The sequence below is a fragment of the Ylistrum balloti genome, unplaced genomic scaffold (genome assembly GCF_031769215.1).
Source record: "Ylistrum balloti isolate Yb309-2 unplaced genomic scaffold, AGI_CSIRO_Ybal_v1 Utg370274, whole genome shotgun sequence".
Taxonomy (NCBI): Eukaryota; Metazoa; Mollusca; class Bivalvia; order Pectinida; family Pectinidae; genus Ylistrum; species Ylistrum balloti.
This window is the reverse complement of record NW_026782212.1, coordinates 1038336-1182514: the sequence shown is the minus strand read 5'-3', so window position 1 is coordinate 1182514 and position 144179 is coordinate 1038336. Positions and strand designations below refer to the sequence as shown.

At 35.1% G+C, this 144179-nt stretch overlaps 3 protein-coding genes across 3 annotated transcripts in view; 2 read left to right on the top strand and 1 right to left on the bottom strand.

Annotated features, from left to right (window-relative positions):
* LOC132552739 (para-nitrobenzyl esterase-like) overlaps nt 1–2332 on the top strand; it is a 3681-nt gene extending 1349 nt beyond the window's left edge. The window contains exons 3-4 of the mRNA XM_060216933.1: nt 742–813; nt 1737–2332. Of these exons, the coding sequence (XP_060072916.1) occupies nt 742–813; nt 1737–2332 (668 nt within the window). The remainder of the gene's footprint in view (nt 1–741; nt 814–1736) is intronic.
* A 21597-nt stretch (nt 2333–23929) lies between these two features.
* On the bottom strand, nt 23930–99766 carry LOC132552738 (dynein axonemal heavy chain 8-like). Its single transcript, XM_060216932.1, is given in 93 exon segments — nt 23930–24928; nt 25237–25401; nt 25654–25863; nt 26001–26138; nt 26420–26583; nt 27021–27138; nt 29680–29813; nt 30079–30190; nt 31036–31152; nt 31533–31730; nt 32729–32917; nt 33171–33393; nt 35239–35648; nt 35926–36032; nt 36187–36380; nt 36708–36853; nt 37080–37289; nt 37509–37664; nt 37877–38062; nt 38269–38377; nt 38572–38700; nt 38887–39080; nt 41588–41820; nt 42041–42121; nt 42235–42369; nt 44526–44751; nt 44917–45062; nt 45651–45901; nt 46210–46350; nt 49117–49320; nt 50975–51103; nt 51325–51464; nt 52222–52329; nt 52527–52713; nt 52947–53113; nt 53404–53670; nt 54125–54370; nt 54483–54632; nt 54897–54997; nt 55144–55242; nt 55691–55805; nt 56224–56293; nt 56640–56720; nt 56913–57116; nt 57344–57408; nt 58568–58654; nt 62372–62458; nt 62873–62980; nt 63370–63456; nt 63758–64017; nt 64413–64623; nt 64923–65062; nt 65256–65446; nt 65704–65924; nt 66456–66593; nt 66864–66962; nt 67276–67472; nt 68599–68667; nt 69061–69169; nt 69332–69556; nt 70285–70419; nt 70716–70847; nt 71834–71862; nt 73785–73984; nt 74422–74621; nt 74952–75044; nt 75303–75663; nt 75933–76042; nt 79490–79621; nt 80114–80440; nt 80709–80865; nt 81779–81954; nt 82197–82489; nt 82971–83075; nt 83576–83688; nt 84514–84808; nt 85100–85211; nt 88377–88502; nt 88974–89099; nt 89317–89471; nt 89837–90096; nt 90335–90639; nt 91004–91124; nt 92612–92751; nt 92973–93106; nt 93344–93574; nt 93938–94065; nt 94270–94460; nt 94682–94888; nt 95243–95624; nt 95942–96115; nt 98464–98615; nt 99242–99766. Coding segments are annotated over 93 exon segments (16038 nt in total). The 3' UTR covers nt 23930–24601.
* Nucleotides 99767–105894: 6128 nt separating this feature from the next.
* LOC132552717 (acetyl-CoA carboxylase-like) overlaps nt 105895–144179 on the top strand; it is a 50935-nt gene continuing 12650 nt past the window's right edge. Inside the window, exons 1-37 of the mRNA XM_060216910.1 lie at nt 105895–106094; nt 115797–115850; nt 119278–119407; nt 119685–119823; nt 120163–120272; nt 120737–120818; nt 121307–121405; nt 121740–121960; nt 122224–122433; nt 122742–122915; nt 123152–123313; nt 123711–123874; nt 124155–124409; nt 124741–124822; nt 125327–125397; nt 126111–126380; nt 126578–126887; nt 127062–127181; nt 129039–129139; nt 129855–129943; nt 130516–130640; nt 130943–131056; nt 132458–132571; nt 132824–132913; nt 133101–133219; nt 135879–135947; nt 137907–138168; nt 138507–138623; nt 139071–139127; nt 140082–140123; nt 140494–140631; nt 141205–141282; nt 141552–141641; nt 142047–142118; nt 142736–142827; nt 143144–143255; nt 143427–143582. Of these exons, the coding sequence (XP_060072893.1) occupies nt 105895–106094; nt 115797–115850; nt 119278–119407; nt 119685–119823; nt 120163–120272; nt 120737–120818; nt 121307–121405; nt 121740–121960; nt 122224–122433; nt 122742–122915; nt 123152–123313; nt 123711–123874; nt 124155–124409; nt 124741–124822; nt 125327–125397; nt 126111–126380; nt 126578–126887; nt 127062–127181; nt 129039–129139; nt 129855–129943; nt 130516–130640; nt 130943–131056; nt 132458–132571; nt 132824–132913; nt 133101–133219; nt 135879–135947; nt 137907–138168; nt 138507–138623; nt 139071–139127; nt 140082–140123; nt 140494–140631; nt 141205–141282; nt 141552–141641; nt 142047–142118; nt 142736–142827; nt 143144–143255; nt 143427–143582 (4890 nt within the window). The remainder of the gene's footprint in view (nt 106095–115796; nt 115851–119277; nt 119408–119684; nt 119824–120162; nt 120273–120736; nt 120819–121306; nt 121406–121739; nt 121961–122223; nt 122434–122741; nt 122916–123151; nt 123314–123710; nt 123875–124154; nt 124410–124740; nt 124823–125326; nt 125398–126110; nt 126381–126577; nt 126888–127061; nt 127182–129038; nt 129140–129854; nt 129944–130515; nt 130641–130942; nt 131057–132457; nt 132572–132823; nt 132914–133100; nt 133220–135878; nt 135948–137906; nt 138169–138506; nt 138624–139070; nt 139128–140081; nt 140124–140493; nt 140632–141204; nt 141283–141551; nt 141642–142046; nt 142119–142735; nt 142828–143143; nt 143256–143426; nt 143583–144179) is intronic.

The window sequence follows — 144179 nt, the reverse complement described above, 5'->3', positions numbered from 1 at the left end:
CTCTTCAGTCGAGGTTGCAGTGAGCGCTATTTACTGAGTAACGCATGCTCCTTTAGTTATACAAGCTTTGGCTAATATTAGGTCACAGATACAGGTCACATACCTGCATACTTAAATAATTGCACAACACGAATGTGAGGAAAAGAAACTTGATCTGGGCAGGAAATAGTTGGGGAAAACTATGCATAGTCAACGAATACTCCTAGAACAATGATTATACCGCCGAATCCTGCTTGTTGGTCTTACTGAATAACACGCTCCCGACAAACCAACCACCCTTAGTAACGATCAGACCAAACACCTCAGATCATCATCCGGGACTGCAAGTCCGATAATCTTCTAACTGTACTATCGCGCTATGACGACAGGGATACTTATCGATCATTATGATGATGTTGGTGGTAGAACAGCCAACTATTCGAATTTTTAATCTGTCATTCTCTAAATGTCCCAGTCAATGATAATTTTACGCATCTGCCAAAATATCATTGCACATTTAATTTCGGGTTTCTCCGTAAGTGGAATAAATGTTATGTAAATAAATCAATCTTGAAATGTTTTACGACCTCCTTTCAGTTGTTTTCACGTCGTAAATTAAGAAACATACAGTTAGGTGTTTTCTAATGTCAAAGTTGCTCAAACGTTACTGTAGATATGAACCTGTGTAAGTATACTGTTAACGTGTTTTTATTTCAATGTCACATGTTACTGTACACGTGGTCGTATACTTCCCTGTCACAGATTACGTCCTCACGGAGACTCCGTTCGACGCGTGGATTAATGGACGTGCTCATGACGTGCCACTGATAATAGGTATGTACATGTATCTGTTTGGGTTTGAAAGATACACGTTGTAGCAAGCTTTTAGGTTCCCCAGACATTATATTTTTCCCGCGCGAATTCAAGTAGGAAAAGGAGAACCAGAAACTGGCTTTATTTATACCTCCACTCTTACACTTTAACTATCACATGATGACAGGAGGTAAGTTAATAACTGGCTTTATACCTCCACTCTTACACTTTAACTGTCACATGATGACAGGAGGTAAGTTAATAAGATATTTCCCATGTTTTACGGTGTGGTATAGAGTCGATATTTTGCACATGTGTTTCTTAGGAATCCAACTGCCGATCGGTAGCCCAAACCAACACAAAAATTCATTTCTCCAATTTACTTCACATACAAATCGCGTGTACAATTTTTGTAAATAAACATTTTCAATACATCATAATTGAAAAGTCAGACATGTTTTTTGTTGTGATTTATAAACCAGGGGAAAATTGCGTTTCGATGTTTCAAACTTAGCAATTTTCAGGTACCAGCTAACACGTTTACATATACCGTTAACTAAACAACAATACATTTTTATTTATCAGCGATTTGATCCCTCAGAAACACATGTGCAAATACCTCTTGTCATCATGTGTACTCCAGGTCTCCACTTTATCTAGTGAATGTAGGCGTGTTCAGGAATGTGCTCCATCTGTCTTTCGAGTCAGCAGCACCTCGTTAATGTGTTTGGATAAAGACTCCGCACACCTGTGGTTATTGTGATCTAATATTTTGAATACACGTACTAAAATTTTGTATACTTTCGCCAATGTTTTAAAGCGCACATAAACCTTTGGCCTTCAACTGCAAAATGAAAAAAAAAAAAAAAGATTTTGCCATGAACTTAGCTAAAGACTGGTGGTCTACACATACATTCACATGTTTTTGTCTTACTTTGATATAGGTACTACAGCACAAGAAATTGACTTCGTAGGTATTCCAGGTATATTGGTAAATAAATCTACATACGAAGAACACGTCATGCGTAACCTTGGTACATTTGGGACAGACATTGCTAAGATGGCGTTAAGACTGTATCCGGTAGATAAGAAATCGATAAGGTATCAGTACACGTCCATGGTGACTGATGTACGTGTAGGATGTGGTAACGACATCATGGCACTGTACGCTGCTGCCAACACTAATTCTTCTGTGTACCGATATGTCATTACTGCAGTACCTTCTGCGCCAGTCAGTTTATTCGGAGCGCCATTGGATACCCTCTTGTCTTTTCATGCTTGGGACACGTTTGCATTTTTCGGAACAATGCAGGAGATTATGGCCCATCCCTCCGGCAACGATATTATGTTTGAAGCTAACCTTCGGCGGGAGATCATGTCTTTTATTGAAACCGGAAGTCCGTATTCAAAAGACTGGCGCCCGTTTCCAGACAGTGTGGCTCTTTTGTCAGACAAAACAAAAGTGACTTCCGGTTACCATTCCTATCAGTGTGACTTTTGGATGAAAAATGGCTTCTTTGATTATTCATGGTTAAACTGAAAATTCTCACATGAAATCATTTGGCTTTCGTTTTGGTTACTAATAATTTCGTTGTTTTACTAACATTAAGCGATACCACGTAAGCCAAATTTCCAGGCGGTTGCACGTTTGATCTCAGCTACTGACATCATGAAATTATCATTTTGTCATTTTTTTTATACACATCTAAATAAAGTAATTCTATGTGCGAGTGTCCTTAAATTTGATTATCTATATGCGTTGCGGCAATCACGAGCCGAAACCCGACCTTTTATCTATGGTGGATTGTTCCTACCATTAAATCAATCTTTTGATTTGCTTTTTTTGTACATTTCTCAGCTGTAACCGTAATATCGCCATCGACATATCACTTTAAGGGAGCACATGTTTTATATTTAGACACGGTGACTCCGAATGCACGTTTACCTGTTGTCAGTTGTCATGTATTTCAGATCGATCAACTTAAATAGGTGAGGCGTCTTAGAATTGGGATTTTTTTAAATGAAAGGTGATGAAGACGCAAATGATAAAGCGATATATAGAGACAAGGGATAAACATCTTATTTTCCCAAGTACCAAAATATAATGTTCATATCTAGTTTGTGGGAAGAAAGTTTATCAAAACTATACCCTTTATTGACTTTTTCGAAGTGTCACTTCCCATATAACTAACACAAAAATCTTTGAATATGTTTATATTGACACCTGACTTAAAAACTATATACAGGTAAAGTGTTGTAGTCTTCGTCTCATGCCTCCTGTAGGTGTGTAGACTACATAACGTTAATATCAACATTGTTCGTATTGTCTTCGTTTTTCTTCGATGAAGGGATAGAATAATGATTTCAAAGATGTGGATGTCTGATTTTCTCTTGGTGAATCTCTATGTTATAACAAGAGGCCCAAGGGCCTTAACGGTCATTTGACTACAAAAAACTTTCAGCAGGGAGAAGTATTTGTTTCTTCTCTAAATGAAAATCTTACTTAGAACCTGTTTTCCATTATGCAGATGGTAGTTTTGGTGAGGAGCAGGTAACTGTAACAAGTGTTACCTATTTTTTAACAGTAAAGTTGGAGATAAATCCATCTGGTAGGAAGTTTGAAATATGTGTTGCACAGGAAAACCATGATTGCGCAAACATGACACAAAAACTCTGTGTGTTTTCTACAGCATTTTCCCTAGATTTTCTAAATCTCTTTAATCACCACTTTAATTTCTCGTAAAATTTAAAGGATCCTTCAATAGTAACCTGAAACGTTTGCTGTTCTAAAGCATTTGTTTAAAATTAGGTATATCCAGAAGTGAAACTGTGGTCTTTTAATTTTTACACAGGAAATCTTACAAACTGGTTTCCCTCCTATCTACTGTATCCAGTTAGAGTATATACATTTAGTAACGAGCAACCATTTTCCATTGAAGTTGTGATTTGTGCCTTTTCTTTCCTGGACATACTTTCCCAAGCTGGATTAAGCAATTTCTCATTCTTGTTGTAGCTTACATCTTGACTCTCTTATCACCATAAGTCGCCATTAAAGGTTCCTTTGAATGGTTTTCTGTTTCAGAATGAAAGCGTTAATGCATTTTCACCCTGACCAAGCCAATATTCAATACATTTATTTAAAATGAAATGGCGATAACAATGGTAGCAGTACACAGTTTCTCGGTGTGGCCATGGTGATATTTTTGTTCATTTTCATGATTACCCCATTAAAATGGTTTTAAAATGGCTTTAAGATATATTCTCGCTAAAACTGGTCTCGTTATGTTAAAAAGTCTTAAATCCATGTCTAGTGATCAAAACTAGCTTTACAAGAAGTGAATTTTTTATAATATTTACAAATGGTAATGTTGCGCTGGCGTTCCAAGTTTGCTGAAATGTAAGTAGTTTGTTAACATGACAGTGTTGTTGAATTTAAGACAGGTGTTCAGAAATAAATTTCTTCTATAATGTTGTAGTGTTAGGTTGGAATTAGAAGTACTTATTTTTTTGCATTTTTAGCATTTTGAGGGGGTAACCATGGCAATCACATGTCAGAAATCAGGAAAATTTTGATTAACACAATTTTTATTTCTCTGCTATTAATGTAATAGTTATGTAGTTTATAAATATATACATGTAAGGACATATTTTTCATAACCAAACTGCTATGTCTGTAAATCTAAAAGATGACCAATAATTTCAGAATTCCAAGATGGCTGCGCAAAACAGTCAGCCATTTTGTTTTTTTCCTGGTCAGTCCCAAAATAAAACAGGCGCAACAATTCAATGGCAAACTACATATAAAAAATGTACCAGAAATAGCTGTCCAGTATTTCTGAAAAAATAAGAATAACAAATTTTCATTGCCAAAATACCAGATTTGCTTCGTCCTTTCTACGGAATGAAATCGTGAGTTAGAAACCTATGTTGAGAATATAGCGAAACAGTTTTCCGAGAATGTGACGTTCTTGCGTATTTTCTGGAACTTGTCGCACCGTGAAGATGAGGCTAACAATATATCATACTCTTCATAAATGTACCCCCTCATGCCTGATTCTTTGCATTTGTTGGTTTAACAGAGCAGTGTGCTCTACATACTGGTAGCACTTCGTTCTCAACTGCAGCGTTAATGTTTTGTAAACTGGAGAGCTCTCAGCACTGGCATTCTTTGGGTACCAAACACAAGTAATGATCACATCTGTGCGCTAGTTGTTTATTAAGTTCAGCTGTAAATTTAGCAGAAATTGAGGCCGGTTCAGACCCGTTTATACGACGTCTTTCAGAGATCTTTCTGCGTCATCGCCTCCATCAGACATAGTTTCCATTTCTATTGAAGACATGTAGGCTAACGTGGGAACTGGTGCAAGGGAGATAACTTTGTGTAAAATATAGGGGTCCGAGGATGCAATGTAAACAAACGACCGGCGATCATAATAAATACAACATTAGACGTGAGCTATATTGATTTATTTACAATCAGATTGGTAAACATGTTGTTTGGAATTTCAAAAAATCTGAAATCGATATGGTAGCTGTAATTTGCAAAAAAATCGGAAAATTTCACGACTGAGTGCGGCGTACAAGTTTTCACCCCTTTAAAAAAAACAAATCGTCGATTAAAAAGAACGATATCTTAATTATTTATTCAAAGTGTCAGATTTTTGAAATATTTAAGTGGATTTACGTAAAAATGAGATTTATTAGATTTTTTGTTTCCGAGATGTTAATTATTTCTTACTTTCCTGGTACGGGTATTGGGCCGGGGTCGGGAACGGCGTACACATTCACTCCCACATTAGCATTTCGTATTTTATACACAACCTGATAGTTGGCGGGAACAAAGCGCAGTTTAGGTAAACAAAAATCGAGATATTTACTATATTTGCAATATTGCAGGTCTTAGAAAGAAAATGCGTATTAGAATATCATTTTATGGCATAACTTTAAAATTCAAATGTCTCAATTGAAAACATTTAATTAATAACAGCTGTGTACCAAGGAAAATTTGCTTCATGTGTGACTGAGTGCATCAACGAGTGTGTGTGCAGAATTCATGGACGCTCACTGTGCTTTGCCACATAATGCCTTAACTAATATAGAGAATAAGCTAGTGTTCTCTTCACGTTCTTCGGTCGGTCGTTGTGAATATGTCCTTTTCTATAAAACGTATTTACCAGGTTGGACACAACCTAATATACAGTCCAGCTTTTGCGATGCTTGTGTAGTTAGTAAGTTACTGCTTTGTGTAGTCTATCTGTTACTCAAATACAGGATGAAAATAGAAACATATAATGCTCTTGAAACATATGCGACAAAAAGGGTGCCATCTTTTTAACATGAATCATGAATATAGACAATGTGACTACCACATTCAAATTTCTGAAAGTTGACATTGATAAAATAACTTCAAAATCTGTGGCATTTAAAATCTAAATAAGACTCCATCTTGCACATTATTTTCGGGATAAATGAGCTTAGTTTATTCATATTGTTCAACCAAGTTTTACTTCTCAATGACTGAAAAAATGTCATTGACACTAATGTACAGCCTGGAAGTGAACATGACATGGATAGATGACAGATCACTGTGAGGAAAGATAACTTCGCGACTCAGTGAACAGACACAAGGCAAACACGAAATAAGCCCCCATTGAACATCGTTTCCAGTCCCTGCAGTCCTATGTTATATTGTAGGTCATTGGTTCTTTTTCTGAAATTAATATTAACTTGTTAAGTGTGCCTACAATTGCAGCTGGTTAGCTATAGATGTAAAAATTATTGTGTGTAAAATTCAAAATTTTCTTTCATTTATTTCAGCAGATGATGATATAGCAAGACCATAGACTGAATACTGACCATGTTTAAAGGCTTTTTCACTGCTTTAAGCAGCAGAGTTTTTGGTATGTGATCATGGGAAGTGAACAAATGTAGTGAACAATTTAGTAATTTTAACTTTACCTTGAAAATTCTTCCTTGCTTTTCAAGTTTAGTTGATTGATTATGAAAATATGATTTAACACAGGAATTCCTAGAAACCTGTGTGAATTTGTTGACTTCTATCAATATCATTCATTTAAATTTTTGTTATGGCATTAACAATGCTGTAGACAAATATTGAATTTGCACAGACAACTTTGCCACAAATAATTAAATGGGAGTATTTGATCTCATCTGGTTCCTCAAAATGTCTGTAGCTGAGTTTCTTATCACTGAACTTCTATGCAGAGTTATTGCAATAAACTACTTTGTATATTCAATTCACTTTGTTAAAAGATGTGACTATGATTCATCACTTGTACATATACTTTATGTTTCAAATGATTTAGGTTCTGGGCAAAATGAAGACAGGAATCAAAGTGAAGATCATGACAGCTCTTCTGGCAGTACAGTAAAGGTAGGTAAGTGGTATACAGTGGAACCCTCTAAATGTCATGTCTGTTATAGTCACTTTCCTGTTAATATCACATTTATAAAACATAGATTTTTTTCCTTTAATAAACTATGTAATCCAATATCTGATAATGTGACATATTTTTCTGTGGGAAATGTTTAATATTACTTCATTTTGATAACTATCACACAAAACCACAGGTTAGTATTACCACATTTTCCCCAGACAAATCATTATATTTAGTGGGTTTCACTGTACCAATACACTGTGTTAACTTATAATTTATATGTAGTAGGAAATAGTTCTCAAATGGCAAAGGACTAAATTTGTTTGTTGACTAAGTTGTATGTCCTCAATGAAAGAAATGTTGAGCATCCAGTGGTAATTATAATTTTCCAAATTGAGTGTTGTAAAATTGATTATAAATAAGATGATGGGACCAGTAAACTAAAGACTACCTGATATGTTAGATTTAGTCAAGCAATATTTTGACTGCTGTATATATGACATTTTTGCTCTGATCAATGAAAGAAGAAGAAACTGTTAATTTGATTTTAATGTTGAAAAATGATTAAATTTGGATGTCATTTATGCATTTCTTTAATTGCAGGAAAGTTCAGCTGATGGAAGTGTGCAGAAAACTGAACAGGTGATATCAACAGGCACAACAAAGCTTAGGACAGATGGAGAAGATAAGAAAAACTCTGGACCTGAAGTTACAAATGAGTTATCTGTTACTGAAGGCAAGAATAAAACTTCAGATCAGGAGACACCACATACAGCAGTCCTTGTGAAGGAAGAAAAGATTTGTACAATATCTGAGGATACCACTAGTCCTAAGTCAGATGGACAAGGTTGGTAGATATAATTTGTAATTTAAGCATTTTCATGATTATTTTTCTTAGGAATTCTAGTGGTAGGTCTGATCTGAAAGTGAAAAGGCAAGGGTCACATTTACTATAAACAAAAATTGATACTAATTGGTACTAATTGGATTGCTGATTTTTGTTTTATTTACCTTATGTACTTTCTTTCTGTTTCTTTATTTTCCTGCTTTACTTTGTTTTCAAAGCAGATCTCAAAAAAAGAATATGATCATTAATGCATATGGTCGAGCTAGAAGGATATGTCATTGTACTGTAGGTAAAGCAGACAACAAGTCTTCTTCTGTTGAATTCTCGTCTTTGGTGAATCTGAATTTTGCCTTTTTACAAATAAATAGACAAGTAGCTGAAAATGTTATTCTATGTACATGTGTACTTAATAAGTGCATAACCAGGGCTTTATATGATGGCTAAATATGCTGTATGCTTAAAGTAACTAGACTCCAAAATCTAGAAAGTACAGGTTGATAAAATCTAAAATGTTTACAAAAAGAAAAATGACATTGTGATTAACGAGTGTATGATAGAGCGATTTCCTTTGCCTCTATTTAACCTTTTTGTTAGCAATTGCATATTACATGTAAATAACATGTCAGTGTCAGAAGTGGTATGTTTCAGACTTACTGCATAATTCAATTGTTCATAGCAAGCAGTTCTTACAATTTATCTGACCAACAAAAGCAGAATAAAGTAAGAGATGTAAGCATCTCACTTTAATGTAGTTGAAGTTATGAAATTTAGTAATAATTTCTTACAGGACATGATATGTCAGAGTGGGTCACATTAGAAATGCCTGAAGGAAAAGGATCCCAGAATTGTATGACAAAATCATCAAGATATCAGGAAATGAAGTCAAGTTTTTCACCAGATGCTGGGTCTGAGACAGATAGGGAAAGTTCAACATCAGATGCTGGGTCTGAAACAAGGGAAAAAGGTTCAACACCAGATGCTGTGTCCGAAACAAGTGCAAAAGGTTCAACACCAGACGCTGCACCTGTGACAGGTGAAAAAGGTTCTACACCAGATGCTGTGCCTGTGACAGGTGGGAAAAGTTCATCACCATATGCTGTGTCCGAGACAAGTGCAAAAGGTTCAACACCAGATGCTGCACTTGTGACAGGTGAGAAAGGTTCATCACCAGATGCTGTGCCTGTGACAGGTGGGAAAAGTTCAACACCAGATGCTGTGTACGAGACAAGTGCAAAAGATTTAACACCAGATGCTGCACCTGTGACAGGTGAGAAAGGTTCATCACCAGATGCTGCACCTGTGACAGGACGGAAAAGTTCATCAACAGATCCTGAACCTGAGACAAGTGCGAAAGGTTCATCGCCAGATGCTATGTCCAAGACAAGTGCAAAGGGTTCATCACCAGATGCTGTGCTTGTGACAGGTGGGAAAAGTTCAACACCAGATGCTGTGTCCGAGACAAGTGCAAAAGATTTAACACCAGATGCTGCACCTGTGACAGGTGAGAAAGGTTCATCACCAGATGCTGCACCAGTGACAGGACGGAAAAGTTCATCAACAGATCCTGAACCTGAGACAAGTGCGAAAGGTTCATCGCCAGATGCTATGTCCAAGACAAGTTCAACACCAGATGCTACACCTGAAGCAAGTAGGGATACCAAGTTTTTGTTGGGAGCAGGTGATGTAGCTGAAAAGCCTTCCCAGGTGATGGAAAACACAACAGAAAAGATTGACAAAGAAGGTAAGATAATTACCATAGAATCAGTACACCAATATGTATCATCGTTTTGGATGATTTTTAAGAACATGAACATCTTGACTAGTCTTAAAGTGGCGCAGTAATGCAATATTTAACCACTAGTTATACAGATGAAAGTGCTGTCACATAAAACCGTTATTACATCTATCTGTTTGAGATAGAAGATGACAGCAATTTTTGCATAAGAATGCTTGCCTTTTGTTAGAATACAATTTAGAACATTTGACACCTCTTTATTGTTAACTTAACTCATTAGATATAAACTTGAAGAGTTTGTTAAGATTTTTGGTACACATGTCCCACTTTGTAATGGAGGGGACATGATAATTGTTTTCTGTTGGCCCATACCTCTAAGTGACTACTTGAGATATCCAGTTAAAAGATTGCAATACATGAGATTGTTTTGGAAAATACTTTCAGTAAAATCAGGATTAAAAAAACTTCATCTGACTCCAAAATGTTCCCTTATATACCACTGTTACATCAAATATGCCGAAATGACTTCATATGTCAGGGTTTTCCATAAGAGCCGGTCGCCGGTCAATTTAACCGGCTAATTTGATCATTTGGCCGCCTACACCAATCCAGTTCCGTAATAATGTTCTGTACACGACTACACATACACGGCAGGCCAGCCTCCTACTTTCACTACACAGCCTACTACTAACAAAATTATGGAAAACCCTGTATGTAAAAAGTACAGAGAACAAAGAATGAAGTGAAATATACTAATAACATCTTGATTTAAAAAATAATTCATGTCTACCTCAATATCATTGTTTAATATCACTGTGACCTTCTAAAAAATAAAAAAAAATCTGAACTTTTTAAAGCATTTTGGTTAAACTTCCAAGTATATAACCAAAAGAAGATACATATTTTATCTTTATAAAATGAATGGTTACATTTCACCATTTTATCACACTTATAAAGCTTAAATCTACAGTACATATGAAAATAAAAATTCTATGCTTTAAAGATCTTTGTACTCTTTAAGAAGAACTCTGTTGCAGAAGGAGGAAGTCAAGCAGCAGGAGATGCTTGTAATGCTGTGTTGAAGAATAGGGGCCACCTAGATGAAGAATCCTTTTCCAGCATGCTGGTGTCTTCAGTGCTGGAGGATATTGTCGGTGAGATGTCAAAAGTCACTGTAAAAGACACAATGATGGATACAAAAAACACCAATCAGAATGCTAATCAAGGTTAGTGTCCATACACCAAGTTCAAGTCAAATCTTAGTAACTAGCTGTTAGTACAAATTGCCTGCTATACAGCTTGTAAATTTAAGGAAGTTGCAAATTCTGTTCTGCAAATTGCCAAATGCACATTAATTTGCACTTGATTTCAATAATATATAGTTTAACTTCTCCAAATTGACTCTTCATGGGACATGAATATTTGGTTTGCAGAATGGAATGAAACTGACCATTTCAAATCTGATTCAGTTATGTGCATTATATTTTTATTAGTTTATCCATGCCCTATGTTTTCTTTGAACATTTAGACTATGCATTCCCTTGTTAAGCAGTGTAGAAAGGAATTATCTTTTATAATGGCACTTTAGTAATATTTTTATTTTGTACAACTTACAATAACATATTCCAGAACTCTTGTGGCTTTCTACCTCTGCATAAGTAGCCTACTTTTAACAATATTGCTTCAATAAAAAATAGCCTTGATCAATATGGTTTCATTGTATTGATACTGAAAATTCAATTGATAAATTTAAATGTTGTCTCGCAGTGTTTGAAAGAAATGGCTAAGCATATTAAATTGCTGTTACAGAACATCAGGTTGATTCAGAGAAACCTCATGAGGACAATTGGAGAGCTAAAGAACCTCACAAGCAAAGGGGTGACTATTGTAGAGAGAAGCCACAGAGAGGAAAAAAAGGAATGGGACAAAGTGGTCATCAACAAAGATACAATGACGATAAACCACCTGCTGCAGAGGAAAAAGGAGATGAAAAGGATGAAGATAGGATAAAATTTCCACCTATTGACCCAAACCTAGAAAAAGAAGATTTTCTGCAGTTTTGTAAAATTAGTACAGAACATGACAAATTGATTCGAGCCAAGAAGCTGATCTACAAGTTAGGATATTTGAAAAATGTGCCCCAGGAAGAAATCAAAGATGTGATTCTTGGACAATACAAAATAGCTGCAAAGCGTTCGGTAAGTTGTATTTACAGATACAATGTTAGGCTCAAGTTTGCTTTTGTGAGCTATCACTCTGCAGTGAAGAATGCGACTTGATATACACAGGGAGATGTCCCCCTCTAAGAATTAGTCCACAAACATCTCAAATCATGTATTGCAGCTTTAATAGCAAACTTGGGTTCACTATATGTGAGAAATGGACCAAGTAGTGGTAATCTGATTTCAGGATTTTTTGGGCTGAAAATTTTATGGTAAAATATGATTGCACTAATTGCAAATTTCTGAATGTTATTTGCACTAATTTGCTAAAAAGTACTAATGAGCTGAAATTTGATAGCACCACATTAAGTATGTTAAAAGTATTTTGAGGATGAGATATTATGGTTACAATATCATGCCTTGCCAGGTACTTAAAGATAGAGAGTCAATACAGTCAGACTTTGATGTATCGAAATTCAAGGGACTAGCATACAAATTAATGTAGTAACAGTGTGTAAACAACAATGCGTAATCCTCTTGTAAGGTATTGCCTCTATGAAAATTGTGAAATTCTGCTGTGGGGCCAAAGTATCTGTACAGTAATATATATGATGCAACTTATTTGATAGTTTGATAAAACCATCAGGTGTCAGTGGCCTGGTTATCATAACTAATTGTCTGGGAATAGAAGTGTAATATAGGAATAAAATCAGATTAAATTTGATCCATTTAGAACTTCAAATTATTGAATGTCGATTTCTGTCTGTCCAATATCTTGCTTCAAATTTTCTGTCACCTGCTTTTGTTTGATACTGCAAGCTCCATAGCAATCACAGAATAAATGTTGATGTACTATAGGGATACAGACAACAACAGATATATCACTCTGTATGATGTATATTTTCCATCATCATTGTTTAAGTGTATACATTGCTTATGTATTTCAGATTGAAACATATTCATGATTTGTGTATTTCAGATACATGGTTGGATTGAAGATGCTCGTTACTTTGCAGAAGTTATGATTTCAAAAGATTGGATTGATGAGTAAGTAACTATCAGGGATTTCTTGTGTCTCTGATATAACAGGGTGATGGGGATAGTGTTAACCATGTATGTTAGTCTTTTCTATCCTACATCAAAATACTGGAGTCACTCAAACAATTCTTTATGACAACATGCTGATCAAACAACATTATACAAAAGTTAACTATAACAATGACACCTCAGATAAGTAAATTGATATGAATCCATTTTAACTGTATATTTTAGCAACATCTATCTTAACAGGGTAGACTTATGAAGTTGTATTTGGAAAATCTTGAGTGAATTTCTGGGGGAAAACTTATAAACGTGATATTCCCAAGGTTATTTGACAGTCATATTTTGTTTTTACGTAGCATTTTAAATGTTGTGCATGAATTATCAAATTCTAACAAAAGCTATATACATCAAAATCCAACATCATCAACATTCATTATTGAATATTAATTTTTTCAATTTTGACAGTAATATTCTGTACCTGAATCCCAGACAAAACAAAAAGTTCGCAAACAAAAGGTAAAGTATAAAGATACGAAAATGATGATTTTTCTTCTGGGTTCAAGGTCACAGGGATAAGATACTTTAAAAAAATTGATAATCATCATTTCAAGTGCCTGAAGACCCATTGTACTAATATAAGGCTAGCTGGTTCCAGGGAGAGAGTTCTACAATGTTTCCTCATATGAATGACTGAAGTCTATATTCAAGGTCTTATGAGTCAGTCGGCCTGAAAACTTTTTAATGATCTTCCTAAGCTTCAAAAAGTCCAGATTACTGATGTTATGTCAGTAAGATACCTCAGATGGATTGTTGTAGAGTTTCCTCATATAAATGGCCTTGACCTATTTTCAAGGTCATTGGGTCAGAAACAAAGGAGGATACAGCTGTAGCAAGTTGACCTCATTGTTTCACTTATCTATATTTAATTCTGAAATTGTGTTAGAAAGTGCTGTTCATTTCTGTGTCTTTTTTACAATCTTTAAAATATTTCAAAATTTTCATATCAAGTTTCATAAAACCCTTAGTCCAGATATGATACCAGCAGTTACCTAAGATGTTGAGCTTTATTTTGTTTTCTCATATCAATGACCTTTACTTATTTTCTAGTGTCATATATTTAAAACATTTAATAATCTTCTTCACAATTTGTAGAAGACCTAGAATCCTAATATCTAAGCAGTAGATATGTAAGACAAACTGCATAAAAGTTACTTTATATCAGTGGCCTTCAGGAGTAAAATATGTTAAAAACCATCAATAAGTGTTTTAAGTTTCAGAAGACACAGGGTGCTAATATTTGTCCAGGAAGTATGTAAGAAGTTTAAAATTTCCTCCTAAATGACCTTGACCATTTTTCAAGGTCACTTGGATCAATATGTTTAAAACTATTATGAATCTCTCCGGGTCACTTGGATCAAATATATTTCAAACAGTTACAAATCTCCCTGAGTTCTTCTAAAGCAAGGGTACTTGATTTGGCCACAAGGTAGCTAGGTAAGAGTGCTATGAGGTCTGTTTATACAGTACTATTGATGTATTTCAAAGTCACAGAGGTAAAAATGAATAAAATTGTTGCAGAATTATTAAAAGTTTCACAAGACTGGTAATGATTTATCCGAACATGGATAACATTTTGAAGAGTGGTGAATTTCTCTTTGGTATTTTGTTTGTCCCCATTACTAGTTATACCCTAGAAACATTGTTACAGGCCCTTGTGATAATGGCCCTCTGGGAATCTTATTTATCTTCTTCATGTTGTACATCCATTTTAAACTAAAATGGTCTTTAATGTTTTAATTATATTCACAGAAATAAAAACCGGTATGCAGAAAAAGAGGATTCATTCACAAGGAAGACAGGTGGTTTGTGTCAGGATGTCCGACTCCTAACCAATCCAAACCTGACCGTGGTTAGAGTCAATATGAAGTGTAATGGTCAGGTACAGAAAATCAATGGAGACAGTGAGGCCATTGGTACTAGTGGAAAGACAGGAGAGATAAGTCCAAAACCATCCAAGAATGATGATATGGAAAAAGACAACCCGAAAATTGAAGTGGGTGACAAGCTGTTGTCTAGCGCAGAACCTGCGGAAGAAGATGTTGATAAATTTGAAGACTGCATAGAGGAATATGTAGAGAGTACAAATATTTCTAAGGACAGAAAAGAATCCGGGAATGTTGAAACACTGCAAAGAATCAACTCCATCAAAGCTATAGAGGAGGAAGAACTTGTAGAGCAAGGAAATGTAACTGAAGTGGTTACGCTTATTAGAGAGTGCACAATCTCACAGGAAGAACAAGAAGTGAGCACAGATGCACAGAACAGCGAGTTGATAGAGAACAGTAATCCTGAGGTCGGGCAAAAATCAGAATTAATAACTTCTAATGATTCCTTCACTGATCCAGCTATCATCATGATGGTAAAATCCTCCAGTAACTCTGAGGTCAAGCCTTACCAAAGCAATGAAATACCTGCTTATGACCCAAAGTGTGATGTTTTGTCTGGGCTCTTTAGAATGGAGGATGATTCAAGGAGTTTAATTGAAAGTATCATGCATTCAGACTCTCCTACTGAACCCTCAGTAACACGTGATAACCCACAGGCAGTCATGATGTCGCATGGTGACCCCACTATGATTATGGAAAATGACAGTCAGCTGGTTGATTATCTCTTGCATGTCACAGAGGAACCCAAGAATCCATCTATGTTTCATGAAATACCATGTAATGTTGAAAATTCATCTGATAGTCTTGCTGAACTTGATGGTATTGAAGACTTCATTACAGACTTGGTAACTAGCAAGATTTGTAATATAGACACCATCACAGACATTGATACAGCAGGAATCAGTGACGGAGGGGAAGACGTTGTAAACCTGGATCTGGTAAAAGATGAAAATGTGATGAACCTGATTGAGCAATGTCAAACTGAGGATCTGGCTGATGGGGAGATGTGTGATGGTGCAGGCGAGGCACCAGCAATGGAAGGACAAGTTTTGGAAGAAGGAGAATCAAAGAAAAGTATTCAGCATTTTGGTGACCCGATAGAGTCAGAGATGGTGTATAATCTGCTTCAAGACTTGCCCATCTTGCAGCAACAGGATGATGTTGCTTGTAATTATTTGTCAACAGATCATCAGGACAATCTTCCTGATTTACAGCTTGAAATGGAATCTCAGATGGCTAAGGAGCCTTACTCTCCAACTCAAGGCTGTGTAGAATCCTACTCTCCAGATAAAGGTGTCAGTGAACCTGATACAGAGCCCATATCACCCAGTCAGGATAAGTAGACAATGCTTGTACTATCAACTGCCTAGTATATTGGATATACCAGAACCCAATTGTGTAAAATGATCATAGATTTTTTTTATTGGTTGAAAATCTGCGATAAGAGCATATACCTGGGTATATAAAGTACCATAACATACAAAAGTGTACAAAATTATTGAAGATAATTGATCAACAATTCAGTTCAATGCATCAAGTGCAGTCCATGCAAACTGATTCAACTTTTACAAGACAGAGAAAGAAACATATTTTCTTGTCTCTGTCTAAACAAAGTTTGAAGTTTTACCAGACTGAATAACATTTTCAACAAAAGTGGGCAGTGTTCAGACATCAGGAAATTTACATTTTAGAGTCAGAAAGATAATATTGAAAAAAAATCAAATGCTTAGATTGTTGAAAATATTTTTATACATATTTGTAGGTTTATGATATCTCATGAAAAAAAAATGGTGCTATAGATATTTATATAATATGTAAAACAATTGAAAATTTGATCTCAGCCGACATGACTTATATACTAGTAATACCTTTTACTGCATTTACAAGTTATACCAGATCAGTATAACACATCCGTCCTATATACAGGGTATACAATACCTTTATTATATGATTGCCTTGTCATTCATAGAATATACCCATTCCATATTTATGTATATATCACGTGTGATATATCTTGTGACATTTTTGATAGCAAAATGACATCACACATTTACTGAAGGCCTTACAAGTTACATTGTAGACCATATACCTTGATATTTCACTCTGGAATGTCGAAGTGGCGACCGGCGGCACGAAACTCAAGTCTCTCGCCTAGTCAAATGGTGTTCGCTGTTTCCCCATGTCGAAGTCGGTGTAAACAATCTATAATTAAGTACATTCGGATACAGCGGTAGGTACAGATATGGGGACAAGGTATGATTGAAACTTTTCAGACAGTTAAAACAACATCGAACAGCCGAAGCCGAGTGTCAACAATCTCCTCATACTCAATGTGTTTGTTACCTGTTAAGAACTGTTAATTATCCAATTAGCCAAACCATTCATGCTTGTTAATTCAGGCACCTGTGAGAATATGTTTACACAAGGTAATGAAATATGTTAGGGTCACGATGATTGTGGTTTCCTAGTTATTAATGGATCAAACCACAACTGTTTCATTGCGGTAACCAATAATCAATTAATCTTTCTGTAGATTTTTTTTTTTTTTTTTTTTTTAATCTGACCCCAAAAAGTACCTGCGCACTATACCCGCAAATTTACGGTAGATATAAAGCAAACATAACTTAAAGTTTTATGTAGAAATGTCAGTTTTCTACCATATTTGCTTGAAAAATTAATATGATAAAAATGATCTTTTATTGATTTCCATATATGTAAAGTAAAGGCTCACTGAAGTGAAAAATTCCTAGACTTGTTTCTTAGATTCACATATCAAACTCGTGTAAGATCCTATACGTATGTTTTTTTAGTCTGCAGTGAAGTGAAGATAATGCATACATAGTCATGCATTTAGTTTCTTTATGGTGGCAGATTTACTTTGAACGTTTATTACCTCGTCAGCAGTCAAGGTAATTTTGAAATGGGGTCTCTTTGTAGTGGTGTCTAGATATACTTCACTACACATCACATAGGAGGTCTCTGTCATGCTATCTAGAACTATCTGATAAAGTGTCTAGTCAAAGGATACAATAACAACTGCACAATGTGATCGGTGATCTCAGCTTCCTGACAACACAAATCACCAGGTATTACTATATTCAGTAGTTCCACAATATTACATAACAAAACACCCAGATAGGAATTGTACCTACCATGTCAATTCTTCTCCTGAATTCTCGATAGTTTACTTTAAAACAATATTTTAGTTAGGAACTTAACATTATTAAACATGCAAAACGTCCAAGAACGAATCATACCTCCAACACCTGAGGTCAAATTAGTATGATTTAAAACATTACTTTATTCAATAACTTCACAATATTACACGTACATGAAATAATTTGGGATGGGGAAATAGGCTTAAGGCGTAAATGCTCTACAGACTGAGTGATTGCAGCTCCAGACAAGTGTAGTTCTAGTTCTTGTAATGCAAGACCTTGTTTATTTTAAGTTGTGAAGACTACTTCAAACCTTAGACATTTTAGAAATATGTATATTTGTTGTAATTTGTTGTAATATGTGTACATTGCAGACAGACTTTTTTTCCTGGTGTAAATAGGTGTTGCCCTGTATAGGACATATCCTAATCCTACTGTAGTTATGAATATAGTCGGTATTTGATAGGGAATACAGGGAAGCCATGGAGGGATACACGTCATGGTATGTACTAAGTTACTTTGCTAATCATGAAGATATTGTGGTCAGTTCAACACAATCTATAATGCATTGAATCAGATACTGTCACATTTTTTTATTGCCAAATATTATCAAGAGGTAAAAATTCTTAAACACATTACAATATTTATCTGACAGTAAGCCCATGGCTATCAATAAGCCCACCCATGTATATTGCAGTTCAGTAAAAATGCTAACAGAGGCTATAGGCTTATTACAGGATAAAAATGGTAGGAACTATCATCTACCAATAGTACTGTGCTATTGTAACAAGTGTGATCTCTTCTGTTATTCCACAACTTAGTTTAAAATGACATCATATATAGATATCTTGATCATGTTCGTCGGGGAATCATTAAATTTCAGCCAATATGTCCTTTGATATCTATTCCCATCTTGTATGATACCTGAATATCAATACATATACAGGAGATAAGACTGTATCACTATATTGAAAACAGTTTCATGTTTTGTTAACTCAGTATTGACTTTTACTTTGTTATCTATATTTAATTTTTGTTCTGTTGTTATCACTTGTTTTTATTTACATTTTGATTTTGTATGATATGTTCTCAAAGTTCTGATGTACAGAGTTTACAAATTTGAGAAGTGTTGTTTATATTGAAGAATAATTTATAACATTGTTTTTTCATATCATTTTTTTTGCATGAATTTGGGACTTGCTGGCCTGATTTTTTTGTGGACCACATGATAGTGCTCAGTAAGTCAGGAAATATTGTTTTATCCCTGAAACAATAAACATTGAACAAGAAATTAAGATTGCAAAGTAAAATTTAAAGGCACTTATTCAAACCTAAGTCGTCGTCATGCATGATATGTTAAAAACAAAGTAATGAAAAGTGAACACAACTCTATATATTCAGTGAACAAAGGGCCATAACTCTGTAAATATATGCTGATGAACAAAGGAATATAACTTTGCGTATATAGCAGGTGGATAAAGGGCCATAACTCTGTATTTGAAGGAAGGTGACTAAGCACCATAACTCTTTATTGGGTGGTAAAGAACTTAGGAATGTGACACTCCTTCGTTCCAAATGGTACTTGTTTGTTATATTAAGAAAATAAAGATGATGAAATATATTAGGTGACCCCTGGACAATTTGCTGGTTGGAAATGAAAATCTATATAATAATGAGACTAGCAATTCTGTCAGAGACCTTATAATAAACAAGCTTAAGATTAAGGTCATGACAATTGTAGTGGTTTGCTTCATTCAAATTCAATGAGTCAATTAATTGGAGAAACATTTGCTTAAATTAATTACCTTAACTTTGAGGACTGTAAGAGTAAAAGACATGAAGTTTAATTTTCCAAACAAGATCAAATGAGATATTGAGTGATATTTAGCCTGTATTATAGATCTCTTTCTATAGCATGCCTTAAATATATTTGATGTTAACTTCACAGATATGAGATATAACAGTGAAAATCTTTTCATTTTTTTTTTTTTTTCCCATGAGAGAGTTCTCAACAGCCAGGGCATGTAGGGGGATAAATGTCCATTGTGCCTAATCACATTCCTTTCTTAGTTTTTCTTGTGAGTGTCATTGAAGTTTTTATGTTTTAACTATTTGAGGTGGTACCTTGGTAGTGATGTGGTTAAACGTGATTGTTGTTACTGTAGATTTTCTGTTTTTCTCAGATTTGCACTGCAAGCTCTGTGGTCTGGTCTTCAACAATTTTTCCTATCGCTGTTTCATTAGATGTTCTTGACAAGGCATTCTTATGTTTATTATGTAGGTTCCCCTTGGATCCTAGTTGTCGGATTTGACTGAAAAATCAAATTGGCTGAAATGTAGCCATTTTTGATAGTCAAAAGATTACTGTTGCTATTTCTGGAAAAGAATTATGAAATGTTTTGTAATTAAGTGCAAACAAGAGGAAAAAAGGGAAAACATTCAACTTTTAAAGAATAACTGAAGATCAAACAGTTGAAGGCGCCGAGGTCCCTATGGGATCTCTTGCACTATATGAAATCCTTAGTACATCTTCCATTGTTGATTATCAAACTGAAAAAAACTAAGTTACACACAATTTGAACCATTTGTGTGTCTGAGTGATGGTTAAAATTTCATATCTTAAAGTTTTAGTTTTGTTTTTGTATTGTTTTATGGCCCATCAACAACTTGCATTATTTTGATGTTTTCATAAAAAGATATCAGTTTGTAATTTGTAAAAATTGTAAAAATTTGTAAGACAGATTCTGTATTTATCTGACAATAGGCCCATGTTTGTAATAAGCTACCAGGGTTTTCCATAATTTTGTTAGTAGTAGGCTGTGTAGTGAAAGTAGGAGGCTGGCCTGCCGTGCATGTGTAGTCGTGTACAGAACATTATTACAGAACTGGATTGGTGTAGGTGGCCAAATGATCAAAGTAGGCGGTCAAATTGGCTGGCGACAGGCTCTTATGGAAAACCTGAGCTACTCTCTGTCCACTGCTGTTTAACAGAATTACAAAAATATAATTTTGTCCTTTAATTTATAATAATTGCCAAAGTAGCGAATGATTTTGACATCTAGGGCTTATTGCTTATTGAGTCTATGTACGTATACATGTTAGCTATACATCACAGACATATGTACATATATTAGTGTCTACCAGATTATTGGCTACTCATTAGTACATACATGTATGCAGATAATGTCTGTAGCCTTGGTACCCATGTTTGGTTTCTTGTGTCATATCAGTAGTTGAAGAATGCATGGTATGCAGCTTATAGAGAGGTATATCTGTGATCATGTCCATAACAGCAACAGATTCCTTTTAGCAGCCTTTCAAACATTGCTTATCGCTTGTAGTGCTAAATCAATTTAAGATTTTCCTGATGCATGTAGTGTTACTAATTTAAAGCATCTTGTCATTTTTTGACGTATCAAAATTAACAAAATGATGGTAAAGCACATTCACAACGGTTGTTATGTAAATAACATTCAGAAACTGCAATTAGTGGTTTAATATCTCAGTACAATACTTTTAATGCATAAAAGCTCTAAATCGATCTTCCTGATAAAATAAATAACAATATATAAACCAGTGCTTGGTGGCTATTGAACATCTAATCATTGTTTGGGTTTACACAGTTTGAATGGTTTAGAAGGGTGTAGGGAACTGTCCATGAACGACTCTTGATTACTTGGTAATTTGTACAGCAGTAAGTATGATTAGACCTGAGTAACCCTCAACATGCTCATCTCCACCTTACATATCTTTAAGATGGGTGGAGAAATGGTGAAGACTGCATTCATTCACAGTCCTTTGAATTGAAATGACTTTCAATGTCAGTTTGATTATTTTTTGAGGTATTAATTTCCAATGCAGTCATTATTTTCAGGCACTATCATCACATCATTCTTACAGAGATGTAATGTAGAGTCTGGCTTTCCTTCTACAAATGACCCTGAAAAAGCTATCGTCTTGCGACAAATATTGAAAGGGATATAGGGATGTTCCTATACATATGTTTATTGTATGTAAGAATCTTGTGGCTTCAATTCTTGAGCGAATTTGATCAAACTTCATATTGATATAAAGAAACATGATACCAGAGACAAGAAGAGATTCTGGATTGTAAGGTCAATGTCACTGTTACTGTTTTTTTTCTTCAGAAAATCCTGATCAGCACTGTAGTGGAGGGATTGTGACCAAGCTTCACATTCATATTAAGCATTTTAGAATTAAGAATTGTGTTTCAGTAAAAATATAAGGGTATAATTTGAACATATGTCACAACTATGTAATGGAAGTCTGGTGGCCATATATATTCCTGTGGTTCAGGTGTCTTGATGAAAGAAAATTATACATATGTAATTTTTGGCACTCTACTGCTCGACTTAAAGGAAATTCTCACTAGCCAAAGCTGTACTCTCAACTTCCACATTACCTTATCAATATTTGTGTTATGAATGGAAATATGATGTGTAGGTGAATTCACAACAGGTGAAAGATGAAGGGGGTTGTATATGTAATGAGGCATAGTGTTGGGGACCATCAAGATGTAGCATGTTTGGATAATATAAATGAAATCATTAAAACTTTTAAGTGCAATTAGATCATTCAATATGCTTGTATACAGATCTACATAATACTGGATTACTGGTATACCTACTTTTAAGCTGTATACTGTATTCTTTGAACACCTTTTTGTTCCTGTACTTAAGACAATATTTTTTTTGTTTTTGGATATTTGTTATTTTTCTACCTCGTTTCTTTGATATGTATCTATGTGAGTTATTCATGATTTACCCTGTTTAATAAATGGACCATTTTTCCAATGTGTTATTATCTCTATTTTCTAAGCATTTTCATGTATGGTATTGATTATGAACATTTATTCACATCATTGAGACAAGATTCCCTCATGAGTAATGAATTAGGTGATAAATGCAAAATTAGCTGAAACATTTTCATTGTTCCCTTCTTAAGTTCTTTAAAGCTGATCTGTTATTGTCCATGATTTGTCAAAAGACTTGTGGTAGGTACAAAATTGGATGGTCATGTTACTATAGTAACCATAGTCACTAAGGCAAGCTTTTTTAAAAACAAACAAAACATCAATATCAACAATACAACAATTTATTTTTATGGTTGAAATATGTAAAATACTTCAATACTCTCCAATAATGGAGAAAAAAATATAAAACACTTTAGGATTTACAATGTAGCTCTCAGCAGCAAACAAGTTGGATAAATTTCATCCTATTTAACAGCAATAAAACATTTCTGAAAATGACTTATACAGGACGGACTGTAAGATTTAAATGGAGGGCCATGCATCATGGTATTATAACACAAATGTAATTGACGACCCTGATTCACCAGTAAATAGAGGACAGAAGATTCAGACGTCAGCAGTATATCAGACAACCCTAACCAGTACATGTATACAGGATGGAAGAATCAAAGAGGCATTACTATTAGTCTAGATAATTCTTGAATTAAAGCCCCTACACACCATATATAACCCTTCAGCAGTGTAGTGTTTGAAGCATTCAACAGAATAAAGTGGATTATGATCCCTGAAGGATTTTTTATAAGTACATTATAAACATAAAAACTTTGACATGTCTATCAATATCATAAATAAAACAAATTTTGACATCTCTATCAATATATACACACAGTTCTACAAGAAGTAATAAATAGGTACGAGTTTTAGAGGTGAAAATTGGTATTGTAATGAATGATGGAATGTCCTATGATTGCCTTGTTATCTTATTGCTCAACAATGAATACTGCTTGTTTCTAATAAACACACAAAGAGAGATAGGTATTTGTGAAAACATGATAATTTATGAAGTCATCCTCACTTCTGAAGTCTACAAGAATTTCAGATATATACATTTCTATATGATATCACAGACTTGAGCATTATATGCACAAGAAGATTTGACACGGCTATAAGGCACTTCTATGTGCAGTTGATTATACAGGTTCAGATCCAGTTTATTTGGCCACTCTGCAAAACTAATATATAAAAATCTTAAGTATAAACAAGGATCTAGCTGTTTTGACATTTCTACAACTATAACACAAATCTATATGAATGACCTTAGTCCTTGTACAAAGTCATCAACTTTGGCTGAAGAAATACTGGTAATTTTAAATTCGACACTACAACAGGACACGCAGTGTTGATCGAAATGATACTGAAGGTATCTAGTCTGTGTACAGTATTCCATAACTTACATAACATGCTTATAAGGGTGGGGTTCTGAAATTTATTGGTTTTTATTCTAAACTCTTAATTCCAGTTTCAGGATAATGATATTCAATATAACAAATAATGTGATGAATCACAATTCAACACTCGAGATTTCTCAAAAATTAATACATAGTTAGGTAAGAATTTCCTTGCAGTAAGTCTACACATTTGCAACAATCAGCCTCCTTGGATAGGTTCAGTACACAATGGCAGGTACACGGTGGGACACAAGACTTGTAATTTGAAACGGTCAACACTGTAGGAGAGAAAAACTCTCAATAGTTTCTGATGGTACATGACAGTCCCCTTAGAGCCCAGCGTGTGGCAGGGTAACCCTCCCGTTTGAAGTCCATCTCCATGATAGGTTCACGCTTGCTGAGACGCGAGGCATAGACGGGACACTGGTACACCTCGGCAGCCTTGACAGGGTCCTGAAGAAGGGGTTTTTCATTGATAGGGTAGCAGTTTACATGGACAACAGGCAGACTAGAATAGCCAATCCTTGGAGGTGTGTCCTGGAGCTCCATTGTAGTCTTCTCCCAAGCACAACCCCACATGTGGATCCCATACACAAACATTCCCTCTGGAGGTGGGTCTCGTAGCTGTTATCAATGGAATGATAGCACATGTCATATATAGTTATGAAATTTTCACAATTATAAAGAATACTTATAAATGCATAAAATTTGTTTCAATAATTGCCAATATTACTATAAAAAGATTTTTGATACTGGACATGTTGAATTATGACTGAGCTTCAAGGTTTCCAGAAACTTGCTTACCTTAAGGTTGTTCTTGGTGTTAGTGATTCCACATGTGTTACAAATGGTATCTATGTGGATATGTATTGTAGTGTAAATACATTTACCTGAATGTTATCTGTACATACAGACAATGTTGCTTTACTTACATGTTCCTTATCCCTGGTGGTGACCTCTGTCTGGAACACAAACTGTTCAAAGTTTCCAGAGCGGTCTCCACAGTAGTGACGGATGTAATCCTGTTTGAGGAGGGCAAGGAGTCCTCGTGGGTTGAAGAAGGCTCCTAACCAGTAACAGGGCATCTTGTCTCGTCCCTGGAACAGAAAGCAAGCCTTAACATCCAACTAACAACCTAGCTACATTCCTGACCAGATGATGTTAAATTCTATCATTAGTTATTGTTTCATAGAACTGAATCTACTTATCTTCCAATTCTGTGAAGAATTGTAATTGCTTTTCTTGTTACCAGAATAGTGCTGCATCGCTAATGTTTGCAGATATACATATGTAGCGTAAAATAAAAGTCCTTAAATCTTAGTCGTTGTATAATTAGACTTATAACATACCTGGCTGAGTATTCTTTCAAAATGTAGACATCTGTTTCCAAGATCATTGAACCAATTGCCAACTGCAAAATTCATGGGAGGAGCTGAGCTGCCAGCCATGCGACACCAGGTTTGGGGTGTACGGCCATAGAACAGATCATCAGCCGCAGACAGAATATGGTCAGACATCATGTCACCCAGAACGTTTGTCTCGCATGCATTCTTAATGGCCTGGTAGACAGAAAATTATAAAAATAATATAAACAGAAGTAAGACAACAATTTTATTGAATGAGTCCAGAAAATGGAAGTTCTTTGTTAAAATGTTCTAAATATCCAATAGTTATCAGATTTAAAAGCTGTATGTACCTGTAGTGTTGTCCTGATCTCAGTGATGAGGAGGATCATTTGATCAAACTCTTTCATGACAAAGGTGTTGAAGGATGGGAAATCAGCCATTTTCTTAACTCGGTCCAATAGAAAATCCTACAAAAAGAAATATTTGTACTCTTAATACTGGAATCACGATAGTCAACAATTGGATGGATGCTACATATTACCATTTGAAGCTACTGAACAAGTTCAATCATGACACCGATCAGAAACATACTGTTTGGTTTGAATGACTTATTTAACACAGTAACATATTTCAAATAAAGTAATGAGTATATTTATTGGCCATTCTTAAATTCATAGATATAAAAATAAAACCATACAGGGATGCTAAATTTTGTTAGATTTTTCCAGAAAATATTGTTAAATATTCCTTAAAATCTTGACAGACATACCCTGTTGTAGGATTTTGGCATTTTGGTGAGTAGTGTGTGACACACTTCCCACAACTCTATCTCCTTGGTTCGTTTAAGGACAGAGTATGTGGAGGTAGCAAAAGTGCCCTGGGTAAAGACAGCTGGGTTGTTACTGTACTTGCTGATCTCTGCCTTGGCTGGACCTAGGTAAAGATGATGGGTAAGATATGTCATACATGATCGGTATAGTACGTTATAGCTGTTACAGATAAATCCTAGGTAGAAGAATTAAATCAAACAGCGTAACTTCCTTACCAGAATTTCAAAAGATAATGACATAACACTTTGTCAAGAATTAATTCAACTTTAAATTTCCCACCTGTTTCAATACTGAAGATGGAATATGTAACATTGTGGTAACAATTCATACAGTTTTTTAATATAATTTTTAAGTCAAAGATTTGAGAGATGAAATTTCATATTGGCTATTTGAATGTTTGAAAGCCGCAAGGATGAAGCTTAAGTATTTCTGAAAAATATTACTGCTTACAGTAACAAAAAGAAAACCAAAATTTCTATATGGTTCTGTTGTTTGGTGGTGTTTTTTGGGAGATCTCTGATGCCTTAAAATTTCCCTTACCATGGAATGGAGTTGGTGGTTTGGGGAAAAGTTTGTGAGACAACGTCTCCGTAGAGGGCATGGCATCAAACACTTTGTTGAGTCGAGTAAAAACATACTGCTCATCTCCCAGTAGTGTCTGTAACACAGGAAAACACATTTATGAACTATCTCTAATGTATCGAATATAATCTGTTGATATTGTCTGTTACATGTAACTCATACTCCACATGTTATAGCTATGTAGTGATATGTATCTGAAGTACCATAGTAATTAAAGGCAACAAAACAGGTTTGTATAATTCATTAACACTAGAGAAAAGGTCTATTTAAACCTCCAATGATGTCATATTATTCTTCAAAGTATTGTTAATCAATATGAACAAAACATCCATGTTTTATCCATTATTGTTATCTATTTGTAAAAAAGAAAAGAAAATACAAAAAAACATGTTACATAACATCAACAAAATAAACTGACCATGCATATCAGGCGTTGAAAATGACATTAACAACAAACAATTGGGTTTTTATCAGTCCCTTTCTGTTGACCAGACAACACTTGTTAGAAGATGTTTTAGAGATGTAGAACACCCCCACATTATAGATTATAGATCTATAGTGTTAATAGTCATATAACAACTGTCATAATGACACAGAAGCAACTGGCTAAACATGCTGGTCTCAGGAAAAATCATTTTTGTTCTGTCTTTTATGTTTTAGAACTCAAAGAAGGGTGAGTGGAAGATCAGGAACTATCTACATTGTCATGCTATAAACTGGTATGAAGTATTTGATTGTCTCGGGAGGTATTATACAGAAAATAATAATTTGAAAAGACCATGTAACATAAGATGTAGACATATTAAGCAACTTTTAAATATATTTAGCTTTATCTGAATTAATGAAAAAAATGCATCTTAATTAGAAATAAAAGTAATTTTTTTCAATTTTCTCAAGAGCAATTTTTGCTTGAGTTCCAGATGATATATGGTCCTATTTAATAAGTTAGATATAAATTTCTGTGTGTTTCTATATAATTTACCAGACTTTGAATCAGCATATTCTCATATTGAGAAGTACATTAAACTATGATATGTTGAATGTTTCTGACAAAAAATTCAAGATATGAACTATTTTATTGTGATTGATCACTCAATCCCTTTATGGTTGTAAAATTACTATGTACATTTAAATGGTTCCTGTTTTCATTTTGATAATATTTTATTATTCTTTTTAATCTTCACTTAGGAGGAAAAAATATATAAGCCTGTGGTACTACATATCCCACTAGGACCAGACTGTCTAAAGTACATAAGTATTGTGTTAAAGACAAATATTTTTTGAGTAGAACAGTTGATATTATCTTCACAAAGTCAATGCAGACTGTACATCTCTACACACATATTAAGAGCCACACTGTTCTGTCGTTAGTTACACACAGAGTCCTACCAGATTCTGATCATCCTGGTAAAGCATGCAGGAACAAAATAAAACATGCAGTCAGTTAACGTGAAAATACATTGTGCATAAACTTGGATATAAAATAGTTTGTTGTTGTATAGTTGTAGCAGTTATCTCCCTTTAGTGAAGTTATTCTTGAATCAAGATTTAAGAGATCAGCTTATTATTAGATATCTATCCAGTTCCAAATGTCTTCGAGTGGACTTCTTTTGGAAGGAAATACTTTGATAAAAATTGAACAACTTGTGGAACTCATCACAAAATTAAAATGTACAACTATACAACATGCTTACAGCAGTGTAACCTTGTGAACACAAGGGAACAGTAGCGTAGAATTATAATCAGGAAGGTACAGACTAACACAGGTCTGTTAATGATAAAGGTAAATAATGGTGAAGCATATCATGCTGTGAGTGATGATTTACATGCACTATTAGATTCATACAAACATTTTAGAACAACTTTAAATGTCAACATGAACAGGTGATTTGTTGTTTGAAGTCTCTATTCATTACTAATGGTAATCTGAGAAGTATGCTGAACAATGTCATAATTCACAGCTGTAATGATAACTATCCGATCCCCACCTGGTTTTTTTATCATGTTGATCTTTAAAGTCCCTACCTTATCATTTTTAATATAATACAGTTCCCACACACAACCCTATCTCCATTTCCTAGTCTCCCAGGGTAATTGTTTTACCAGTCCATTATACTTGGGTAAAGCTTGGGTAAGTCAGATTTGGTGATGAATATAATAAAAAAAACTAACTATGAACAAGGGAACATAATATAATAATAGATAGTGACCATGTTGTCGACAGGAAACAATGCATCTCGCTGTAAAATTTGATGTTGATTCTGAAACCCACAAAGCGAAGAATTTCCTTTTTTCATATATCAATTACCCATCCTTCATTAACATAATGATTCAGAGTTCTGTATATCAGAGTCAAATCATGATTATACTTATGTCCATGCAGTGCTGAAGACACAGTGAAGATATGATTAGACACACTTATGACTGTGTTTAGGTGATGTACAATAGTGACAGAGTATAACAAGCTGATGCTACATACTTCAGTAACCAGGTCTCTAATTCTCAAAATTTATATCTTTCACAACAAAAATTCAGAAAACACCATTATCTTTGTTTGGTCACTGAAGACAAGCTGGCAGCAGTGCATGTGACCTTTCAACCTTGACCTGACACTTACCTCTATGTTGCTGTGATGTAAGTGACAACCCTCTGGAACATCGAGGAAGTGGTTATTGATGCCATCGAGAGCCTGAATGAGGTTGTTGAGGCGTGGGTTGGTATTGAAGAAGCCCGGGGGATGACGATACTTCACTGTTGCATCAAAATCATAACATGGATAAAAACAATGTAATGCCAACATTCATTCCGTGAATAATGGCAAATACAAGAATATATTAAATTTGTATTGATTCATCACCATTTGAATTTAAAAAGTTCAGGTAAGATTATTTCATAACAAACATACAGTAATACATGTTGAAGTGCGGACTTTCATTATACATGTACAAGTTAGTTTAATTACTTTTTACACTTTGATATAAGACTAATTGTAAATCATGAGTGATGACAGACTTACACTTTGCCACGTCAAAATCTTTCTTGACAGCATTAGGTGAGATCCAGTAATCTACTATAGAACTCATACTGTTCCTGTCATAATCGTCTGTGATATAGCTCCCGTAGATAATCTGTAAAAAACACCAATATATACTTCAGTGAGTTTACATTAAACTTAGCCTCTCTATGTAGTCAGACAATATTTAATGCTGCTACCACAGGGAGCTCACACCAAACTCAGATAACTCAATGAGTAACCTGTGAGAGTACACGCTCAAGTTAACTACCTCAACGAGTTTATAAACAGTTTGGTTACCTCAGTGTTTAGACAAACCACTCAGCTATCTAAGACAGTTTGCACCTACTCTGTTATCCCAGCACAAAAATTCCATTACTTCTGCAGTAAACTTACATCAAACTCTGCTAACCTGACAACTTCACACCCTGTTCCTTACCCTGGTAAGTTTACACTCAACTCTGCTAATACAACTGGTTTATACATCCAATAAGTGTACACCAGCATGGTGACACACCCAAGTAGGCTTCCTTAGAGACCTCAGAGATATCCGACTCGGCCATCCCAGCAAGTCTACACCCTACACTGCTACACCAGCAACTTTGAATCAAATTTGTTTGTGCTGTGAGTGCACACTCAACTACCTTGGTAAAAATACACCAAATATGGCTACATCAGAGACTTGTGAAATTACTTCTAAATTTACACCTTGGCCACCGTAGGGAATTTACACTCAGCAGAGAAGTGGACTCTTCAAGTAACTTGATTTGTTGATATAACGATAATATGAGTCATTTTCAAATTCAAACTTATAAAACAGATGAGCTTCTTTCTTATTCACAAACAATTTAAATGAGTTATAGGTTGAACTGGATTAGTTACATCTTGGATGATATGGGAAATGCCAAACTTAAGGAAAATGTACTGATTTTCTCCCTTAATTTCAGTGTGAAAACCTACCTCTGAGAGCATATATCGTATTCCAGTCCAGGAAGTAGACCGTGGTGTCTGTGACCCATCAGGTGACACACATGTCAGGGGCTCCTTGAACTCTGTAATCATGAAGCTTAGGGCTTCCTATGATAACAGAATCACAGTATCAGTACCTGATTATACAGTCAAAAAGGAGGAGAAAAGTACAAACAATAGAAACTATTTTACAATTTAACAAGTAAACTTTTTATCTAAGATAGTTATTACTTAATGTCTGTACAAAAGTGATTTTGAAAGTCAACCTTAGCATGAATTCAAGTATGTCACAGATAACTAAAATTTTATGCACAACACACTGTGGTAAGTTTTTAAAAATTTACCTGTATCTCATTACAGAAACAGTTTTGAACTTTACTTGTATCTCCCTATGTTTGGAGTTTTTTCAACTTTAACTGTATCTCACTATGTTTGGAGTTTTTCAACTTCAACTGTATCTCACTATGTTTGGAGTTTTTCAACTTTACCTGTATTTCATTGATGCCAATGTTGAGGAAATCTTGACAGTTGTTCCAGCCTCCCTGACCATACCGTGCCCTCAGCTGCAGTGCCCCATGGAGGTAGCAAAGGTTGTGTAACATAAGAGGCCATTCTGGTCTTGATGACTGCTTCAGGATATCAGATTCAAATGATGTAAATGACCGAATCAGGCTGTCCTTCATCACCTACAAACAAAAGCTGTCTGTTATATACTGGTGACCATATACTACTTATACAACACAATTTATCATCACTTGACAGAAAATTTCAGGTGCATTATAACATACAAAATATTACCCACTGACCTGAACTTACCACCATAATACTAAAATTACTACATGCCCCTTTGAACACGAGTATTTTTTATATCAATTATATCTGCATGGTCAGCAGAAAAGCATTACATTTTAATGTGAATTTATTTATGACTGTGAAATACTAAAGTGTATCATTAAAATCTTGCTGACTTTGATGTATTGACTTTGGGTGGGTCTATTACCTTAAGTATATCAATAATCAGGTTGAACTGCTCTTGGTGTGTCTATGACCTTACTGCATCAACCTTGTGTATGTCTAACTTTGTTGTATTGACCTTGTGTGTGACTACGGGCATGTTGTACTGACCTTGGTGTGTCTATGACCTTACTGCACTGACCTTGGTGTGTCTATGACCTTACTGCACTGACCTTGGTGTGTCTATGACCTTACTGCACTGACCTTGTGTATGACTGACTTTGTTGTATTGACCTCGAATGTGGCTATGACCTTGTGTGTAACTATGTGCATGTTGTACTGACCTTGGTGTGTCTATAACCTTGTGTGTCTACCACCTTGCTGTTCTGACAGTGGGTGTGTCTGTTACCTTTAACTGATCATAGATGTATGTATGACCTTGCTGTACTGACCTTGGGTTTGTCTATAACCTTGTGTGTCTATCACCCTGCTGTTCTGACAGTGGGTGTGTCTGTTACCTTTAACTGACCATAGATGTATGTATGACCTTGCTGTCTGACCTTGGGTGTGTCTATAACCTTGTGTGTCTATCACCCTGCTGTTCTGACAGTGGGTGTGTCTGTTACCTTTAACTGATCATAGATGTATGTATGAACTTGTTGTTCTGACAGTAGGTGTGTCGGTTACCTTTAACTGACCATAGATGTATGTATGACCTTGCTGTACTGACCTTGGGTGTGTCTATGACAGCTTTGATGGAGTTCTGCAACAGTCTGATTGGTAGGGCAGTGGTATCCACCTTGGATGTAATCCACAGATGGAAGTTTGCTTCTGGGTTGGTCTCCTCTGTCAAGATGGCCTCCAGGTTATTCATCAGGTGTGGGGAGTTATGAGCATTGTGAAGAAGCACCCACAATCCCTGGTAAGTAAATTTAAGTATTAATACCATTCAGATCGAAAATGAAAATCCAAAATTATGTTATTTCAAGAGAGAAAATATCAAAGGGGATTAAGCTTTACATGTGTAATGGAAGATACTGGGAAAATCATGATTTTGTTTCTGATTTTACTAACTAGTATTTTGTGTTTGATATTACCTGGGCAAGAACAGTCCAGAGATTTGATAGTAACTGACAGTAACACTGGCTGACACATTATATCATTGTACATACCTCCTGCATGCCCTTGTGGATGATACGTTTAGCAGTCCTCTCTATAGCAGGTGTGTCATCATTGATGGTGAGGGACAGTGTCTTGGCCTGCTTCCTGTGGGAGAAGTCATGGAACAGTTTGGTGACATGTTCCACCTCCACAGAATACAGTAAGATCAGCGGAATGGTGGGCGTACTCTGTCGCAGCATACTTGTCAAATCTATGCCAATGTCTCCATAGTACCTGGTAATGTAGAAACAAAGGTCATTACTGAGGAAAAAGGTCAAAGGAGAGGCCAAATGTCTGGAACAGGGAGATAAAAGGCAATAACTAGGTCATCATAGATCCCTGAGACCTTCTACATGGATATAGGTTGATAACTAGGTCATCATAGAGGTTACAGGTCAATATCTTGACTTAAATATAGTAAAAGGGAAATAACTAGGTCAACATAGAAACAAGAATCAATAAACAGACCTTATACACAAATAAAGTCAATAACTAAATGGTTAGTTACAAATCACATATACTTACTATTTCACTGTGGAGGAAATCATTTATGACACTATTTTCCTGTTATAATTCATGAGATATCAGACAGCGTGATCTCTGTTTACAGACAGAAGGTCATTCTGACACAGTGAAAACTATAGACAGTATGTAAAGGGGGGATAATATGAAAAAAATATTTATATCCTGTTTGCTATACTATCAGCTGTGCTTCCCCCTGAAAGGTAAGCAAGTACTCACTCACTCATAGCAGTATCACTGATACAGAGAGGGACTTTCACATTTAGATATCTGTAATATCTTTGTATCAGTTTGGTAATTGTTTCCATGATATGTAAATATTTTTCATTTAAGTTTCTTGTCTGAAGTATCTAGTACAGTTATCAGTAATATAAGATAGATAATGCAGTTCTTCATTCAGTATACAATAACTTGACATTAACTGTTGGTGACAAATCTAAAGAATGGCACACATGTATTATAAACAGCAGATAACAACATCCTACACACAAACACCATACCATTACACCTGTCGTCATCATCACACACCATTACGCAGTTAATTTGTAACCCTCACAAACTGTCTTCTCACACAACAACTCATTATATTGTTAATTTTTTCCACTTGCTTTATTTATAACACTTAAAACAGAAGCAATTAATACTAGCAATCTGGACAAAATCATTTAAATCCTTCCATGAATCTGATAATTACACAGAGTTATCATCATATGTTATGTATCCATTAACACTGTATACACTTGTAACAGTAACAATGTCACTAGTCCACAACTAATGGCTATCATTACTGACATTGGTTAGTTTGCTGAAATAAAAATGGCTATATAGCAAACAGAGTTATTACATTACTGGTACACAATCATCAACAATGGACTCTGGCATTTTGTACCAAAATATCTTGAAACATGATTAACAACTACTTCATAACAATACAACCAACTACCATGTACCTAACTTGTATACAGCCAAACCTCTGTTGTCAAACGTGTACCATCACAATGTATACAGCGAACTGCCATACGGAAATGTTTCAAATAATGAGGGTATTGGTGACTTGAACCATCTCTACTTCTGAGTCAGGGCATTTTGAGAAACACTTACCCCCATACCTCAGACTTTCAGGTAATATACTTTACCATTTCAATTCTCATTATTTATGATATTTCAATTCAAAACAGGGAGGTTTGGCTGTAATTAAATGTTTCAAGATATCATAGAGTTTGTTTCTACCACATAAAACACTATACAGTCTGTGTGAGACTTCTCCACTCTGGCTTACCACGACTCGCAGTCTTTGGGCAGGTGAGTGTAACTGTAGGTAACATCACATACATTATACAAGATATGTCTGAGTAAAAATCATTCATTTCTAAGTTCTAATGTAAAGTGTATGATGGATTACAATGATGACTTTAAACACATGTAATTAATGTTTTCTATTTTGAAGTGATTTAACTTTAGTTGACTTTAACATGAAATCCTTTATTTCTTAGTTTTCATTTTGTCATAACTATTCCTCTACAAATAAATTTTTCTGTGTCTTATATCTTAGTTTACCTTCTGCCAAGCACATTGGTGATGAAGTTGGTGGAGGCCTGCATAAGGCGGTCACTCCTCACGGCTCTTATCACACAAAGACGCTGCATCTGTTCATAATGGTCATCCATCTTGTCTGGTAGAGCGACGTTCTCAGGAAGGTCACTCTCACAGAGAGTGCGCCACTGGGTCTCTCGCCCATCTTTGGGCATGCGATCAAACATTTCCTGGAACCACTCAAAATACATGGCCAGTATCTGCAAGTTATGGAATTGTTCCTCTGTCATCCAGTCAAAAGGCTTCTTGGCTTGTACAATTTTGCTGTCTGGAGGTTGGCCAGCTCCGATCGCTGTCATCACTACCATACTGTAGTTAGGAGAGATGAGGAACTCTCGTTCACCTCGACCAATCTTCTTCAGTGAATCTTCAACCTGGGTAGAGTAAAATTATTGGTATCGCCATTTGTCCTCAGATCTATTTATAAACATGCTTTAGCAAGCAGGAGTCTTTGTTAAACTTCGCCTATATTTCATTTGCTTCTTTACCTTGAAATCTTCATAAATATTCAGAGAAAGTCACCGTTAGAATAAATTCATGGATAAATTTAAAGGTTAATTAATTAATGGGCCTCATAAGACTGATAACATTGATGTTCATTACTGTCAAGCGTTCACAGTTGAAAGACTCAGTTGATGTATATTTATTTACCTCAATGGCAAGAAGCAAAGCAAAGATGCTTCTATCGCGTTCCAGCAGTCCACGGGCAGTGGTGGTATAGGCACTGTTTGTCACCTTCTCTATCACAACCTTGGGTACTGTCCTGTAGACATTACATATAACTACCATTACAACACTGACTTTCTCTATTAAAACCTTGTGCAATGTCCAACAGACATAAAAAACAATTGGTTTTTAACAAAATAACAGATCATTATAGCATTTAGCATTTGAACTGTATGATAGTGGAGCCAACTGACCTGTCTGAGTGACTGATAGCAGTATCATACAGTGACAAAAACTGTGTATAAGACATCTGGTACAATCTGTTCACCTCCCGCATGTACTGACAAACATCAAAGCATACGGCTGCTCTCTGCGCGATGGGGCGGTGTAACTCACGATTCTTCATGATAGAGTTCTCTGCTGACTCCACTCGACTATGACTGTAAAAAGGTGCAAAAAGATTTGTAGAAATAACGAAATGTAAAAAACCTGACAGGTGAAAAATCTACATGCCTGTAGTCCTAGTTGTTTAATAAAATTCACATTTATGGAAATACTTAAATATAGCATGATGAACGTCAAAGTTTTTTACCGAATAAAAGGACTAATAAAAGCTAGCTCAGGACACTTACCATGGAATGTATTCTATAGGAATTTAAACAAAGCAACCAATTTTTCTTTCTTTTAATTTAGATTTAATTTGAATTTAATCTCAATCTCTAAATGAATAATTGAATTTTCTGTCTGTATTAGCATGAGGTTCTCACCTCTCCACTGTCTCATCATACTGTTTCTTGAGCTCAGCAAGTTTCTTAGTGGCCTGGAGGTCATTCATCAGACGGACATCACTGGACAGATTGTCCTTCATCTGCTTCTCAAGCTTCTCCAAGGTCTGGATGTTCTCCTTCTTCTCCTACAAAAACATTGAAGCCATTTCAACTGTTAGAGCCTGATCTTGGTCAGTTAGTAACAATGGATTAATATCATGGTTTCATCAATACTTTCTAAACTATTTCCTGATCAAACAATAGGAAAATGTAAAATCCAGAACACTGCCATCAGTTAATGCATGCTCATAATAGTTTGGTTTGGTATCTTGATATAATCTTATTCTAGGCAAAGACAAGCTGAAATAGTACCTGTCTGAGAGTGGTGCGTTCATCTTCTAGCCTGCTTTTCTCCTTGGCAAGGAATCGGTCAAGGAGCTCCTCCTCGATACAGAGTCGGGACTGCTGGAAGAACATAATGGAGCAATAGGCAGCCAAGTGCGATGGCACATTGTGAGGCTCCAATGTCGTGTGTAGGTAGAGACGGAACTTAGGGTCACACTCCACTTCATGGTCCTCCACCTAGGGAACATCAAGGGAAATAATTCACCAGGTGTGTCACTACTTGGACACATACAGGCATGCAAACTAAAACTGCCATTTTGTTCTTATTTCACTTTCTTAGCATAAAAGTAAAATTACAAAGAGATCAAACTTAAACTTACCATAATCTGTTCTTTTGTCAAATTATGTGTCATGGATAATATAATGAGCAGATTTTATGTTACTAAAAATACTCACAAATATTTTGAAGCGGCTCTTTTCGTTAATGAATCGATTACACCTCTGTATGGCGTCCCTGAAACGTTTATCTTTGGAGAGTAGTTTAACGTCACAGTCAGTTACCAGAAGGGGACTTCCATCAGCTAGGCAGTTCTCAAACTGGGAACGCATCTCCTGTGGAACAGAGCAATGGTAAGTTTGAATTAACTACTCAAATTGCAGGTCAACTCTTGATATCCTGTTTCAAAACATTTCATGAATAAAACACCATATATATATATAATAAGAAAGGATAGACTTTACCTTTATTTCTTAAATAAAGAATGTCATTTAGCTGGAACTGGATGTAATTTGCGTAGATGAAGTAATATACCATACAAACTTACACTGTATCTGACGCACACCAGACCCTTTGACCGTTTGTAGAACTGAAGCCAGTCAATGACCCTGGAGGTGGGGTCACAGATAAGGGGCCAGGCAGTGGTACTTTCCTCCTGCATTAGGAAGCAGGCGTTCTCCAACATCAGACGTGTAGTGGGCAGTCTCTCTATCTCCAGGTTCATGATGTCCAGCTAGGGAACACAATAGATACATTGAGAGGGGATACACAGTAGATATAAGAATTGTAACTGTAACCTCAGAATTCAAAAGTCATTAATTACATATTTTTAAACGTAGGTAAATAGGTTGACAACTGAATTCTTTTCTCAAGACTTTTAAATGATTAATTTGTTTGAAATAAGATTACAGGAATATGAAAGGATAAGTTAGCACTTACTCGTTTGTTGAGGAACTCGACCAATTCTAAGTTTCTAAAAAGTCTGCGTCTAGGTAATGGCAATTGATGATGCTCACAGACTTGCATGAAAAATTCTCCCATTCTTTTCCTACAGACAAAAGTGAAAATAAACGTCACAGGCACAACTTGATGAATTAGCAATGGAATCAATGTTTATCCCTATTTGGATAATTTTCAGAACATTTTATGCTGTTATAGTCTACATATTAAATGTATGATACATATCAGTTTATCTCATCACTGCTTATTTTAGTAACTGACAAATATCAAGTATTTTGATACCTTGTATCTAAGTTGGCTGGACCACAGTATGTGAGGAAAGCAGCTGCTGTCATACAGTTGCCAAGTAACAATTCATTACAATCATTCTCCTTCACATGTTTCCTCCATGACTGCTCCTGGAACTTTAGGCTGTAGAAATAAACAAACTCACACTCTTAATTCTAGAAATGTATCATTGAGAAATATAGGTAATTCATTCTAACATGTAAAGAAGGTAAAGCAAGTTGACCTCTTACATGTTCAAAATTGGAAAACATTGTTCTGAACAAAAAATCATTGTGATTGTAGTTGTGAAAATGAGGGTACTTCTCTTACCTCTCAACCATTTCTGTTGCTGCCTTGAGCCTTTCATTCATGGATTGAAGTTCCATCTCCAAACTATGTTTTTCAACAACTGATTGATCGAACACTTGCTGAAGGGCAGAGACCTCCTCCTGGAGCCGGGCAAGGTCATCCTCTGTATACTCCTCCTCTGGCTCTGGGGTAGGGGCCTTCTCTTCCTCCTTGGGCTGGAAATCAAGGTCAAAGGTCAGTTCTCTATCTATAACAGCATACCTTCAAGTTTCATGAAAAAAAAAACTAGATCATATTTAGTTTTATCTGCCATACGATACAAAGGTTTATATAGGAACAATCATCTCTATAAGTATAATAAAAAGATAATTTTTGCTACAAAGATCATTATAAAATATCTCCTGGACATGAGCTGGACAATTCTGTAAAATCATAAATTTTTGTGGGGATTTATTTCCGTTGACCTTGTAGGTACTTTAAATCCAAAAATTATGTGTCCATGAAATGATAAAGGGATAAAAGTTGACATGGATTTTAACATGAGTGAATTTTGTGATCAAGATTATCCATGAATTCAGGTGCCAAGGAAAATTCTTATTTATGGAAAACCATGACATTTGAACACCCAAAAAATATATGAATTTACAGTAACATACATTGATACTTCACACATTCTGCCCTACCCTCAGTGCTTAGGTTAAATTGGAGCAAGCTCTTTACAAGTGCTAAGTAACAAAGTCTTGCTTTTTAAATCATACTGTTCAAAGCCAACATGTTTAATTAGAACATCTAGAAAACAGGTGCTTCATTTCTACCTTATAGAAAGTAAAACTAGTGATAAAGTGTAAACATTGAAAAATGCTACCTTAAGCATAAAGAAACAAAATCAAAACCAGATTTTGTGATAAATGTGATATTTACTGGTTGTCAAATGAAATGAACAAAACAATTTAACAATTTTTTAACACTCAAACCATCCAAACCCATGACTACTATCACAATGATATATTTGAGCACCCTCAACCATCAGGGCTGTGTACCAGCTGTAATTAAATCTATTTGTTGTTATATTTTAAAATTATTAATCAAACAGCTTTATCCCATAATGATATTCAACTCTGACACTTACATATACATGACTAGTTAGTTTGTAACACTTACACCATTGAATTAAACCTGCTTAAGTCCAAAATAACACAGTTTAACACTGGTCTCAAAATATCAAGTGAATTTGCTGGATAGATAATTATTATGATGGCATATCATGCCAATTTCTGTGACCAAAAATATATCTAATAATATTTCAATGCTTATTCCGTGTGCCTTTCAGGTGTCTCTATGTAGGTCATTACTTTTTCATTCTTTGCCTTTGTATCATAAAATTTGTGTTCGAAATAAAATTCTGCAGACATCTTGGTATTTTCTTTGTTGTTTTTCAGACTACAGAGGTCTGTTTATACACAGGAGCTACCACCACACAATAACACTTAGAGACCAGTGTTTAAAGTAAAACCAAGCAAGACAGCAAGTTCAACAAGAAATTAATTGAATAAAAAAATTGTACTACATAATGTATTTAACAATGAGAAAGTGCCTATATACCATATATCAGCACCATACAAACCTTGGCAGAAAGCCTCCTTTTTAGTCGCTCCTCAAAGATGGCAGAAAAAGATGACACCCCAATTAGGCATAATTGTCAGTTATAAAACAATACATTACACAAAAACTTGTAATATCACATCAAATGTCCAATGGACAAAAACATCAGGTAAGATCAGGTAAAAATACAATACAGGGGATTTAATGGTAAATATCTGTATGAGTAATACAGACTATCATCATAACTGTTTACACTCAAGAAGGGGTCATCAGTCAGGTGTTTTTATTATAGATGATGTATATACTCACAACATTGTAATATTATTGGTGTATTTACTCATTATACAACAAGTACATTGTGTTGGTAATTTGTATAAATGGGTCTGGTTATAAATGAAGCTATAGGTTAGCTATGAGACACAAACAGAATACCATTCTGTTAAGAGAAACCTAAACAGCACAACACATCAATTCATTGAACCTCAAAGGCAGTAAGTTTTCCTCAAACTACAAAATCTACACAAGGTATAATCAGATAGTGGTGGTTGAACACTATAAACTATGCTCGGTGATTGGTGTCTTTATGAGGTCTCTGACATATCTATAACATAAGTGATATCTAAAATTTTACCATCTCACCCAGAGCACTTTTATCACATTCATCACCAGCAGCAAGGGGATTCACTTTCCTAAGTCTCTTTATGGAGTGCTGAAGTAAGTGAAATCCCACTGGCTACAACTTTCTCAGTCACACCATGCCACACCATGCAATATCTGACTCAGCATGCAATGACTGGATTACCTTATTAGCTACATGACCTGATGCCTGGTGGAGAAATATCATACTGATTCAGTCTCTATTATACTAAAATATTGTTGATAGTTTACTTCAGATTTCTGTACAGTGTATTCCTGTCAGCCTGGACAGGTCAATTTTATAATAAAAGGTTGAATTATATTACTTGGCTGACAAACGAAATATTATTTCTCACAGATGTGAGAAGTAGGCTGGTATATCAGGTTTAAAGATATAACATTATACAGGAATATGAGAGATAGCCAAACAACATTTCATTTTTAGTTAATTTTTTGATTGAAATTAATTATTTAAAGTGATTACCTCCTCCTCACGTTCACGCTGTATGCGGTCATTCTCCTCAATCTCTCGTTGTAATTCATTGAGGCGCTCCAGGGAGCTCTTAAGTGGGCCACATAGACGAGTGTATTCTACTATAGCAATAGTGTACTGGACCAGTGTGGCACAATCTTCACTAGAATACTTAGCTCCAGCAATAGTGATACCCTTGGAACCATCAGGCGATGGTGTTCTTTTCTGCGCTCGGAATGACATATCTGCAGGACAACAAACACAGATAAAAGAAAGTAGATAAGTTGATTTTTTCTGTTTATTTTCAAATCAATGCTATATAATATACATTCACATGTTCCTTGAAACCTTTACCATATTTATCCACAAATAAGCCCCCTTCTTCATTTTTACAGAATCATTCACAAGTTCACAAACATTTTTTACATTTCTGGGAAGGGATTAATATCTATAACAATAATCTACCTTGAGCATTGTCAAGAAGAGTTCCTTCCCCTGTCACACCCAACTGACCATCTTTGCCAGTTGCAAGGTAGCTTTCCACAGCTGTAAGTAAAATAAAACATGAGCACGACAAATATTGCAGTTGATCTTATTGTATTTATGATATAATACAAATGAATTGACAACTATGAATAAAACTTGAATATCAACCTCACCTCTGAGAACATCATCAGAGAGGCCATCCTCCCAAGGAACGTTGTGCAACATGTCAACAAACTTGGTAGTGTCCATCATGGTCAACGTCATGGCCTTCCACTGGGCACGGTCAAACCGGTCACTGTCTTTCTTAGCTAATGGTACAGATAAAGACATAAAGGTATGATAACATCATTTATACACAAAATTTCTATTGTGTTCCTTCTAAATAAGGTTATTGTTACTAATACTTCTGTAAAATGTTTTTAAGTAAACATTCTTAAAAACGCTTTATACTGGAATTTAGATACATAATATTGTGAATTATACACAAAACAATGTAAAACTCATCATAGAAAATGTTACCAAAACCAAGAAAAAGTACAGTAATCAAGCTGAGGATGGTACAAGTGACAATACTGTACATTTTTACATCATATCTTATTTATGATTAAGTATAAAACAAAGAAAAATGTTATTCAGATCTAAGATTGCACAAAAGACACACAAGTGATTAGCACATCTCAATACGAATTTAGAATTAGATTCAAATAATGAATTAAACTGCATCATACAGCTGTTTCAAAATTGAAAACTTAATTATAATAAAGAACAATTTATATTGAAACAATATGCCTCTCCCTGATATCAAACATGACTAGTTCTAAGGTTGTTCTCATAGTTGAGACCTAGAGATAGCACCAGATCTATTAACATACCAACAACACATACAACACACAACATTTAGGAGTCTGATCGGTGGAAGACTACAACAGAAGGTGCTGTTATCACAGAAATAAAAACCTGATCTACACCTATCCTTATAATGCATTAGATTTACAAAATGTTAATATATCAACATTGTAGTTAAAAAAATCGTCAGTGCCATTACACAAAATGTTGAATGGAAAGTTGAATAGTATTAATTCACCACTCCGCGCATTAAAGTCTGGCCTACTATAAGCCTTTACCAGTACACACAACACAGTTAACACTATAACTCTCTCAAAGCTCCATGGTTAGGGCTGATGAAAATCTTTTGGTAGAAGACACTTGTCAAATTTTGCAAAACTAGCTCAACACAAAAAAACACCAGACACAAATCAGGAGAGGACATTTGTGGGGTGTCCTCGTGTGAGGTACTATTGTTAGGGTGCAGGACTAAGTACCTGATCTGGGACCATCTGTTATGAGGAAGACAAAAGCAACATAATTAGACTTTGTAGTGTATAACTTATATTTATATATATATAGTCTATATACGTGTAGTTGGAGTCCTTGGAAGCTCTTCTGTTGAATCTGTTAAGGTTAAGGAAGCAGATTATATGGAGTCAAACAACAGCCTTATACTGTAACATCTATTTCCTTCATAAGATTGCTGACTTCTTCAAAAAGATAGTTATCTATATTATTTGGTAAATATTCCATTGTTCAGAATCTAGTAAAAATATTTTCAGTGTTTTTTTGAGATTCTTGAGGGTTATTGTGAGGTTTGAGGTCTGGTATAAGCCTAGAGTTATTGGGATATGAGCTGTGAAGGTTATTGTAAGGTTTGAGGTCTGGTGTAAGCCTGGAGATATTGGGACATGAGCTGTGAAGGTTATTGTAAGATTTGAGGTCTAGTGTAAGCCTGGAGATATTGGGATATGAGCTGTGAAGGTTATTGTAAGGACTGAGATCTGAAGTAATCCCCGAGAGATTTGGATGGGAGCTGTGAGGGTTACTTTATGGTTTGAGGTCTCGAGTAATCCTACCCTACCCATGATGGATGATTACTCCCCCTACCCTACCCGTGATGGATGATTACTCCCCCTACCCTACCCGTGATGGATGATTACTCCCCCTACCCTACTCGTGATGGATGATTACTCCCCCTATCCCGTCCATGATGGATGATTACTCCTCCTACCCTACTCGTGATGGATGATTACTCCCCCTATCCTGTCCATGATGGATGATTACTCCCCCTACCCTACCCGTGATGGATGATTACTCCCCCATCCCGTCCATGATGGATAATTACTAAATTGTTTATGGAGTTCAAAGCGTCAGACAGTATATTTATAGTCGATAATTATCTACAAAGCAAAGATTACAAGAATGATTAAATGTCCATGATATAGAATTGGCTAGAAGGTAAATACTTTTAATGGAATAATTTTCAATGTTACAAAAAATGCAAAAAAAAAAAAACACAAACAAAAAAAAAACAATAAAGAAAATGAACTTATCTTTGTAGTTCTGGTCACATCTTTCTCTGTGACACGGCTGAGAGTAACAATTATTGAAGTAACTTCATAAATGATCTTACCTTTCTTTGAGATGACCTTGGTGCTACTGGAGCTGGACGACATACGACTGGACAGGTCATCTTTCCCGTGATAGTCTCGTGATTCCTGCAGACGTTGAGATGGCAGGCGTTTCCCAATGAGAGTCATGACCATTTCCATGACAGAGCCGACCAGCACTGGAGGTGTACTGAAACCCTTCAGTCGTTCAATACACTGCCGGTCAACCTTAGACTTCCAGTGTAACACCTGAGAAATGGGTAATTCATCCAAATACAACAAATTCTGATTTAACAATGGTCAATGCAATGGGAAAGGAAGAAGTTAGGAACACAGTTCTGTTTGTACAGGGAAAAATAAGAACTCTCCTGTACAGGAAGTTCTAACGAGGAAGCATTGTAGGTTGGTACTTACCTGCTGACGAGCGTACTCCAGGTTCTGACGACACTCTTCTACGTGTTTGAGTGCCAGTACATGTTCTTCTTTGGCAGCCACTTGTCTTGTCTTCAGATTCGCCTCTCTCATCTTGTCAAACTCCTTGTCATAGTCATCGTAATCCTCTGTGTGAACAGTTGTTATAACCAATTACAGTCAACGTACAGGGTTACTTGTACACAAATTCATTTTAGTACACAAAAAAAACTATGAAAATATTCTGAAATTGAGTAATTTAACCAAAGGGATGAATTAAATCATTGCATGGCAGAAGGCTGAACATTTGTTGGTACTAAACATGTGCTGGTTCTACTGAATTGTATCAGTTAGGGGTAAGTTTAATTTTTTACTCAACATCAGCTTACTGCCAGACAAACATAATGTATTCACATAATCTTAGCTAGGTTAAGTAGTCAAAAGTAATCTTACACTATTGTATGCTGTTAACAAAAGTGAGTTAGCGATAAAAACATAAGTCTAGCCTGAATGACCTTTTACAGCTGAGTCAATACTCAAGAGCACAGTTAGACCTGATCAACATCCGTACTCATGATACTTAACAAAAATAACAAATGGACAAAGCTGAAGACTGATGTTATCTCTAAAATCCAATATTCCAGGTAAAGGTCAATGTCATTTACTTGTACTGTAGTAAGTCAATTACTACCTCTTTTATTTTGAATGTAAAGTATTACGATAAATCTATTCCTGACCTTGTTGTAGAAGTTCATCTTCCTCCTCTTCTTCAGTCTCCATCTCAGTGAGATGTAGGTAAGCATCCAAAGAAGTGCTCAGTCCAACCTTGGCTTTCAGTTTCTCCAAGCTGGTTGCCTTGTTAGTCAATTTGTGTAACAAGTCAGCGGTGTTCTTCTTAGCCTCGTCAAACTTGCCCATGATAGACTTAATGGCTTTCTTCATCACTTTGGCATCAGTTCTCGTCTGGTCCATGGTTGATATAACTTTTCTGTAAAATATATATCTTGTACTCATTTCCTGAATGTTAGACTTACAGAAATATCTAATCATTAATTACTGTTGGGAAAAATTCCTACAAGAGGAACGTTCATCTTAAAGAACAGTCTACTGATATGATGTAAAAACATAACTTGAAATTTAAAAATGAGTTTCAGATTTAATCCCTACTAAAACAAGTAATGATAGACCATTATATAGTCCCACATTGTTCTGTTTTTCACTTTGTTTCCCCTCAAACAACCTTGTTAGATTTCTAAGGCCACACTACTGTGATTATATAGTTGGTATGTCTCTTACTTGAGCTGGTCCACAGTGCTGGTCCTCTCCTTGGCCTTCTCATTATAGAGGTACTTGAAGCACTCCATGAATCGTCGATAAGTAGTTGGGCCTATGTATACTTCATTCTTAGCCTTCACTAACTCAGAACGATGACTGCTCCTGGGGAAAAAAACCATACCTTTTTAATATTGTTTCAAATAGTAATTTTCACTAACCTAGGTTGAAAAAAACATTGATGTATCTAATTTCTAGACACTACTAGATGTTTTGATAATAACACTTGGCTTTTCCAGACAGTGATTGCCATAATTGACCTTATATTCGAGTAATGTTTTTCCATTCAGAAATAATAAACAAATTCACCAACTTCCTATAAAATCCTTCACCTGACAAAAAAAGAAAAGAAAGAAAGAAAACCAGACATAACTAGATGTAGAACAAGCAGAAAAACTGACATTTTTGATATTTCTGTTTTCAAATATATACCTTTGATTTTTTTTTATTATGTAATATAAATATATTGTAGATCAGTAGAATATGATTTGTAAAAGACACCTCAAGAACAGCTGATGTTGTAGATCTGTAGACTTGTGTGAGACACTTACATATAATATGTTCTGTACCAGATCTGTAGATTTGATATTATATAGTAATGTATTAAAAAAAATGAACGCTCTCGTCAAGATTTTCATTAATATTAAGCAGGGTTCAAGGGTAATAACATACATTTTTTGAGAAAGGATAAAACTAACCAACATTAATAAACAATGTTGGATACAAATTCTTATAAGTAACTGTAAGTTATGGATTGGGTTCAACAGCATTGTCACTGTGGTCTGTTAACGTGCATGGGATAAAACTTTACTCTGGTAAATACAAGCAGACAACAAATACATGAACACAATATCAAACATTTATGTGTGATATGAAAATGTAAACAGCAGAACAATGATATATCAAAGTTTTTTGGTCAGAAATGTGACATATATCTAATTCATATTGGAATAAAGAATATTCTAAATGTCGGGTCACAAAACATTTTAAAATCACTGCAGTTTTACATAATTTTTTCATATTAAGCTTGACTTATATCGATCATTCATACCTGTGAAGCAGTATTTTTACTTGTAAGTGCTTACAATGCATATTGTACTGTGTAACTTGAAATAATTATCAGACATTCAGCTAATTTTCCCTCTGATATATCATGTTTTGTTGTACTATGTTGTCACAGATTTACTGTCTAAAATAAGCACCACTTTAACTGAGACAGAAAAACACAAGAACATAAGATAAAGCTTTATATACACCTAGAATAACAGGTTAAAACAACTGATATTGGCTACAAGTACCAAGTACATGAAATAATTGATGTGTCAGGTCAGCTGCACTGTTTTTCTCCACGTTACTTTATGTACCTTGTATGTGCAATGTAAGTCTATTAAGATCAATTAGGTTATTTTATAAATAAATAAGTCAGTAATATCATCAAAATATTCTTTTTGTATTAAACAAGAGATATTACATATTTTATTTGAAAATTTACTTGTTTTAGTGAACTTTTCTCCATGCATCATACAGCTGTTCATTAAGAATTACCAATGTAAACAAAAATGAAATATCCGATATCTGGTTACATGTTTACTGCACTGAATGGCTGTGAAATGTTAGTTTTTATATGAAGCAAGATCTAGCTTTCCCTTGTAGCATTAGTAAATAACCAGAGAGTATGTAAAAGGTTGACTAGGACTCAAGTAAAAAAAAAATCAGATTAAAAATAAAATCTACAATGCAACGGATCAATATATAGAGAACTACATATTCTTATAAGATAAAAACCAAACTATTTTAAAATCTAAATGTACCAGTAAACCTTATACAAAATACAGAAAAAATGCCATATAAACTTGTAGTATCTAAATAAACAAAATGTATAAGAAAAAGAAACACAACTACCCCTTCAATGCCTAAGAAAAATTAAGTTGTGTAAAAAAAAAGATCAGTTGATGAAACCATTACGTATGCTTATCCAAAAGTAAAAATCTGTTAAGTCTGGGGTAAGATATAGGTACAAGGCGGAGACATCATGCATATAACCCATTAAAGGTACACAATGAAGTGCATCATTGACTTTCGGAGAGACAACAATTAGAAGATCTGTTTAGTCAGGATATCATTCTTACAAGCTTGATAAAGTTTGATCCTCGGCTCGCATCATCTTCCTGAGTCTATACAACAAAATACATGTATACAATCAACACTTGTTTACAGTTCTACTTTTGTTTACAGTTCAACCTCTGTTTACAGTTCTACACTTGTATACAGTAAACAAAAGTTTTTATTCAACACTTATTTACAGTTTTACACTTGTTTACAGCGAACACTTTGCTTTTAGTCAGTTCTTCTTTTGTTTACAGTCCTACACTTATATATGGTCAACATTTGTTTATGGTCAACATTTTCATTATCAACAGTCAACATTTGTTTTAGTTAGCACTAGTTTCCAGTTCTACACTACTTAACACTATACCATTTTTACATGTGTCCATATGTTACTAGATCTTTCATTTTGATTTTGATATATAAGTTGTACATTAATAATTCTATTATACCTATTTGTATCATTTTTCATACATATTCTTTCATTGATACTTTATCAGTTTTGAGAAGGTATACACCATATGTTCTTAACAGATAATTGGTTTTATGTGTTGGATCAGCTGCAGTATAAAGTGCTGACAGACATACAAGTCAAAGATGTGATTAATAAGACTTGGATCAGACATACAAGTCAAAGATGTGATTAATAAGACTTCAAATATAACATACAAGACAAAGATGTGATTACTAAGACTTTGAATATGACATACAGGACAATCAGCTGTGTCTTTGAGCCTAGGTTACAAACATAATTGTTAAACTCACTTGATTCGCTCCAACATGATGAGTTTGGAGTATGGATGGTTGGGTACGGTGATGGACTGTGTCTTTATCTGTTCCTTTTTCTTGTCATGTAACTTGAGCTGGTTCATAGTGACCTCCCCTGACATGTCTCCCGCCCAGGGAAGCTGGCGACAGTCACGCAGCACGAAACTGTGGATGTTGGCTAGGCATACTGTCACATTCTCACTGTAACCATCGATAAAATAGTCAGTATATTGAACTCCATAATGAGGCTGGGTGTAATCAGAGGTAAAATATTGCCGATGTATAGACATTGACATATAACAACACTTAACATAGACAGTGATACTGCGTCCAGGTACCCATGTAGTAGACAGATGTTAGTGAAATGGGATTCTTAAGCAGTATCAATATATTATGTGGAACTTTTTCATCAATAATGATTTTAATTTTGATGTTAATACTTAATTTCTTCATCAAACACAAAAATTATGATAAGTTAATTGTTTTAGACATAACAGTTCAAAACAAATGCAAATTTTCATATCTTACAGTTTTGAAGTCAATCAAATGCAAATCCAATGCTAGTAAAAGAGTTAAGATATAAGAAATGAATTATATATTATAACACACCCTGACTTATCACAGCAGTACTCTGATCCTGTTTTAGTAAGCACTGATGTACTATACACCCATAGGGTATTAGCTCATTTAACAACCCAACAATATGAGTGAAAAAGAATTTAAATGTGGTTAAATTTTCAAAGATAAATGATTTTTTAGATCAAAGCTTTTTTTAATTGTCAAATATAATTCATTTGTGGCAAATCACCCTTGACCCCTCGATAAAAATGACAAGAAGGTGCAGGATTAGATGTGGAGACAGACATGTCCAGAATACCCCAGGTTCAAAAAAGTATATGTGCTAGAGCAGGACAATATGTAACCATAGTTACATAGACACAGATGCATGTCTATATATGTAGGAAAAATAGTATATAGATATGTTGAATCATACAGAATCAAATAAAGCAATTATTGCATCAATTCATAGATAATTTGGAATATAAACCAGCTTAGATTTGTTAAATTGTTCTATAAGATATACCATAAATTGGGAAATTTTACCTTAGGATTAATGTTTAGTTCTTAAGAAATATGTATCATCAACTTTTTACAAAGCCATGATTCTTGCCAAACAATTTCATTTTTGCATCTTTAATTTTTAATAGATTTACGCTACTAGCATATGTAGAATATAAAGCAGCATTACAAGATAAATCCCAATTTATGGTAGAACACGAGATTGTAAAATATATGCATGCCAATAACAAAAATATATCATAATTATAACAACATTCACCACAGGAATATATAATTCCACAATAAACACCAACTTACAGCCATACAGGTCTAGGCCTAAAATAGTTTATAGGATATAATATTACAGCAACATGGTCTAGTGCCATCAATTCTTTACCAATCCATTCAAACATAGATGATAAAAAAACAAAAAAAAAAAGGAAAAATCCTGAAACGTTTAGAAAATTCTTAACTGAAATCTATATACAATGTATAAATATATAAGGTAAACTGTGTATTTATAAAAAACATGAGATCACTTGATCTCTTCTTGAGCTAAATCAGTCAAAGTGATTAGTCTATATCACTAAAGTATGTGATTGGAGATAATCATGTGTACAAAAGTAGGTAGGGGGGCTATTTTTGGTTCTCCTACGTAAATGATAGCTTTTCTTTGTTTAATTAACAAAAACAACATTATATCATCACTCAATGATTCCTGCTAATCATCCTATTTACTGATGGAAATTGATTTAATTAATAATCATTCAGAAATAGACTAATTTAAGATTCCTACCTGAGGTCCTCAAATTCCTCTGTCAGCTGGAATCTGGTGATGAAGTAGGATGCCTCGCCAAGCAGAGCCACCTGTGGCCAGTCACACATCCAGTTGATGGCACAGCCACTGAGTAGACCTGGGTACTGACTGTAACAACAAGAAACATGGTAATATATAAGTATATAATAAATAAAACAAAGTAAACACATCTCGTAATGCTCATCACTAACTTCCACTTACTAGTGTAATAACACCAATTGGTGGTGTGACAATGTTATCAGTGGGTTCTAAAAAATAAAAATAAAAACATCTGTTTATTTCTGAGTTGCTTAGTTTATTTTCTATCCTTTTTGATGTAAAGTACTGACCTTGCTGCAATGCTGAGCAGTGTGTGTCCAGGTTGCAAACAGATTAAGAAATGAAGGTTGCTTTTTACTCTTGCCACAAAAAACTTCATTGGATCGACAGACATGTTGGGGAACTCTCTCTTCATGGCAGGTCCGATCGCCTGTGTAGGAAAAAAAAGTCAACATTATTGGACATTATTAGGGATATACTGTTTTCTCTGTAAAGTATACTGTATGATCAGATGTCTTAAGTGTAGGGAAACAGTATGCATACAGGTGTGTTGTGGGAATGTATTACCTGTAGTAAAACAGTATGCATACAGGTGTGTTGTGGGAATGTATTACCTGTAGTAATACAGTATGATGGTAAGATCTGGTATATACAGGTGTGTTGTGGGAATGTATTACCTGTAGTAATACAGTATGGTGGTAAGATCTTGTATATACAGCTGTGTTGTGGAAATGTATTACCTGTAGTAATACAGTATGGTGGTAAGATCTTGTATATACAGCTGTGTTGTTGGGAATTAATTACCTGTAGTAATACAGTATGGTGGTAAGATCTTGTATATACAGCTGTGTTGTGGGAATGTATTACCTGTAGTAATACAGTATGGTGGTAAGATCTTGTATATACAGCTGTGTTGTTGGGAATTAATTACCTGTAGTAATACAGTATGGTGGTAAGATCTTGTATATACAGCTGTGTTGTTGGGAATTAATTACCTGTAGTAATACAGTATGATGGTAAGATCTGGTATATACAGCTGTGTTGTTGGGAATTAATTACCTGTAGTAATACAGTATGATGGTAAGATCTGGTATATACAGCTGTGTTGTTGGGAATTAATTACCTGTAGTGATACAGTATGATTGTAAGATCTGGTATATACAGCTGTGTTGTTGGGAATTAATTACCTGTAGGAGTCCCTCCAGCTCATCATTGGAGAACAAGTGAGGATACTCCCCACTTATCAGAAGGCTGTTGATGGCATCTAGATATACTGGGTCCTCCAGGTCACGTGCCTGGCAACACAAGATTTCAAGTATAAAATGACAATGCAATGATAACGTTCTATTTATAGAATCTTTACTGCTTGGTCTGAAATATTAAATCTTAAAAGCTTAGATTTATTACTCATAACCATACATGTATCAGAAATGATGCATTATTTTCTACATACAATTACAGACAGATATTAGAAATATTTTGGTTTACCTACCGTGAACATGACAGACAGAATTTTGCCCTCTGATCCACAAAGTCGTACTGCTGATCGCAATCCATCGAAGAAGTTACTCTGTTTGCTTGTATCAACCTTGTGAATAGGAACATCAGCCACATGCAGGGCCAGCTTACACAGGGTAGCCAGGTGGGAACCCACAGCTCCAATTAACAGCATGTTACCACTGCAAAGGGAAACAACTCATAGGTTGTGATGTCACGAATGAGATACAAGGAGAAATGACACATTTATAAGGAAGTCAAGGTGATTTCTTTTTAAAGATAGCTTACTTACATATATATGGTTTTATTTTTGTGTGGAGATAACTCATAGAAATGATAACAAATCGTCGAATAGAAAACCTGTATGAGTTGTTAACCAAGTCTTAACCTGGTTTTGTGTGATATTTTGCCTTACCCATGGTGGAAGCTAAGAACTCGATGCATCCTGATGATGTGAGCAATGATGAAGTCAGACAGCATAATGTTGAGAGGGATGTTACCAAACTCCTCATTATAACGGGTGAGGTGTGTATTCAGACAACTATGGACGTCACGCAGCTGGTCGATAGGCTGCAGCATAATCTGTAGGGCACACAATGGTATAACATAACCATTACTGGTATAACAACTATACAGCAGTAAAAATAGCCACAGTGAACATCAACAATGAATATACAATAAACAAGAAATGTCACACTTTAACCATAGCAATAACTTTCCTACTTCTGTTAAGTTATGATTTTGTTGCTTAGGTTATGTTATGTGGTTATATCAAAATTTCAATAATGTGAAGAATCTCATTTTCTTGTTTCTTAGGACAAGTAAGGTTATAACTTTAGTACCCAAGAAAATTCTCCTTTAAGGATTCTAACCTTGATATTTTTAGCTCCTACTGAAGTGACAGGTCTTTGGTACATCCTGGCATCTGTGGGAAATGTTACAAAGTTTTCAATCAATGGTTCCTTTAAGTCTGGCCAGATGCTTTCTATAGTTTCCTGGAGCAGACTGTCGAACCAGTTGAGATCAGCTGTACGACTGATTCGGTCCTTAATGATCCTCTGCATCTCGTGGCGCCAGAGAGATATGACTGGTATCATGGTCTCATCAGCCAGGCTCTCCTCTGGTAACCTCTTTAGGTTCTAAACGGAAGAATTCAATTGTTACTCCAAATGTGTTTTTGTCTCTATGTCTCAGCTGATATGTAATCTATATATAGGACATTTTGACTATCTAATCAAACTTTGATAAAATAAATCAAAAGGTAATTTAAATACACATATAGCAAATATCGGGACACAAACCCAAAAATGTGAAATGTTTTTCTAACTAAATCATTCATATCAATATTATGAGGGTCAAAAATCGGACAAAAGGTTACATTCTATTCTACGTAGAAGTTATCTAACTTTCTCCTTGAAACTTTAGCACAGAAAGATATTCATCATAGACAGCAAACAGAATGTTTAGCTGAAAACTTGATTGTGACCAAATTAGGAACTGGTTGAAATATCAAGCATAGACTATTGGTCATACTAGACCTTCACAATCAGTAATTCACACACTAGGTGACCATCTGTGGCAGGCAGAACAAACCTGGAAACAGACTGTAATGTCCTTAAGAGAGAAGAGATAGTGTCGTCTGCCATACATTGGGGAAGGCCTGAGTACATTCTGTACAGCCTTGAGAATCTCACACGATGCCTTCACAAGGTTATTATGAAGGTCGATCTCCAGTCCTTGACAATCACCATCAGTCATATTGACCTCCAGGATACCATGTACAATATTCTTCAGACCATCCTCTGAGGGTGTGGCAAGGTTAAATACAGCAAAATGTCTCTGTGGAATAAACGAGAATATGAGTTATTTATCAGATTCAAAGCAGGAACAACAAAATTAATACAGCATGTTTGTAAAAACGTTAGAAATATCAATATTATCATAAACTGACCAGCAGTCTGTTGGACAGCTGACGTGTGCTGACACTAGGGTGGTCACTCATGGACATGGCCGAAATGATGCTGAGGTCCTCAACAGTCTTCCACTCAAAAGGCTTCTGTAGTGTGCACAGGACCTTGTCATCCAGTAACTGTCTCAGGAGCTACAACACCAACAATCAGGGTCATTATATCACTCAAGATCACATCCCATCAGTTAAAACTGATAAATAAAGTTCACATGTCAAGGCTATTAAACACCAATCTTGTCACATGAGCAAAGGTCATTCCATCAGCTAAAGTCAAATACAATGTTCTGCACACATAGCTAAGATCATTATGTCAGCTAAAGTGACAAATACAGTTTACAACACATAGCTAGGGTCAATATGTCAATTTAAGTCACAAATGACAAAATAATGCCTTACCTCGTTGCACCGTTGAACACCATGGTCATCTGGTACAGGTAGGTTCACGTCGTCAATAAACACTTTCAGTTTCTTACTCTCTTTTGCACCATACACGAACCCTGATCAACAAAACAAAAACCTTATTACCAAAATATATCATCATCTCTACAAAACCCTAGTAACCAAAATATATCATCATCTATACACACAAAAGTTGCTATAATACGGAATGTGTTATATAGCTTCTTTTAAGACTCATCCCTACCTTGTCTGTGGTGGATGTTGGCTTCAATGAAGTGCTGGAACTGTTTAGCTGATGAGGCGCCAGAGAATACCAGCCTCTTACACACTGCTACCTGTGGATCTGTAAAACAAAAAAAACATATTTATATATATTATTTTTTGGTGTATAACATTTACTGCTTTATAGACATATACTGTGAAGGAAGCTCTTAGCCACAGCAACTATTCTTTGTCAACACAAACTATTCTGTCAACACAGAAACTATTCTTTGTCAATATGATCTAAATATCATATGTATAAACTTTTGTTAAAATCTCTGAAGTATTTACTTAGGAAGCTACAGAAAATATCTGGTGACAAGTCTCTAAAAATAGACCTTTATTACGGAGGAACTTTCTCATATGTCACGTATGTTATCCAGTATGTTGGAGATCAAGATAAATATTCACCAATAAACAAATGGACAGATGATGAGCACTTACTCTTGTTACACACAGATTAAAAGACAATGATTCTTTGGGGTATATCAATATTTGATTCGTAATGGAGAAAGAATATAGGTACAAACCTTGGACATCCATGAACCTTTCAATAAGACTGGTCTTGCCTGATCCATTAGCACCCACCAACAAGACATTCAGACCAGAGGCTGAAGCAAACTCCATCAATATCTTTGTGCGGAACTGTTTAAATACGCATCAAACAAAAAATTACATAATTACCTTTAAGATTTTTAAAAAATACTGATACTATGGAAGTACTCTGATCATTCATTTATTGTCCTATTGACATCTAATTATCCAGTCAGTTGTGGACATGGCTCTGCAGATTTGTTTGAAACAGCAGAAGTATCTGTATTTGGTATGTGCTATTTAAATTGCAAGTGAAAGATACCTAAAGGTTTCATGGTTTATTATGTGTATTCAGCGTTCAAATGAATGAATCATACCTATACAGAGAATCTAGGAAAGTGAAGTCTAGGATAGCATTGTTATGTTCTTGTGTGGTGTTCAATACTTTATGAATAAATTTAAACATCTGTGGTTTACAGATAATGATTGCCACTGATTGGACACCAGAAACAGAGAAAAAGGTACTTACTGTGTCGACGGAGTCCATGAACACCTCACCTAACATGTCCTGGTTATCTGTGTATGCTACCTCCTGTACCCTGTCATACAACATAAATACATATCTCTCTTAATGTATTCTGAACTAACATCAACCTCCCTGGAAAAAACCTCCTTTTAAACCAACAAACTAATCCCCACATCCTGTGATATACTTCCCTTGAAACTCCAATAACTTTTAAAAGTGTTGATATTAATCCAATTATTTTGTCCTTTGATGTACAGTTGATATGTTTTATTTCAGATATAAACAGATTGCATTAATTGCTGATCCAAACCACTAGGATTCATTGAAATGAAGTTTGACTAGAAATTAATGACACAAGGACGTCAGACTCTCCTCCAAAGGTGTAGTCTACAGAGTTTTCACCATTGTCAGGTAATTACCTAGATGTCCACGGGTCCCACTCTCCAGACTCGTCCACATAGTAGTCAAACACACAGATGTCCCGATCATCGTCAGGTAATCTAAAAGAAACACATCACAATTACAGTTAAGGTGTCTTCTTTACAGCGTGATTTTCACTGACAGAAATTTCCAAGTTGTAATATATGCATGCTTCAGTATGTTTTATTTTATAATTTATTGCAAGTAATGATTATCATTAAATTCATTAGATATCTCTTTCTATTGGCAGTGATTAAAACAGAAATACTTACGCAGTGGACAGGGTTTTAAGGAGGTCACTGAAACCTTTCCTGTCAGCAGCATTGAGAAGTCCACCAAACGTCCAGATGAGACAGAACAGGTAAAGTCGTTCAATGTGAAGCTCTCCACCGATCTCAATGTTGTCTGCCAACATGGCTGATAGCAGTCCTAGACAGGTCTTGAACATTCCAACTAAGGACAGCTTTAGGCTTGGTCTGTAAATGGTTTTATGTGTTGAATATTTCTTTGTGAAATTATAAGAGTCTAAATGTATACGTTTTCTCAGTCGCTGATGCATAGATATGACTTTAATTAAGTGTAAATATTTACATTAAAATCGTTCTGAAAAGTATTCCATCGATATTTTGATTTTTTTTTTCTACATTTTGGCATTACATGAAAAGTTTCTAAAAATTTGAAAAGATATAATTGTAAATCTTACTTGGCCTCATGCAAGACAAACTGTGCCATAGGGTCGAGTGTTTTCTGGAACGCCCTTTGTAAAACCTGAAATACAGCCAGTAGTCATGGTTTTAAAACAAGTAGACTACAAAACAACAAATGTGAAACAACCAGACTAAGACAATGATAGATTAAACCTGTTAGTAGGATGACAAGAATTACATATAGAACAAGTGTTAAGTCATGATTGATATACAGCATCTGATAAATAGCTAGAACATCTAACAGATCTCATATGAAAATCATTATAAAGTAAAAAAAAAACGTACTCAAAATATCCATTTGATTATCAAAGTATATTTAATGTGTGTTTATCATGTAACGTTTAAAGAATATTAAAAATACATACATGTTTATGTAAGACAATGATGCAGGCACAAAAAAAGATGAATGAGAGGAAAACTTATACAATGATGAGAGAATCTGTAACAAGGTTGGACATTTGATGGATACAACACAACAGCCATGAGTAGGAGGAGGTGTATTAGTGAGAGCCACAGGTGCTACTGGACAACACATGGACTCGTCTATATTGTGGTCTGTACTGGTGTTACAGAGGTGTAAGTCATCATATCATGGTTCATTACTTCTGTAAATGGCAATGGAATTCTTAGCTTATGATACATTAATGTTACTTGGGGTTATTTTTCCTAAATCAATATTATGGGTATTACAAAATTAATTTTTTTATTTCATATCAAAAGAAATTTTTTTAAGAAATAAAGTTGTGAACAAAAAGTATCTTATGATTTTTATCTATGAAGTAGTACACCGCATTCTTTAAATAATGTGATTTTGGTGTGCAGTGCAATTCCAATCTAACTAAAACACAGATTTCAGAGATCATTTCTGATTATTGAAAAAATTTAAAAGTTTCTTTTTTCTAAATATTAATATATATTTGACATCCATCAATTTCCATTCATCCACCCATTCTATTAGATTTGATAGCTTTATGTATAGTGTTATTTTTTTTATTTAATTAAGCTTACATTCAGAGAGGACATACAAATTAAAGATGATGTTGATGAGACACAACAATGAGACAATTATGACACACAATAATGACACATAGATATAAACATGAGCAAAGCATCTCATGCAAGTGAACTGCTGTTTAAACTAAGATGCACTGGAAAGGAAATTGTAAGAAAATTAAGTGGTTTTATGTTGATGAGTTTTCGGCCATGCTTGTGCAGATTACCCCTTCCACTGTTTTGATGGGTGGGTCTATGTCTTCTGGAGAGTCAATATCTAGATCTGAAGCAACGGGGACAGGGGTGACAGGCACCTAGGAAAAATGGTGGCCATATTTCATGAATTTCAAGGAGGAAAAAATAAAAAGCTTTGTTATGAGGTTGTGTTAGTCCCTTCAATAAGATTTAAAGTGATTCCAGGAGTTTATATCATGTATGAGGCAGGTGGTCACTTAAATATCCCTTTCACCAGCTAATACAGACAACATCTCTTTGCAGAGAAACAACACACTCATCATCCACAGAAAAGCAATCACACAGAATGATTATAATTCAATTTCCAAATATAAATACCTTAAAGTTGTGGTGTAATTTTTTTTTTATCTATTTATGGCTTGGCTAAACAAAACACAGGTCAAAAATGAAATCTGCAAGAGTACTGAGCACACAAAGGAAAACACAGCATTGCATTAAAACCAAATATATGTGTACAGTTCTGATGGAGGAGGGATACAGAGGGGTGACATTTACTCCTATAGAGGGAGACCATCGACCAATAACTACAATGTATTACCCCTCCCACTGTAGGCAGGGGCTGCCCCTCCTGTCTACTGTAGACAGACCTGCGACTCTGTGTGGAGAGAGAACCAGGCAATAACCAAGACAAATTCATAACTTGTAATACTTTACAGGTCTACTTTTTATAGGAAATCATTATTCATTCTCCAATATCTATTTTTACATTCAGCTGTTGTTGTACAGAATATACCCGTAATATTTCTTAGATTCCTTGAGCAATTTTTTAGCCATCAATTTTCTGTTATTTGAACTTGAAACATGAAAACAAGCTATCTCATGCCAGTTTGAGCATAAAATATCTTTTACAGTGATCATTTCAAAATTATTATGATAAAAATTCTAACTCTGGTTTCATGCACAATAGTTCAGAATTTCATCCTTTACATAGTACATACCAGGTTTAAAAATTAAATAATATTTGTTAGTGAGGAAATTTCTACTCTTGGTAAGCAAATTGTGATAAAAAGATATGTAGCCAAACATCTAGATTTATAAATGTTCATTCCAAAACAAATTATCTAGCTTCACTCAAAAAATGTGTTGCTTCATCAAAACTTAGTGAAAATGATGGGACTGTCAGATGCTTGCTGGCCAGGTACATGTCAACACCTAGCACCTTTATAGCAGAAAATATATATCACTCATTGTATTGTTGTATAACTCACTTCCATTATGTTTGTGTACTGAAATTGTACAGAGAATATATATCAATAAAAAGATTGTTACAGTTATAAAACCACAATAACCTGTACCAATATCATTGATGTTACCAGGTCTATGTCTGTAAAAATTTACTTTCAAAATTGATTGCCATCAAATCTCACTATCTTACATTAATTTCAATCCCCAATCTTTTGATCAATGTGATGAGTAAAAATGGTACATGTTTGTAGTTAAATCTGACAATCTATACAGACCATCTTACTTAAATGATACTGTTCTTTCCATACTGATATTGCTGCACAAGTCAACCACTATATGATATGTTTATTATGGTACTGACTTTACTCTGTGAGTCTACCAACTATACATTCCAGTGTGTGTATTTCTCTAGAGAGACAGCTATATTGTATGTTTATTACTGTGTTGACTTTACTCTGTGAGTCTACCAACTATACATTCCATTGTGTGTATTTCTCTAGAGAGACAGCTATATTGTATGTTTATTACTGTGTTGACTTTACTCTGTGAGTCTACCAACTATACATTCCAGTGTGTGTATTTCTCTAGAGAGACAGCTATATTGTATGTTTATTACTGTGTTGACTTTACTCTGTGAGTCTACCAACTATACATTCCAGTGTGTGTATTTCTCTAGAGAGACAGCTATATTGTATGTTTATTACTGTGTTGACTTTACTCTGTGAGTCTACCAACTATACATTCCAGTGTGTGTATTTCTCTAGAGAGACAGCTATATTGTATGTTTATTACTGTGTTGACTTTACTCTGTGAGTCTACCAACTATACATTCCAGTGTGTGTATTTCTCTAGAGAGACAGCTATATTGTATGTTTATTACTGTGTTGACTTTACTCTGTGAGTCTACCAACTATACATTCCAGTGTGTGTATTTCTCTAGAGAGACAGCTATATTGTATGTTTATTACTGTGTTGACTTTACTCTGTGAGTCTACCAACTATACATTCCAGTGTGTGTATTTCTCTAGAGAGACAGCTATATTGTATTTTTATTACTGTGTTGACTTTACTCTGTGAGTCTACCAACTATACATTACAATGTGTTTTTTTTCCAGAGAGTCACTCACTTATATGATATCCTTATTGTAGTATTGACTTTATGAGTCTACCATTTATACATTCCAGTGTGAATTTATCTAGAGAGTCACTCAAAGTTGTACTACATCAAACCTACCTTTTCCTGGGAATACCAAGAGAGAAAATAAAACAGCAGTTTATATATCAGCCACAAGTCACTCTAATGCAACAAAATATTCTATAATCAGGAAAGACAACTCTCACATTCAGGTAAAATCTCTTCAGGATTTCTCCTGTTTATATGTCAAGAGAGACAATTATAAACAAGATGTTGTACATTTTGATGACAGGTTTTTTTATAGATAGAAAAAATTCAAATCTGCATCAAAGGAGCAAGATAAATCAACGTTTAAATCAAATTCGGCAGCTGCAATATGTGTGCATTCAATAGAACAAGTGTAAAGGAATGGAGCCTGCAGAGCAGATGTGTTGTGCCTACAAGTACTGTCTAACTTAGTATCTAATCCAGTGTCTATAGCAATAGTGTACTAATAGACACCAATAGTGTACTGACAAACAACAATAGTGTACTGACAGACACCAACAGTGTACTGACAGACATCAATAGTGTACTGACAGACATCAATAGTGTATGGACAGACACCAATAGTGTCTGGACAGACATCAATAGTGTCTGGACAGACATCAATAGTGTACTGACAGACATCAATAATGTATTGACAGACATCAATAGTGTACTGACAGACATAAATAGTGTACTGACAGACACCAATAGTGTACTGAGACACCAATAGTGTACTGACAGACATCAATAGTGTACTGACAGACATCAATAGTGTACTGACAGACACCAATAGTGTACTGACAGACATCAATAGTGTACTGACAGACACCAATAGTGTATGGACAGACATCAATAGTGTACTGACAGACATCAATAGTGTACTGACAGACATCAATAGTGTATTGACAGACATCAAAAGTGTACTGACAGACATAAATAGTGTACTGACAGACACCAATAGTGTACTGACAGACATCAATAGTGTACTGACAGACATCAATAGTGTACTGACAGACACCAATAGTGTACTGACAGACATCAATAGTGTACTGACAGACATAAATAGTGTACTGACAGACACCAATAGTGTACTGAGACATCAATAGTGTACTGACAGACACCAATAGTGTACTGACAGACATCAATAGTGTACCAACACAAAATGCTTCATATTCATGAAGATCCTAACAGCAACATATAACCTCAATGTTATTTTAGATACATTTTCTATATTTTACAAAATAATCCATAAACAAAACAAACATAAGATTTAAGAAGGTTGTCAACCACTTAATATAGTAATACTTTTATCACAGGGAAGAAACCATGAATATCCCCTTCACAGTCAGCCATGATGTTCTCTGAAATAGAGGTGGACAGGGTTCTAACTCTGAACAATACAAAAATGTACTGGTAACAGTATACATACATGTATTTCTTGTGGAGTTCTGCTCTCTATCCAGGCATCTGCTACAGGTTTCCATCCTAGGACATCTTTGTCCAGGTAAACTATACCCTGTAATTGACATGGTAAAATACATAAAAGGTTTCTAAAACACTGATACCATATACTACATAACATCAAATGTTTCTTGTTTAAGAAGCTACAGGGAAACCAAGAAAACAATAATAGTGAATATCACTTCATGTGTAAAGTAAGGAATGAATGGTTTTACAGCTGAAATAATGTCTTAGATTTAGACCAGGAAGGCAGGGTAAACATACACTTATCGGTTCACCAAGCCTTATCATCATCTAAAGTAATTGCCTATTGTAGTATTGAAGTAACTTGTGTTTAGAATAAATTCAAAAATTTCTCTGGAAGTAATTTCTGACCAAATCTTATTATATTTGTATTTAAATGTTTATATGAGGTGAAAACATTTAACTTAACATTTTTCTATTGTTTCTATACAGAATTACAACTCACTGATCTCGCTATGGTGGCAGGTGAGGCATTGTCCAGACTGTCCGTCTCAAATATCAGGATGATATTGTCGGACAGGAAAAGCTTATCTCCATTCTTCAGGTGCAATGCCTGTGTAATGTTTAAGGCAGAGAAATTAGAAACGATGTAAAACTAAGATATTCTACAACAAGAGGAAGAAAACTGATATCTAAATACGCCTTTCTTGTCTTTTACTGTTTTACATGTGTACGTAGGTAAATATACAGTAATTTTAATGTAACACTTTTGACATAAACATCCTTTGCTGAATTATTCATTTCAGCATATTTTATCTCATGTGTCTCACATAATAAAGGAATGGGGCAACACAGACAGGCTATACATCATGACCACAATGAAAGTATCAATGCTTAGAAAATGAAATTGTAATGTTGATTTTTTATATTTGAGAACGTAAACAAGCATTTAAGTGTGATATGTTGTCCTTGACAACAATGGCATGGTTTGTGAGAGATTACCTTGTCTCCACTGAGGATACTGTTGAAGTTGTCAGCCCAGCCTTGGTTGAGGGGGCCATCTAGACAGAGCCAAGTGGTACTCAAGTTCTGCACCAAAACATGTTACAGTTATTACTTCAGGAAAAAAATTAAGAGACCTCAATGAGTTCACAAAAACTATATATTAAATGTTTCTTTATTAAATCTGTACTCAAAAGATAATAGGTAGATTATCTGACCTGGTCTCAAGATCAACAAGATTTGGATGTAATTATCTTGGCTATTTGGAAATAACATGAAATGAAGGATGTACATCTGCTGGACTTTTTTTTTAGGATCAGAATTATCAAACGGAAGGACAGAGATAAGACTGAATCTACTTTGTGGGTATAGGGATGGCCAAACCTACCCTGTTAGCCTTTCTCACAGCGTTAGTAAAGATGCCATCAATCCAGTCATGATTCTGGTTGAGAGAACCAAACATGAGAGCCTCATCATCAACAACCATTGGGTTGATCTTAATGAGTTTGTGCATAGACTCGGCGGGGTTGGTAGCCCTGCTTCCTTGTGACTGACGAGACGTGCCCCGCCCAGATATAGACAAGGAGTCTACCAGGGTCTGGATACAGGTGCTTTTACCACTACCCGGAGGTCCAGCCACGATCACACCTATTGTAAATGGAAACAATTTGATAAGAACAATAACTTTGTCATGTTATTCCCGAGAATTATCATTTGATCAGACCTATTGTAAATGGAAATAATTTGATAAGAACAATAACTTTGTCATGTTATTCCCAAGAATTATCATTTGATCAGACCTATTGTAAATGGAAATAATTTGATAAGAACAATAACATTGTCATTTTATTACAGAGATTTATCAATCATAAGAACAAACATGACAGACACTGGAGAGATTACTAAAGTGTAAAATAATTTGGAATTTACAGAAAATTGACATAAGAGTAATTGTGATAATTGTTAGTGATATCTAATAGAAGATTACTCTAGCATTACATGGAAACTAGATGATCATTTTACAGTAAATCAAGTGTACTGACCACTGTGGACTTGAGAGATGTTGAACAGCTGTTTACACTTGGTCAGCCATGGATCGTGAGCCACTAAGCCCTTATCAGCCACCTTGTGTTTGAGGGATAGATCAATGTCTGCCCCTCGAGACTTGGCTGACTGTATTTGGGACAGGTTAGAGGGAGGCTCAGGCAGGCCAGCGAACACATCATCCAGTACTGCCTTAAACAGCTTTACATTCTGTTTGGAACATGTCACAGAGCCATTAGAGGTTCATATTGCAAGTTTAATTTTTGTGTACCACTCAATACCAAATATTATCCAGCAATAAAAAGAAACATTCAACAATGTGTTGAACTACATATTTTTTTTTAGCTATTTCCAACATGAACAAGCCATTTAATGATACACAGATATTTTTCTGTCTAGGGATGTTATGATTTTCCCATTGCTAACTACACAAAAAGATTGAAAACAGTAAGAAAAAGTAACAACACATGTCTATTTCAGGTAAGATAATGTTGAGGTGAAAGTATTACCCTGCCGGTCAGTCTTGGGGAGATGACCTCCAGGATGGTCTGGGCCACCAGAGCATGTTCCAGTTTGCCAGCAGCAGTCATAGGGTTGGGTGTGCCTGTCTTCCTACTCACTGATGATATCTTTACACTGCTTGAACCAACTGAAAAGACAACGGGCACAATGAAACAGTAAATATACCTTTCTATAAAATAAAAATCATCAAATATTCATATGCAAAATACATACAGTGTATATATTTTTTATGCAAGCTGAATTATATTGAAAATTTCAGAATTTCTTTTCATCCATAATTAACAGTTGTAACTTGTACAAGATATCACAGTAGAGCTTACCATTCTGTAGACCAGCTAACTTGGTAGGTGCCTCTGACGCTTGGCTCTCTGAACGCGATGTCTCGTCTTTGGCTTTTGATTCTATGCGGTCCTGAGTTTTCTCATCTCTGACATACTTCCTTTTCTGTAGAGCTCTCTTGAGTACACCCGTCCATGTCGCAATACCAAACAAATGATGGAAGTGCTCAGATCTGTAACAAATACAAAGGGAGAGGATTACACCTCCATATTTCAATTCATATCTTGACTGCATAAAAAACTTCTTTAAGAAAAATAGAAGATTTAGAGCAGTATTTTTTATCAAGGATTAACAATATTAAGTATTGCTTACTTAGTCTGAGATTGTTGGAGATAACACATCAGTGAAAAGTCAACAATCTGATTTTTTTCAAACATTATAATAATAATAATGTAACTGATTATAAATTCATTTATTATGTATACGTACAGTTGGTCCTTGGCAAGCTCTGATACAGATTTCAGTCGAGCTCCCAGTACAGTTGGAGCTCTGAAACCCATGGAGGCACATTTGGCCTTCAGGATAAGACTGAAGTCCGGCTTGATCAACGATACAGTACGGAACAGTGCCCGCACCTCTACTGGCAGACTGCAACTTGTGTCATCTCTGTTGATGGTCATGTGTATTGCACTGCTTTTTCTGATTGAGATCTGTTGAAAATCAGAACATCACAGCTTTATTATAAATCAGAATATCATAGCTTTATCATATGTCAGAATATCATAGCTTGATCATATGTCAGAACATCACAGCATTATCATAAATCAGAATATCATAGCTTTATCATATGTCAGAATATCATAGCTTGATCATATGTCAGAACATCATAGCATTATCATAAGTCAGAACATCATTGCTTTATCATAAGTCAGAATATCATAGCTTTATCATAAGTCAGAACATCATTGCTTTATCATAAGTCAGAATATCATAGCTTTATCATAAGTCAGAACATCATTGCTTTATCACAAATACAGTCTTCTTTATCTTAGATATCATAATGAATCTTAATGTCACAAAAGCATACCAAATCTTTGGTTTGATTTAAATACACAGTAGTAAAAATACTCTCTGACAGAAGTTGTGTTCCCTATGACAAAATTATGTTACTTTTCTACAATGTCTGGTTATATTTGACCACACACCTGTACAACACCAATCATAACAAAAGGTACACCTACCTCCTGACCATCAGCAAGAGTAGCATAGGAGTGTCTGGCCTTCAGGGCAACAAGTACCGCCTCAACGTGGTCAAACATGACCGATAAGGCTTTATGGTGGAGACTCTGTGCTTCATCAAAACAACACCAACAGCCATCCTGTAATATACACAACCAGGCTCTTAATCATCTTCAAAAAATAACAAATTTCATGAATAGGTAAAGAACTACCCTATAACAATATTGACATTCCAAGTGTGAGTAAATGTTGATAATTACTACGGGGATAACAGCACCATATCTTGTACAGTACAGAGTAGTACAATCAAATCTTAGTTACATTCAAATAGGAATCCTTATAACCAACATACATACCTGTAGAGACTACTACTGTCTATACAGAACTACATTCCAAACACATCTACTTACCATAGCTGTTCCCTGAATTGACCTTGCCAAAGCAGTAGGGTCAAACTCTGGACAGCACTGGACCATACTCAGGAACTGACCAAGAGTGTTAGCCAAACCCTGGGGATAAAATGAATGATGTTTTACCAACATAAAAATAGATTTCCGTAAAACATTACAGATGTGATGTTCCTTTATAGAAATTGTAATCTGGATAATCTGGGAAACATTAATATGGTATAAGTGTCCATTGTAAGTGGTCTCAATAACCTTTCAGACAGGTTTCACTGCTTGTAAGATTTCTTAGAAATCTGTAATTCAAAAAACTTTAATTGTTTAAAAGTAATTCCTTTTCTAGTGATACTTTTAATCACAGAAATCTATGTCAGTTAAGACATGTGTACAATATGTTGATAAGTATTAACAAACATACCTTGATTGTCTCCGTCTTTCCGACTCCAACAGGTCCGGATACACAGCTGCCCTGGTGGTTATTGAGGGCTTGTGACATTGTCAGGAAGCAACGCTCCGTGACAGGAGTCAGAGCTGCCCCAGCATTGGTCCCGTAGAACTCATTACCATATGCGTATGGGGTATCAAGGATCCAGATCAGGGGTTCTTGGTGATCCTCTGTGGAAATTTATAGTCATCACTGTAGCATGTTGTATATAATTTTGTTTTATACTGGGGACAAATATTACAGTGTAACATGACATGTAAAATGCCTTTATCAAAAACATATGTTGTGTTTGCTTATCATAATGCAATCATTGTCTGGTGATAGAGATAATAATTTCAACATTGCAATAAAAAAGAAAGTACAATATCTCGTAGTCTTCACTGTCTCAGTTTCATTTCCTTATTTTTTTACTTAATGTTTTCATTGTGTCATTGAAGTAAATTATTGTCCTTTGAATAATAACTTCAAACACCTCATACCATACATAGGCTGCATATACATTATACCTTATGCATTCCACAGATAGACCCCCATATACCTTACACCACAATCAGTTGCACACCATACACCCTATATCTTGTACCATAGTTAGGCACCATATACCTCCACAATTGTGGATTTGTATAAGGAAACACCATTTTTATCCATAAAAAACATTTTTCTAAAAAATTGTATAACAGGCAAATATAATAGCAAAACCAGGCAAAACATAGCAAGGAAAGGGGAACAACTCTCCTGGCTTTACATCTAGGGTGTTATTACACAGTTAATCAGAGAGGGTTGTAATTACAAGTTTGGCATGCTGATCATATAGTAGAATAGTAGAGAAATGTGAAAAAAATAATGGAATAGTGTTAGATTATGTAATACTGTAGTAGAAGTTAGAGTGTACAGTTGTCATTTGTTAAATCTACATACAGAACTTAGAAATTAAAACTAAACCTGCATTGAAAATACAAGTGATAAGTTAACATGAACTATACATTCCGTCTAATTTGATATTAAATGCATACTTTTGGTGGTATGATTTGTATTATTGTTTTTAAATTAGAATGATATTTCTTGGTGATCAAAAATGATGATTCTTGTTAAGTAATTAAAATAGATTTACTGCAGGCAAGACTGATTCAGCTATGTCATATCAAGACAATTATAGATCAAGTAAGCACTGCAGTAAATTCTTCCCTAAGAAAGTATCATCAAGCCGGCCACCTGAGTGAAGCTATGTTACACATTAAAAGACACAAGCTAGGGTATTTTTACTACCACTGCCCCGGCAGTAACACTCATCCTTACGTATGGCCAAATCGTCCAGGCCACTGTCATCGCCGGTGACAGATTCTCTGGGTGTGGGTGTGTCGGTGGCTGTAACAGGGTGTCAGTGTAACCACAAATGTTAGTTTGGAGTCACACATTGTTATAGGAGAAAAATCTAAACAGTATCATTTACATTACAGCTGTAACACAAGGCAGGTATATCATCAATTCACAGAATTCAAATTATTAATAAAGCTTTTCAAAAGAAATATATTTTTGATATGTTGGAAATTTTCATTTCAATGCAAACAAAACAGTTAGAACACACTTGTACATGTACAAGACATTTATGTAAAACACTGAAGGAGACAGGCATAAACCAAGACAAACACAGCACAAATAGATTTATATTATAGAATAGGCACAAATTGTTTGCTGGAGTTAAAAACTCAAGAAGAATGACTTAACTGGAGATGAGACTAGTTAAGATGAACTACTTACCAACAGGGTGGAAGTAACAACGTATGCTACGACGCCATTCAAAGTCAGTTGTCTCTCTCAGTTTTCTACTACACATGTTGTCTAAAATGTCCCTCAGGTAAAGAAATTGCTACAAACAAAAAAAAAAAGATTTAAAAAGTTTGAAGAAGTAATTTTTTAAAAGAAGAAAGAAATTATTACTGATGTATTTGTCAATACCTATTCTTGTAGAATGTATATGAAATCTGCAGTAAATCTTAAAAAATGATGTAAACTATAAATGGCACCATACCGCTATCATACACTCCAAACGAGCCTTGTGGAGAGGCAGCATTGGTTCCTCAAGGGTGCGCCAAGCCCCTCGGGACAACACTGTCTGTAGTTTTGATCCTGTAGCGATGTATTTCTTGAGAGCACCCTGGAGAGCCTTGCGGTCATACTTGATGTCCCAGATGCCCTGATCACATTCTCGTGTCCAATAATATAGCATGCCCATACGACACACCTGTGCTGGGTACTGTAACACAGACACAAAATATCTCAGACTATTACAATTTTCAGCTACACAGAAAATAAATATTATGAGGAATAAAATGGATACAAGTAGAGTTTGTGGTTCTTGTGATAACTTTTCATTTCTCATCATATACTGAATTAAATTTACCTTTCTACATGACCATTCATCCATGAACATGCCATTGTCATATTTATCTTATACATCCACTCATCCATGACCATGCTATTGTTATATCTACTTGATATGGCTACCCATTCATGCCATACAATACTTATATTTACCATAAATGACCACTCATCCATGAACATGCTATTGTCATATTTATCTTCTAAGGCCTCTCATCCATGACCATGCCATTGTTATAGTTAACCTTATACAGCCACTCATCCATGACCATATCACTGGTATATTTACCCTACACAGCCACTCATCCATGACACTGCTACTGTTATATGTAAGGTATATGCCCACTCATCTATGAACGTGTCATGGTTATGTTTACCTGATATGGCCATCCATCCGTGACCATACCATAGTTATATTTACTCTACATGCCCACTCAGCCATAACCATAACTATTGTTATTGTTATATTTTCCTGATATGGCTACCCATTCATGCCCTACCATCCTTATATTTACCATGAATGACCATTCATCCAAGACCATGCTATTGTTATATTTATCATATAAGGCCTCTCATCCACGACCATGTCATTGTTATATTTACCTTATATGGCCACTCATCCATGGCCACACCATTGTTACATTCCTGTATGATGTTGATGTTGAGGTCCTTGATAGTCTTGGCAACAGACTCTCTCAGCTTCTGTAGCCACATTTCCACACCATCGGTAAGAAATACCTGGATGATCAAATAGGTAAATATCAACATTCCAATTTAAAAATTAATCGTAACTCTCAACACCACAAATTCTAAAACTCCTGACAACTAAATTTTGAGGATTAACTTTCTGACATTCACAATTACACCAATAAAACTTTCAACTCTCCAAGTTCAACACTTCCTTTTTCCATTTTCTCAATTTTCATAATGTAAAAAAACAAAGTTGTAAGTTAAATCCTAGTTCAACAATGTTATCATTAGAGTTAGCCAGTGGAACTTGAAAACTCTGCCATTTTTATGAGAATCAAATGTACCTTGTCCTGTAATTGAACAAGCTCCCCTTCAGCACTGCTAACTGCCACAGCATCTCTGAATACACTGTCCTCTACAATTCCCTCTGACGGCATGAAGGCTGGAGCATGTGCTATGGCACTAGGGTTCATACTCTGAAAAACAGCACAAAGTGGGCTTTCAAAAACACTTCAATCCACATATATTGATATTGTTTACATAAGGTATTTTGCTTTTATAAACCTGGCATTCATAATAATCATAATCACATATAGTTTCATTTCAAATAAACAAAATTGACATACATGCTCTGTGATGGTCTTTATCTTAGTTTTCTTACTTGATGGAAATCCCTGATAAATGTATAGTTTATCTACATATTTATCATCTTATAATAAATATCTAAATTGACATTAAACATGAATTGAGATAAATATCTAACAAACTTGATAAAACTAATGATTTTATTCTTGAAGATAAGCTGAAAAAGAGGTATTTTCTTAAAGATAAATATAGTAAACAAACTCCCAAATCATGCTTTTAATGTCTCACATCAAATATTTCTATATCAATATTTTCAATCAAGTTTTATAGAATCTTTCTGGCATGCAGTTTTACAATATAACTTAAATTAGAAAAAAAGTGAAATTGATATAAAATCATCAATCGTGCAATTGTCATCCGATAGCTGTTATAAATATAAATAATTAAAGGACAGAAAAAACAAAATAAACAGTATACTGTAAATAAGAATAATAAAACACTTGGTTAATGTACTGAAAATTATCAATCCTCTCAGCCCTATTTTTCCATAGTGGATTGTTCCAAGCAATGAATTAGATCATACTATGGTGACATATAGGGTGAAAAGAGTGACATCAAATACTACAATAAGATGCAAGTAAATTAAATAAACAACCAGGAAGTTAAATATATTTTAGTATCTTACACTCTTAGAAGTTACATTTTTTTGGCCTCTTGTTTTAAGAATGGATTGACTAGTTTCTTCTTTGACCATTGTTTGTTGTTGTTGCTACAAACAAAACAGTATAACAGTACACATACCTCTATTATCAGTTAGTCTGGTTTAAGATCTCTGATCAAGGATTTCTTGGCATTTTTAATAATATATATCAAACACTTTGCTATCGTCACTAGTTGTTCCTGACACTGGTAACTGTCTGATTGTAAGCTAATAATTCTGCCATGGAACACACCATTATTGCAGATTTGCTATATATTGTACAGTGTATGTATCAGTCACTATTTCCAATATAATGGACACACACATAAATTTCCATTGTCTTTCCTGTAATGACTGTTTGGTCAGTCAACATTTCACACATTCTAACTAGTTTTCATTTCACTTACACATCATGGTTTTATTAGTCTGTCATTATTCCCATCAGTGATAATAATCTCTCCAGGTAATTGAATGTATGTTGAAACATTGAAATACAATATCTTATCCTACCAGCATTCAATTGGCCACTTATTATTATGTGTTCAGTAAAGTTCTTTTTCAAATCTATCAGTTCTTATTTTTTTTTGATGTTTGTTTTCTTTCTGTTTTTTTTGTTTGTTGACTCATTTTTTATGCTGTTGCATTTAATATAACTTTATTACTTGATAACATTTTAGTGTTCCTCCAAGTACTTAATGTCAGATCTCAATACTAGTTCCAGGTATATGATAAATTGATGACGACAAGCTTGAGTTTAGTTTATTATAATGCAGACAAAAAGTTTGACAAAGAAATAAAATAAAAAATGGTTAATTTTCAAGACTGAAAGGATAAATCTTTGTGACTTATATATTCAGTATTTTTTCTAACCCCTGGACACCCAAAATTAAGGAACATAAAACAATACACAAAGAAAATATAATTAAAATGGATTTTCCCACATTACATAGTAACTATAAATATGTTATACATATATATATATTTTCAATCCACCTCAAAATTACCAATAAAACTATATACAACAATTATAGTCTACTGATACGACTCTATTCCATCCTTCACCATGCCTTACTTACTGATCGTGACTTTGACCTTGAGGTGGGGGAGGGGGTGAGCTCCCAGGTAATGTGATAGGGTGGGGACTTGTGCCCCTGGGAGAGAGATGAGACAGATAATGAGTAAAATTGTATATCAAAGATACCTTCTTTACATGACGTAATGGTGTCATTAATTCATTTGCAAGCTGTGGGGAGAAAAGATCTATTTAGATAAGATCCTGGTCCAAAATATTCAAAATTGAAGTCTTAGTACATTGTTGTTGTCAAACTATGGATATCTTAAAAACAGTTAACAAACAAATGAGAGAATGTTGCTTTGAATGTGTACAATTCATATGTTCTATAATTACTTTCTACAAAAAAATAAAATGATAAATAAATTATTTTACAAGACATATATTCCAAATATTAATATTCCAGTTATTTTAATTGTTAAATAAGGAGATATCTACACATCTACATTGTATATAACACTATAAAGCTTCTGAAAATATTATTTTTATTACTACAAATCTTGTTTTGTGTAAATATATGATGGGACTTGACACTAGAAGATATGTGTGCTATTCTGTAAATATATGGTGTGACTCTACGGGATATGTAAATATATGATGGGGACTTTACACTAAAGGATAAGAGTATAACTTTGTAAATATATGGTGGTAAAGTATAACAGATATGCAAAATGATATCTAAAATTTACCTATGTGATGTATCAGTTAAGAATAACTTCATGAACAGGTAATGCTAATGGCTATTTGTTACAAGAGAAACAGAATCTTCAATGTTTGAAATAATTCTGCATTTCTTACACTTTACTTAATAGCTATATACCGGGTATGTATAACTTCAATTTGATTTCCCTGCTATTTCTCCTTACATACAAAATGTGACTGTGATATTACTAAAGTACACTGGCATTTCCTTAACAGATATAAAGTTATACCTGTGTTACAGTATCTTAAGGTTCCTCCTAACAATCATAGACTTATAAACAGCCACACTATAAGGGACATTGATATATCTTCAGGTCTTGATTTAGATAAATTACAATATCTATTACTTTAAACTTACATAAATCTCTGTTAATCTCTTGTCTATCTTGTGTGGCGTATTGTTGTTAGGTGAGAGTGCAGAGGAGGTTCGCACCCTTGACCCTGTAGGTGTACGTACTCCAGTACGTGATTGGACAAAACCAACCTCATCTGTTGGTTCATCAAGAGTGTTTGCTTCCTCTAGTCGTACATCATAGATACTGCTGAAGAGAGATCTACAACACAAACAAACCATAACATTACTATAGAAGATGATTTACAATCAAGACCTCAATCAGAATATGATTCCCTGAAGTTCTATTGATGCTGGAAGTATCACAACAGAAATTCCTAAACAAATAAAGCTTCTTTCTTTTAATGTTTTCCCCCTAACATAGACATTTGTAAATGGGTGGTTTGGTGGTGCAGTGGGAACACACTTGCTTTTCACCTAGGGTTCTATTCCCTGTTAAATTGGACATAAAAACGTATGAGATCACCTGACCACATGGATTTTGCCCATGTGTTCTGGTTTTCTTCCACAATAAGACCCTGTGGGCACTTCATTTCAGGCCAACAAGAGTGATTAGTATAAGCTTATAACTGGTTTTAGAATTATGGTAAAATATTTGAGTTGACATTTTCCGTATATCTTCAAATGGTGAGAACATACTTGAGGTGAGGTCTGACAGACTCCAGGTCGCTTGGTCGGCTCAGGATAGCCAGCAGAATGGGGTCAGATACATAGTAGAATCTGGGGAAGGCCCGCCTTTTATTGTCAAGGTAACCCATCAAGGACTTGAAACAGATCTCCAGTTCCTCGTGGATGTTTTTCAGGAGAACAGCTTTTGGCACCTCACCGCCATAACAGCACTTTAAACAGAAAGGTTCCACATTGTACAGGAAAATAAGCAAATAGGTTCGAACATTTACCCTAGCATAATATCCTGATACATGTATTAAATTAAGAATTAAACAAGAATCTGTCATAAGCCACATTGTCAGATGGTATCTGTTTTAGTTTTGTTTCCAATATGCTATATGATATCGGACTGACCAACATTTATCTCTAAAAGCTATAAATCTGATTCAATTTTGCTTGATATTGAATGCAAAATAAATTAGAATTCCATATGTACAAATATCTACATCACAATCCTGATTTTCAATATGATAATGACAACAATAGAATGCAGTATCTACCTGTAAAACATTCCTAGTCTCAAAGTCTCTCTTCATCAGTTTTGTCCAGCTTTTGTCAGTTCTGGCAAATCTTTTGGCCTCTTGAGGTAATTCCTACCAAACATAATTATACCCATGAACAAATGTGCTTAGTCCAATAAAGCCTTTTGAAGCATATGAATAGGAATGATTCCAGTTATTCTCAGTAACTCAATGCAAGTCTGAAAAGGATTCTGTTTAGAACATCAGCGTAAACCCTAATAAAACACCAATGTTATAACCCATATGAGTGATTTCAATAAACTTAAAAGAATCATTAATTTTTTGTCTTTATTCAATAAAGGCTAAAAGTTAAGAAAAAAGTGATGTTACCTTAGCTGCGATGGAATTACTGAAGACAGCCTCTAAATACTGCCACAGGTCCTGAACCTCAAGCCACTGTTCCAATACCTCTGCCACAGTTTTCAGTTTTTCCGCCCAGCCTGCAGCTTCGTCCCTTAGAGGACCAATGTAGCGTGACGTTAACATGTTTGCGAGTAAAGCCTGAGCATCTTCCAGCTGTTCCAACAAACGTTCTGTGGATACCTTGTCTAGGTACATAGGGCCACGTTTCTTGTAATGTTCAAATGTTAACACCTGTTCATTCCATTCCTCCTCCGTCACTCGCATCTTTATCTCAAGTTCCAACTCTCGACTAGCTCCCCGACAGATTTCTTCGATCTCTGACTTATGTCTGAGGAGGAAAGTGAGTTAAATGTGAAACAATAACCAACTCATCTCAGGTAACACATTTTTACATCAACAGTTATGTGTCTTAGTCTCAGTTTTAATATATAACATAAGAAAGTGCAGAACCATGGGAAATCCTTTTACAGTGGACTTAAATGTAAGAAATACATGTGTCAGCAACAATGTACAGCTTTAATGTAATGAATATTAAATGCTGCTGTTTTTACGGATAGTTGAAATAAAACTAGACCACTTCTGATGACAACTGCTTACTTGATAAGGCCGATGTCCAGTAGGTGGAGCAGTTTGAAGACATTGGCCTCCAACTGGAAGGAGCTGCCAGTTACCCTCATCACTTCTAGCCAATGGCGGTTACGAATCTCCTACAAAAACACCATCATCAATAAATGCAAAAACAAAATTTTACAGCGAGGTAGTATAGTATCTTGTGCAAGGAAATATATCTAATTTTACTGAAAGAATGTTGGTGCATATGGAAATGTTTACTGGTGTTAAAAAATGAATAAGATTAATCATGTCAGTGACAGAATTTCTGGAAGAGACTCATTTAGTGAAAGAAAGACGAAAATGTAGTCAATCTGTAGAATAATTTGGAATGCTACAGAAATTTCGTAGAAACTAAATTTCAATATCAAAGAATTTCCATTCCTTAACTTTGAATAACAACAAATATTTAACAGCTAGACAATATTTTTAACTAATAATTTTGGTAATATATATACTTATATACAATAAAGTGTATTTAGTAAAAGCTCCTGATGATATACAGAGTTAATTAAGCAATAGTAATATGATAAGTTTGTCTACTGACATGCATTTTTTACAGGGAAATATTGGTTTCACTAGGGATTCTGGCTTATAACCAGTATGAGTACAGCTTGATATACAATATGGCTTGGGATTAGGGGGGATAATTATACAATGTATATATACATGTATATAAGCTGGCTTTTGTAATAAAATAGACAAACTACATCAATGTTTTAGTATAGATAAGACATCTTCCTTGATGACAACTGATAGACTTCTTATACATACATCATTTCTTTTTCAGGATGTTTCAAAATAAAAAAAAAGGACTACGTAAATGATGTGTCTTTTTAAAAGCATTATTATAACTAATACAGTATCAAAGCCATGCATTTAATTACCATGTATAATTGTATGATATATATATCGAAAGTTCGGTCAGGACTAAAATGGTCGTTGGTGAAATATGGAAAGTACAAGGAAGATGTGAGACCAATACTAAACAAGTGGACAGAGTAGATATTTACAGGTGATTCTGAACACATTTACATCCCTACAGCTGGTGGTCTCTATTGGTCAGTCAAGTTACAACCACTACAGTTAGTGGTCTCTAGTGGTCAGTCAAGTTACAACCACTACAGTTAGTGGTCTCTAGTGGTCAGTCAAGTTACACCCACTACAGTTAGTGGTCTCTAGTGGTCAGTCAAGTTACACTCACTACAGTTAGTGGTCTCTAGTGGTCAGTCAAGTTACAACCACTACAGTTAGTGGTCTCTAGTGGTCAGTCAAGTTACAACCAATACAGTTAGTGGTCTCTAGTGGTCAGTCAAGTTACAACCACTACAGTTAGTGGTCTCTAGTGGTCAGTCAAGTTACAACCACTACAGTTAGTGGTCTCTAGTGGTCAGTCAAGTTACACCCACTACAGTTAGTGGTCTCTAGTGGTCAGTCAAGTTACACTCACTACAGTTAGTGGTCTCTAGTGGTCAGTCAAGTTACATTCACTACAGTTAGTGGTCTCTAGTGGTCAGTCAAGTTACAACCACTACAGTTAGTGGTCTCTAGTGGTCAGTCAAGTTACACTCACTACAGTTAGTGGTCTCTAGTGGTCAGTCAAGTTACAACCACTACAGTTAGTGGTCTCTAGTGGTCAGTCAAGTTACAACCACTACAGTTGGTATCTAGTGGTCAGTCAAATTACACCCACTACAGGTGGTATCTTTTGGTCAGTCAAATTACACCCACTACAGCAGGTGGTATCTAGTGGTCAGTCCAATTACACCCACTACAGGTGGTATCTAGTGGTCAGTCCAATTACACCCACTACAGTAGGTGGTCACTAAGTAGTCAGTCAAATTTTACCTACTACAGGTCTAGTAGTCAGTCAATTAATGACAATCAATAATATTAGATAGCTCAGCTTTAAATACTTTCAATTTAACTGTGTATTTATTGATACCACATTCCCAAAACCATTACACAATATCCTCACATTGTTTCCTCATCCTTGTCAGAATTCAAATAAATGGTATAAAACACTGATTAAATCATCAAACATTAATTTCTCCTTAGAACTTCCCATAACCACAAACAAATCACATATAACATTAAGCACATCATGTGATTTAATACAGCATTTCTTATTATCACAGGATGGTACACTAGTTCATTCATTTAGTGAAACATGTCCTCAATATTTTCAATTTAACGAGCCTTTCAAGTTTTAAGGAAGAAAAACGTTCATAAACAATAAAAAGTATCAACTATCTTGAATGAATTAGGTGCGCATGATCAAGGTTTTGAAATATGTGTCTTCCAAATTCTTTCCAAATTGCTGTTGAAATCTGCCTTGAAGTGCGTATCCCCAAATTCATTGTCTTACATCACCATAGGTCACCGTATGGGTTCATGCACATATAAATGACATGACAGGAGTAATATGGTTATCGTGTGATAAATGAAATGTTATGTATGAGTTACAAAGTAAACCCAGAATTTGTTGGCATTTAAAACAATTGAATGATGCACATTTTGTTTTCCATGTAACTAACTGATACTGTTAATTGAATTTAAATATGATGTGCATAATTTTGTGTTTTCTTGCATTTGTATGTTTTTATAGCATAATGGAGAATAAACAACATACAAAAATACACAGGTAGAAATATGATACAGAATGAACACAGGGACGGACCTCCCAACTACCAAACAACACAGAACATCTATAGCACTGCAGTGGTCAAGTCGACAGACTGACCAAACCTACACAACACAGTACTTACTGGGATCTCATACAAATCACTTCCCTGTGAGTGACCAGAGGTCAATGTAAGGCAATACAAGATCAGTTGATGTGACGGTTACCATGGAAACCAGTTTTATAACAAGGAACTATTTGCTATCTCACTACAATAAATATCCCTGAACTCAAAAAAGAGAATGTTTTTTCCCAAAATCTAAGGCTAGCATTTTGGAAAATCATGAATGATTAATAAAGCTGAATAAAATATTGGCAAAAAGAAATAAACCCCAAAATGCCCCTTTGTCCTTTGCCTTAAGTTCAAGGACATCTACTATCTCAGGATCAGGATAAAATGGTGATTTTCAAGGAAACTTCAAACAGTTCTAACCTTCTAATTGTAAATTGGTTTTAATTATTTCATGTGTATATGACAATGAGCATGAAAATTATTGCCAAAAATCTTAATTTAGGATATACACTATTTAGTGATACACTTCATATAGGTCACTCATACATATAACAGTGATATTGGTCATTTTCAACTGAAAACAAGACAGTATACTGCTTTTAGTTAAATACAAAACTGTTGAAATGACTGTGAATGATGTTGTGATGCAGATGACAATAATTAACTTAACACTTGAATTACAGACTAGTACATATATAGTGAATTTTACAATAAAAACTAACATTTCTCACAATCAATACATATGTAGTACAATACCAAGGTAACACCAACAGATTCATCTAACATTTAATTGACAACAGACTGCCTGAGTGACAACTGACCGCACCAGTGACCGAGGAGAGGACCTACCTTAGAGTTGAGACTGTGGAGGAGAGGGAACACCTCAAGATAATTCTGTAGGGATGTCTTCAGGTCATGGTAGGCATCCCAGTCTTTTAGTTTACTTGGAAGGGCTAAGCACTCATCCCAGTAGCCTTCAACCTGTAGGGTAGGGAAAAAATTCCAAAAATAGCTATGATAAGTTAGCTATCTCAACACAAATCATTGTTGTTTTGGAGTCAGACATTTTATCATATGTTATTTCATCGTAAAAATCTAAGAGTATCCTTGTTTTTGAGAAAGGACTAGGAATGTTACAATGATGAATTTGTACATCAGCCATTTGCAAGTTTTGCCATATTAACAACATAAAGAAACTGCAATAAGTGTTTTCATAATTTACCAAAATATTTTTGGCATCAAGCGTGTTAAAATAAGATTACCATAAAATGATATACATTGACAGTACATCCTGTTTATATGTTGAAGTATTAACACCAATCAGATTGACCTAAAGTGAAATCCCAAGGGTCTTATATTCTACAATGAAGACAGAAATCTTATTCCTATTTGCTGAGATGATAATCTTGAAATTATGTGACACAATATATTAGCTCTTCATCACTTAAGAAATTAAAAAACAATTGTGCATACCTCTCTGAAGAAAGCTTCAAGATCAACCTCTGCCCAAAGAGTGTCTTTGAATCTGGCATCAAAGCGAAGGAATTTCTGGAACAGTCCGTACAACTGACTGAGTAAGTCTAACTCCTCCCCAGTTTTATCCAGCTCCGAGAATGGTTTACAGGCGATCCCAAACAGTTTAGACACCGATTCCAATGTATTACGCTTAGAGTCATACAACAGATACTTCTGCTGAAAGTCTTGTAACCTGGCAACAGCCTCAGCTGGGGGTATCCCTGGCACAGCTGGACCCTGAGCGTCAAATGCATTCCTGAACTGGATCACCTCTACCACAAACGTCTGAAAGTTTAGAACAAAACATCATTCATGTTGTCTTCTGTCCTCTGTTAGTGTTCAGAAGGACCTCAATAACTTTCTATCACATTCAACAACAAACCAGATAGAGCCACAATTTTAGCATGGATACTCTTTTTCTTTATATTTGAACTTATGATACACTAAAAATCCATCTTAATGACCTCACCTGTTACATACAACAATTAGACATTCCAAGGAATATAAGAATATCTTTGATGATATACTAGTTTCCCTGTATGGAGTAGCCTACCTTGACTTGTTTGTCTAGTTCCTGTTCGAAAGCTCCCCTGCGCTCCTTGAGAAGGACCTCACGGACCTGCTCAGCTAGTTCTATCAGCTCCTGCCATTTGTCTCGTAGCTGGTCCACCTCCTCCACTTCATTCCTTGGGAGGCGAAGCTCAAACTCCCTACAAACAAATATAGAGGACTCAAATACACCACTCAATGAAATGTAGAAAGATTAGATATGTGATTAATAAAGCAAAGATCAAATGTAGAGAGCAAACGTCAAATATACATTGCATATATTTGCAAGCGTAAATAAAAATGGCAAAGAAGAAATATCAGTGATAAAAACTTGGGTACTGATAATAAATGTTTATAGAACAGATTCTTTGTATGAGGCTAACCATAAATTAATTATATGTGAGTATTAATACATTAATACTTCATTAATTCCACAGAGGTTTAAGTAGCCATTCACCTATATTGTGTGTACCTCAGTGGCTGTGTTTGCTACATTTTAAACATCCATTCAGCACTCCTCTATTTAACTATACCTACTGTTACTATCTTATCTTTCAGGATATTTCTAGGTAACCGGTCAGAACCTTCTGACCAATGGTCAGCATCCAATCTAGTTGTCTTGTTTGTATCCTCTCTTAATTAATCAATTCAAATTTCAAATACCAACATACTCATTCTCAAAGCTAACACTGATAAAGCAACAGCATGTTTTTGCCTTCCCATATTGTGATGCAAAAGCTCCACATTATCTCTTTTGGGACATAATAATTGTTTTGATTTTGTGGAAAACCATGGCTATTTTCCATGATAGACAGTTTATAATTCATATCACCTAATTAGTACCTTGCTTGTAATGTTCATTATGCAATATTATGTCATATACCATGTCTACCATTATTTTGCATTGTGTAATAAAGCCATGGTTATCTATTCACCCAAACCTGAGATTATCTAAACCTTTTAACATGTGAAAGAGTCTAGTGTTTTAAGTTAGATATCAAAAACATACTAAGACTATTTGCTATCTTAAACTGTAACATAAATCAAGATTACAGGTTCAGAAGTAATACATACCTGAGTTTGGCATACATGGTCTCTATAGGCAGGTATATACTATCTATCTTATTCTCCATGTCCCAAAGCTCCTCCAAAAGATGGAGAGCACTATTCAACTGGTCAAGGGACTGGACATGCAGCTCCAGACGATTACGGACGTTAGACCTGTACAATACTGCAGCATCCAGTTTTTTCTGCAAAAGAAATGTTAAGTGTTTATCCTGTGGCATCTCAAGATCTTGTCTCACATTCTCATTTTTACATGAAGAAGATGACAGATTGTAAACTGGTCCTGCAAATACAAATTCTTTATTCTTTTTTATTATCATTTCTGATGAAAACCTTTTTAATAAAGTTATCATGTGATCTGGTGTTTAACATTTCCATGATTACACTCAAAAGACCATCCTGTTTTTAGTATCACTATAATAATCACCTTAGCCTCCTCATGTAAGACAGAAGCAAACTTGATCTTCCATGCCATAGCAAATCCATGTAAAGCATCCTTGATGGGGTCGGTGTGGAGAGAGATTGGCCCTACAGGTAAAACCTTAGGGATTCCTAATACCTTCTTCTCTATGTATAAGAACCTCTCCACCTCCCGTTTGATGGCAAACATTCCAGGATCAGCTGAGATGAACTCTTTGAAATTGCCATGAAGATCATCCTTCCACAGGAAGTTATAGTAACTAAAGTGGAATAAGTGTTTGTTCACTACAGTGTCAATCTCTGGAATAGAAAATCAAACAGGATATTGTGAAACTTACATATACCTACACAGTCATAATACGATGGTACTTACAGATCAACATACAAAATATTATGGGTTATAAGTAACACATCTATAAACAGGGTCAACCATACATACTTTGAGAAACTAAAAGCTTTTAAACAGTTTGTACAGCTTTTTGACCTTTCAACAATTTTTTTGAAATCTCATAGTTTAAGACAACTGAGAAGGAATCATACATAATGTTTGATTTATCATTATTTAGTTAATAATGAATTATGAAATGGTGTATTTTGAGCTATGCCTGTTATTGAAGCCAACATCTGCTTCGTGTCTTGGAAATTATTTTCTATGCAACACGGAAAGTTTAAACCAAATATGTGAGAGCGGTCTACTAAGTTGTGGTAATTGCTGAAGGGAGAATATTCTTGTTCTAAAGAGATAATTATATATTATATTGTACTATACTATTTTACTGACCATTAATGATATTGGACAGTTGTGATGTCATCTGAGCAACATTTTCATCGTCTGCTATGAGAGAATAGAAGTTTTCCTGTCCCTGTGGTCCAATCCACGATACATCTGCAAGGTCAGAACAAAACAAAAATGGAGTAAAAATCTTTGTTGAAATTGAAGATTGATTTATGAATACTTTGACTGTCAAAAAAACCAAAAAGAAAAAAAGAAAAAAAAACCCATTTTTGTATTAAGTCATCTGTCTAAGGTAAACTTCAGATTAGTTCAAAAAAGTGGGTCATTCAAATATGTGATTTTTTCAATAAAAACATTAATTTTCTGTCTAGTAGTAATTTGAACCCTTTCTACTTTGTTTCACTTATATTTCGATTTGTTCAAAGAAATCATGAGACCACACATATGACTATTGATAACGGCATTGGCATCACAACGATCCCTGCAATTGGTCACTATTCACATCGAAGTTAAACAGTGTGGGTAGCAGACTGTAAATGATCATCGAAAGCAATCAATAGTATGAGATTATACACATACTTGGCACTTCATTAGCATTGAACTGACCGAAGGTTTACAGAATTTTAAAATATATGATATCAGACTCTTACATCTGTTGGCCTCAAGGACAGCATTAGCAACATCCTGTATGGCAGTCTGAGCGATGTCCAGTGTTGGTTCTACAATGATGTTTGGGATCATAAAGTGGACCTCTACTTCAAACCTGTAACACAATGGTAGACATTATTATACATAAAAAACTCCAAAAACATGGGAGATTTAAATCATGTTTAAAATATGACATTGAAGCACTGGGTATCAAATTTTTAAAAAGTTATGATTGAAAAAAGAAAATTCCTATAATGTGTACTTACTGTAGCAGTGTACCTGTAATGTGTACTTACTGTAGCAGTGTACCTGTAATGTGTACCTACTGTAGCAGTGTACCTGTAATGTGTACTTACTGTAGCAGTGTACCTGTAATGTGTACTTACTGTAGCAGTGTACCTGTAATGTGTACTTACTGTAGCAGTGTACCTATAATGTATACTTACTGTAGCAGTGTACCTGTAATGTGTACTTACTGTAGCAGTATACCTATAATGTGTAATTACTGTAGCAGTGTACCTGTAATGTGTACTTACTGTAGCAGTGTACCTGTAATGTGTACTTACTGTAGCAGTGTACCTGTAATGTGTAATTACTGTAGCAGTGTACCTATAATGTGCACTTACTGTAGCAGTGTACCTGTAATGTGTACTTACTGTAGCAGTGTACCTGTAATGTGTACTTACTGTAGCAGTGTACCTGTAATGTGTAATTACTGTAGCAGTGTACCTATAATGTGCACTTACTGTAGCAGTATACCTATAATGTGTACTTACTGTAGCAGTGTACCTGTAATGTGTAATTACTGTAGCAGTGTACCTATAATGTGCACTTACTGTAGCAGTGTACTATAATGTGTACTTACTGTAGCAGGTACTTACTGTAGCAGTGTACCTATAATGTGTACTTACTGTAGCAGTGTACTATAATGTGTACTTACTGTAGCAGTGTAGTCGTATTGCTTCTCTCTGTTGTCCAAGTCATATTCGACAACATGGACATACTGGTCAGTGGGCGATCGGTGGCTGCAGAGGACACACGACTGTGTGCAGAAGGTTCCCGACTATTCCGAGTAGGTGACCGAGGACTTGGGCTGTCCCGAGGTGTTGACCCCATTGACATTGCACTGACCACACGAATCACCTCACTGTCACACCCTGTACTCTCCGCAAGTGTGGCCAAAGACTTACAGGTAGCCTGAAGAACTGCCTGGTACACATGATCTCGGAAGTGGGCTAAAACACATTATTCAGTCACTTTGTACAATAAAAAATTGACACTTTCAATGAGAACAAAGACTGGCACATTATTTCTATAATCTGTTATATGATAAAATAATACAGACATACTGACAAACATGTCTGCAGTGTTACGTAGCTGGTGTCTCCTGTCATGAATTTGTAGAATGATATCATATTCTATCACAAATTTAAATACATCAACCTATTTCTGCGTCATCATTTGCATCTCTCACCAAACATTTACTAAAAGATGTCAAAGTTTAGCATTGGTATCTTCATACTTACCAATGAGATCAGCTATGTTGTTTTCTTCTTCTTCAATCTTTTGTCGTTCCCTCATAGCTTCCATTTCATCCATCATCATCGCCATCTTTTTGGACTTGCTAGGATGATCAGTCTATGGTAGAATAACACATCCCAGTTAATAGCACTACACATCCCAGTTAATAACACTACATATCCGAGTTAATAGCACTACATATCCCAGTTAATAACACTACATATCCGAGTTAATAGCACTACATATCCCAGTTAATAACACTACATATCCGAGTTAATAGCACTACATACCCCAAATTAGCAATCCCAGGATAGCAATATCCATACAATCCTTGATACCTTTTCAGTCAAATATCTTAAAACTTAATATTTACTGACTTTAAGGTTGGTTGTATAGCATTTAGTATGAATGCTCAACCTACTGTTATCGTCCATTAATGTGTTAATGCGTTATTGAAAATTACAATTGTGTGCATTCCATAAATTAAGAGCCTTTTTTTGCTGTTTTTTGGAGGGATGTCTTTATTAGTGCATTGTAATTTCATGGCACAGTGACTTATATAAAAGGTCAATTTGATAAAAACAGATCCCTAACTTCACCCTTATTGTTACTTCAAGTAGACAAAGTGCATACTTGGAAGTATTATTTCTAATTCTCACTGAAAAATTGATCATTTTCAAAACAAGTCATAATAACATATCAAGGATTATAAGGAGGACAGGGTATTTTCAAAGTACACTTTTACACATTCGAACATAGTAACACATAAAATTTAGTAATACATATCCCAATATAGTATACAAATATGTATAATGTAATATATTAAGGACACACCAAACATCCCATACAACCATTATATCTTTATCTTATCAGGCGGATATTCTAATTACTAGTGAATATTTTTATGATAGATGAAGTCAAAATATTTTCTGTTACATTTAATATGAAATGAGTATAGAATTAAGGAATGCCACACCCTTCAGTAACCAATTCTGATCTTAGTGCTCCTTAGTGCTCTTCATTAATTCTTGTGTAGTGTTTTTTTTTTTGACTGAATTACTCTTTGATGCTTTATATTGAATCAGTGCTATAATAAAGTTATGAAAAAAATCAAAATTTAAGTGACATTAAAAATCTCTTGGGAGAGGAAAACATCCTGAAATGAGCCACCCCACTCTCTAACACATTATCTAACTCAGTATTTCAGTTTGATATCTATGAAGTGTACTAGCCTTATATCTATATCCTGATGTATGTGTTTGACTTTTAGTATATAAGCTGTATAGAATTGTATTTAAAACCAAAACAGTACCTGACAGTACCTGACAGTACTAGACAGTACAAGACAGTAATAGACAGTTTCTGAGAGAGCCTGATACATTAGAAAGTATAAGACAGTACTACACAGTACAAGACACTGTCTGACAGTACTATACAGTACCAGAAAAAAATACATTTATTCTTTGGGACTTTTTGTTTAATGTCGCTTCATGCAATAAAATAGCAGACAAGAAATAATATCATGTGATCATAAAACTATATAATACTTTAAATTAATCTAGGACTGTCAGAGAAATTTATTGTTAAAGTTGTATGGAGATATTTAAATCTAGTGTTATTTATTGTCATCATATTGTACAATTGTTACCATCTCCATTTAAAAAAACAAATCAATAAAATCAATCAGACATCTAGATACATTCTGTACATGTATAATGATTCCTTCAGAAAATGCCACCATGCACAGAACATGTTGTGTGATTTGTGGTCTACAGATCCATGCTGAGGGATAGAAACATGCTGATTAATGTATCTTTTATAAAAAGGCAACAAACAAATTTATAGTTAGTAAAACTACTGATAAAAGATGGGTTAAACACTACGTAGTTAGGTATCTTGTACAAGATTAACAAACTACATACATTTTCACAGTCTCATAAACAAAGATTCCATGTGATAGTTTTGTTATTATGAGAATGACTTCAGATACCTTCTTGGTGACCTTGATCGATTATAGATACAAATATATCATAAATGTTTTGAATTCTTCCTTCAATGGACCAACTAGACACCGATAATTGAATAAGAAATATCCATATAACTAAAAACCTTTGCACCACCAATAAACCCAATCTAAAAGTTAATAGACATAGAGAGCATTTTCTGGGATTTGTAATAAGCCTTATATATTAAATTACAGACTTTGATTTTCAGATACCAGGTAAAAAAAACAAATCAAGAACCAACGATACCCAGAAACGAGAAACCCAATAGGTCAGCTTCGCTCACATGGTGTTCTCACAAATACAAGAACATTTCACCTCCATACCATTACAATTCTTGGTTAAATCAAAAGAACTTATTTGAAGATTTTCATAAATATTTCCCCTGGACCCTCGAATATGGCTCAAAATCATTTCTGATCACAAAATTTGTTAGGTTTCATCCCAGGAACCTAGCAGCCAAATATCATAATTCGGGAACTTTTGTTTAGTCAGAAGAAGTTGTTTGAAGGTTAATAAATTTGTTCACCATGACCTTGAATATGTGTCAAGACCATTTCTTTTTGCATCTTTGATGGCTTGATTCAAGGAATCTACTGGTCAAACATCATTATCATATTCCAATTTGATAATCATAAGAAGTTGTTCAAAGGTATTAACAAAATTTGACCCCTATGACCTTAAATATAGGTTAACAAAGGTCATTCCTTTTCAAAGTTTGTCATGTTTTATTTAAAGAACCTATCAGCTGATTATCATGATCTTCGATCATTTGGTTATTGAGAGCAAGTTGTTTAAATGGTAAAGTTGACAGATAAGAGGATGGATGATGGGACAGACAACGGACCATTCCACCACAATCCTACTACTACATAACAGAAGGAAGGCTAGAATGTCAATATTCAATGGAACTTTGTTAATGTAAGAATCGTTTTCCTCAAGGGTTCAAATTTTCAGTTTTCTTCAAAGCTCGAAGCAATTAGGATTCATTTTTCATGAAAGGTGAGAAAAACTAAGGATTCCTCGATTAATTTTACTTTAAGATTATCTTTCTTTTTTTATCAATCTTATTCTATCCTCTTAATAAGTTATGAAATAGAAGCTCTTCACCATCTAAAAGAAGTTTCACAATATTCAATTACACAGATTTAAATTGACTGTTTTGAGCCTTTTCCACCATATGACAAAGTTCAATTGAATTTGAAAAAAATGGACATGCAGCCAGGAGGGTTGAAATAGTAGAAACAATGTGTAAATGTATATAATAATGGGTTCCAACCAGTGGGAAACTTATGGCGGGTTTACTCAGGGGATGTTTCTCTGATCGAGTCATGAATTTTTGCTTGAGCTTGGCCGCAGCTGCTTTTGCAACAACCATGGAATGGATAGGAGCAAACGTGTATTCCTGGAAACCAAACAAATTACCAATGTCCTGTTTAACATTGTGCATGGTTTTTTTCTTATATTTTTTTCATTTCTCAAAATTAATGATCACTTATTTTCTGTGACTTACCTCAAATTCAAAGAAGTGGCGCTTTATAAGTTTTGAGTTTGATGGTTTCTACTAATTTTCATATTACTGTGCTTCAACGAGGTGAAGCAACAAGCTTTAGTAATAAATTTGTGTAGATCTATAAGTGTTCAGCCTAACATCTTTCTATAAGTACAGCAATGGTATGATCATCAGTGAGTAAATTCTTATCATTGATTAAATATTATGTTTATCATGCATTCATAAAAGAAAATAAAGCATGCAAGTTTTAAGCATACAACTGACAATTCAAACTTATATGGCTATTATTAAGCAAATCTAATATGTTACACTAATTAGCGAAAAATAGATAAAAAGACAAAAGTTAGTGACTGTGGTACAAACCTTCTTTGTAGCTAGAGTGTTTGCTATTCTTTGAAGACCTGACAACACAGATGCCACAGACTGCTTCAGGGTTTCCGAGCGAGATTGGATACTCCGCAACATTTTGTCCCGAAATTCAAGAGGAGGCTACAATACAATGAGTCACAAACAGTTGATATTAAAATGTTCACTCTTCAACTTCACATACTTAGTGTTATGATAGTAGGTCAACGGTCTCTATTACTGAGTAAAAAGTCAGTAAAATAGATTTGTACAACATTACAATAAACATATTAGTGACATCCTACAGTATAATGTATAGTTCCATAACGTAACTGTATTATAGTTTAAACAGATTACTGACCCATGACCGTGAGATAGCTTCTTCATAATCGAAGAGGTAGAAGTTTCTGATAGTGTCCAGGGTACCATAGATGTCTTGCTCCATTATATGATGGACCTTCTGCTGCATACCCTTCAGCTTCTGTGTGGCTGAGTGGATCTGGTGGAGGAATGCATCTACAGCAGACAAAATTTAGTTTGATACTGATGATGGTGAGGCAGTTTTCTTGTACATGTATTACCACCATATATGTCATTACAATATAGTTATTTATTGTTTTCATGCCTTGGTGTGTATACTTTCACCTATACCAGTATCACTTGTTGTTCCATAAAATTGCCTAAATGTTGAACTGTATTAATACTGTTACAAAATGTGACCTGTATTCATCATGGTCCCATGTCGTAACTTATATACCGACTTATATTCAACCTATTCCATGTCATGGTCTACATACTGACCTATATTCATGCTGTTTCATGTGATGGTCTACATACTGACCTATATTCAATCTGTTCCATTTCATGGCCTATATACTGACCTATATTCATGCTGTTCCATGCCAGAGTTGTGAGGCCAGGTTGAAGCTGCTGCTCCACAAACTCCATGTGTGGAGTGAAAAGCTTGATGAGAGGTTCTGGGATGGATGAGCAGACTTCTCGGTACTCATTAAGCACTAATTCCAGGTGAGATTTGTAGTTCTTGAAGCGTGACTCCTGTTGCATGATGGATACGGCTGACTCGGGGATCTGTATACCCAAGCGGGTCAACCACTTAGCTTCATGTATCAGCTCCAATACTCTGGCAATACATCAATCATATATTTAATTATATCTGCACAATACAAACAGGTAACAAAGTAATTAATACATATAGTACAATGGAGCCCAAGCAACTACAGTCAGCACTTAACTTTAAGATGTGTAGAAACACACAATGTATTACATAACACAGCAATCAAATAATTTCTAATCTTACAATTCCACAACATCATATTTATAGCTGTATCTATAACAATATACTGATAATATGAGAATACCTCTCATCAGCATTGACAACTATCTCTTCATTGGAAGGGTGGTGAACAAATAGCGTAGCCCTCAGACCACTGCGAGCTTGTTCTATTCTGTTCTTCCACTGTGTGAACCAAAGACTTTCAAAGGTCACCAGAGCCGTGGCCAGTCTGTTGTAGATCCTCACAATGCGGCCGAAATCTCCAAGCTGGTTGATAGCTCGATTATCGCGGAACACTTTCATAGGGTCCTCGATTCTCTTGAGTAGCTGTCTGGACCAGTGAATGGCCCCTGCTACAGGAGGGGCGTTCCTCACCATCTGGGGGTTTTCCTTTGAAAGTTTGATAAGGTCCATTAGTAACCAAAAATGAAGCGGAGTTGCAGGAATCTTGAGACATGTACAAGTTTCCAAAAAACATTTTGCTTTCAATTTATAGTTCTTGTTTTACTTTATTAAAGAAGCCATTCAACACCAAGACCATGAAGTTTGTTGATCAATACAAACAATAACAATAAGTAACAGGAGCCAAGTTAGATCACTGGGGCAAAATGGACAGTCAATTTTAGACATCAATTATCCCAACTGATATAGCACATTTTTTTCAATTTCATAACCTTCCCACAAATGGACATCTCACAAATGAACATGACACAAATAAATTGACATATCTTTTTCATTTTCATCTTTGTGTTACCTTGTGTGTTTCGTAGATGTTATGAACCTCCTCAAGATCAGTTTCATACCAGTTGAAGATCTCTACAAACTTCTCAGCTATATGGGCTCGAATCCCTGGTCTACTCTGGACAGGTGTGAACCTGTAATACAAAACAATTGTCATATAAATTGTTGGAAGTTGCAAAAACATTTTCTTCCATCAGTACACATTTTTAAAAGGTTTCATTTATCAGAACTAACTTATGAGATAGGAGGGATTAAGATTTTACAACATCATTCTAAACAAAATAAAAAAAAAACCCGAATGTTTACTATTGATTATCAGTACATTTCTCCTGCTAATTTTATCTCATATTTAGATGCATTCAATTAAACTACATTACTACCGATGAAGGGAAGGTGTGAACGTTTCAAGTACTCTAGTACTGAACAAAGTATTGATAGTATTGTACTGAAGTACTTCACCAATCGAATTCCTTAAATTTATGCAACAAGCTCTCTGATTGGCAGAGCCAAGTCTAGATCGATTGTGGGTGGAGCCAGGTGAAAAAATCCGTGCAGACATCGGCATTTTACAGACACTCGACTGTCGCGAGAGGTTAATTGGAAGAGTCCAAGTCACAGGTGGCTTCAGATCAGACCTAATTGGGTTGTCCCATTTGTTTCGTTCTACACCCAATGATACCTTGCTTTTCCATCGATGGTACAATTACTCAGTACTAAACTAATTTACGTACAATATATATATCAACAGGTTAGATCACTGGGACCGGAGAATTCATAACATCTTTAACAGTGAATATAGTCATATAGTCATTCTCTACTAGATTTTGTGAGAAAGCAAAATCACAAGTGTTTCCTTTTCGTCTCTCAGACGACCCAGTTTTTTTTAAGGTAACTGTCATTCTGCGTCGATCCACAAATCCCCGAGTCGGATTTTGCTGCATCCGTAACGTCAATACCGGGACTACTAACAGTGTTTTCAAACTTCAGCCGTTTAGGTGGATGTGATGCGGCCGTGCCGGCATCTGCCTTCATTTTCTTTTTAAATGCACTTTTAGTTTCTGGCGTTTGCATGTTAATGATCTTATCTATCACCATTCGTTTGTACAGCTGTGGCATTTCCATGGAATTTACCTCACTTGGTAATAAATATCGCAAGGTATTAAGATTGCTGACATCACATTTCTTGAATTCTGACGCATATTTCGCCAACCCTGGGTCAATCTGACATAGAAAATTTTGCGTACTGTTGCCGTCGTCGGACATTTTTCCAGTGATTACTTCGTAATTGTTATGTAACTGATAGTGTACATTAACTCCGCCTACCGGTACAAATTGGGTGTCAGATCAACTATTCAGGTTGTCTAAACTCCGCCCCCGACCAATCACAGAGGTCGTTGTATACTTGACTCGATTATTTGAATACTTCAATACAATAGTATCAGTACTTTGTTCAATACTACAGTAAGTGTGTCGTTCACACCTTCCCTTCATCGGTAGTAAACAATTTTATCCATAACAAGTTAACTTATTTCATCTTACTTTATCCTTTTATATCTACAATATCTAATTCCCAAGCATATGATACTAGACAGTATATCTAATTTAGATCCAGGAATCAAACCTTGTAATGATGTCCAATCCTTGAGTTGTCTTCATTTTCTTCCTGAGGAATATAGCATGAAGGTAGGCAGCCATAAAAGTTTCCAGTTCCTGTACCGTTGTGGCAAAGTTGGCATAGTATTCATCAAACTTGTCTCTGTCCTGTTAAAAACATCAAAAGTTCAATGAAATCACTTTAGATTAAAATGATTCCTGGTGCTTCAGTGATAAAGGTGTCAAAAAGAAGATGGGTAGAAAATCAGAAAAGTGCAAATCTTTACAAACATAAGGACAAAAAAGTAGGATCACTTCTACAACTAAGAAACACTAATAATAGCCACTGAGGACTTTGTACGCTATTCAGATATCTGTTTGTTTCTTACCTTAGATTCTACATCCAGCATAGTCTTTGTGGTAACGTTTTCACTCATGGCCTTCATCATGCTTTCATGATGTTGAGCAACAGTGTACGATATACTGGGTCCTTCCTCCTCTTCCTCTTCAGGAAAGTACTTTCCTGGTTTAAAGTAAATGTAAAAATATACAAATTGGAGCAATTCGAACATGAAATTATTTTTATTTTAAACGAAACTTGAAATTTGTTTATCAATAAAGTCTTGTGGAAAGTCACAACAGAAAACTGGTATCAATACAATTAACCTTTTAATGAGAACGAACTGTGAGAGCTGGTCTGGTCGTTCTGGTATTGTAGAACAGGTCTAAGATACAGCCACAGAAATAAAGAATTTCTTACTTATAACGGCTATCTCTTCATCACTTAGTCCTTGTTTGCCATTGACTGTCTCAAACACATCATCTGTCGGATCTGTATGAACTTCCTTTTTCTCAGCAGTCATATCTTCTGGATCAGACCCTGGGTCATCCTGATTCTCCTCGTCTTCTGCAATTGCTCCAAGACTCCGTTCAGGGGAGGTAATCTGTACAGATGTCAGCCCTCCTTCTGCTTCTTCATCTTCATATACCACTACAAAACACAAGTCAGAAATGTAGGATTTGTACCTATTTATCCTGCTTAGGAGGTCAGCAAATAATTTTCAACTCAAAGTCGAAAGGTGAACTTATCACAGGAGAATACTAAATATACTTTACACAAGCTTTGTTGTGTGTGTTTGTTACTAGACATGGGCTTATAGTCAGATAAATAAATAAATATGTTAAGCCTTGGAAATGTGGTCACTGTGTACTTTACATAGATCAGGAGTGACAGCCTGAATAAAATATACTCTGTTTCAACAACACAATGAAGAAAATATCTTAAACATAAATGAACTTTCGATTTTGTAGAAAACATTTTTATAACTCTATCAAACAGTTATATATTATTGGCACTTACTAGCAGCCTTAAGTGCCTCTTGTTGGCGTTTACGATACTTGTAAATATCCTTCTCGTTCTCGTCCTCGTTAATAAGATCCTCCTTCCTCAGGCGAGGTATTCCTGTTGTAGTGTGCACCATTCTGGCAAACAAATAACTTTTGATTTCTTTTTTCATGCATATGATTATGTGAATATTTGAATTTTGTATTTAGCAGATTTTGAAATTTTTGTTGAATCTTTTGCCAAAATGTTTTTCTTTTCATTTTGTCAATAAAATTTAGTGACAGGTCAAGAGGGAACAAACTTGTTTCAAACCAAGTAAAGTTAGATCTATTTTAACATACTTGTTGTACTGAGCTAATGTGTTGATGACATCCATGAGTTGGCGGATACGATTACAGAAGGAGTCCATGTGAGACATGATAGCTTCTTCATCAGCAATAGACACACCATGTCCCTGTGTGTCTGCTATCATTATGGATTGGCCCTTCTTTGGGGATACACTGGTCCCTCTTGATGCAATACTGGTACCTTGCTTTTGCCTAGCATGGAAATACAGAGAGTACATTTAAAATGTGTGAAAAATAGCTAGAACATTAAATAACTAAAACATATGTTACATGTAAACAATGCTACCCTCTTGTCCCCCTGCCCCCCGGTTCCTGCCCCTGCCACCCTATTAGTACAGATATTGAATCATAGGATTCTTTCCTAATTTGCAGAGCACATGCTCTGCCATTGTCAGACTTACTTTACACCTGTGAAACTTCCTGGTCCTCCTACACTACTGAGGGACGGGAAGTGGGATAGGTTCTGGCTCTGTCCTAAGGCATCCTTAAGGGACCTTAGCATCTCGCGGTAGTATCCCTGTAGAGTGAGGCAGGCTCTCAATCGCCCAAACAAACTGTCATCCTGTAGGCCTAGATCCTTCCCCTCCTTACTCTTACCTCGGGATGGTGCATTCTAGAAAATCAAAGCAATATTCTATCAAAAAGATAAACACAATTCATCAAGTTACACAGTATGAAATCTCAATGTCATTGATTAATACATCACCATTAATCTTAGAGAGCTAGTTGTAAGTAGATAACTAGATAATACAATTACTCTTAAAAAAAACAGAGATTTGTTTGAGGCACCATACATTGTAATCAATACAAAAGATAAATGGTGAATAAGGAAAATATAAAACTTATCATGTGAGGTGAAGAAAGCTTAAAAAAAACCAAACAAATAACATTTCTTTAATCAAGACAAGATTTTTAATTAACTGTTACTTGAAATTTCCTCACAATCATAAAAAAAAGATGTGGCTACCTTGAGATTGGCCTCTACTTGACTCTTGAGAAATTTTTGTTGAGTGTCCATAGTAGGAATGGTGTCACGGCTACGAATCTCTTCACCAATGCGCTCCCACAGTTCATCACCATCGTACACAGTGATAGTACAGTTCTTAATGTACTCCTTACAGGCCAGGACAAGCTGATTAGTGATCTTGGTGAACATTAGGCCTAAGAACCCTACACGGGCGTAATACCGTGAGATGGAATCCATCTGCCTGACACTGTTGGTGATACCAGGAATAGCATTGTTGATGATGGATGCTGGTGTGGCATCATGATAGAGCTGATCAAAATGGCGCCGCAATGACTCCAGATACTTTACTTTGTCCTTTGTGTCATTCATTGCATCAGTGATTCTATAAAGCAAAGACAACTTTCACAAACTTTGAATTATTTACTTTATCAGCCATTTTAAATGCAGGCTGATATTGTACATGTTCTGTTACTTGTGTGCAAATATGATTGAAATATAACAGAAATATACTCTCAAGCACCATTACCTGGTCTAAAGATTGACATTCATTTTAGATGTTTTGCTTCCACTACTATGATACATTAAACTTGACATGTTTCTGATATGATAATTCTATAAACTTGAGAATATCTATATATAGAAATATCAGAAGAAATCAGATAATAAAATCATAAGACTTAGTGATGAAGAAAAACATACGATGCATCAACGTTCTTCCATTTCTTTAGAAGTCTGGACTTGACTGTAATGAGTACCCCTATTACAGCCTTGCATTCCTTGCTCTTCAGCTGCTCTGTGATGTTAGTTAAGAGTCGCTGACGCCGACGCCAACGTTCTAACTCAGACAAAGGTCCTGCATTAGGATCCAAAAATCTGGGGAAGTACACACAAAACATTGAATTTCATATGGAAATCAATTTTTATAAAATGTTTGAAATTTCCTTTTACCTTACTATATTTTCATACCTAAATGACATAGTCTAAAAAAAGAAATGAAGTGTATTTTTCATTATTTGCATTTAAGATACATTGAAAAGGTCATTTGATTATAGTGAAATACAGGTCAGCTGTATAATCAAATACAGGTTCCCTGTAAACAACTCATTAACATGTCTGCATTAAACCACTTCTAAGTGGGTGTGCCTAGTCTGGCTGCGATGCATAATGAACTACTTTTCTCTTACTTAAGCATTTCTTTCATATCACATGCAATGCAGGCTCTACGTGAAGATGAATCTAATTGAATCAAAACATGATTATGTATATTTCTCCTGAAGATCTCATCATTCCCAGTTAATAGATCATTTCTTCTCCTGAGATTGAATTTTCTCAATCAAAATAGTAACAGGAAGCACTTGGTATAAAGAAAAGCTGCAGGTTTTTTCACTAATGTACATGTGATAAATTGGATATGAAACTTGTAATTATTTATGATGAATGATATCTAAACCTAAGAGTCTCTCTGGTTTTGTTTTTCTGGGTTTATTTTGTGTATTTGTTTTTTTCTTTCTTTTGATTTTGTTTCCCCTCATGATGTAATTTCACTAAAGTTGATGTAGTGTACATATATTTAGAAAAGCTCTTGGATGTAAATCATACATATTACTGTTCTCTACAAATTTCATACAATGCTGTAATACATTGGCATATACGGGTATACTATTTAATAATAATATTAAAGTACAACAGCATACAATGACCACCATACATGTTAGAAAGCAAATCCTGACTGATTTCTGATTTGCAGCATGCATCAGAGCCTAGATATTCAAATCCTCAGTACAGTTACATAATATGTGTGAAATTATTTTCAGATTTATAAATTTTCCAAATTTGTTACAGTAAAAATTATCTCACATATAAAATGTGAGTTGAGAATGTTTAGAATATCATGGCTCTGGTAACATTAGAAATGATACAGCCTCCTGACTAGATAAGCTAAATGGTTAACACACCTTAGCAGATAATTTTCCATATAATTTTTCTTTATTTCTCTCTTCATGTTCTCAAAACCTATTTCCATATTTCTAAATACATTGTAAATTGAAATTGGAACTCAATAATTTGTTCTATTTGATGAATCTAAAAATCTGACGCTGATGTTACACAAGAGTAAACCAATGTAAAAAGAGTTCACTTTTGTGCTTCATTTATATCTACTATTTTGGCAAAAATTGTGATGAATCAAACTAAAAGAAAACTGAACAAAACAGCAACAGACATTTTGAAAACATGACTCACAAAGTGTCTTTAGTTTTCTATCATGATGCTGGTTAGCACCGAATCAGAGAAGTAAGTCTAATCAAATTGATTTAAAGGAAACAAAAACTTACATCAATGACAGAAAAAAAATTTCCACATAACATCACTGAACTAACAGATAACAGAGAAGCATGTATTGACTAGCTGATGAGTGTATGACTAAAAGCATTTATTTAAATTCACACACTTACAATAGCAAACAAAGCACTTAACTATGTATAATATGATCTGGTATAAACTGTCCTGGTTACAATATTAATGTTATAGCATTGAATATTCCAAACTAAACAAACATGTTAGCTTTCTGACCTTCAATATCGTGTAGCATTATTTATTATGGAAATACACAATGACATCCAACAGGTATAACTATTAAATCAACAGCAAACTCTAATCAACTAAGGCTACACATAAATAGAATCACCTAGATGCTGGTTCATCTGGAAATGCCACTTTCCTAGAAAAGCATTACAATTAAAGTTAATGGACTTACTTTATTATCATGAAAACAAAGTAAGATTTCATGTTACATTATGTACATATAGGTTCTAAAGTTTTTAAATAAAAATAACATAAAGATATACATCATCATTTGATTATACAATTAAATTATTTTTATGAATTTCTGATTTGATTGAGGTGAAATTACAAAAAAAAAAAAAAAAAAAAATTACAAGCAAAGCCACACATGATTCAATATTGAATAAGATTTCTTATAGTAATATATCTGACTATAAAAGCTGTGAGACTTTAAATGAAACTAGCATGCAGAAAAGAAATTTTCAAAAAATAAAAAATTGAAGAATTAATGTACAGTTTCATATAACCTATGTATTCAGTTATTGAAACTGATTTTATATAAAAGAAAAATAGAGAGAAAAAAATATATGCATTTTCATTATACAAAGAAGCATGACATAATACATCCTGAGGATGTATGATAAAATAGAGTATGTTACCTTTCATCTGAGGTATCATTTAGTGTTGTCTCTATAGTATTCATCCAATCATTTACGAGTTCTTCATACTGACTAATCAACTGAGGGTCTAGGGCTGCTGCTCTTTGTTGTTTGAAGTCGTTCAATATAACATTTTCTGGCTGCTTCAGCATCTGATAAGATATTTAACGTGATAATAAACACTCTTCTGTAAGGATATTCAAGTTCACTGTTCATTGTTTATTTCAACTCATAAGCATTCATAACAACTTGTAATTGATACAAAAGTAATATGAAATACAAAGACATCATATCATTATGTATAAGGCATAACCTTAGTTAGTTAGTATATATAATCTGTCATTATCATGTACAAGATAGATACAAATAAACGGAAGATGGATAGCTCTTGTATAGTTACTTTATATAAATGTGCATTGACATTTCACAGGAATACATAGGCTATAATATAACCATAAAGTGCAGTAACAACAATTATTATTAACATTATCAAATAAAGGCTTGAACAGTCAGGACATACATATGTATAGAGTGGTTAAGTAAAGAGATTAACGGGTAATGGATATATTTAATCTCAAATAAATTAATTCTAAAAAATTGTATTCTATGAAAAATTTAACTCAGTTCTGATTACCAAACATCACTGACAATGCATTTTGAAAATTATCATTTATTTCAATATTTGAATAAATCAAATTTCTTTTCAGTATGTAAAAAGCATAATATGAAACATCACATCTTAAACTGTTGTTATTGTGGTTATAGATTCCCAACTCACCAACTGTTTTGAAGTTTGCATGGAAGCAGTTGACTCATTTAATGCCGTCAAAAATTTGTCCATGCTATGTGTAAGATTTGTCTGGCATTCATTGTTGCATTCTCCCCATTCTTTCTGGGCCTTAATGAGTGGGAGGTACACATCTGATAACAATGCCGTGAGTGTTTCAATAGTATTGTGTTTGAGTTCCCCACAGAACACATCTCTTTCCATCCGATGAGCATCCACATCTTTGTCAACTCGATTTCTGAGAAAGTAAAGAATGTTTACATTATCTAAATTTACATCTTTTAATGCAGCTAATGTTCCTGTGACATACAGTTCTCTTGACGACAATGTTGCACTTTCTGGTTTTTCCGAATAGAAAAACAGTCGACATGGACCTCCTGACTTCAGAAAACGGTTTATTTTAGTGAGCGTCCCTTCCTCTGTCATAAAATCCTCCAACAGCGTTGGATTATCATAGCCGCCGATTTTAAACGTTTCCTGGATTTTACCAGCTATCCACCAATGGCGTTCATCCATGATGACCAGGTATTGTCACTGATTGCAATTTGGCCAGCAGCAAGCGCTCAAAACATATTTCAAACTTCAGCTGCTTTCCGACAGCAGAACGGGTATATTTGTCTTTAGCATGCACGCCGCCATATTGTTGTTGGTAACAACCGTAACCCGGATGGAGCACCTTGCATAGTTAGTGAATAAAACTCACGCCGTGTAATGTATGCTGCAAACGAGAGTGTCACCTTTGGCGGCAAATGGTCAGTAAAACAACTCTAATCTCTCAATTATTTGTCATCCATTATAGTAATTTTAACAAAATTTGTAAACAGTATTTTATGCACAAACTTCTCTCATAATAAATCCATTTTATTTTGGCGTAAACCAAATTGGTATGCAAAACCTACCGTACGACCTGCAATAGTATAAACCGTTTGATATTAACATGGCTTTAAAGATAAGTTTGAATTGAAATATCACAAGATACGTGTATGATATGTTATATAACACGTTATATGTCTCTATCACAGGCCTATATCATTGTAACAGTTGTTATAATGCCGAATTATAGCACGGGAATGCTCAGTTAACGAAACAACATGAATCCAACCGAACAAACTCAAACGTAAGACAACATCCAAACAGACAAAGCAAACCCATATCTAGTTCGACCTGTAGTTATGCCTACCTAGATGGAACTATTACGTCCGCCAAAATAAGTAAATAAATACACTAAAATTTATTTATGACGATGACGAAAAAAATTAGTAGCCCGTTCAAATATAAGTACGTGTTAAGACCTCCTGAATAATTATCTTTATTTTATGATGTTAATAATGTGTGGATGAAGATATTTATAGCATTTCCTTGTAATAATGCTCACACAACATAATTTGTACTTTGTTCCGATTAAGGATATCTGGTGCGTTCGTGATTGCTGAGTGTTCGATTTGAAAGTAGTTTGAGTTTATATGTTCGTCTTGTCTTTTCAGGTTTTTTTTCCTTTGTATATATTTAAAAACGTACAACTGAACTTTTTGCCGCCGAGTTATCTTTCACAACACACCCCGGTGACATTTACAAGTATTTTATTCTCGTCTTGTCTGTAAAAGTTTGACCCCCGTGAAAGACAAGAAAAATTAAGCTCTCAGCTGACATGACACCAAAACGTTATATTGATCCAGACTCAAATCCAACCTCACGCCACCGAAATTTTCAGAATAGGGCGATGTAACCGAAATGGCGTGATTGTCATTATAGCATGACATAAAAGATAGCGTGAAAATTTGTGAATATTACTTCGAAAGTGAGGTATGTAGTCTTTCCATTTATACCACGTTTTATTTCTCTATTTTTGAAAGCTTTTGCCGTGTTTTCTTATGTCCACATTGTTGACAAAAACGAAACGAGAAAGTCCATGCAAATCAAATGACTAAATTAATAAATGCATTATGTAATTATACACTTTTGCAGGTAGATCTATATTACATAACTATAGCTTTGTACTGGTCAATATTGATTATTACGTAATAAATGGGAGCTGGAAATGGTAGGTTTCGTATGGTATTCCATGTTTGCATGTACTCTATATATAGAAAGATAATAGCATGTACAACGACTGAAACATACACCATGTTTACTTGAACTCAGTTTATAGAAAGATGAAAGCATATTCCATATTTACTGGTACCCTGTTACAGAATGGCAAAAGCAAGCACAATATGAGCAATAAGATGCCCTTTTTCATAGATATTTTTGAAATGCCTCTTATATGTGGCTTCATACACTGAACTGATTTATCACTAACTTAAATAACATTTCAAAGAAATTTCATGCACATAGATATAGATTTAAATTAAAACATATTCATATTTCTCATCTTGCCCTGCAATGTACACTGATGTAATAAACAAGAAGGGGTTCCTTATTATTATATTTCATGACCTTATAGATGACATTGAAACATTGGCATCCAAGGATGGATGATGGATTATTATCTCCTGCGAAACATGTTTTCAGGGATATTAAATCAGGCTCTTTCCGTCTGTGCACGGGCATTTATATGACAGACCAGGGCTCTGAAACTGCTTGAAATTTTGCATACTTATCAGCTAATACTCTGGTAGTATCTTTTGCTAGAAATTTTCCATTTAAATTCTATTTCTGTTGCCATGGAAACACATAGACAAAATAACAAATTTCAGGTTCCCAGACAACAGCTCTGAAACTGTTCAAGGTAATTACTCAAAACTTTGTGCTCTTATCAAGCTTGTACTTTTGAAGTTCTTTTTACTTTCAGAAGAAATTTCTCTTATGGTCTATATTTTTTGACAGGTAATATTAGTTTGATAGCATGAGCTGGCTAATATAGTTTCAACAATTTCAACATTATCTCATTGCCAAGTCATTTTTCTTGACTATGACTCTGAAAAGTTTAGTAGATTTCAGTTGATTTAGCATGAATCATCACTGCAAATTACATATTTCAAACTTGTGAATTCTGACCTAGTGGACCACTTTCCCTGACTGTTATGACCCAAACATAAATATTTCAGCATGTTCCTTGATCTTGGAAAAACTGGCTATTGGGATGAAAATTGCTAAAACATTAACATAATGACCCCCTCTTTTTTATCATGAAAAAAAATTCTATAAAATCATTCAATTAGGCTTCATCTATTTAAAAAGTCCACTACTAGAAGATAGTCAAATAAAGGATTTAATAATTTCAGTCTTTTTTCAAAATGTTTATTTTTCTGTCAGTTGCTGTGCAGTTAATTTAGCATTTCACTTTTTTCCTTACTATCCATGTATACTTTTTATTTTCTTTTAATCAAAGATGAAATTCTATTTTACAAAAGATTGCTGCTAAAGAATGTCTTTTATTCAGGAAAATTAATATTAGTAAAATTAATATGTAAAAATGAATTATTTCCTGTTACACATGTTTTGACTCCTGTATCTGAAATTGAAGTCAAGCAACATATTTTTTATTTCAAAGTACTTTCTAAATTCTAATTTCTCAAAAAAAATCATCACAAGAACAAAAGTTGAATACTCTGGACATTCTTACCCACAGCAGTTAAGTCTGAGGGATGGTAACATCCTCACAAAGCCCTGTCAAGTAAGTCAAAAGTGATGGCACTGTTTTGACCCATCCCTGTAGTCTGAGGGATGGTAACATTCTTACCATTCCTTTTGGTCTAAGAGATGGTAACATCCAGACCCTTTCTCACCCCAGTAGTCTAAGGAATGGTAACATCATGACCCTTACTCATCCCTGTAGTCTGAGGGATGGTAAAATCTTGAACCTTACTCATCCCTGTAGTCTGAGGGATGGTAACATCCTGACCCTTACTCATCCCTGTAGTCTGAGGGATGGTAACATCCAGACCCTTACTCATCCCTGTAGTCTAAGGGATGGTAACATCCTGACCCTTACTCATCCCTATAGTCTGAGGGATGGTAACATCCTGACCCTTACTCATCCCTGTAGTCTGAGGGATGGTAACATCCAGACCCTTACTCATCCCTGTAGTCTGAGGGATGGTAACTTCCTGACCCTTACTCATCCCTGTAGTCTGAGGGATGGTAACATCCAGACCCTTACTCATCCCTGTAGTCTGAGGGATAGTAACATCCAGACCCTTACTCATCCCTGTAGTCTGAGGGATGGTAACATCCTGACCCTTACTCATCCCTGTAGTCTGAGGGATGGTAACATCCAGACACTTACTCATCCCTGTAGTCTGAGGGATGGTAACATCCTGACCCTTACTCATCCCTGTAGTCTGAGGGATGGTAACAACCAGACCCTTACTCATCCCTGTAGTCTGGCATAGTAACATCCTGACCCTTACTCATCCCTGTAGTCTGAGGGATGGTAACATCTTGACCCTTACTCATCCCTGTAGTCTGAGGGATGGTAACATCCAGACCCTTACTCATCCCTGTAGTCTGAGGGATAGTAACATCCAGACCCTTACTCATCCCTGTAGTCTGAGTGATAGTAACATCCTGACCCTTACTCATCCCTGTAGTCTGAGGGATGGTAACATCCTTACCCATTCTGTTAGTTTGCGAGATGCATGGTGCTTAACAAGATTAAAGTATCTGATAAATTTACTCAACATCATTTAATTGTGAAACACTGTGTGAAAGTATCCATCCTGTTTGATCCATAAAAGCAAAATTATTGATCCATTCAACATTGTCCCCGCGTTGATTTGCATTTTTAGGATGTGATAATGAAAACCGTATTGGATGGTTCATTAGAGACAAATATAGGTACATATATAAACAAATAAACAATTGTGCATTAGATCTGAAGACAAATATTGGCATGTGTGTGAACAACATTTAATGGTACTTGTAAAATAGATCTAGATACATTAATGGTTGACTTTATGAGCAATATTTAATGGTGAAATAGATCTAGAGATATAAATTGGTGTGTATATAAACAATATTCAGGGTTTTCCTTAAGAGTCGGTCACCAGCCAATTTGACCGCCTACTTTGATCATTTGGCCGCCTACACCAATCCAGTTCTGTAATAATGTTCCATACACGACTACACGTACACGGCAGGCCAGCCTCCTACTTTCACTACACAGCCTACTACTAACAAAATTATGGAAAACCCTGATTATTTAATGGTACAAAAGAGATATAAATGGGCATATTTGTAAACAAAAATTCATAACCCAATAGAGAAAGATATGTATATATATTTATTTGTATAATATAAGCAGTTTTGATGATGCAATAGAAACTTATCAATGTGGATAAACAATTTTCATTGGTTTAATCAGTATTTGAATGGTGCATATGCAAGATATGAAAATGTCACGAAAAGAAAATCAATGTCTAGGATTCTGCTTTGTAACATGATATATACAGGTGAACATACAACTAAAGTATACAGAACTGTTAGTCCATTAAAGCACTTATAAATAGCTGGTTATTTGTTCAATGCCTATTATATTTAGCTATCATATCTGTCTATTAACGCTATTGACTGCATTCTTACCTGTGATGGTTAACGGACATGCTATCTGAACATAGATTAACTACCACTTGACCGTACCTCTCAAATACTGGACATGTAAATTGTTATATCTATAGCAGGTATAGTCATTAGAATTTGATTAAAAGTGTTCTTATATATGTTTGGTTGTATATTTCATGTAGATTATAAATTGTTTTAATCTAACAATCTGTAATCTCAGTTTTAAGAAGGGAAAAAGCACAGGAAATGTGTATCCCATTTTATATAAATAATACTTGCATATATTGCCATATATTAAATACATTTATCATGATATTCTGTGCACTTTTATGGTATCTATTGATATAATGCTGAAAACTCGAAATCTTAATTACCTTGTATGTAAATGATGCTTATCAATTGATAACACTTGCATAATTAAAATGTCAGTATCAGGGGAATTTTTGTAACTGGTAATTAATTGACTGTCTGCAGGTTGACATGTCTCAGATAGTGTTACACTTCTCTGTCAGGTGTAAATACACATCAGAAACGTATAGGGGTCATACTAAGTAAGACACAACTTACCTTTGACAGCTGAATTGTTACAGTTTCATAGTACATCATCCAGACCTGTTCTTTATTAGAAGCTTTATGTAATCTTTAGGTGGATTACAAAAGTTTCTTTCAGTAAGTGTAACTACTTCAATGTTAACAGTGGTTTACTATGTCAGAATTTTCCTTTGTGGTATAAACTTTTGTTTGCAGGAGTATACTTTCAGTCTGTTGTGTTTGCAGGAGTATACTTTCAGCTTGTTGTGTTTGCAGGAGTATACTTTCAGCCTGTTGTGTTTGCAGGAGTATACTTTCAGCTTGTTGTGTTTGCAGGAGTATACTTTCAGCCTGATGTGTTTGCAGGAGTATACTTTCAGCTTGTTGCATTATTTGTTCCCCATTTTCCTTCATTGGTTTATTATCTTTTTTGATTTTTTTTTCTTTATATCTTAATTCAAAGATATATGTTTATGATCGGATTTCCTGGTTTAATTTTTTACTTTGATGATTTGTAAATTTCATTGTAAAAGTCAGTTGTTAAGCAAATGCAGATGATTACCAGGTACTTTCGATAACTGTTTATAGGTAACAAAGAACACAGATTGAAGATGTCTGGGGAGCGAAGAAATTCAAAACCTCGTGTCAAATTTACTGTTGGCATGGAAAGTGTGGATGAGGATAGTGAATCGCAGTTTACCTCAGAACAGTCAACAGATACTTCATCTTCAGTTGACCAAAAGGATGTACCATCCCCATTGGTGTCTCCCAGTGCAGAACAAGCGGCCTCGACTATCAGCCCCAGACTCAAGTAAGGCTTCTATATTTACTGCCCATGTAGGCCAAAAGACTATAATTAATGTAAAACTTTTTACCCAGATTAATTATATATGAAAAGAACATGTACTGATGTTAACATATAATGTACATATTGTGTGATTATCAACCAACATCCTGTGTGTACAGTGGCACTGGAATCGAAAACATTTGTGGGTCCATATGCTAAAATTTGACTGTATTCTCAACTTATATTGCTATCGCTATTGAATTTCTTTCCCAAAATACCACATCAGTAATTCTATTTCTTTTCAGCTTACATAATTGAGTGTATATTATGCAGATGTCTACGCGCAACAATAAGAATCTGCAGATTTGAAGGGTTGATTGGTTTAAGCAAGTTTTAATTAGTTCATATTTCCTGATAATTTGTTTCATAGAGACGCATGACACTTTAGTTGAAGTTCCTTTTCTGTTTACAGTGAGTTTGGTTTTTATGAATAGTAATTATTTAAGACAGCATGAAACTCTGAGTTGGTTTAATATCAACTAAAAATCTGGATAGATGTGAGTAAAGACAGGGTTTACTCTGTCAGTTAAGACAGGATCTACTGTAAGTGTCAGTAAAGACTCTACTGTAAGTGTCAGTAAAGACTGGCTCTACTGTAAGTGTCAGTAGAGACATGGTTTACGCCGTCAGTAAAGACAGGATCTATTGTAAGTGTCAATAAAGACAGGGTTTATTCTGTCAGTAAAGACTGGCTCTACTGTAAGTGTCAGTAAAGACAGGGTTTACTCTGTCAGTAAAGACAGGATCTACTGTAAGTGTCAATAAAGACAGGGTTTACGCCGTCAGTAAAGACAGGATCTACTGTTAGTGTCAATAAAGACAGGGTTTACGCCGTCAGTAAAGACAGGGTCTACTGTAAGTGTTAGTAAAGACAGGGTTTATTCTGTCAGTAAAGACAGGATCTATTGTAAGTGTCAATAAAGACAGGGTTTATGCCGTCAGTAAAGACAGGATCTATTGTAAGTGTCAATAAAGACAGGATCTACTGTAAGTGTCAGTAAAGACAAGGTTTACTCTGTCAGTAAAGACAGGATCAACTGTAAGTGTCAGTAAAGACAGGGTTTACTCTGTCAGTAAAGACAGGATCTATTGTAAGTGTCAATAAAGACAGGATCTACTGTAAGTGTCAGTAAAGACAGGATCTATTGTAAGTGTCAGTAAAGACAGGATCTATTGTAAGTGTCAGTAAAGACAGGGTTTACTCTGTCAGTAAAGACAGGATCTACTGTAAGTGTCAGTAAAGACAGGGTTTATTCTGTCAGTAAAGACAGGATCTACTGTAAGTGTCAGTAAAGACTGGCTCTACTGTAAGTGTCACTAAAGACAGGGTTTATGCTGTCAGTAAAGACTGTGTACGCTGTCAGTAAAGACAGGATCTACTGTAAGTGTCAGTAAAGACAAGGTTTACTCTGTCAGTAAAGACAGGATCAACTGTAAGTGTCAGTAAAGACAGGATCTACTGTAAGTGTCAGTAAAGATAGGCTCTACTGTAAGTGTCAGTAAAGACAGGATCTACTGTAAGTGTCAGTAAAGACAGGATCTACTGTAAGTGTCAGTAAAGACTGGCTCTACTGTAAGTGTCAGTAAAGACAGGATCAACTGTAATTGTCAGTAAAGACAGGCTCTAATGTAAGTATCAGTAAAGACTGGCTCTACTGTAAGTTTCAGTAAAGATAGGCTCTACTGTAAGTGTCAGTAAAGACAGGATCTATTGTAAGTGTCAGTAAAGACAGACTCCACTGTAAGTGTCAGTAAAGACAGGATCTACTGTAAGTGTCAGTAAAGATAGTATCTACTGTAAGTGTCAGTAAAGACAGGATCTACTGTAAGTGTCAGTAAAGACAGGATCTACTGTAAGTGTCAGTAAAGATAGGATCTACTGTAAGTGTCAGTAAAGACAGGATCTACTGTAAGTGTCAGTAAAGACTGGCTCTACTGTAAGTGTCAGTAAAGATAGGATCTACTGTAAGTGTCAGTAAAGACTGGCTCTACTGTAAGTGTCAGTAAAGACAGGATCTACTGTAAGTGTCAGTAAAGACAGGATCTATTGTAAGTGTCAGTAAAGACAGGATCTATTGTAAGTGTCAGTAAAGACAGGGTCTACTGTAAGTGTCAGTAAAGACAGGATCTACTGTAAGTGTCAGTAAAGACTGGCTCTACTGTAAGTGTCAGTAAAGATAGGCTCTACTGTAAGTGTCAGTAAAGATAGGATCTACTGTAAGTGTCAGTAAAGACAGGCTCTATTGTAAGTGTCAGTAAAGATAGGATCTACTGTAAGTGTCAGTAAAGATAGGATCTATTGTAAGTGTCAGTAAAGACAGGCTCTATTGTAAGTGTCAGTAAAGATAGGCTCTATTGTAAGTGTCAGTAAAGTCAGGATCTACTGTATCAGGATAGACAGTATGGTAATGTGCCAGTAAAAACTATTCTATTAGTAAGGCCTAGCAGCATTATGACTTGTATGTTAGGACTTTCTGTTTTTCCTCAGATTAAGTTTACACTAAAAAGGTATTTAACACAAAAGCAGACAAAAGATATCTGTTTTCACTTGACATCTGACAGAATATTTCTCTTGCTTTAACTTAACTCCATTTTTATTAAAAAAAGGATATATATCTAATAGTGTCTTCAGCTATAAGAAATAATTTTTTCTCAAGTGTCTCTAATATTTTAGTATCTTTCATGAGTGCACAGCAGGAGTAAAAGATACAAAAGATATTAGATGCACATGACGAAATATAGTTTGTTTCTTTTTTGATAATTAAAAATTTGTAAACATGAAAATTCGCTGTCAATTTATTTTCATATTCACATTGAAAATAATACTTTTTCATGTCACAATGAGACAAAATTTGCTGTAAAACACTCAAAGAGAGTCTTACCTGTGATTTGTTACTATGTGGCTGAAAATATGACAGCAACCTACAGTTGCTGCAGTTTAATGATACAAAACCCCTTGAAATGTCTAATGTGTTAGTGCCATATCCATGATGTTCACTTGGGGATTGGATTGGATTTCTGATCAGGTAATTTGTGTTGCATTGCTTGCTGACTATCATAAAAATGATTTATCAATTTTATCAGATGATTTGTGTTATTTCTTTTCATTGGCGGAAGTCAGCAAATGAAAAATAACACTTTCAAAAATGAAATATTTTTCTTTATTTCACTGGCAAAAATATGATGAAGTAAAATACCTACATATGATAGATCACTGATTTCTAGCTTACTTTGGTGAGATTGTAGACCAGACTTGCTTGGAACCAATTTACATCCTATAAATGTCACATTTTTTATGTTGATCTACAATATATATATCAAATGTCTGATGATAAATTGATCACTAGAAAACATTATGACAGGTGTTATATATAACATACTTGTATACATATACAGGTGTTATATATAACACAATTGTAATGCTTCTGTACTATATGTATTAATTAACACAGATATACTTACTAAAATATTGTATATACAGGAAATATACTATGTATGCAAGGATAGCTATAACATAAAGTTTATAATGACCAGTGTCCAGATTCTGGATCTTCTCTCTTTCCATTTAATCGTAGATTGTTATTCCATCATGAATATTCACTGCATATGATAAACTCAGAATAATGTTATACACTTAAACTGTTGGAACATTTTTACCTCCTTACACAGAAGAGTGTATCTATTAAAGATGAATTTTCAAGGTTCAGGTAATGTCATGGTTTACTGATGATGACCTTTGAGAGTCAAGGATGTGTTAGAGTAATACTCAATGATGTTTTTGTAAGTGTGTTTCTGTAGAAAGGTGTTTGTTTACTATCACCTATCATTCCTTGGTAAGGTAAGACAAACAGTATTTACAGATTGAAAAATTATACAATATACAAGTACGTTCTTGTTTAAACAGTAATGTTGATGGAAAGTGCTGATTGTGCACCACAACAATTCCAAAAGTTCATGTACATTTCATGTGATATTTCAAAATTAATATGTCAATATAACCAAGATGTGAAAGATACATATTATTGTCTAATTCAACTGAATGCCCCAATTCTATCATTAGTGCATTAGACGGTTTATATGCCTGTAAGGTTAAAGCATTAGACAATGAAGGTTTAAGACATATGATAGATGGTATAGCTGCCCCGAGGCTTGATAATTGTAATGGTAGACAGCATTAGTTTATATCGACCACATATTGTAAGTAAACATTATATACATAGTTGTTACGTTTGTCTTGATTATACAATTAAAATTTATATATTTTCTAATTTATAGTCAAACAGTATCATTGCCATGTTCATGCCGTTAAAATGAAATGATGGTATCAGAGAGATTTCATAGTATTTTTTTATTGGCTATATGCTGTATGTTAACTGCCACATTTTCAGAGAGAAGCTGCATTCCTGTTTGTCAAATCCTTTAGTCAATATAATGGATATAGAACCGAGGTAATGTTAGGTTTATGATATATTAAGTTTGATGAGTTTATCAAATAATTTGTTGCTGGTCTGTTATCATATATATGTATGAAAACTGTACCAACGTACAGGAAATGAACCAAAGCCAGTTGTATGTTAAAATATTGTACAATGACTGGAAAAAAATACAGTATATGTACATTTTAGTTTAACAAATAGCAGCTGCATACATGTATGATATTGGTACAATTTACATACATTATATATGTTTTGTTTATGTTCATGATAACAATTATGATCACAGCAGCACAGTTTGGGACAACCATTCTTTACATCTCTGTCACATCATGTTTCATAATAACGATAACTTACTGAACTATCAAAAGTCACTATCATGTCAGATGGGAATGGCAGATACACTGATACACTGATACACTGAGTAAATTTGTAGGTACAGATAATCTGATATACTGAGTAGGTGTGTAGGTACAGATATCCAGATATACTGAGTAGATGTGTAGATACAGATATCCAGGTATACTGAGTAGATGTGTAGGTACAGATATCCAGGTATACTGAGTAGATGTGTAGGTACAGATATCCAGGTATACTGAGTAGATGTGTAGGTACAGATATCCAGGTATACTGAGTAGATGTGTAGGTACAGATATCCAGGTATACTGAGTAGATGTGTAGGTACAGATATCCAGGTATACTGAGAAGATGTGTAGGTACAGATATTGTAGTAGAGTAGATGTGTAGGTACAGATATCCAGGTATACTAAGTAGATGTGGAGGTACAGATATTGTAGTATACTGAGTAGATGTGTAGGTACAGATATTGTAGTATACCGAGTAGATGTGTAGGTACAGATATCCAGGTATACTGAGTAGATGTGTAGGTACAGATATCCAGGTATACTGAGTAGATGTGTAGGTACAGATATCCAGGTATACTGAGTAGATGTGTAGGTACAGATATCCAGGTATACTGAGTAGATGTGTAGGTACAGTTATCCAGGTATACTGAGTAGATGTGTAGGTACAGATATCCAGGTATACTGAGTAGATGTGTAGGTACAGATATTGTAGTATACGTAGTAGATGTGTAGGTACAGATATCCAGGTATACTGAGTAGATGTGTAGGTACAGATATCCAGGTATACTGTGTAGATGTGTAGGTACAGATATCCAGGTATACAGAGTAGACGTGTAGGTACAGATATCCAGGTATACTGAGTAGATGTGTAGGTACAGATATTGTAGTATACCGAGTAGATGTGTAGGTACAGATATTGTAGTATACCAAGTAGATGTGTAGGTATAGATATTGTAGTATACGGAGTAGATGTGTAGGTACAGATATTGTAGTATACGGAGTAGATGTGTAGGTACAGATATTGTAGTATACGGAGTAGATGTGTAGGTACAGATATTGTAGTATACCGAGTAGATGTGTAGGTACAGATATTGTAGTATACCGAGTAGATGTGTAGGTACAGATATTGTAGTATACCGAGTAGATGTGTAGGTACAGATATTGTAGTATACCGAGTAGATGTGTAGGTACAGATATTGTAGTATACGGAGTAGATGTGTAGGTACAGATATTGTAGTATACTGAGTAGATGTGTAGATACAAATATCCTGGTATATTGCGTAGATGTGTAGGTAGAGATGTTGTTCTTATTTCTGATGTATGTGTACACTCTAAAATCTAATTATAGACAAGCAGATTTCCTGATGTTTAAATTCAAAGTATTCTGAGTAATCTCACATGACTTCCTTAATAAGTGCTCAGTGTTCATTGAAGTGGTAGTTGTTATTGATTTGGCGACAGCGTATTTCTGTATAAGTACTTTGTACCATTCATATGGGTCACAGATAAACTGGTCATTACAAGGCAAACAATACGATATATCTGTATACAACTAGAATCAATTCAAGGCAAGACACATTATACTATTAGCAAAAAGAAACAAACGACAGAATCAATAGAATGTGACTGATATATAATTTTTCTTAAATCTACAAGATAGTAGAGTTGATGACATAGAAAATGTTACAAATCTACAAGATGGTAGGGTTGATGACATAGAAAATGTTACAAATCTACAAGATGGTAGGGTTGATGACATAGAAAATGTTACAAATCTACAAGATGGTAGAGTTGATGACATAGAAAATGTTACAAATCTACAAGATGGTAGAGTTGATGACATAGAAAATGTTACAAATCTACAAGATGGTAGAGTTGATGACATAGAAAATTATAATTAATGTACACGATTGTAAAGTTGGCAACATAAAAAATGAAATAAATCTACAAGACGTAGGGTTGATATCATAAAAAAACCCCTATTATTTTCAGTTGTTATTCAGAATGTACATATATTTACCAACTTTGTGATGCTAGTCGTATTTCTAACATTACACTAACAGATGAAAGTTGTTTTTCTTAGTAAGTAGGTTGTAATGGTTTGTACTTCTGAAGGGACAATATGTTTGTACTTCTGAGGGGACAATAGACTTGTACTCTCAAGGTGACTAATGGTTTGTACTTCTGAAGGGACAATATGTTTGTACTTCTGAGGGGACAATAGACTTGTACTTTCAAGGTGACTAATGGTTTGTACTTCTGAAGGGACAATATGTTTGTACTTCTGAGTGGACAATAGACTTGTACTTTCAAGGTGACTAATGGTTTGTACTTCTGAAGGGACAATATGTTTGTACTTCTGAGGGGACAATAGACTTGTACTTTCAAGGTGACTAATGGTTTGTACTTCTGAAGGGACAATATGTTTGTACTTCTGAAGGGACAATATGTTTGTACTTCTGAGGGGACAATAGACTTGTACTTTCAAGGTGACTAATGGTTTGTACTTCTGAAGGGACAATATGTTTGTACTTCTGAGGGGACAATAGGCTTGTACTTCTGAAGGGACAATACGTTTGTACTTCTGAGGGGACAATAGACTTGTACTTTCAAGGTGACTAATGGTTTGCACTTCTGAAGGGACAATATATTTGTACTTCTGAGGGGACAATAGACTTGTACTTTCAAGGTGACTGATGGTTTGTACTTCTGAAGGGACAATATGTTTGTACTTCTGAAGGGACAATATGTTTGTACTTCTGAAGGGACAATATGTTTGTACTTCTGAGGGGACAATAGACTTGTACTTTCAAGGTGACTAATGGTTTGTACTTCTGAAGGGACAATATGTTTGTACTTCTGAAGGGACAATATGTTTGTACTTCTGAGGGGACAATAGACTTGTACTTTCAAGGTGACTAATGGTTTGTACTTCTGAAGGGACAATATGTTTGTACTTCTGAGGGGACAATAGACTTGTACTTTCAAGGTGACTAATGGTTTGTACTTCTGAAGGGACAATATGTTTGTACTTCTGAAGGGACAATATGTTTGTACTTCTGAGGGGACAATAGACTTGTACTTTCAAGGTGACTAATGGTTTGTACTTCTGAGGGGACAATAGGCTTGTACTTCTGAAGGGACAATACGTTTGTACTTCTGAGGGGACAATAGACTTGTACTTTCAAGGTGACTAATGGTTTGTACTTCTGAAGGGACAATATGTCTGCACTTTTGAGAAGACAATATGTTTGTACTTCTGAAGGGACAATATGTTTGTACTTCTGAGGGGACAATATGTTTGTACTTCTGAGAGGAGTAATTGGTTTGTTTTTCTGTGGTGACTTCAGTCACTAAGTTCTGAGGGGATGATAGGTGTGTACTTTTGAGGTGACTATATAGACTTGTTTTTCTCAGATGACAGTAGGTTTGTACTCCTTACACGACTAGGTCTCTACTAATATGTAACCATCAATACACAAACTTTACATGACAGCACATTAAGGATCATACTCTTCACTATATGTACAGTGTTATATGGACCCTTGGTGAACATTTTGTGAGACTATTATGTGAACATTAATGCACCAGTTTTGTATGACAGTACTTGTTGGGATGATGAAGTGTTACATACAAAAACTTCCATCCTGTTCCTCATTAAGGATACAGAGTTGTGGTCCTTTGTTGAATATTGTCTGAGATACAGTACCTGTTGGGAAGATAAAATGTCACTCTATGGATACAGTGTTGTGGGTTTATATCTATAACAATGTTCACACAGACTACTTTGTTGTAACTGTTATACATTTACCTTACATGAGGAGTAAAACCCACACAGATAACACACTGATATCACATATTTACAGTTTAAGGTCACATGTTGGGGTAACTTTTACCTGAAGAAAAAAGGTAAGGTACTTGTGGTGTACAAAAATAATCTCTATCATAGCTGTGAAATTGATTTTATTTTGTTAGAAGAATGTTGGTGTTGACATTATCTGTGATATTAGTGTATATGTTGTCTTCATATATATAGATATTGGGGTATATAGGTATGATATTGCTGACTAGAGATCAAGGACATATGTGGATAATGACATCAAGGTAGAAGGTACAAGCAGTTCAAGGTGTACAGTACTAAGTATAACAACCCTGGTTATCATGGACACACTACAACTTGGTGAATAGGTCTGTCAAATACAGGTTTATTTCATCAGATACAAGATTCACCATATCATGTCAGAAGTTGAATATCTAATCTTATTCAGTAGGTCGTGATTTGATTTTAAATAATGGTAACTAAAACTCTATATATAGGTATAGTTCTTCCTCAATTGATTTTGTCAGTTCACTATTCATGGTGTACGACAAATAAAAAATAATGAAGGTCAGCTTATGCCAAAAAACCCCACATTATACAATATGTCTATAATAATGAAATTTTACAAAGCTTTGAAGTGACATTTCTTTACATTTTGGATTTCAATACCTTTACTATATAAAATATTCATTTTTGCTGGTGATATGAATCTAACCAGTGCACCATAATGGATTATGTTAGCTTGTTCTTGATTCTAAGTCAATGAGGATGAATCAGGAGATGGAGACATAAAAATATCTTCCATAATCATAGGTGTTAAAACTTAGGGCCATTGTTCTTACCATTGGAAAAAAAGGGGGACAGAGTACATTTTTCTTAACTTTCTCACATATATGTTAAGTCGTGTTATATATGTAACTATAGTGATAAAAGCAAAACAAATGTAAAAAAAATCATTTTATGATAGTGTATATAAAGATGCAGCCAGCATTTCAGTATTTGCATGTTGCAAACATGACTACAGTATGTTATAATTGTATGTATATAGGTCAGGTGGCAGTGAAAAAGAGTTTTGGCGATCCAGACAAAAGGTCAAAGACAGGTATATGCTAGCTATAGTATTATCAATATTGGATCGTACTTGAGCACTGACACTAGGCCATCATGCTTTATTGGACCTCAAGGCACTTGAGGTGCATTGCTTGATATTGTATGTTCTGCACAATTGATTGATTGACTGTCGTATCTCATTAGATATTTCATAAGATACCCGTTACCATTGTGATCATTTTGCTGTAATATATATGCTGTATCCTCAGTATATTGTCAGTAATTACATGATATAATATTGTTTAACCTTCACATGCAATATAATCAAAACTGTTCATTAAGGGAGCTTATTTTCTTACAAATAGTGGTTTGTTATTTAGTGGAAAAGCCGACATTTAGGTTTAATTTAGAAATTTAATGTCATGATGCTCCTATTTTTCTTATTTGTGATTCAATGTTAATAGTGTCAGTCAATAAAGGTGATTTGGATGATGAAATGATTAAAAACAAACATTATTACAGACTTTTCTTCTGTGGTCTGTTTAAAATGTTCAAAGTCAGATATTACAGATTTGATTGTGAACATGTGTGCTAAATTGCCTCTTGTTTTACTAACAAATGTAAGAGATTAAAACTTAAATGAAAAATATCATTCATACTGAAACCTTTGTATAACAATCAGTATTAAGTCTACATTCAGAACATTTATAGTTTATCTAAAAGGTCGTTTAAGGTTAAAGGTTACGAAATTGAGCAAATAAAACAGTTCTGACAGAGCACCAGTTGTCAAGGGAGAGAATGCTCGTTATTGAGCCATTTTCTATTTTGGTTGCTATAGTAACATGTTGATGCTAAAGTCACAAGGACAAATACCAACAATACTGCTTTAATCAATTGTTTGTTGATTAGTATATAATGAATTCAACATTAAATCTAAAAACATGTATTCATGTCCTATATATTAACATGATTTGAGTCTTATTTTCGTTTCAGAATTTAGGTAATCAGTAACTTTGTTCATTAAAAGTATATCTAGTTATATCTAAAAACAATCAGACAAATAGCAGTTTGTTTCAATATCATTGTTTTTAATAGGTATATTTTTGTAAAAGTAAAGTGACCTCAAACTCTTCTTTTGCTTACTACTTTCTTATTGCTGACATCCTTTGTAAGTTGAATTCTTTGTCAGTCATGACATATATTTAGGGTAGTCTAGCTGGAGTGGTGGGGTGGGTCTGGAATGAAGCTAATAGCAGAACTGCACATACTATGTGTACCAGTAGTGATAGTCTGTAACTAGCACAATCTTCTCAAACACAACTGTTAGTTAACAAAATTGTTGAGCTGACAATCACAATTTATAAACTGTTGTGTTTGCACATAAGCATGTGGATGTAACCTTGAATTGAAGCCGAGTCTCCAACCCTAGCATGTATGATTAAATAAAAAGTATTTTTAGAGTTGCCCGACTTGTACCCAAGGCTACATGTACTGAAGCTGGTATTTCAGATGACTGATATTATGATCACTTAACATTGTACACACAAGGATACCACTTGATCTAGATAACACCTGTTGACTGCTATCTATATATTTGATTTGGCTGACACTTCTAAAATATGTACAGTTGAACTGTTTCATCAGGGACTGCATAATATCCGGTTTAACAGAATTCTGGTTTACAGCACAGCTATCTTCAGAATGTGCACCAAATAGACCTGATAAGAACAGTTTTGTTTGTGTTCCACACTTGTTTGTTTTACAAACTGCATTCTTTCATACTGCAAAAATAGAAATGATAAAACAAGAGGAAGTTTAAAAACATTCCAATGTTATCAAACTTCATTTGATGTTACTCTGCATGGAAAAGCATCTGGAGTTCAAAAGAATAGCAGAAATCTCAATTTTCTTTAGCAACCATCATTTACTTATGGTTCGAAAAATTATTTGTTTTCAGTTCAAATTATTTTTTTCACCTGGTATTTATGAATGTTTTCAAAATTACAAGACAATAAAATTGTACTAGGAAGTAGGTAGCAGTTAGGTATTATGGTGAGATCGACAGCAGTATTTGCTTGGTTGAAGGCATGTCTTCAGGTGTTTGTTACTGTCAAGCAAAAATATGTCAATCATACGTCAATAAATGACAAAGCTGTTGTATTTCTTTGAGTAAAGAGTTTCAGTAGCATTATATGTTCAGTAAAAGACCAATTCAATGTTTTGACAGCTTACTGAAGAGGAATGAAATTGGTAACTCAGGGCTACAGATGTATTCACAGTCACTGCTGCCTCCAGATCTGTAGGTCAAGTGAAGACTGATCTGTGTGGTTCATTGGTTCATTGACTTCAGCTGACTTACATTGATTAAATGCTATATGACCTAATATACCACATCTTTGCTTTGTTATCTGCTTACATCTATGTATATCGGTGACCTTTATTGCTATAAGCTTGTGTTAAATACAGTTACTGCAGAGGCTTTGTGTGGAAGGTTTCTACATGTCAAAAAAAAGCAAGAGTCATTGTTAAAACGATCATGTTACCTACTCACTATTCACAAAGTGTTGATTTTTGTGCAGTACATTAAATTTTGATCAGATACTTTATACTATGTATTTGTTTGCCTGTACTGTTACTACTGCCTTGGTATGCGTATGGACTTGAAGTGAATGCCAGAATGGATTCATTGTTGTGTTTTATTTCTTTTATTTATTGTTTACTCTAACTGTTCTTTGTTAAATACAACACTTAACATGCATTTTTGATAATACTCCACACACAAGGTCTTTTTCATTCCTAGTCCAAGCTTACTTATCATCCCTCAGTTTTAGATATCTCTTAGTATGCGATGTTCATGGCTTGAAATAGATTGGCAATTGTTTATTTACTAATATAGACTTTGAAAATATTAATAAAGAATTATGAGTACAAATTATTACAGATAAAATACAATTATAGATTATGACAATCCTATTGTTAAATTGTAAGCCTGATCTTATGATCAGGTGTTTGATGATAAGAAGGATATGTATACTGTTTAGTGGATATTTCATTGCATGATGTTTTGTGTTCTATTTCATTGATTTGAATTACTTTTCCACTTTGTTTTCATGTTTGGTGTTGTTTTTATATTTATACATGTATGCCAATAATACCTGGAACATTATGTAAACCATAGTATTTAGGTCTCCTCTTACCATTGCTTGTTCATCAGTATATTTAGTTCTTATTAGTGTGATGGTAATCAGTGTTTTACATTCAAGAGAATTAAGTTTAAAGAGATAAATTGTTGCTCTGTGTGTTGTAACTCTAAAATTTGATCTTATTGCATAATGTAGAAGTTTCGTGGTTTTTAATCTATTCTTTTCTTTTTTTCCCTCTTTGTAAACATTCAAATTATTTGTGAATTCACTGGTTTTGTCAATACATCTGCTGTTGTTATTACAGCTGGTGTAATCTTTTTGTTTTTTGTGTTGCAGACATTCCATGTCAGGGGCAGACAACCTTGATACCAGGGGGCGCCGTTCGATATCCTACCCTAAGGATTTCAGTGTAGCAACCCCAGAGGAATTTGTCAAAAGATTTGGAGGCAACAGGGTTATCAACAAGGTACATGTATAAGTGTTACTCATATAAATGTATGATATATTTTCTCTAAAATCACCAAATTAAGGCAGAGTAAATTTTGTATGTTAGTCATTTATGATGTCACAGCTGGTCAAACATGACATCTGATCAGTACCTTCTTGTACATAATAGTTTATGTTTATATAAATGTAACAGTTTTGTTAGCCAACATAGTTTTTTTTTACATGACAAGTTGACATATTGATGTACAGCAAATTAAATAGTTATGTTTAACAAGTTGTTCATTTCTATCCATTAGGTTCTCATAGCCAACAATGGCATTGCTGCAGTCAAATGTATGCGCTCTGTCAGGAGATGGGCTTACGAGATGTTCCGAAATGAGAAAGCTATTAGATTTGTTGTCATGGTTACGCCAGAAGACTTGAAGGCAAATGCAGGTATATATAGAGATAAACAATCAGGGAAAACCTTGAGAATTAATGGAAGCTAGTTCTTAATTGTAACTGTAGAAATTTTGAGCTTCTGACCTGGTTCATACAGAGCTGGACTGCAATGTCAATAAACAGTTAGGGTCATCAAAAGTTTATAAATTACAAACATGCAGAATACTCCAGGAGTTTTAAATGAGACAAAAGCAACAAGACTTCAGAATTTTTATTTTTACTGAGCCTCTGTACACTACACTTACATATACACTCAGTAAATTGTTACCTGTGCATTGTTTGTAGTAAATAAAGTTATTCATTCAACTGATGACAGATTTGATTTGATTTTAGAATATATCCGTATGGCTGACCAGTATGTTCCAGTCCCTGGAGGCACTAACAACAATAACTATGCTAATGTAGATGTGATCCTAGACATTGCCAAGAGGACCAAATCACAGGTCAATGCCATATCCAGATCCTTGTGTCCAGTATTCTACATTGTATACATCTCTCTCCAGTTAATTGGACTCTCATGGGTTCCCAAACCCTAACAGTAATACAAATCTTGAGTCATTAGATGTACACAATATCAAATATTGAAATAGAAATTATAAGCAAAAAAAAAAAAAAAAATTCTAAAATCCTGCTTATTGTCAAGTCATAAACATCTGTGCTGTGTTATATGACTTGGTTGTCATATTTTCAAAAGGATGAAAATTACTTTTTTCTTTTCTTCTTTTTTTATGGATTAGATTTTCAAAGTTTTAATAAAGTTTTGAAAATAAAATGATTTGCAGAAAAAGTAGGAACTTATTGAGATTTATGCTAATTAATGTTACAGCATGTTTTACATAGAATTGGTTGTAACTGTTGAAACACTGAAGCAAAAGGTAAAATATGATCATTGGACTTTTTGTTTCAGGCGGTGTGGGCAGGTTGGGGACATGCCTCGGAGAATCCTAAACTCCCCGAACTGCTCCACAAAAATGGCATCACATTCATTGGTAAAAGTCACACTTTTGTTTGGCTGTTTTTTTTAAGACATTACTAATTTCATCAGTGAAAGGACAAAAAAGAATTAGAGTACCTGCATCTAAAATAGAATGCTCACTCAGTAGCTATTTCTCAAGGAATGTTCATCGTAACATGTGTTTCGAGAAAGAATACAGAGTCAGGAAAAACTATACATCATACTCAGCGATTGTATGTGATAGCACAACCACATTATTGTTTAAATGTCTGTTTTGTCAAAGCATTTTTATACCATATCTGTTTATGATTCTGGTAAATAAACACTAAAATAAACTCCTAGCAGCAGAATTATAAGAACATTGTCACTCTTTCATATGTTGTTTATCTTCATTATAAAACTACAAAATCTTCACAGTAATCGTCATGCCGACAAGAATAAGTACATCTTATTTTCAATATTGACACAAAAGGGGAATAGTGCCTCACTGTATATCTAAGTCTCTGAATGATGTTTTATCAGGTCCTCCAGAATATGCAATGTGGGCACTCGGAGACAAGATTGCCTCTTCTATTGTGGCACAGACAGCTGGTGTACCGACCTTACCATGGAGTGGCAAAAGTGAGTGAAATTTAAGAAATATATAACGTACAATTTGTTTAGGTACATATATATACCAGATACTACTTGTGTGGGTTCTATATATGAGTTGCTCTGTATGATATATGTAGTTGGGATGTACTAGATAAAAAGTTTCAACTTTCATGAGCCAACATTAAAGTAATGTGATATGTTTGAGTTATATTAGCTGATTCATCAGGTTAAACTTGGTATGTGTTAAGATATAAAAGGTAAAAATTGTGTAAGACAACAGTAGAAGTTAAACTGTGTATGATATGTGTAGGGAATATTATTCTTGTCAAGTCATCATATGTAATTAATTTACGTCAAACAGATTTGACAGTCAACTGGACAGAAGCAGACCAGGCTCAGAATAAAGTGATTTCTGTGCCGCAAGACATCTACAAGAAGGGTTGCGTAGAGGACTTGGAGGCTGGACTGAAGGCAGCTGAGGCTATAGGCTTCCCTGTCATGATCAAGGCGTCAGAGGGAGGTGGTGGCAAGGGCATAAGGAGAGCAGACAATGCTGCTAGCTTTCCCAATCTCTTCAGACAGGTGAGTAGAGAAAGAAGTCAGAAAGCAAAGGGTTAACAGGATGGCAGACATTGCTGCTAGCTTTCCCAATCTCTTCAGACAGGTGAGTAGAGAAAACAGTCAGAAAGCAAAAGGTTAAAAGGATGGCAGACAATGCTGTTATCTTCCCCAACCTCTCCAGACAGGTGAGAGTGGGAAGGGGTTTGTGTGTTGTGTAGGTCCAAACAGAAGTATCTGTCTGATCTGTGTACATTATGTATATGTTATATTTGCATTTTGTTTAGGTCCAGACTGAAGTTCCTGGTTCACCTGTGTTCATTATGAAGCTGGCCATGCATGCTCGCCATTTGGAGGTCCAGATTCTGGCTGATAGCTATGGCAATGCCATCTCCTTATTTGGGCGTGACTGTTCTATTCAGAGACGACACCAGAAAATTATAGAGGAAGCACCTGCAGCTATTGCTAAACCAGAAGTGTTTGAACAGATGGAAAAGGTAATGTAGTAATCAACTCTTTGGTAAGTCTTTCAGAGTCCTTGGTCTCATATATCCAGTAAGGGAGAAGTGTAACATCTGTGTGAGACCTGATCACTTGTATACCATTCATCATCGAAAATCTGTCTTTCATTAACTTTCTTATTCTCATGAGAAAGCATAAAGTTGACTTGTGGATTTAGAAATAATGAGACATTATAGAAATCATTATTAGAGAATTACTAGAATGATATGTATTTAGGTTAAACTTGCTCATGGATGGAGTGAGTGTCAGTGCCTTGTTATCTTCAATACTGTGATCTCCTCAGGCTGCTGTCACTTTGGCTAAGATGGTGGGCTATGTGAGTGCTGGCACTGTGGAATACCTGTACAGTGCTGAGGAAGAGAGTTTCCACTTCCTGGAACTTAACCCCAGATTACAGGTGGAACATCCCTGTACAGAAATGGTGGCTGATATCAACTTACCTGCTGCCCAGCTTCAGGTAATATATCGTCCTAATGTTGTGTAGAGTGTCATTGCTTTAAATCAAGATCAAAATAGACTAATTATGTTTAGTAAAATGTGGTTTAAGCCTTGCTTTTGAGATTTTTGTCATTTCTTCATCAAATCTGATATAAATCATAAAATGGTCAGTTATAAATTTGATTTAAGTATGTTTATCACAAAAGATATTCTGTCTGTAAGAAATCCTGTAATGGTGGTATGATTATTTTCTAGGTGGCCATGGGTCTGCCCTTGCACCGCCTGAAGGATGTCCGACAACTCTACAACAAAGAGCCATGGGGTGATAGCCTAATTGACTTTGACAATCCTACTGTACGTCCTTGTCCTAAAGGACATGTCCTTGCTGCTAGGATCACAAGTGAAAATCCTGATGAGGTAATTAACAAACTGATTATTAATTGTGGCTTTGTCATTACAATGCTTTCATGTTATCTTGATTATAAGAGAGTTTACTATTGTGTTTTAGTACACTTTTCCTAGTTCAGTCTAGCTATACTGTAAAAGATGACAAGACAATGATTGAAATCAGTTTAAATGTGAATTATTGTAAATAAAGGACCTTACACAAAGAATTTATTTTTGTTTCACAAGTTCGATCTTTTTCTAATCAACTTTTAGACTAGTTCTTTATAATTCATTTTCACGTTGATTAGCTCTAACATTTAGAATTATAGAACTATTTAGCATAATCTTGCAAGCAATTTGCCAAGTTTAGGGATTTTTTTTGCATTTGCTTTACTTTCTTTAAATCTGTATTAATTTCCATTACCAGGGATTCAAGCCAAGCTCTGGAACAGTACAGGAGTTAAACTTCCGCAGCAGTAAAGATGTATGGGGCTATTTCAGTGTTGCTGCCTCAGGGGGACTGCATGAGTTTGCTGACTCCCAGTTTGGTCATTGCTTCTCTTGGGGGGAGGACAGAGAGGATGCTAGAGAGTAAGTGAACATGTGGTATACACAAGATCGGGCATTCTGTTGGCTCTATATCTAATACTGAATCAGGCACACAGTAAACAAGTGTCACCTGGGCCATAAAAGCTACCACTACATTCAGAGGAAACATGAATGATTAAGAAAAAATCATTAATATTTTCTTTGTGTATTCCATAAACTGTATTTAAAAAATCATTTTCTTCAGTTATATAATTATGATTTAAGCAAATATAATGAAGTAAATTCATGTGTTGTTCACTAATGCATTGTTATTATATGATAGGAACCTTGTACTGGCCTTGAAGGAGCTGTCTATCCGTGGTGACTTCCGTACCACTGTAGAATACCTCATCAAGGTGCTGGAGACTGACGAATACCAGAACAACGTTTTCACCACAGGCTGGCTCGACAAACTTATTGCAGAGAAGGTACAGGCAGAGAAACCGGACACCATGCTAGGTGTTATCTCCGGAGCTTTACACATCGGTGACAAAACCATACTCAAGTGCTTTCAAGACTTTCAAACTTCTCTAGAAAGGTAGGCTATGAATTGTCATTGATGTTGATTTTGAAAATTGCTGTTAGTATTAAGTTAGAGATGCTTCTGAAACAATGATTTGTTGTGTTTCTGATATTGTCAAATATTAGGGAAATGGGGGGGATTCACGGGGATATTTCAGAATATGATTTGACATCAAAGGTGATTAGAATATGTTTGAATATGCACTGTGGATGAGAGGAGGTAGATAAATTACTGGTTATATGTGTCACTAAAATCTATCTCTGTTTCCATTTTTTCTTTGTTATATATTAAGAATAGTCCTTATGAGTGGTACAAATTAATGTCATGGATTTATTTTCACCAACAGAGGTCAGGTGTTGCCAGCTTACTCCCTCAACAACAAAGTCAATGTGGAGTTTATCTATGAAGGAATCAAGTATCATGTACAGGTGAGAATTCCTCATTAAACAATGGCAGACTGCATTGGAAGTCAGTCTTAGAGATTTAAATATATTGGAAACCTTCCTATGATGATCATGTTTCCTGTGATGGGGTACCAAGTGTATATGTTATAAAAGGCTGCAAGCGAAAAATTCAATTTAACAATGAATTGCATTGACAGCTTAAAAACATCACTTTAAATATGAGATGACAAATTTAACTGTGAGAAATATTGCAAACACATTTCTTGCATTATCAGTTTTAAGAAAGTTGTCTCTGTTCTTCAGAGAAAAAAATGTATAGTGAAGTTTTCGTTGTATTTGAAACTTATTCTAGACATCCTAGTTACAGGTATATAATCTTTTTTTTACTAGATTCAATGCATTAAGTCTAATCCTAAATGTGATTGGAATATTTTTGTTTACCTGTGTTGATTATATAGAGTTTGGAAGCTGGTCCAATCAATATGTACTGATATTCCAATTACATATACTCACTTATTCTTTAAACAGGTTGTTAAAACTGGTCCCACCAACTACTTTATTTGTATGAACGATTCCTGTTTGGACTTGGAGGCTCACAGGTAATATTTGGAACAGTTTTTGTCTTCCTACCTAATTTGTCACACTATGGTTATGGATTTCACTGACAAGAATGCTTGGGTCTGTCCCATAATACAAGTACATTATCAGTGATATATTTATTTTTAAATGATAGTTAAATGAAGTGAAGGATTCAGTGATATGTTATTTTTGCTGATTTGACACTGGTAGATATCACTGGGCATAAAATATGACAAGGCAGTTATATTCATTTGTTACTAATGAGAAACATTGGTGTTCAGCACAGTAATCAATGATCTGATTAACATGATCACATTATGAAAAACTTTTCTCATTAAAAACTTATTTAGAGCATAATTATGGTTTTAATGTTATGACTAGATTAATGCTTTAGAAACATTAGAGTTTTTATTTTTCTCTGACTAGGTTGAGTGACGGAGGCCTGTTACTGTCTATTGACGTAGAGTTTTTATTTTTCTCTGACTAGGTTGAGAGATGGAGGCCTGTTACTGTTTATTGACGTAGAGTTTTTATTTTTCTCTGACTAGGTTGAGTGGTGGCGGCCTGTTACTGTCTATTGACGTAGAGTTTTTATTTTTCTCTGACTAGGTTGAGAGATGGAGGCCTGTTACTGTCTATTGACGTAGAGTTTTTTTAATTTTCTTTGACTAGGTTGAGTGATGTCGGCCTGTTACTGTCTATTGACGTAGAGTTTTTATTTTTCTTTGACTAGGTTGAGTGACGGAGGCCTGTTACTGTCTATTGACGGCTCTAGTTATACCACGTACATGAAGGACGATGTAAGCAGCTACAGGATCACCATTGACCACAAGACCTGTGTACTGGAACGAGAAAACGACCCCACCATTCTCAGATCACCCTCCGCTGGAAAGCTGATGACGTACCTCATAGAAGATGGGGGCCATGTGTTTGCTGGAGACTTTTACGCAGAAATTGAGGTCATGAAGATGATTATAGAATTGAGAGTGTCAGAAAATGGATGGTAAGACTCTATATAAAAAGCTTTAGTACAAATTTTACACACTAGATGTAGTAGTTCCTGTATATAAATCAGCTTTAGGTATTTGATATCTGTATTTTGACAAACATTTAGATTTATGAAACGGAATTGATTAAAAAAAAATCAAAGTGCTTGTATTGGACTCTCAAACATACAAATAAAATTCTTTTGTTATATAGTATCCACTATGTGAAGCGGCCTGGAGCCGTGTTGGATGCGGGGACCATTGTGGCTAGACTTGACCTTGATGACCCTAGTAAAGTTCAACAGGCCAAATTGTACACTGGAACTCTCCCTGATACCCACCATCCTTCCCATACCCATGGTGAACGAATCCACCAAGTCTTCCAGAGCACACGCAACGAACTAGAAAGCATTCTTGCAGGTTATACCCTTCCTGAACCATACAGCAAGAAACGTATGACCAATTCAGTGGAAACACTGATGAAATGTCTCAAAGATCCAATGCTACCTCTTCTAGAACTTATGGTAAGTAAGAGAAGGGGAATCTGTTTGTTTTATCTTGCAAAATGATTGAGATCAATTAAAAATAATATTCTTAAGATGTACAAAACATTTGCTATCTTACATTTACCAATTAGTGGAAACATCCCTGATTATTAACTTTGACCTGCAACTTAGTATGAAAATTTGATTTTGCAGGACTTACTCTCGATGATAGCAGGACGAATTCCTTCATCAGTGGTGAAGTCCATCAAGAAGTTATTGAGCTCCTATTCCAGTAACATAACATCAGTTCTATGTCAGTTCCCCAGTCAACAGGTAAAATACCTCTGTATTACAGAAATAATAGGTCTTCTCTGTAAGTTGCCTTGTCATGGGGTAACATGATTCTATTGTGACATCGTGTCCTCTGTTAGTTACCTTCTCATTTCCACAGTCACCAGGTAATACTCATCTATAGTAACAGGTGTCCTTTGTCATTTCCACAGTCACTAAGTAATACTCATCTATAGTAACATGTGTCCTTCGTCATTTCCACAGTCACCAAGTAATAATCATCTATAGTAACATGTGTCCTTTGTCATTTCCACAGTCACCAAGTAATACTCATCTATAGTAACATGTGTCCTCTGTCATTTCCACAGTCACCAAGTAATACTCATCTATAGTAACATGTGTCCTTTGTCATTTCCACAGTCACCAAGTAATAATCATCTATAGTAACATGTGTCCTTTGTCATTTCCACAGTCACCAAGTAATACTCATCTATAGTAACATGTGTCCTTTGTCATTTCCACAGTCACCAAGTAATACTCATCTATAATAACATGTGTCCTTTGTCATTTCCACAGTCACCAAGTAATACTCATCTATAATAACATGTGTCCTTTGTCATTTCCACAGTCACCAAGTAATACTCATCTATAATAACATGTGTCCTTTGTCATTTCCACAGTCACTAAGTAATACTCATCTATAATAACAGGTGTCCTTTGTCATTTCCACAGTCACTAAGTAATACTCATCTATAATAACATGTGTCCTTTGTCATTTCCACAGTCACCAAGTAATACTCATCTATAGCAACATGTGTCCTTTGTCATTTCCACAGTCACCAAGTAATACTCATCTATAGCAACATGTGTCCTTTGTCATTTCCACAGTCACTAAGTAATACTCATCTATAATAACATGTGTCCTTTGTCATTTCCACAGTCACCAAGTAATACTCATCTATAGCAACATGTGTCCTTTGTCATTTCCACAGTCACCAAGTAATAATCATCTATAGTAACAGGAGTCCTCAGTCATTTCCACAGTCACCAAGTAATACTCATCTATAGCAACAGGTGTCCTTTGTCATTTCCACAGTCACCAGGTAATACTCATCTATAGCAACATGTGTCCTTTGTCATTTCCACAGTCACCAAGTAATACTCATCTATAGTAACATGTGTCCTCTGTCATTTCCACAGTCACCAAGTAACACTCATCTATAATAACATGTGTCCTTTGTCATTTCCACAGTCACCAAGTAATACTCATCTATAGCAACATGTGTCCTTTGTCATTTCCACAGTCACCAAGTAATACTCATCTATAGTAACAGGAGTCCTCAGTCATTTCCACAGTCACCAAGTAATACTCATCTATAGCAACATGTGTCCTTTGTCATTTCCACAGTCACCAAGTAATACTCATCTATAGCAACATGTGTCCTTTGTCATTTCCACAGTCACCAAGTAATACTCATCTATAGCAACATGTGTCCTTTGTCATTTCCACAGTCACCAAGTAATACTCATCTATAGCAACATGTGTCCTTTGTCATTTCCACAGTCACCAAGTAATACTCATCTATAGTAACATGTGTCCTTTGTCATTTCCACAGTCACCAAGTAATACTCATCTATAGCAACATGTGTCCTTTGTCATTTCCACAGTCACCAAGTAATACTCATCTATAGTAACATGTGTCCTTTGTCAGTTCCCTAATCAACAGGTAATATACCCCTTCAGTACTGTAATGTTCTCTGTAAGGTGCCTAGTCACTGGGTAACATAATTCTATGGGAATATGTGTCCTCTGGTAATTTTTCAGTTCCCTAGTCAACAAGTTATATTCCCCTATAGTAACATGTTCCTGTTTCAGTGAAAACTTTTCTCTTATTTCAGATTGCGAATTGCATAGATGGACATGCTGCCTCACTAACTCGACGTACTGATAGGGAAAACTTTTTCATGACAACTCAGGGAATTGTCGAATTAGTTCAGAGGTGAGTCTGTAAGGACAGTTTTGTGTAAGTCTTCAGTGAATATTTAGTAAGTTTAGAAATGAGTCAGTCAGAATAATGCACCATTAGGAAATTTTCGAGCTAATCAAGAAATAAGTGGGTCAGAGCATTGTTGAGTTATTTCTGTTGAGAAATGATCAGGGATTTTCTATGTAGTGCAGAAATGAGTCAGTCAGGGAGTTTTAAATTAGCCAAGAAAAAAATTTAGTTCTTCAGTGGCAATTCATTCAAGAAATTATTGAGTTATTTCTCTGGTGAGTCAGTCAGTATACTGTTGAGTAAGTTAAAAGATCCATTCAGAATGTGTCATCATTTTATATTTTGTATGCTTTCAATTTGTAATTTTGATCATATTAGAACTGACATATATATATATATATATCACATGATCTGAGGTTGGCATACAAACTTACCTGTAACTGTGTAAGTAGGTTCTTATGGTATAAAGTTGGTACATTCTGTAGGTCATATTACTATTGACATCTGACTTTAGCCTTTTTGTATATGAATCAGTTATATTACTAGCATAATATACAAAATTAGCTCTGGGTGAACAGTTGTAGTTAGAGTTTGTAGTAACAAAGAGTTTTCAGTATTGCTTAAAATTTCTAAAAAGTGTTTATTCTAAGGAAAATTGGTTTGTGAGTGTAATGTATGTGGAAGATTATGACTGTTATGTTGTATGTCACCTTGACAGGTATCGTAATGGAATCCGAGGCCACATGAAGGCTGTGGTAAAAGATCTTCTAAAACAGTATTTACATGTAGAGTTACAGTTTCAGCATGGTAAGTACAGATAAAATGTATCACAAGTTTAGTATAAATGTTTAAACATCATGGTGTAACATTGATATAATGAAAACTAATGTAAACAGTGATTTTTGTAATTCACTAAATGATAACTGCACCCCATGAACATATATGATTAAACAGTAAGTCTTTTTTTAATTATGATGTGAATACACTACAAATAGTCTGTGACAGTATACATGGTATGTCTAGGACACTATGACAAGTGTGTGATGAATGTTGATACACTATAAACAGTCTGTGACAGTATGCATGGTATTGTTCTAGGACACTATGACAAGTGTGTGATGAATGTTAATACACTATAAGTAGTCTGTGACAGTATACATGTTCTAGGACACTATGACAAGTGTGTGATGAATGTTGATACACTATAAGTAGTCTGTGACAGTATACATGTTCTAGGACACTATGACAAGTGTGTGATGAATGTTGATACACTATAAGTAGTCTGTGACAGTATACATGTTCTAGGACACTATGACAAGTGTGTGATGAATGTTGATACACTATAAGTAGTCTGTGACAGTATAATGATATTGTTCTAGGACACTATGACAAGTGTGTGATGAAGCTAACAGAGAAGAACAAGGACAACATGTCTCAAGTTGTAGGCAGTATTTTCTCCCACATCGCCATCAGCAACAAGAACAACCTGGTCATCATGCTCATCGTAAGAGAACCATCATTATTTCATTAGGAAATAACTTTTTACTTTCTTTATCTTTGTGGATAATAAATTGATTTTAAAAAGTCCTTTAAGCTGAGAATTATAACATGATTACCAGCATACTGACATGTTTAATCTTAATCCAAAATTTATTTGCAGTGACACTGAAAATATGAACAAAAATATTTACATGAAGACCCTGAAATAGTACTTGGGAAGTGAGATCTGTGTTGTTAAGGAAGAGTAAGTGTCCTCTTGTGTGCTTTTATAATATGAATATTTACCTCATTTATGATTTAACATAGGATCGTCTGTGTGGAAAAGAACCTGGATTGACCGAAGAGCTGACCAATATCCTCACAGAACTGACCACTCTTAATCAAACAAACAATGCCAAAGTGGCCCTCAGGGCACGACAGGTAAGAGATAGACACAACAGGTAAGGGACAGACATGACAGGTAAGGGACAGACACAACAGGTAAGGGACAGACACAACAGGTAAGGAATAGACATGACAGGTAAGGGACAGACACAACAGGTAAGGGACAGACACAACAGGTAAGAGACAGACATGACAGGTAAGGGACAGACACAACAGGTAAGGGACACACACAACAGGTAAGGAATAAACACAACAGGTAAGGAATAAACACAACAGGTAAGGGACAGACATGACAGGTAAGGGACAGACACAATAGGTAAGGGACAGACATGACAGGTAAGGGACAGACACAACAGGTAAGGGACAGACACAACAGGTAAGGAATAGCCACAACAGGGACAGACACAACAAGTAAGGGACAGACACAACAGGTAAGGGACAGACACAACAGGTAAGGAAAAGACATGACAGGTAAGAAACTGGCATGACGGGAAATTGATAAACATGACAGGTAAGGTATGGACGTGATAGGTAAGTGGATGGATGTGACAGGTAAGGTATGGACGTGACAGGAAAGGGGATGGACACAACAGGTAAGGGGATGGACACAACAGGTAAGGAATAGACATGACAGGTAAGGTATGGACGTGACAGATAAGGGGATGGACACAACAGGTAAGGAATAGACATGACAGGTAAGAAATTGACATGACGGGTAATGGATAAACATGACAGGTAAGGGATGGATATGACAGGAAAAGGTATGGCCACAACAGGTTAGGGATTGAAACGACTAGTAAGAGATGGACATGACAGGTAAAGGGATAGACACAGCAGGTAAAGGGATGGACACAACAGGTAAAGGGATGGACACAGCAGGTAAAGGGATGGACACAACAGGTAAGGGGATGGACACAACAGGTAAGGGAATGGAGACAACATGTAAGGGGATGGACACAACAGGTAAGGGATGGACACAACAGGTAAGGGATAGACATGTAAAGTAATGGATAGACACGAAAGATAAGAAATAAAAATAACCTGTAAGGGGATGAACATGACAAGTAAGGTAAGAACTGACCTTTACATATGTTCAAGATCACAGTGGTCAGATTTGTTGAAAAAATTTAGATGACTTCATCTCATGAACTAAAAGGGTCAGAGGCATGATATATGGCTGGTATGTTCCTAGGACGAAGCCAGACAAAGTTTAGGAAAATAAGTGACCTTGACCTCTATTCTTTTTAACCTTAAAACCACTTCATCTAATGAAATAAAAGGCCTAGAAGCATGATATTTGACTGGGATATATATACCAGATGAGTGCTGCTGGCCCAATTGGCCTCTTGTTCAAATTTTGTATGTTGGAGGTGTTTGAATTTCTATTGTAAAGAGTACCTTAGCCAAATTACTTTGATTTCTTTTCATCTTACAAAGGTGTTGATAGCGGCTCACCAACCTCCATACGAACTAAGACATAATCAAATGGAGTCCATCTTTCTGTCTGCCATTGACATGTATGGCTCTGAATTCTGTCCAGAAAACCTTCAGGTAAGACACCATCTTACACAAGTGGTCTTTTAATTACTCCAAATTAGTTGTCGCTGATTTGCTTCAAAGAACTCTCTCAATGATGTATCAGTTCTTTTCCTCTTTTGTTTGATTCAGGTAACTCTTAAAAATGCCAAGATTTTTCTCTCTTACTTTTTCTGAAATTAAAACATGAACAATATTTTCTTCCAGAAGTCGAGAGGAGAAATATTGTTTTGCTGAGAATTGATATTTGATTATTTCGTGTTACAGAAATTGATCTACTCTGAGACAGCCATTAATGATATCCTGCAGGAGTTTTTCTGGCACTGTAATACTCTTGTACAGATGGCAGCACTAGAGGTAAGTTGTACAAATGGCAGCACTGGAGGTAAGGTGTCTTTACATGCTTCAGGTATTTTCTTAAAATCACATGAGAGAAAACACTTGCAACAAGTTTTAGGTACATAAAAATGGATGCAACAGTGAAAATGTCTATTGGCAGAGTGTCCATTGTGATGTCTGTTATAAAATATTATACTGTTGTCAGGTGTACATCAGAAGAGCTTACATAGCTTATGAGGTGAACTGCCTGCGACACTGCCAAATGGATTCAGACCTGTGTGTAGTCGAGTTTAAGTTCCTTCTACCCAGATCCCATCCCAACAGGTGAGAGTCACTTTCGTATCATCTGTAGATAACATCATCATCATTATCATATGTATATATTTGCATCTATGTCTTCTCAGGCTGTCTCTTGCAGAACTGTCTTCACATATTGCACAAATAGTTAATGTGATTGAATGAAAACATAGAAATAAGATGAGTACTTAAAGACATTACTTTTTCCAAAGTTTGATAAATTTGATTCTCTCTTTTGAGAACTTTGACCATGATCTTATAGTATATCTGAAACAAGATCCTGTCACAGTCAGCATTGGTATCTGACACAAGACCTTGTCACTGTCAGTATTTTTATGTGACAGAGTTTCCTGTCACAATCACAATCAGTATTGTTACGTGACAGGAGACACTGACACTGTCAGTATTATGTGACGGGAGACCCTGTCACAATCAGTATTGTTATGTGACGGGAGACCCTGTCACAATCAGTATTGTTACGTGACATGAGACCCTGACACTGTCAGTATTATGTGACGGGAGACCCTGTCACAGTCAGCATTGTTATGTGACAGGAGACCCTGACACTGTCAGTATTATGTGACGGGAGACCCTGTCACAGTCAGCATTGTCATGTGACAGGAGACCCTGACACTGTCAGTACTATGTGACGGGAGACCCTGTCACAGTCAGCATTGTCATGTGACAGGAGACCCTGACACTGTCAGTACTATGTGACGGGAGACCCTGTCACAGTCAGCATTGTTATGTGACAGGAGACCCTGACACTGTCAGTACTATGTGACGGGAGACCCTGTCACAGTCAGCATTGTTATGTGACAGGAGACCCTGACACTGTCAGTACTATGTGACGGGAGACCCTGTCACAGTCAGCATTGTTATGTGACAGGAGACCCTGACACTGTCAGTACTATGTGACGGGAGACCCTGTCACAGTCAGCATTGTTATGTGACAGGAGACCCTGACACTGTCAGTACTATGTGACGGGAGACCCTGTCACAGTCAGCATTGTTATGTGACAGGAGACAAATGTAACACCTGTATGGATATGTGTTTATATGAAGTTTAGCCACTGTGTGTTATTTCTACTCTATTGTAGCATGCCTAATAATGTATAGCCAGGAGTGTTCTTGTTGGTTTAAAATTTTCAAAATTTCTGCTCTTGTTGATTAAACTTATTAATACATATATAAACCTGAGGCTATTGAAATATTTTCTAATGAGTTTATATTTTTTTCTACCAGGTACTCTCTCATGAACTAATTTCACTGTTTCAGTACCTTACTGTGGTTAGATAAAACAATGACATCTGTCAAATTAGTGGACGATGATATTATTTTTGTAGAAGTAGTATTAGAATTTTGTAACAGAATTATATTATATAATGTTTGACAACACGCAGAAGTATCAACCACATGAAACTGTCCGGCTGTACATTATGACACCTGTATATTATGTAGTTTTGCTTTTTATTTTGTAGACCATGTAAGGCTAGAAGTATATGTGTGAAACTTGTGTAGCTAATATAATTCAGCATGTTTTTTCCTAAATTAACGATTTGATAAATATTTACTAGATGTGAAATATAATGACGCTCTGCTAATTTGCAATTCATAATGAAACTGGTATAGCACAAAATAAAAACTTATTTTCTTCTTTTTTTGGAGGGGAGGGAAGGTGAGGTGGGGAGAGCTTAGTTTCACCTGTAGTGTTCAAATTTGTCAGGTAAAAAGTCGGATTTATTTTTGATCATTGAATGACCTGTGTAATGTAAATAAATCTTGTTTTTAGACACAATCATAATACTAATACCTTACTTGTACTGTCAAGAACAGAGCAAGTAAAATATCAAATAGTTAATTAAGTGGTTTATTGGAGGTGACAATATCAAACATCTTTGTATCACAGTGTATATATATATAAAGTAAAAGATAAAATTTCTTCATTGAATTTTTCATTACAAGTAGTTACTAACCTTCAGTCCCACTAGTATTTACTGGGAACACATGATCATGGAGACCCCACTATAGAACTTATACTTTTTTTTAATCATTTATGAAGGTAAGACTAACCATAGTTTATATTGGATAGAAACTTGTGTGTCCTGACACAGCAGATATCAATCATAGACAGTTGTGTGTCCTGACACAGCAGATATCAATCATAGACAGTTGTGTGTCCTGACACAGCAGATATCAGTCACAGACAGTTGTGTGTCCTGACACAGCAGATATCAATCATAGACAGTTGTGTGTCCTGACACAGCAGATATCAATCATAGACAGTTGTGTGTCCTGACACAGCAGATATCAATCATAGACAGTTGTGTGTCCTGGAACAGCAGATATCAGTCATAGAAACTTGTGTGTCCTGACACAGCAGATATCAATCATAAATTAGATGGAATTAGTAAGGATATTGCCTTGTTAGTATCTAACTAGTCTGTTGAGAGTGCCCAGATTATATGTTTTTATGTAGTAAGATTGATTATAAGAAAGTTGGAATCATTATTCATGGTTATTAAGTCGAGTAGTATATACCCATAAATTTGTATGCTTTCATTTCATTTCTTGTCACTTTTACAAGTTATTTCATGCACAACATTTCTCTAAACTTTTAACAATACTGTTTGATATCCTTGTCTCTCACCTAACATAAGGCATCACATTTCTGTAACATTTCCAGAAGAGACAGTGAAGTATTATTCCCAGCGCCTGTGAGCCAGGGATTTTCTGTAGATGACAGCCAGCCCAGGTGTGTTGGACTCCTATGGCATGCTTCCTATTTGTAACCTCCTTATTTCATCTCTCCTGTCATCTTCTATCTAAACCAGAGCTGCACTCTGCATCAAAACCACTGCAACTAACAGCCATTATCATATTATATTGAGGTTCAGTAGAGCTTAACATTTTCACCATAGATTGTGGAAGGTATTTTCACATATGAAAATGGATTGGTTTTTTTTTTCAGATTTGGTGTAATGGTTAAGCTAAAATAATTTGACTGAACAATGTAAACACATTTCATAACTACAGCAGGTCTGGTGCATGATATGCTTTCCTGGAACCAGCTTCAGATAGATATGGACTGCATGTCAGTGGAAGTATTATCAAAACAGCAAATCACATTGGTTGGTGGACAAACTTGTCTTTTCAAGAAGTCTTTTTACCAGCACTATGTCTTAATCATTGTGTCATGGCGGGAAACATATTCAACTAACGTATAAGTTGGGAGGGTTTCAAAGTAAAATATTTTATTTTCAAGATGGGGGGGAGGACTTCTCAATGTCCAGATTATATGTTGGTGCTAAAGGGTCTGATAAATATTTTAACTTCCTGAATCTGTCGGCCTTGACATTTCCTTGGGATAGATGTTCTATAATTTCATATCTATCACCCTTGAAATTCCTTTGCGATAGATGTTCTGTAACTTCAGATCTCTCACCCTTGACATTTCCTTGCGATAGATGTTCTGTAACTTCAGATCTGTCACCCTTGACATTTCCTTGCGATAGATGTTCTGTAACTTCAGATCTGTCACCCTTGACATTTCCTTGGGATAGATGTTCTGTAACTTCAGATCTGTCACCCTTGACATTTCCTTGGGATAGATGTTCTGTAACTTCAGATCTGTCACCCTTGACATTTCCTTGCGATAGATGTTCTGTAACTTCAGATCTGTCACCCTTGACATTTCCTTGGGATAGATGTTCTGTAACTTCAGATCTGTCACCCTTGACATTTCCTTGGGATAGATGTTCTGTAACTTCAGATCTGTCACCCTTGACATTTCCTTGGGATAGATGTTCTGTAACTTCAGATCTGTCACCCTTGACATTTCCTTGGGATAGATGTTCTGTAACTTTGAATCCATCTCCATTGCTATTCCCAGGGATAAGTGTTAGATAACTTTGAAACTCTCTTCTGTGACCAGTGTAGTAGTTCTAACCTTTGGTGTAGTCTTGAAACAGGGACTGAGATTTGAAGTTGCTGGTTTCGTTTTTTTTTTTTTTTTTTTTTTATTTTTTTTTTAAAGGGTGTTTACCTGTTTGTAGTCAAATCCACACTGACCTTACTGAATCTGCTATATTTTCATCAACTGCATGTCTTACGTTTTGGAAAATGCTTCAACCCAGTGCTTTATTTCATCAAACTTGTTTTGAGAAGCAGGTGTTGAAAAATAAAGTCTAAATTATCACTTTTGATTTATTTTGACAGCTACCTGCATTTCTTTCATTCATATAATCATAATTGCATGTGGGCAACTTCATTTGAGTTAACATTTCAATGTTAAATTATGTGTTGACTTTAATTTACTGACACAAGTATGTTGAGTTGTATGATGACTGTGAGTTACTGACAGTACCTATTGAGTAGTGTGTTGACTGTTAGTTACTGACAGTACCTATTGAGTAGTGTGTTGACTGTGAGTTACTGACAGTACCTATTGAGTTGTATGATGACTGTGAGTTACTGACAGTACCTATTGAGTTGTGTGTTGACTGTAAGTTAATGACAATATCTGGTGAGTTACTGAGAATATTTATTTTATTGTATTTACTGTGAGCTGTTGACAATATGTGTTAAGTTTTGTCTGTGAATTACTGACAAAACATGTAGAGTTGTGACTGTCAGGTGAATATTTTTTATGTACTCACAGTATGTGATGACTTTTGTATCAATGCTGACCCTGATATACTGAATGTGTTACCAGGATGATGGTGATGCGGTTCGACAGTTCAGATAAAGTGTCCGAGTTGGCCGAGTCGGAATCCTCCGCCCACATCGACCAGCTAGAAGAGCTACCCATGTGTCAGAGGATGGGTATTATTGCCTCATTCTCATCCTTTGAAGATTTTGTCAAGAGTTTTGAGTCTCTAATGGATCGATTCACCAATGAACTTGAGTCGCCACCTGATAGTCCCAAACTTCTAGAAAGAAGTGTATCTGTACAGGAGGACACAATATCTTTACAGGTAAGATATACCTAAGGATTGATTTAAATCAATATACCTAGGTAAAGCTTTGTTTTTTTTTCTAAAAATATCATGTAGAGCTCTTATTTTCCCTGTGATATTGAGAAAGTGTAATGTGAATTTCTGTTTATATATAGCAAGTATTACAATATGTTTTGAGCATTAAGTTGAGTTGGTAATATCCCACCCACATCTGGTGTAGTTTTACTAGAAATACCAAAAACTATTATTGTCTTGTAATAAACCTATCTTCCTTCTTTGAGTCACTTAAGCCCACAGGCTTTAATTATAGGATAGGTACAATATATATAAGTATAGTGTGTGGCTTGTGTTTCCAGAGTGCTGTGTCTGATGCTGATGAACCCATCCACATCATTAATGTAGCCATAAAGATGGAGACAAAGATTGATGATAGCAAGTTGGCTGAAATGTTCCAGACATTTTGTAAAGAACAGGTGAGTTCAGTGTCAGTTATGAAATAACATTATAGTGTATCAAAGAACTCTACAGAAAACCTTTACATTGAAAACTCTGTAATAATCCGGTGTCTGAGGATGTAAAAAGATGTCCGCATATGAGTCGCTTAAAAATCAGTTTTGTAGCTGTTATGAATGGAGTTTTGTAAACTTGAATCATTTCGCTCTCCTTGGTACACGCATTCTTGAATTTTAATCTGATACCCAGAATGATATCAGCCACCCACTTCTGTAAGTAACAATGCAGAGCTACATCTTCTGCTATAGAGTTTGCTATGAAAAAAGATCAAAGACAAAAAATGTATGTTAAAATACTGTGGAAGGCATAACTGATTATTAAAGTGAGAAATTAACACTGATAAATATATTTGGTGGTATTATCATCTATTTAAAGAAATAAAAAACTATACTGAATTACTTTTTCAGTCGTCTGTGATGTATGAGAAAGGTATCCGTAGGATCACATTCCTGGTGACATACAAGGTAAGACAGATATAGCCACCATTTTGTTTATGTACAATTGTCATTATAGTTAGATATCCCACCATGACTGTTGGAGTTGTTAATTGGTTGTTAACTGTCCAACCATTACAGTTGAGCATTCTTAATTGGTTGTTACGGTTTAACTGTCCCACCATTACTGTAGACAGTTAATTGTTAATTGGTTGTTATAGTTTAACTGTCCCACCATTACTGTAGACAGTTAATTGTTAATTGGTTGTTATAGTTTAACTGTCCCACCATTACTGTAGACAGTTAATTGTTAATTGGTTGTTATAGTTTAACTGTCCCACCATTACTGTAGACAGTTAATTGTTAATTGGTTGTTATAGTTTAACTGTCCCACCATTACTGTAGACAGTTAATTGTTAATTGGTTGTTATAGTTTAACTGTTCCACCATTACTGTAGACAGTTAATTGTTAATTGGTTGTTATAGTTTAACTGTCCCACCATTACTGTAGACAGTTAATTGTTAATTGGTTGTTATAGTTTAACTGTCCCACCATTACTGTAGACAGTTAATTGTTAATTGGTTGTTATAGTTTAACTGTCCCACCATTACTGTAGACAGTTAATTGTTAATTGGTTGTTATAGTTTAACTGTCCCACCATTACTGTAAACAGTTAATTGTTAATTGGTTGTTATAGTTTAACTGTCCCACCATTACTGTAAACAGTTAATTGTTAATTGGTTGTTATAATTTAACTGTCCCACCATTACTGTAGACAGTTAATTGTTAATTGGTTGTTATAATTTAACTGTCCCACCATTACTGTAGACAGTTAATTAGTTTACCATTCCTGCTGAGCATTCTTAGTTGGTTGCTGTTACAATTACTGTTGTTCAGGTCTCCAGTGTATGGGCTGATAATATTGAAATATTGACATGATTGTATAAAGCAAACTCTGAGATGTTGATCTGCTTTCTTGACAGAGACATTTCCCAAAGTACTTCACATACAGAGCTAAGTTTGAGGTAAGTTACAATGTTACATTATCCTTCAATATCTACATTGGTTGGTAAAGAACACCAGAACCTGATATGGATATTATAATACTTAATTTAATTCATGGCTTCTAGCAATAAGTAAATGAAAATAGTATTCATGATTTGTTGTTAAGAAGCCTCTGCTAGTATGTACAAAATAAGTTACTTTGAGAAAGGTTTTCAGGTTTTTTAAGTACAAAACACGAATTTGTGTGAAATTTTTTTTATTATGAAATCATTTGAATTTTGGTTAACAACACGTTAATTTTGTCAGTTTAAAAGAAATATTACTACATGATAATTTATGATAGACACTGATACTAAAAGCAGATTACATCATTTACCTGGTTCGTTTTAGTTTGATGAGGACAGGATCTACCGTCATTTGGAACCTGCACTGGCTTTCCAGCTGGAAATCAACCGTCTGCGGAACTTTGACCTTGAGGCTATTCCTACAGCCAATTACAAAATGCATCTCTACCTTGGAAAGGCCAAGGTACACTATATTCAGAAACCACTTTTCTATTAAATATTTCAATTCCAACTCAGTTGTAAAGTATCAATTTGTCTTGTTTAGAAAGCTGTTATTTTTCTGATTTAGCAGTGATAGGGAAAGGCTTTAAGGGCCTGTCCTTTCTGACCGGAATGTGATTCATTATATGTACTGCATAGAAATGTGATTGTGAATTAATATGTAAAAAATTCAAATTTGGAGCAAAACAAAATTTTAGTAGATTACGTGTTTGCAGAAAACTAAGATTTGATCGTATTCAAACGGGTGACTTCAAATCACTTGTTGAAGAATTTATGTTAAATAATTATGATCATATCCTTTATGTGATACGACCATAAAAGTTTGTCGTATATTAAGATTGGTTGTATCATGGGTTGTGTAGTTGTTCGAATTTGTCCTCCACAAACTTCAACATAGTGACTAATTATAGTACAAGTCTCAGTTTATACACATATCTGAGAATTATGTACTGTGTTGCATTTGTGAACATGAATCTACAAACTTGAGACCTATAGATGTCTCCTGGTACACATAATTTGATTATTTCCTTACCAGGTTGCCAAGGGTCAGGAGGTCACCGACTACCGATTCTTCGTCAGATCAATCATTAGACATTCAGATCTTGTCACCAAAGTGAGTAGGACTTGATTTACATATGTAATTTTTATTTTATTTTTTTGCTTTTGAGTAAGTTTTCAATGATAAATTATTATTTTTGTCCGTTTGTGTGGTAATGGATGAAAATATGATTCAAAAGTAATATCATAAAAGCAGAAATTTTTCTTGAAGTTCAATACTTACGCAAAAAAAAGGAAACATACAAGTTGTTGGCCAGATGATCTGTTCCACCTGATGGGAATGTTATATCATTGCTTAATGAAGTATTGTTCTAAATGTTACAGGAGGCATCGTTTGAGTACCTACAGAATGAGGCAGAAAGGACACTGTTAGAGGCCATGGACTCCTTGGAGGTGGCTTTCTCTCATCCTCTGGTAAGTAACCTGGGTTACCCACTCATCTTAAGGCCTTATGGTTGTTTGATACCTTATTCTAACATGAACATTTAAGGCTGTTCCATAACTAGGGGTCTGTAATTCATTGCTTATGACTTAATTTGAACAGATTTGGTTCACAAGAATTCATGCTTTTATCATTTAACTTGACAAGGTCAATAACTGATGACAGGGTACTAAGTTAGTTTGTAAGTGGATCCTAGCTTTGAGTATCAATTTGGTCATTATATTCTGTCTGCTACCAAAATAAATCTACCAAGAATCAGTAGTACAGGATATTATGTCTTCTATACTTTTTATACTGTATTCAATTATAAATTTTAATCTGTAAGTGTACCATTCTCATTTTATTCTGAAGTTAAGTTCTATATATCATTGTTACAGGCCAAAAGGACTGATTGTAACCATATCTTCCTCAACTTTGTACCCACCTTGACCTTGAATGAACCAGGAAAGGTGAGTGTGTGTTGGTTTTGATAAAAAAATATCTATTAGAAAAATCAATTAAATAGGAGCTATATGTATGGGAAAATGTTAATGACACTTCACTGTGGTATTAATAATTCTGGAAACATTCCCATTAAAAATGTCTGGAAACATTCCCATTAAAAATATATGGAAACGAAAAGATATGGAAACATTCCTGTTCAAAATAGATGGGAACATTCCCATTAAAAATATATGGAAACATTACCATTAAAAATGTATGGAAACATTCCCATTAAAAAAAGATGGAAACATTCCCATTGAAAATATATGGAAACATTCCCATTAAAAATAAATGAAACATTTCCATTAAAAATAGATGGAAACATTCCCATTAAAAATATATGGAAACATTCCCATTAAAAATATATGGAAACATTCCCATTAAAAATATATGGAAACATTCCCATTAAAAATATATGGAAACATTCCCATTAAAAATATTTGGAAACATTCCCATTAAAAATATATGGAAACATTCACGTGGAAATTGGATTAGACTTTAGTTCCTTGTTCTAAGAGATGATTATATAATTAATTGGAAAGTGAAAGTGACATGACATTGATGCCTGTAATTGTACCCTTAGCTGGAAGAGACAGTGCGGAGTATGGTGATGAGATACGGAAACAGACTGTGGAGTATCCGTGTGCTCAGTGCTGAACTTAAGTTCACCATCAGGTAAGCCAATGTTTATATTAAGAATAGAAAGGATAGGTTGTAATAGATGATGTCTGAGTATACATTCTTATTTCATCCTCTATATTGTTATCAAACATGGAAGTTTAAGGAAGATTTAATCAAATTTATTACAATATCTAATATTCTGTTTGTATTGAAAACTATTCCATTTATCAACATGTAACAGGAAAGGCAGACATTAAGCGTTTATCTTGTCTGTTAAGGGGAATAAGATTTGTGAGAATTGAGACACAGTGTGTTGATACATATTTTTTTGCTACTTTGCTACAATAATTAACATGATTGATATGAACAGAAATGGCTTGACCGGTGCAGTTGACCCTATCCGACTGTTTCTGACCAATGAGAGTGGCTACTACCTGGATATGAGTCTATACAAGGAAGCTACAGATGCAACCTCAGGACAGGTAACAAACTCTGCAAGGAAACCTGTTAGTTAAAGCTGTTGATTCACATGTACTGTAATGTTTATGTGAATAGATAGATAAACAATGGAATAGTGTTGGTGAAGTCTAATATAGTGATTAAATATTTTACTGAGGTCCTGTTAAAGTATTAATGATTCATTTTTTGTACAGGTGATGTTTGAAGCCTACGGGCCAAAGCAGGGAGCCCTCCACGGCCTCTTAATCAGCACTCCTTACGTCACCAAAGACCATTTACAACTTAAACGCTTCCAAGCTCAGTCAAGTGGAACCACCTATGTGTACGACTTCCCAGCAATGTTCAAACAGGTATACACAAAAAAAGTATTGAATATCACTTACTCTCACAAAACTCTCTATGAGTTCCTAGAGAAAGAAACTTAGTTTCCATTTATCAATTTTACCAGCTGGACTAAGTTTATGAAATAATGAATCTAATACATCTTGTTTTGCCTGACTCTCCTTGACTGAACGTTTTGTTATATTTCTCGACTCTCCTTGACTGAACCTTTCATTATATTTCTCGACTCTCCTTGACTGAACCTTTTGTTATATTTCTGGACTCTCCTTGACTGAACCTTTTGTTATATTTCTCGACTCTCCTTGACTGAACCTTTCATTATATTTCTCGACTCTCCTTGACTGAACCTTTTGTTATATTTCTTGACTCTCCTTGACTGAACCTTTTGTTATATTTCTTGACTCTCCTTGACTGAACCTTTTGTTATAGTCCTTGACTCTCCTTGACTGAACCTTTTGTTATATTTCTGGACTCTCCTTGACTGAACCTTTTGTTATATTTCTTGACTCTCCTTGACTGAACCTTTTGTTATATTTCTGGACTCTCCTTGACTGAACCTTTTGTTATATTTCTCGACTCTCCTTGACTGAACCTTTCATGGCCTG